The sequence below is a fragment of the Musca domestica genome, unplaced genomic scaffold, assembly GCF_030504385.1.
Source record: "Musca domestica strain aabys unplaced genomic scaffold, Musca_domestica.polishedcontigs.V.1.1 219, whole genome shotgun sequence".
Lineage (NCBI taxonomy): Eukaryota > Metazoa > Arthropoda > Insecta > Diptera > Muscidae > Musca > Musca domestica.
In genome coordinates this window covers 443,880-572,795 of record NW_026712261.1, presented here as the reverse complement: position 1 = coordinate 572,795, position 128,916 = coordinate 443,880, and the positions used below count along the sequence as shown (strand labels likewise).

The window sequence follows — 128,916 nt, the reverse complement described above, 5'->3', positions numbered from 1 at the left end:
TTATAAAGATGGTAAAGATCGGACCATTCCTTTTGGTACCTTCCCAACAAAGGGCCAATATATGAAGACGTGGACCTACATAGCCCATTTTCAAAAAGTCCTGCAGACACATTTGAGTAAATTTTTATCAACTTACTTCATTTCGTTCGGAAGTTAGATCGATTTCCACAGACGGGGAGACGGACAGTCCGTCCGATAAATCGACATAGAATTTTATGTTGATCAAGAATATATATAATTGGTGGGGTCTTAAATGTATATTACGAGGTATTACAAACGGAATGATAAATTTAATATACTCTCCATACTATGGTGGAGGGTATAATAAAATCCGAATGTAGCCGTTATATTAGGGTCTATACGATGACATGGACCTGCATAGGCAACTTTTGTCATAAGCCATTACAATATTCAAATGCGGAACTTGAAAAAAAATCGATGAATAATATAGCTAAAATCATCAAAATACCGAATATCGGGAGGTACCGTAATATGAGGGCTATGCGATATCGTGGACCTATATAGACAATTTTCTTTCAGGGGATAAAGTGCTCACAAAGGGACCCTTGTGTGGAATTTCAGATAATTCCATTGAAAAATGTGGGTAAAATCATCAAAATTCCGAATATCGGGAGTTACCGTTATATGGGGGATATACGATATCGTGAACCTATATAAAAAATTCGCTCTCAGTGGGTGAAATACTCACAAGGGACTCCTTGTGTGGAATTTCAGACAATTCCATTGAAAAGTGTGGCTGAAATCATTAAAATACTGAATATAGGGGGGTTACCGTTATATGGGGGCTATACGATATCGTGGACTTATATAGACAATTCTCTCTCAGGGGTAAAGTACTCACAAGGGACTCCTTGTGTGGAATTTCAGACAATTCCATTGAAAAATGTGATTAAAATCATCGAAATACCGAATATCGGGAGGTACCGTTATATGGGGGCTATACGATATCGTGGAGCGACATAGCCCATCTTTGAACTTGACCTGCCTGCAGACAAAAAAAAAGATCTATGCAAAATTTTAGCTTCCTTCCTTAATTCGATTTGACTGTAGGGTGATTACGACAGACGGACGGACAGGACTAAATCGTCTTAGAATTTTACGCTGATCAAGAATATATATACTTTGTTGGGTCTAACATGATTATTTCGATGAGTTACAAACGGAATGACGAACTTAATATACCCTGCATACTATGCATGGTGGAAGATAAAAAGTAGAATATATCGGTCGGTATTTAGGCATTATCCAAATACATCAGCTCCTTCTTATTTTCGGCATTGAATAACGATAATACTGACTTTTGTTTTCACTAATTTTTTTTATAAAACTATATTTCAACTATTGTAAACTACTTTCCGGGCCTTCGCCATGTGGACATTCATATTGTTTAAAATTGGTTGTAGTATACAATCCTTTAAAATCCAATTATTATACCCATTTTATATTCAGTTGAAAAATATGGATAAGAACTTCAGGATATCCATATCTGATAAATCTTGAGGCTAACCTAAATCTTGGAACTACGTTGAACTATTTTTGCGAGGATGTATTTCAAAATACCAAAAAACAAATGCAGTCAAAAGGTAGACCACATTACAAATTCGAGATTAAATTTTTATACGACATCTCTTCTGTAAAAATAGCGGATTCTGGCTCACCTCAAGGGTCTCTCCTTCGCAAGTATGTCAACTCTTCATGTTCATCGATCACGAATTCAATTAATATATAGCTTTCTGGGGTACTAGACAGAGATATATCCTACGCTAGTAGTTTGGTAGGAAAAGCCAAGTGTTATTATCTTTAAAAGACATTTTGTCCATCCCATCGACTTTGCTTTATCTTATATCAAAGTTCCCTTTTTGTGGTAAGTAATATTAATTGTATAACAAATAAAAATAATATTAATTGTGTTACAAATAATATTATTTGTTGGTCCGATATAGCATAAAAACAAGGGAGTCGACATTTTTAGCACTCTAATTAACACATTACTAGACACAAGCTTCAAAAACAATACACTTTAAAAATAATACCCACGAATTATGTGAGTATAAACAAATAAATACTAAACAAATACTATTGTTAAAAATAATTCAATTATTTTAGAAAAATCTAAACAAATTGTCGCACACAAACACACGTGGAAACAAAAAAAAGGCATGAAACAACAACACCACCACCTATTAATGTCAAATGGTTCGGAACAAATTTATTATTTGTAAAAAAATAGGAGCAATGTTTTGAGACAAAAAGAAAACATAAATAAAAACATGAATGAATGGACAAAGTTTCAATGAATAAAGCTTCAATGAATAGCATGCTGAGTACACAAAGAGCCGGCACACTTGCTCAGCCTAAAAGCCGACATGGGGATATTCAATTCGGCGCACACATCCCATTGTGTTGAATTGCTCGGGTGTTAACAGTGTCAGCTAATGAATGACATGTGCGACTTGTTGGCTACCACTGTGCAGCAAATGAAGTGGGTCTGGAGTGGCTTGTCAGCGAAAGAACCCAGCAAAGAATTTTAGAGTTCTTACATCATAAGATATAGGGTAGGAAGATAGTGACCCCGAAAAATTTAAGTCTTTTATTTCAAAGATCTATGATTATTCAAATTGTTGACCCTCTATGGAGTAGGTTTCGAAGGAATGGGCCAATATAGTCCATTTCGTTGCGGACTTAAATAAATATGATATACATTTGCGACGTTCCAGGTTTGTACTATATTGGTTACTCCCTTCACTTTATACATGTGATACTTTTTAGAAAATGTTAAAGTTACCAGACAGTTATATCCCATTTTATGCGAAATCATAAATTCCATGTTCAAGCCAGGTTTATTGTTGAGAGAAATATTTAGATATAATAAGTTGTAAAGCATCGCAGACTTGTTTCGCAGATAAAAATATTGAAAATTGTAACCCTTTGTGGGTGAGCTACCAGAAGGTGTTTGCGGATATATATCATCTTAATAACAGGTCCTGTTTTAGCTAAAATGTTTGTATGTGTGAAATTTGAAGAGAGTTGCTTATGTGTGGAGGTACCAAAAGGAATGGAACCGGATGTTAATTTCGCGTGTTATGAGGTATTACCAGGAGGATTATTCCATCTTCACATCAGACCATGGGTTAATAAAAATATTGTGATGTGTGTAATTTGAAGACAATCGAAATCTTACATCACATTTTATAAGAGTTATAACTATTTAACAAATTTGACTCCTTGTGGGGGAGGTACCTGACCTAGCACTGGTGCGAATATTAGGATTTCCAAAGGTGGAGCAAAATCTGATTATCTTTTCCCTTGCTGTGCAGTCAAACATTTTCTTTGAAATTTCCGAACTTTTGCGGGGGAGGCATCCGAAGGAGTTAAAGAATTTTGCAATGTTGCCCATCTCCGAACTCGATATTAGTTTTAAAAGTACCAAGTTTGGGCCACTTCGGATAGTCCCTTCGAGAGTAAGCGGGTGCATCAGACAGACAGACATCGTATACAAAATTTAAAAATGTTAGAGAATCGTACTGAACATCCAGAATAAAAGACTGAGGCTGCGATATTGAAATTTGGCATGTACGTAACTGTTGATGGAAACGTTGCCGATAATGTGGACTTTTTTGAAAAACGTACCGAAAAATGTGTTTTTTACTAATATTAGATTATTATTTTATAGCATAAATTTTCCAAAGTTGATATAATTTAGAATACAGTTTCCGCTGAAGCTGCCAGTTTTACCAGATTCGATTTTAAAAATTACGCAGTTTAGTTTCTATAACAGGTAGAAATAATACTAAATGTAAAGGGGTTGAGGTAGAACTCTAAAATTTGGTATGTGAGCCGCTGATAATGAAAACTCGTACATTAAAGTTAAAAAATTGGAAGAAAATTTGGAAATAAGTGAAACAAGCTTGGAATTTTCGAAATTTGTACTTCAAGGGCATAAATATTCAAGTGAGTGTGATTCTAATTTTTGGTATATTTAATTTCACCAATGACGTTATACTAAAACGTTCAGAAAGCCAAGCAACCATACCTTTCTCAAATCATGATATTGGTAGCGATCAGTAAATATTGTTTTGTTTTGAAAGACATTACTCTCTGTAATATAGAGTAATATGGAGTTGAGGCAATGGAGAAATACTCCAGACTTCAACATTTACTTGTAATTAACTTTTTATAGATATTATCTTGTATTGTCCCATATTGTCCAAACCCCAAAATACCAACTTTTTGAATTAAGTTTCGACCAATAAAGGATTTTGTAATTGGCAAAAGTCCTTCTTTCCGACAACAAATAGTCAACAAAATTTTAATAAAACAGCATTTTTAGTCAGTAAAAAACCAGTAAAGAAAGTCCTAAAGTCGGGCGGGGCCGATTTTATGATACCCTACACCACTTTGCTAATTTAGTTGAGCTCCACTTAATAATTAAAAGTTTTTATGGGAGAATTCAATCATACACGCTATGATTATAATTATAATTTAAAATTCAAAGAACTAAATATGCCGAAGCATTTGTATCTTTTAAATTCGGACTTGTATCAAAGACCTAAAATGGTAAAGACTGGACAAAATGCATTATGGAATAATAGTTAATGTGAAATATATATAGGGGCGCTGCTCACAAAAGTGACATGTTAGCATAAAAATCATATTTACAGAGCAATTTTAGGAATAACATTTTCTGTAAACCAAAAATTTGGGCTCAAAATTGAAATTCCATTGACGTTTTCGATTAATTGAAATTGCATTTTCTGTTAAAATTACTTAACATTGATGATTATGTTGTTATGATATCGTAACAACAGAGGCAAATACCCCTGGTGACAATATTTTGACTCTGACTTGTCCTATCTTTATACTTCTATGTCTTTGCTTGTATTGCCCATTTGGTGCGAAATTAATTTAAAATCGGATAAAAATATATATGGGAACTATATCCAAATCTGAACCGATCTCGATAAAATTTGGCAAAGATATTTCTGAGCTGTATTTGATATATTTCCCTCAATATCGTTGTTACGGAGTGCATATTACGGCTGTGGGTAACAAATACAATAAATAGGATGAACAATATATATGGGAGCTATAACTATATCTGAACCGATCTTCACAAAATTTGGCATACTACCTTCTAGACTAAATTCGGTCGTAAGTGCCAAATTCCATCCCATTTGGACAAATATTAGACGTTTGGTGCATAATAAATGGTAAATCGGACGAAGTTATATATGGGAGCTATATCCAAATCTGAACCGATCTCGATAAAATTTAGCAAAGGTATTTCTGAGCTGCATTTGATATATTTCCCCAAATATTGTTGTTACAGAGTGCATATTACGGCTGCGGAGGACAAAAATAACAAATCGGATGAACAATATATATGGGAGCTATAGCTATATCTGAACCGATTTCGATAAAATTTGGCATACTTATTTTCAGGCCTAATTTGGTTGTATGTGCAAAATTCCATACTATTCGGGCTGATATTACACGTTTGGTGCACAATAAAAGACAAATCGGACGAAGATATATATGAGAGCTATATCTAAATTTTTACCGATTATCTCCAATTTCAATAGGGTTCGTCCTTGGGCCAAACAATTGTTGTTTGCAAAATTTCATCTCAATCGGATAATAAATGCGACCTGCATTTTGTTCACAAGAGTACATGGACAGACGGACTGACATGTATAAATCAACTCAGAAAGTGATTCTATGCAGATCATCAAAAGGAACTATGGGTCTATCTCGTTTCCTTTTGCCTGTTACAAACAAATGCACAAAGACATAATACCCTGACCACCTTGTGGTATAGGGTATAAACATTTTATTGAATAACATCGCTTTTTTCCCACCATACCTGGAAGTGACACGGTTTACTGGGTCACCATCATTTATTTAATTAATAATTATCACAGTTTGCTTTTGTTGTTGTTATTGTTGCTGTCATCGTCATAATTTTTTTAGATTTTGAGAGCACTAGTTACCAGCATTGTGTGATATGTGACACTTGTCGAGATATCTGCATTGTTATGGTGGTTGACACTCTTTGTTTGCGGTGAACTGCATGACATCGCCGGGGACTGCGATCGCGTGGTCACTGACAGCAAACAAGAAACAATCAAAATAAGCCTCCATTTACGCTTGGAAACAACATAACACATATTTGATTTTGGTGCCCCTTGTTTTATTTGTTTTATTACCTTTTTGTTATTGTTATTTTTTTTTATTCTCAGAATTTCTATATCGATCGTACCTCGATGTCGTACATCGCCGCAAACAGTAGATGTTTATTTAATGTAGAGTAACACCTACATACTTACATCCATACAGACATTGCATATGTATGTAAGTACTTTTGTAAGATAAACACACGTTTAGTTAGACTGTGACATTGTTTTGTCAACCACATGACGGAAGACATGCAAATGGTTTGTTTTCCACCTGAGAAAGTAGTTCGAATAGGTTTTGAGAGCAAGGTTTTTTGTTTGCTTTATTGAATGTTTTGTATCCGCGTTTTTTAAATTGTTTGAAAAACGTTGAATTTAATCTTGACTTAAGGGAAGGTTGGAATGTTCTGATTTTAGTTTGTGCGTTTGCAAATAAAGTTCTAAGCTTGGATTGAATTCCATACTATTTTAATGTTAATATTATTAAAAGAGTGTCAAGATCACTCTGAGAAAACTGTTTAACATAGATACTCCGTGAACGAAAATAATTCCGAAAATTACCGTTTATATGATAACCTTTATACGTCTGCTATACGAAGACGTATACCAGCATAAATATTTTTTTGTCTTAGTCCGTAGTACCTATTGAGATTTTTTAATTCGAAATTTGAAACAATTCGGTTACCGTTATATGGGGGCTATACGAAAACGTGGACATGCATTTTTAGGCATAGGCTGTAGTATCTATTACAAACTTCGAATTCGAAATTTGACACAATTTGGGAGAATGATGTCGCTAAAATCACCAAAATGCCGAATATCGGAAGATGTCGTTATATCGGGGCTATATGAAAACGTGGACTGACACGGCCCATTTACGAAATTAACCTATCTACTGGCAAAATACACATGTGTGCAAAATTTTAGCTTTCTGTCTCAATTCGATTGAAAGATAGTGTGGTTACAACAGACGGGCGGACATACAGATCGACAGAGGGACGGACATCGCTAAATCGTCTTAGAATTTTACGCCGATCAAAAATATATACATTTTGTATGGTCTATCATGACAATGACAAGGCTAATATACCCTCCATAGGGTTTAAAAAAGTAGGGCCGAACTTTTAATACCCTCCACCATTTGGAAGGAACTTGACAAATTATAAAAAACGAGTCGTCGTCGAATACCGGTTAAGTGAAAACCGTTATATGGAGGATAAACGAAGACGAGGACCTTCATAGATAGCTTTCGGTCATAGGTTGTAGTATCCATTACGAATTTCAAATACGAAATTTGAAACAATTCCGGTGAATAATGTCGCTTAAATCATTAAAATACCGAATCTTGGGAGTTAACGTTGTATTTTTTGTCATAGGCTGTAGCACCTATTACGAGCTTTAAATACCAAATTTGAAACAATCTCGATCTATAATGTTTCTAAAATCATAAAAATGTCGAATATTGGGAGGTACCGTTATATGGGTGCTATAAAACAATGTTGTCGGGCCATTAACGAACTTAATCTACTGGCAAAAAACACATGTGTGCAAAATGTTAGCCTCAATTCGTTCGAAAGATAGCGTGATTACCACAGACAGACGGACTTAGATGTTTAGAATTTTAAGCTGATCAAAAATACAGGGTGAGATGAAAAAAATGCAAATAACTTCAGACTGCTATCATTTCTAAGCAACTCGCCCGACAGCTGTTAAAATTATTTCAGTGACAGCTCATTATAATGCTTACAAGCGTACAAAAGCATTCTGGTGAGAATTTTGCAGAAAAAAGTTATTCGCGATGGAATTGAAGCGTGATGATTTGATTTCTTTATATTTGGCTGGAAAACCACAAGTGGCTATCTTTAAAGCACTCCAGCATTTAAAAGTGAATAAATCTTTTGTGTCTCGTACAATCGCTTGTTACCATGATACTGGTAGCGTAGCCCGACGTCAAGGAAGTGGACGGAAGAAACAGCAACATCAGCAGAAATGTTTCGAAAAGTAAAGAAGCGACTTGATCGAAATCCGCGTCGCAGTGGCCGAAAACTGGGTGGTGAGCTGAACATATCGCAATATTCCATTCGGCAAATATTGAAAAATGAGCTCGGGGTAAAGCCATTGAAATTCCAAAAAAGTGCAGAACTTTCACCTAAACAGAAAGAAAATAGACTCAAAAGAGCTAAGGAGTTGCTTCGCTTGGCCAAAAGTGGTGAACTGCTGAATTTTGATTTCTCCAATGAGAAAACATTCGCTGTCCAGCAGTTTGTAAACAAACAAACTGATCGTATTTACTTGCGAAAGTGGTCAGCCGCTTCGGTTGGCCACCAGAACTCAAGCGCGGCTATGGCTCGTTTTAATCGACCGTGGCATCAGAATAAATGCCGAATATTATCGCGAAAATATTCTGGAGGGTGTTTTAAAGCCTTGGGCACGCAAACATTTTGGCCGCAGACCTTGGATATTCCAACAGCAACACCCAAGAATGGTTACAAAAGTAGATTCCTCGCTTCATTCCCAGCGCACAATGGCCACCAAAATCTCCACCAATCCGTTGGACTATTGTGTCAAGGTTGGCACTAAAAAGTACCAAAGTGTCGATCACCTCAAGCAAGGCTTCGACGGGAATGAGCCAAAATGCCGCAGAGCAACATTCGAACAGCGTGTGACGGTTTCATTGGCCGTTTGAAGGCCATAATTCGTGTCAAAGGTGATCAATTCGAACAGATCTAAACTTATTCTAAAATTAGATGCTATTTCCAACATTTTTTACTTTCATTCAATAAAATTTAAATAAAAAATTTTAAAATTTTGGCTTTTGACTTTGTTGCAGTATTTTTTATCTCACCCTGTATATCGACCATTTTTTTCGCATTATATGAGATATATGATAATTTTGGGAAAATAATATTGACCGAAGTGTTCGACTTCATCTAATACTGATAAAAATATTGAGATGTCCAAAATTTAAAGAAAATCGAACATTGTAAGCCTTTGTGAGGAAAGTATCAGATATTTATTATCTTCACACCAGAATTTGTATTGGAAGAAATATTTTTATGTGTGAAATTTGAAAAAAATCGGATGCTTACTTCGCATTTTATGACAGTTATAACTATTCAAAATTGTGTCCCGTTGTGGGGTACCAGAAGGAATAATTATACATATTCCATCTTCCCACCTGATCTTGTATTGATGGAAATATTGGGATGTGCCGAGATTGTAAAAAAATCAATGCTCATTTCGCGATATATAAGCGTTTTGTTATTCAAAATGTTGACCCGTTTGTGGGTTAGATATTGGCAGGAGGGTTCATCAAATTTTGGCACCAAAAATTGCGTTAGTAGAAATATAGGGATGTGTGAAATTTGAAGACATCGAATGCATCTTTCGCATTTAATGAGAGTTATAACTATTCAAAATGTTGACACTTTGTGTGGGTGTGTGCATGATGGAGTGGGCCGATATTATCAATTTTCACACCCCACCTAGCATTGATAAAAATTTTAGCATTCGCAAAGTTTTCACTAAATTGGATGATCCTTTCGTATCCTATACGGTAAATTATTTTATGTGTAAATTTTGACCTTTTGTGGGGAGGTGACCATCTCCGAAGTCAATCTAAGGTTGACAATAAAATGACAAAGTGCCAAGTTTGAATCTAATCGGGTACTCCCTTCGAGAGCTATCGTGCGCACCAGCCAGTCAGTCAGACAGACGGACGGACACCCCCACATGGACTCCAAATCTCCTGAAAAGTATTTATTCAAAAGGGACCTAGGTTTTAAAACCTTTATTAGCTCCAGAAAGTTGGGTTTTACTAGGGAAGGAAGAAAACTTTCCTTCTGCATGATTAAAGACTTAACTTGGTTGATGCTTTTATTCAACAATGAGTGAAATATTACGGGATCGAAATATTTTTCGTATTGAAATAACGACGGAGAGAGCAAAAATCCAGAAATGCACCATTTTATGATCAAAGAAACTAATCAATTCATCTTTTTCACTTCTTACTTTTTGCTTTTAATAAAGAAGATAATTCATGAACATTTTTTTAATACTATTTTTGAAAGTCCTGTCCTTTTATTGCTTTAAGCAAATTACTTACTTTTTTCTTAAAACTTGTTAGTCCGCGCAATCCAAGTTTGCTAAGAGAATGGTACATACACTCTAATAAAGATTCGACGCAAGTTGCTTAATAAGAACAACAATTTTCTCAAGTTCCACAAAGTTGTATTTTTATAAAGCCTAACAGTATGCTTTAGAAAATAGAGGTTTTTATACCCCACATCACATTGGTACAGGGTATTATATATTGCTGCATTTGCTTGTTTCATGCATAAGGAAACGGGATAGACCTGTAGTTTCTTTTAGACCTTGGACATTCCAACAGGACTCAACACCATCGCACTCAGCACGCACCCAAGAATGGAAATAAAATGAGGTTCCCAGCTTCATTTCCAGCGCACAATGACCACCAAAATCTCCGGATACCACTCCGTTGGACTATTGTGTCTGGAGTATTTTGGAAAAAAAATACAAAAGTGTCGATCACCTCAAGCAAGCACTTCGCCGGGAATGGGCCAAAATACCGCAGAGCAACATTCGGGCAACGTGTGACGATTTCATTGGCCGTTTGAAGGCCATAATTCGTGCCAAAGGTGACCAATTCGAACACATCTAAACTTATTCTAAAATTTGATGCTTTTTCCGACATTTAAAAAAAATTTAAAAATTATGGCGTTTGACTTTGTTTCAGATTTGTTATCTCACCCTGTATAGGGCCACGATATCATATATCTCCCAATATAACGATATCTCCGTATATTCGGAATTTTATGATTTTAGCTACATTTTAAAATAAAATTGTCTGAAAATACATAATAGAAGTTCTTTCTTCTATTGGGGAAATGTCTATATAGGTCCACGATATCGTATAGCTCACAAACAACCGTACTCCCCGATATTCGATAGTTTGGCGATTTTAGAGACATTATCCGCGGTTATTTCCAATTTCGTATTTAGAGTTCGTAATGGGAACTACATTCTATGACAGAAAATTGTCAATGCAGGTCCAGGTCTTCGTATAGACCCCATGTCTCAGTACCTGCCTATATTCGGTATTTTGACGATTTTAGGTACAATATTCCCCCAAATTTTTTTAAATTTGTGACACAAAATTGTCTTTGCAAGTCCAGGTAGACCCGATATAATCGTACTTTATATTCGGTATTTTGTTGATTTTAGCTACATAATTCACCGGATTTTTTAAGTTTCGTGTTTGAATATTGTAATGGCTTATGACAAAAGTTGCCGTCGTCGTATAGACTCTAATATACAGCTACATTAGGTATTTTCAAGGTATTAACAGAATTTTTAACGGATTTTATTTTTTTGAAAATTGTTAAATTTGTACCAAATGGTGGAGGGTATTCAAAGTTCGGCCCGGCCGAACTTACTGCATTTTTACTTCTTTGTTCTGAATTTAAAATGACCATACAATACAAATGTTTATCCTAAATTAATACTTTTAACATAGACAAACTAACCGATTTAATACCAGAAATGAATGTCCGAAAGTCGGGCGGAGCCGACTTTATGACACCCTACACCACTATGCATATGTACTCAATTTAGTCGTAAGTGACAAATTCCATTCTATTTGGGCTAATATTACACGTTTGGTGCACAATAAAGTGCAAATCGGATGAAGATTTATATGTGAGCCGAAAATTTAGCAAAGGTACTCAAAAAGTTGCATTTGATATACTTACCCAAATATCATACTAAAGCTGCGGAGGACAAAACTAACAAATCGGATGAATAATTTATATGGGAGCTATAGCTATATTTGAACCAATTTCTATCAAATTTGGGATACTTATTTTCAGGCTTAATTTGGTAGTATATGCAAAATTCCGTACTATTTGAGCTGATATTACACGTCTGGTGCACAATAAAAGCAAATCGGACAAAGATATAAATGCTAGCTATATCTAAATTTTGACCGATTATCTCCAATTTCAATAGGGTTCGTCCTTATGCTGAACAAATGATTTGTGCAAAATTTCAGCTGGAGCGGGCTATAAAAGCGACCTGCACTTTGTTTACAGGGTTGCCCATATTCGACGGACCCATGACTCTTTGGGCCCATTCCAATCGACGAGGCTTGTCCGCATTTTTTGCGTCAATTGAATTTTGTTCCCGTACAAATGCAAATCAATGCGAATAATCCGTTGTAAAGTGGACCGAGCCATGCCCAACTGCTGAGAACGACGTTTTTGGGATGTACGGCAGCAATATTCTCGGCCGATCGCCTTGGTCGACTTTTATATGGCCTCTTCGGATTAGAAGGAGCCTTACCAGTGGTGTTCTTAGAAGGCGCACTTCTCACATTTTTTAATGTTTTAAAAGCACGTTGAGTTTTCACAATTGACTTCTTCTTTTGAATGTAAATTTCAACTATTTCAGAGCGCTCGCGTGGCGTGTATTGGTTCATGGTAAAAATCTGCGTGGACTGACGCTCCAAACGCGGTATGTCGTTAAGCGATGTGACATCTCTGTCAAAAGTTATGGCGTTGCCAGGTGGGTCCGTCGAATGGACAGAAGGACGGACGGACATGCATAAATCGACTCAGAATGTGATTCTATGCAGATCATCAAAAGGAATTATTGTACCTCGTGTCCTTTTGTCTTTTACAAACAAATGCCCAAAGACATAATACTCTGACCACCTGGTGGTGTAGGGTATAAAAATGTAGGCCTTTAACCAATATCTAAGTACGGCACAATATTTCGGAACAAAAGTGATGTGAAAAGATTTCCCTTGTGTCGTCATCTAGGATATAAAAATAAAACACATATTTCTTGCATATTTTACGTCTTTTATACAATTGTTGTATGTTTTTATTTAAAATATATTATCTCAATTTTTTTTCTCATATGTTTTATAGTTTTTTCTTGTTGTCTATAAATTTTTTTCATTAAAATTATATTACATGCTATTCATTTTTGTGTGTTTTCTTTTGTTGCTACGTTAGCGATATAGCTAAAAATAAAAATATTTTTATTTCAAAAATACATTTTGTTTGTTGTTTTTAGCATTTCTTATTGTCCATTTAAAAGTAATGTACATTAGTGTTTCAATTTTTTTTCTTTCAGAATAAAAATCAATAGTAGTAATAATACAAGAGCACATGTTTATACAGGTTTGGTTTTTTACAGTATATAACTTTCATACAATAATAGGTTGCCGAAAATGGACATTTGAAATTTATTATTTGTTTTCTTTTTTCATATTTTTATTTATAAGTAGAATAAATATATTTTTTAAAAATCCTTTTTAAAAGAAAGGCCCATATTGATATTTTATTTCGATTTCATTCATATGCATAGAGAAAATAATATTGAAAAGTAGGAGGGGTGTACATTTTAGAATTGAGAACAATAATTATTGGGAAAGATATAAATTGTGCTTGATAACAGCTTTTGTGTTTTGGAGTATAGAAATTGAATTAATTTTCTTTTAAAATGAAATAAGAGGTGCCTGTTGCCTAATGTTTTCCAAGGTTTTCGTATATTCGGCAATATATTGGTTTGTGTAGCAACATTGGGAAACCAACACCTCACTTTTTTTGCTATTGTTAAATTTTATCACATTCTTATGTTATAAAATATTTTTAAAAAATTAAAATCATTTTTTTTTAATTCTTTGTTATATGACATTTTCTTTTTTGTTCCCATTATTAATTGATATTTTTCATTATTTTTTCTTTCTTTCTTTCTATTTTGCTGAGGTCTAATATCAAATCTAATAAATTCCTTTTTAGAGCCTTATTTTTGTAAACTTAAATTAATTTACTAATTATAAAATAAAATATGGCATTGTGCCTTTAAAAGATCCATCCAGGTGTCTTTTGAAGGATATTGATTTAATTTTTTTTTATATAGATTTTTTAATATAGATATTGGGTACAGTTGGAGATGTGAGAAGAGGACATTTTTGATTGGTTATTACGTGATTTTTTACATTTCAATAAGAGAAAGTCTACAAATAGCCAATATTTATTTTTGAAATCGAAATTTTTACACCTTTTTCGAAGATTCTAAAATATGCTTCTATTCAATTTAGTAAAAAATTAGAAAGGCAAAATCTAACATTTATTTTCTTTATTGTGGAAATATAGTCCAAGGATTTCTCAAGGACTCTAAGCAAAATAATTAACCTTCATATGGACCCCCATAAAATTAAGCAGCTTTGAACAGAATAAGGCAGGAAGCACTGTAATATGAATATTACACCCAAAATTGGTAAAAAAAGCAAAACAATATTTTGTAATGCTGAAAAAATAATGATCGTTTTAACGAAGTTTTGATTTAGCTGTCATTTCTTTTATTTTTCACATATAAGTTTGGAAAGTTTTTGGAAATAAGCGTTAGAATAAACTGAATTAACTCGGATGTGCTCGACATTTTTGAAGAACTTTGTTTTTCTTTTTATGGAAGTTTTGACTTAGCTGCAACACTAATTTTCACTTATTACACGGCAGCTATGTAAATTTTCGGAAATTAGGAATTACAATAAACTGATTTAACTTGGCAATACCTACAATCAGTTCAAGTAGTTTTGATTCCTTTTTTAGGAAGTTTTGACTTAGCTGCCACACTTACTAATTCTCATATTTTATGTGGCAGCTATGTAAATTTTCGGAAATTAGGAATTACAATAAACTGAGTTAGCTTGTCATTGCATAACATCTGCAAAAGTAGTTTTGATTTATGTTTTTGAGAATTTTGACTTAGCAGCCAAACCTATTGTTTTTTACATATGTTGTTGTAGGCATGAATAATTTACGGAAATGATGGATAGTAATAAACAGATTTTTTGGCTGAACTTAACCTTTTTAAAATAAGATTTGACTTGATTATTTAAGGATGTTTTGACTTAGCTGCCACACTTACTTATTTTCACATATCATATGGCAGCTATGAAAATTTTCGGTAATTAGGAATTACAATAAACTGATTTAACTTGGCAATACCTACAATCTGTTAAAGTAGTTTTGATTCCTTTTTTACGAAGTTTTGACTTAGCTGCCTCACCTATTATTTTTTACATATGTAGTGGTAGGCATGGAAAATTAACGAAAGTCTGGGCTTAGCCTTTTAAAAAGAAGATTTATCTTCATTATTTAAGGAAGTTTTGGCTTAGCTGCCACACTTACTAATTTTCACATATCATGTGGCAGCTATGTACATTTTCGCAAATTAGAAATAACGGTAAACTGAGTTAGCTTGGCATTGCATAACATCTCCTAAAGTTGCTTTGATTTATTTTTTAGAGAATTTTGACTTAGAATTTAGTTGCCAAACCTATTGTTTTTTACATATGTAATTTATGGAAATGTTGGATCATAATAAACTGATATATCTCGGCTAAACTTAACATTTATAAGAGAAGACTTGACTTGACTTTTGACTTAGCTGCCAAATATACTAATTTTAACATATATTGTGGCAGCTATGTACATTTTCGGAAATTAAAAATTGCAAGAACCTGAGTTAGCTTGGGAAATTTTAGAAAATTAGGAATTTCATAATAACCTTAGTTAACTCGGTAGTGCCTGACAATTTTTAGAGGGTTTTGATGAATCTTTTAAGCAAGATTTAACGTACCTGTCACATCTATTACTTTTCCAACATCTTGTAGTGGTTATGGATATTTTTCGGAAATTAGGGATTATTACAAACTGAGTTAACTCGACAGTACCTAACATTTTCAAAGGAAATTTTGTCTTTTTTTTTAACAAGTTTTGACTTAACTGCCACATGTTTAATTTTCCACATATATAGTGATATGTATGCCAATTTTTCGGAAATTAGGTATTTTAATGAACTAAACTGAGTTAAATCAGCCCTACTTACTTCGTTTTTAATGAAATTTTGACTTAGCTGCCACAAATGTAACTTTTCTATATCTTGTGGTAGATATGAAACTTTGTTGTGCCTGATAATTTTAAGGGGTTTTTTACTCTGATTTTTGGTAAGTTTTGACTTAGCTGCCATACCTATTGAAAAAATAAAATAAATCTTTACCCAGTCTATGCTCGGAGGCGTTAACGATGGGCGATTAGCTCTCCCTCTCTCGCTAAACAGCACAGAAAATGTTGAGAGTATATTGGAACTGTTATTGTATGTGTGCTCTTAGCAAGTGCCCACGATTCAATGATTGGAGAAAGTGTTTTCGAACCTCTCTTAACAGTTTTGATTGCCTGAAAATTTGAAAAAATCCGTGATTAAGTTAAGAGACACTGAGTTTTTTTGACTAAGACAGAAGAAAAAACCAGTGGATTTGGAATCCAAACTTTGGATTCCTAGAGATGAAAAGCTCGGGTTATCAATGGAGGTTCTTTCTGCTGATTTCTACACTAATAAGTGTATGAAAAAACTTTTAAGAACACAGTGAAGTCTGAGAAAATAAGAGGTAATGCAAAGACGAAGACGACCAGAACTCAGAGCGCAACTTTGCTCATTTTCAATGGGGAGCAAAATTACTCGAAGAATGGGAGTTTTGTTTTGCGGAGTCTACTCTTCACTTGAAGCCCAGTTTCCACATCGTGTTAGAGTCATATGTAAAGTGATTTTTTTTTTAATTTTATAGTTAACATTTTTGTAGCATGCATTTAAGCGCGCCAGACTATTTTTGAACTTTAACAAAAATACCGAATATCGTTAGGTATTATGCTGGATAGGTAGGAAGCTATATGGGCTATACGAATTCGTGGGCATTGGCCATTAGCCATTATTCTATGTGGGTTTGAAAGTCTGAATTTTTCCAAATGTAGGGCTTATCGATTTTGTTTCGCTTTTACATAATAGCAAAATACGGCGATTTTGGCTTTGTGAAGACCTGTCCTCCGGAAGTGGCTGAAATAGCATATTTGGAAAGCAAAGAATGTTTAATGTTGGCTAAGGTTTAAAATATCTCCGATACAATGTTGGACCTTAGATATTGGGGTTTCAAAAGTCCTAGCCACATTATTCTACCAGAGGGCTAGTAATTTTGTATTGTGCGATTGTAATGATGTTAGGGTAAGGCTTCCAAAAATATTTCCAAATCTTGAAAAATTTCTTAAATCTCCTCAATTTCAAAAAAGGTCCTCTCACTCTCCACCTCTCACATCACCAACTAAAAAAAGAATCTCTAATCAAATGACAAACAAAAAAGTATTACGAAATAAAAAGACAGGGCACAGAAATTCTTTTCTTAGATAAAAATTAATAATAATAATAATAAAATCTAATATACATTATTTAGAAAAGTTCTTAAATATCAGCATAATGAATCTACGGGAAGCTGGTCTTGTTTTATGGAAAGACGACGCGATGATTTCGCTTTCAGGCTGGTATTGCTGCTACTGTGATTTATGTTGGAGCCATTGTTGTTATTGTTGTTGTGGGTGCTCGAACCATTTGTGGAATTGATTTTTTCATTAATACTTTGGAAGTTTGTGGTTATCGATGGCAGAATCGATGAACCGCCCACCGTAAACGAGGGCGTATTATTATTTAAAGGTTCCAATTCGGTGGCCAGTGCACCATTGGGTATGGAATTTGAGCGTGTGTGTAGGCGGCCGGAATCCAGGGACTCATCACTGGCCGGATCCATGTGATCCACTGAGGCAACGGAAGAAATGTGTTTCAGGAGGCCGGCAGATAAGGCGCGATCTGTAAGGACAATAAATTGATATTATTCTTTCATAAGATCAAAACAAAACAAGCCACCACTCACCCAAACCGGCTTTGTGATTTTTACTATACTCCTCCTTGAGATCATCCAACTCTTTGGACGAGCACAACGGCGTATCCACATCATAGGTGTTGTTGAAGAGCGTATAATCGACTTCATATTCACCGGTTTCTTTGCGGAATGATACAACATTGACAAAACGATGACCCCACAAAATTTCCGAGGGTAAATAACTGCTGCGGGCCTGTGTTGTCATGCCGGTTGACTCAATAACGCCCTCTATTGAGAAAAAATTAATTAATTATGATATGGTGTGTACAGTACTTCAGTTCAACTTACCCAACATACAAACCACCTCAAACCGCTCTTTTAACATATCGGATGCCGATAACATATACAACGGACTATGCCTATCGATTTTATGCACAATTGTTGTGGGCCAAATGAACATCAGGCGATCTTCGCCACCATCGGCTCCCACTTTCAACTCTTGTTGATAGAATGGCAGGACTTCTCCTTCTTTTGTTACCTAGAAACGAAATTTGAAATAAATAATATTGTTATTTATGAAGTCAATAAAATGAGAATTTTGTTATTCTGGTGTTCCAGCGCATTACGCAGTACGACAAAATTAAATTCTTTCAATAATTATAGGAAAAATCCAACAGATTATGAAAGTAGATATGAGAATATTGGCGTTTGGGAAGTGTAATTCTCAAAAAAAAAAAAAAAAAAAAAAAAATAAGACATTTTCCCATCGCCCCCCTCTTGCACATTTTTTGTTATTTTCGAATAAAGATTCATTGAATTCCTTTTTAAGGTACACAGCGTTCTGAGCAATAATACAAACAACAATCCGAGTAGTTTCAAGTTTCACCAAATGGTGAAATTCGGTTGAATATAAAAAAAAATGAATTCTATGCGGGCTGATATTACATTTATGGTGGACAATAACCGGAAAATCGGAAGAAGATGTATATCGAAGGTATATAAAAATCTGAACCGATCTCGATAAAATTTAGTAGAGTTAATTTCCAGCTGTATCTCATGTCCGGTAACAAAGATCATTGTTGTGGAATGCATATTACGCATATGAGAGAATTAAACCCCAACTCGGATGAAACATATATATGGCAGTTATAGCTATATCGGAACCGATTTTCACCAAATTTGAAGAACTTGTTTTTTAGAATGAATTCAGTCGGAATTGTCAAGATTCAGTTAATTTGGGCTGATGCTAGGCATTTGGTGCACAATTAACTTAATATCGGATAAAGATGTAAATGGGAGCTATATTCAAATCTGATTCGACCTTTATAAAATTCGACAGATGTATTTCTGAGATGTATCTGATATCTTGTATCAAATATCATTGTTGTGGAATGCATATTATGCATCTAAGGGAATTTAACACCAAATCGGATGAAACATATGTATATATGGCGACTATAGCTATATCGGAACCGATTTTCACCAAATTTGAAGTACTTGCTTCTAGACTGAATTCGGTTGGATGTGCCTAAATTCAGGTCATTTGGACTGATATTGAGCATTTGGTGTACAATTAACCCAAAATCGGTTGAAGATATATATGGAAGCTATATCTAAATCCGATTATCACCAATTTCAATGGAGTTCGTCCTTGGGCCACCCAAATTTTGTTTGGAAAATGTTATCTCAATCGGATAATAAATGCGACCTGCATTTTGTTTACAAAAATACATGGATAGTGGGAATGACATGCATAAATCGACTCAGAGAGCGATTCTATGAAGATCCTCAAATGTAACTATGGGTCTATCACGCTTCCTTCTCCATGTTGCAAACAAATGCACAAATACACTATGTGGTGTAGGGTATAACAATGTGGAGTTTATATTAAAACGTACATCGGTTATCCAATTTTCTGACATAGAAAGCGGTACCCATTAAGAAGTGCAAATATCAAATTTGAAGCAATTGGATTCAAAAATATCCTGATATACCGTTATTATGTGACTATAGAAAATTGTTTCAGAATAACAGGAGATATCTTTAGAAGAAGGGCTATACGAAAACGTAGACCTATATAGAGCTATTTCCGTCTAAAAGGTTAGTATCCCTTTAGAACTGCAAGCAACAAATTTATCTGAATCTTTGAATCTTAATATGTTCAAAATGTGATAGAGAACGGTACTTTCCCCACTCTATTTTGGGATAGTTTTATCTCTATTTTTAAAATCTACTGAGTTTGTTTCTGTAATTACGCCTTCAGCGATGAGCTGATTTAGGTTTTCACGGTTTTCAGACGGGCTGAAGGTTGTCTTTGGAAACGAGCTGAATGTGGTTTTTATAGACTTTATAGGCGAGCTGAAGAGAGTCATTTTAGGCGATCTGAAGAAATTCTTATAGGCACCCCGAAGAGAGTTCCTGTAGGCGATCTGAAGTTTGAAATACCAAATTCATGTGGCTACCATCATAAAAATACCGAATATCGGAAAGTTAGCGTACTATAGGGCTATGCGATTTTTTTTTATACGAAGACATTTTTAATCCAGTAAAATTTTGGGACACAATAGATGTAGGACAAAATTTTACGCATCTAGCTCGATCTCTTCAAAAGTTAGAGTTATCAGCACAGACAGATGGGCATTTATTTATTTTTAAATCATCTTAGAATTTTCTAAAATAGATATTTCGAAGAGTTACAAACGGAATGTCAAACTTAATACACCTAACTTAAATAACCTCTGTGTATGATGGAGGGTATAAAAATCAAGAGCTATCATAACTGTATCGGGGAAGTTTCTAAACCAGTTTCATGTTTGAAGGAGTCTGGGGATTTTAGTTATTTTTTTAGAGATGAAGAATTCCCTGAATTATTATTTCAACTATTTCAGGCAGTCCTTATGGACGACTTGAAGGGAGTCTTTATAAGCGACTTGAAGGCAGCTTTTATAAGCGATCTGAAGGGAGTCCTTATAAGCGAACTGAAGGGAGTCCTTATAGGCAACCTGAAGGGAGTCCTTATAGGCGACCTGAAGGAAGTCCTTATAGGCGACCTAAAGGAAGTCCTTATAGGCGAACTGAAGGAAGTCCATATAGGCGACCAGAAGGAAGTCCTTATGGCGACCTAAAGGGAGCTCTTTGGCGATATTCATTATTTTTTCCCAGGCAAATAAATCCTTAAATTTGTATATCAACTATTTCAATGTCAAATTAGCTACATCATTGACCTTGTAAACATTCAAATTCATCAATTTCATTTCCATTTAATTTTGCTAACTCACAGCATATTTATAATACAAACGGTCCGTAAAGTTTGAATTGCATGACTAGTATTCTTTTTGCTTTTCTTCCACTTCCACTTCCACTTCCACCTCTTCTTCTTATTCTATAATTTCCATGGCAAAACAAATATGTACATTTTCCTACTTTAAACTCGTAAATTCGCCAACCAGTGATGACTAATTCAATATCATATTACTTTTCTAAACATCTCTCTCGTATGCCGGACAAATTTCCGTATAATGCCATTACATAGTTTCCCCCTTTCGATTGCTTGCATATTGCGTTCACATTCCTTCCTTCTTTCTCTCTATCTATCTACTCACCTTCTTCCTGATGAGCTGCGCCCTTACATGGGCCTCGATAATGTGCGATTTGCGCATATCGCCCACACGAAACATTAAACATGGCACACCATCACGATGACATATCACAGCGTTGCGAGAGAACAGCAGCGTCTGGGCTCGCTTCTTTGGACGCGACAGCTTGGCAAAAACAATGCCCACCATAAATGCTTGGATAAATACACCCGTTATACACTGGAGACAAATGGTAAATATCGCCTCGGGACATTCTTCGGTTACGAACCGGTTGCCGTAACCGATTGTGTGTTGAGTTTCGATTGAATATAAAAATGCTGATATGAACGAACGCACCTCGGTCACACACATAGTGTGTGTCATATTTTGTATTAGTTCGGGCCGATTATCGCGATTATCGATCCACTCTAAATCGCCATGGGCATAGGCTATTGTCCACCAGATGAGACCGAAGAAGGCCCACGATATGAGAAAGCTGCAGGCGAAGACGAGCAGCGTCCATCGCCATTGGGCATCGACAAGGGTGGTGAAGATGTCCTGCAAAGACAAGAGAATGCAAAAATGGCGTTGTTTAAAAATAAATGACATGTTGTTAGAGATATTAAAATAAATAAAGCTGTTCGTTTAAACCTAAAAACCTAAAAATTGTATAAGAGGAACTTTTACCTCCTGTTTAGATTATTTTGAGGTGAAAATTTTCGAATCGCCGATACACGTATCTTATACCCATTCTACTTAGGCCGTCTTTATCGATGGGCTGAAGGCAGTTTTAAGAGGCGAGCTGAACACCCGTCTTTAAAGACGAGCTTAAAGCCAGTCTCTCTAAACGAGCTGAAGTGATACCTAATAGGCGACTGAACGGAATCTTTTATAGTCGAGCTAAGTCGAGAGAGTGCTTATAAGCGCTCTTAGCTCGCTTATAAGCACTCTCTCGTCATAATGGGCGAGCTCTGGGCAGAAGGCCATTATTATGGGAGTTCTTATAGGCGACCTGAAGGGAGTCTACAAGTGACCTGAAAGCTGATCTTATGGGAGAGCAGAAGAAAGTCTTTACTTGTGACCTAAAGGGAGTCATTATAGGAAAGCTGAAAGAATTCTTTAAATACGAGCTGAAGGGAGCTCTTATAGGCGATCCGAAGGGAGTCCTTATAAGCGACCTGAAGGGAGTCTTTTCAAGTGACCTGAAAGGGAGATCTTATAGGAGAGCTGAACGGAGTTTTTACTGGTGACCTAAATGGAATCATAGGAAAGCTGAAGGGAGCCCTTATAAGCGACCTGAAGGGAGCCCTTATAGGCGACCTAAAGGGAGTCCTTACAGGCGACCTGAAGAGAGTCCTTATGGTCGACCTGAAGGGAGCCCTTTACAGTCGACCCGAAGGGAGTGCTTAGTCGACCTGAAGGGATTCTTAACAAATGGCCTGAAGGGAGTTCTCATAGGAGAGCTGAAGCGAGTCTTTAGAAGTGACCTAAAGGGAGTCATTATAAGGGAGCTGAAGGAAGTCTTTAAAAAAGGCAACCTGAAGAAGCCCTTAAAAGCGAGCTGAAGAAGTTGCGCTTTAGGCAACTGAATGGAGTCCTCATATGCAGCTTAATGGAATCCCAATAGTATAGATGAAGGAATCCTTACGCACGACCTAAAGGGAGTCTTTAAAAGAGATTTGAAGAGAGTTCTTATAGGCGATCTAAGGAAACCCCCAATAACCCATTTAAGTTAGTCTTTATAAGTTGAAGGGATTGTTCATAGACGGTCAGAAACGGTTCTTTCAGATGACCTTAAGAAAATCGGACAGTAATTCAACATTTAAGGACAGCATACAGAAAAAGTATAACTCTTGAAAAGTAGTGAGTCAATATTCTCCACGTTCGCTTATAAATATTACCACGGACCAACTCTTGGATTATATTGGCTACTCCCTTCGTATTATATAATATATACCAATATTTTTTGAAACTGAAGTTTTGTAAAAAAGGTACCTCTTACAAAGACAAAAATATTAGAAAGTGCAAAATTGAAAGAGAATGGAGGATTTCCTTCTTTAAGAGAGTTATTATTTCTTCAGATTTTGTCCTCATGGAGTATGGTATTAGAAAGAGTCTGCTAATATTTTTTCATTCTTACATCATACCAAAGCCTATATCGGGTTCACTTTGCTCTGTATGAGATTTTGATATGTTGAAATTTTGTAGAGGTATCCTACATATTGGGTCGAAAGTGGTCGGCTAAAGTTGTCCCCTTTCTCCCCTACACCAAGTCTAATCAAAATATCTCCATGTACCAGGTTTTAATAATAATGGATACGTACTTCCATCGTTCATTACATTATTTTCGCAAAATATTGATTTTTTGTGGGGAAGTACCAGAAGGAGTGGTCCGATATTGACCAATTTGTTAGAAATATTGCATGTAGTAAGTTTAGAACAAATCGGATACACCTATAGATATCGTTCGATTCAATATCGACTCTTAAAATGGATATCGTCCAAGAGACATAGGGTCTAAAGCCGTTATTTCGATGAAAACCATTAGGACCTTATAAAATAATATATACCCTCTATAGCCGTATGGCTGGGGGCATAAAAAAATTATTTAATGTTGAGTTTTATTTGTAAACGATGATTTATTTTATGACTTCTATTAAAAAGCAGTCAATATGACATGGTTGATATAGTTGTTGATATTCTTTTCTGAAATGAGAAAAAATCCTCCTTTTGCTTAAAAATTACATTTAATATTATCTCAAAAATATTGAGAAAATTGTGTTGCTCTCTTATAATTTTAAACACCATATATACATTTCTATACTAAAGTCATGGTAGGTAACAGGAAAATCACTATTATTTATTTCTTATTCGAACTAGATACTCAGAATGCTCAGGTGCAGAAACGCCTTACTCAAACATGTGCAACAGTAAGATGTTAGTCATATATTTTTCTCCTTCTGAGAATGAGGCAATTTACGTGCAGTAAATACTTTACTAACATTCTACCGAAATCTAATTTCGTTTAGTTAAGAACTTTTATGAATTCATTAAATAACTCCCACACACACACACACCTTTTGCCAAAAGAGTCTCAAGTTGAATGCTGGGAGTTTGGATACATTGAGAAGCCCGAATTTATTTGGTTGAAAGTAAAATTTTCATATTACCTTTGGAAGCAGATATAAATAATTCTTACGTACAACGTATCATTTTCTATGTTCTATGGAAATATGTCTACAAAATTATTTTAAGAGAATATTTTATAACTTTAAGGAGAAAGTAAGTCTGTATTGAGTTGAATTTAGAACGAATACTTATATTGACCTATGGATATGTTAAGTATTTTGCAATGAATTATTAAATTTATTTGATTAAATGGCAAGTTATTCCACAATCAACAAGAAGAGTTTTTAATGTCATGCCATTAGAAAAAGAAATATTAAAACATAAAATATACTTTTTAAATTAAATTAAATTCAATATATATTTATAAGGTATATGTATCTATTATAACAATCAACAAATTTACAATGACACCACTATTGTTATATGAAAATAAATTGTCAATAGAAAAGTCAATAATAGGAGGTTTGGAAAAAGTCGTTTTAAGAGAATGACCTGATTACATTTCCTAGCCTATTTCTACTTCTCGTCAAATCAATATGGTCCTAATCCTTTATGCCTGCTATTTCATTCCAATATTAAATTGAACAATTTTGTTTGTTTGTTTGAAAGCAATGAAGTGTTGCTTTCTTCGTTTTCTTTTCACTTACCTGCAAATATCTTCGTCTCCGTTTGGCAACATTACCTTGTACCACATTGCAGTCACCATGTTTGAATATCACGCGTTTTCGTATGCGTCGAGAACTAAAACGTGTCTGACGATACCTGCAAATGGATAAAGGGAGAGAATATCATAAGAAAAAGGAAAATATTGAAGAAAATCAATATGAAATTGTAATCGTAAAGAAAATGAACTTTAAATGCAAAAGTCAATAAAGTAAATTGAAAACTAAATTTAGTGTTTTCATTTCAAGGGCTTTCTATCTATGGAAAAAAGTCGAGATTTATATTAAATCCTGTTTGAGAATCTGAATATTATTAAAAAATGAAATTCATGATGAACATTTTTAATTTTCCAGCTAATGTGGCTGTAATTTAATAGTTTGAAATCTTAGAACACATGATTGCAAAAAATGTTTGACATATAAATTGGGATTCACGTGTAAAAACGAGTAAGGAAAAGTCACCATATTTAATTGAGCTCCGCAACGAAAGTATTTGAAGTAGATCATACCATTTCAACATTTGCCTTTAGAGCAGTTATAGTTTGGTTTCAGATGGAACAAATTCTGAATCAATTGTCACTAAATTTGACAGAGACATTTTAATCATTTATACCAAATAACATTGCTATAGAGTGCATGATATCATTTCGGGAAGGATTATTTAAAAAAAAAAACAAAACAAGTAAACAAGCAGCTAAGTTCGGCCGGGCCGAACTTTTAATACCCTCCACTATTTCGAAGGAACTTGAAAATTTTCAAAAAAAAAAAACAGTAAAGAAAGTCTTAAAGTCGGGCGGGCCCGACTTTATGATACCCTACACCACTTTTCTAATTTCGAAGAGCTCCGCATAACAATTAAAAGTTTTTATGGGAGAATTCAAACATACACGCTATGATTATGCTTATAATTTAAAGTTCAAAGGACTAAATATGCCGAAGCATTTGTATCTTTTAAATTCGGACTTGTATTGCCCATTTGGTGCACAATTAATTTGAAATCGGATAAAAATATATATGGGTGCTATATCCAAATCGGAACCGAACTCGATAAAATTTGGCAAAGTTATTTCTGAGCTGTATATGATATATTTCCCAAAATATTGTTGTTACAGAGTGCATATTACGACTACGGAGGACAAAAATAACAAATCGGATGAAAAATATATATGGGAGCTATAGCTATATCTTAACCGATCTTTACCAAATTTCACATACTAGCTTCTAGGCCCAATTCGGTCGTAAGTGCCAAATTCCATCCCATTTGGGCAAATATTAGATGTTTGGTGCACAATAAAAGGTAAATCGGACGAAGTTATATATGGGAGCTATATCCAAATCTGAACCGATCTCTATAAAATTTAGCAGAGGTATTTCTGATCTGCATTTTATATATTTCCCCAAATATTATTGTTACAGAGTGCATATTACGGCTGCGGAGGAAAAAAATAACAAATCGGATCAACAATATATATGGGAGCTAAAGCTATATCTGAACCGATTTCTATCAAATTTGGCATACTTATTTTGAGGTGCAATCTGATAGTACGTGCAAAATTCCATACTATTCGGACTGATATTACACGTTTGGTGCACAATGAAAGGCAAATCGGACAAAGATATATATGGGAGCTATATCTAAATTTTGACCGATTATCTCCAATTTTAATAGGGTTCGTCCTTGGGCCAAACAAATGATTTGTGCAAATTTTCATCTGGATAGGGCAATAAATGCGAACTGCACTTTGTTTACAAAAATACATGGACAGACGGACGGACGGACATGCATAAATCGACTCAGAATGTGATTCTATGCAGATCATCAAAAGGATTTATGGGTCTATCTCGTTTCCTTTTGCTTGTTACAAAAAAATGCACAAAGACATAATACCCTTACCACTATGTGGTGTAGGGTATAAAATCCGAAAACTACTACTTAAATAATATGGGGACTATACGAAAACGTGGACATGGCAGTAGTACCCATAACGAACTTCAAATGCGAAATTTGAAATAATTCCGGGAAATCATGAAAATACCGAATATCGGGAAGTACAGTTTTATGAAGGCTATAAGAAAACGTGGAAAACGTGCCCACAGGTAAACTTTACATGTATGGAACATTTTAGCCTTCTATCTCAATTCGTTCGAAAGATAGCGTGATCACAACAGACAGATGGACAAACAGGCAGACAGACGGACATCGCTAAATCGTCTTAGAATTTTACGCTGATCCAGAATATATATACTTTGTAGGGTAAATTATGAATATTTCGAAAGTTAATATACCCTCCATAGAATGTTGGAGGGTAAAACAATATATCGGAGCCGAGTTTCACAAAATGGAAACGTACGTCCCAAAAATCACTCCATTTGGGCTCCCATGATATATGAGGGAGATATATTAAAATCTTAGTCGATCTCGATAAAAATTTATAAAAGATATTTCAGAGGTCTATAAGATATGTGGTACCAAATATCATTGTTGTCGAATTCATATTACGAATGCCCAAATCGGATGAAACATATATATGGGAGCTATAGCTATATCTGAACCGATGTTCACGAAATTTGATGTACTTGCTTCTAAACTAAATTTGGCTGGATGTGCCAAAATTCAGGTCACTTGGACTTATATTGGCCATTTGGTGCACTATTAACCCGAAATCGTTTGAAGATATATGAGACTTATATCTAAATGTGATCCGATTATCACCAATTTTAATAAGGTTCGTCCTTGGTCCAAACAATTATAGTTTGGAAAATTTCATCTCAATCGGATAATAAATGCGACCTGCACTTTGTTCACAAATATATAATGACGGACGCATAGAGGGACTGACATGCATAAATCGACTCAGAAAGTGATGCTATGAAGATCCCCAAAAATAACATAGGTACGACTGTTTTGGTTTCTTAAAATTTGCAAATGTTTCTCTGACGCATTTTTCTCTGTCGAAACTATAATTATCTGCCGTTATAAAAATATTTATTTATTTTTCTAATTTGACTTCGTGTCATAAATTACAACCTAAGCAAATTCCTTAACTCCCAAAACAAAATATTAATACGCAATTTGCATATTCCAAAATAGTCGGATATGTTTATTACTGGATCCTCTTACACATTATGAGGGTATTTAAAAATTGCCTTAAAATACAACCTCATGGTAAACCTGTGGAAAAGAACTAAAGTTAAATCAATTTGTTGTTTACTTCCGATTTAGTTTCTGCTATTGTAATTAAATACTGCTGATTATGGCTTATTATCATGTTCTTCATCCGTGCTTATTGCGTTTTATTTTTAATTTTCAATTATTTTTCAAATGTTTTACACGCTGTAGATATTGGATTTCTTGTTGGCTGGCAATTATAATTTGCAATTTCTCAGGATTATGACGGTGGCTTCACGTGAAATGACATTTTTTTAATAATATGTTAAATAGTAAAATTGCTGCTAGGTTCTCAAAACAGCTTATTCAAATATTGAAATTAGAGTGGCTGGGAAATGAAATACGTTTCATATTGCACAAAATATTTCATGGTGAAATATGAACGTATTGTTTATGTTTTATTTTAGTTGACAGTTGTTTATGTTAATAATCATTATTTTGTATTTATCGGATGTATCGAATATTGTATTTAAGTCTCTCACACCCGTAAAATTCACTCCACAACAACGATATTTGGTGCCACCTGTGGTATCAGATATACAGCATAGAAACACCTCTGCCAAATTTGTTGGAGATCGGTCCAGATTTAGATATAGTTCCGATATATATCTTTATCTGATTTCTGCTTTCTCTGTAATATCAGCCCAAATTGGATGGATATTGGTTAAAAGTGAAACGGATTTTTTATGGAAATCGATTCAGAGTGGGAAATTCCTCCCATACATAAGTTCCTTTTGGATTCAAATTATAACTGCTCTAAAGCCATAATACGCATTGAAAACCAATCATAGTTGTTTATTTGTTACGGGTAGTTCTACTAAACATTCGTAGTGGTGTAGGGTATCATAATATTCGCCAGAGCTGCTTTTGACGTTTCTTTGCTGGGTTTTCGTCTGATGATATAATAATTGAAAATGTAATTAAAACAAGACAATGTTTATACCCTCCACTATACATAGTATGAAGGGTATATTAAGTTCATCATTCCGTTTGTAACTCATCGAAATAATAATTTTAGACCCAACAAAGTATATATATTCTTGATCAGCGTAAAACTCTAAGACTAACCCTGTTCTGTCCGTCTGTTGTAATAACGCTGGAGTCAAAACGAATTAAGATAGGAAGCTAAAATTTTGCACCGATCTGTCTTTTGCCTGCGTAGGTCAAGTTTGAAGATGGGCCATATCGATATCGTATATCCCCCATATAACGGTATTCCCGATATTCAGTATTTTAATGATTTTAGCCATATTTTTCAATGGAATTTTCTGAAATTCCACACAAGGAGTTCCTTGTGTGTACTTTATCCCCTAAAAGAGAATTGTCTATATAGGTCCACGATATCGGATATCCCCCATATAACTGTACCACCCGATATTTGGTATTTTGTTGATTTTAGCCACATTTTCCAATGGAACTATCTGAAATTCTACACCAGAAGTTCTTTGTGAGCACTTTACACCCTGAAAGGGAATTGTCTATGTAGGCCCACGGTATCGTGCCCCCATATAGCTCTAACTTCCCCATATAACTGTACCTTGCGATATTCGGTATTTTGATGATTTTAGCCACATTTTCCAATGGAATGGTCTGAAAATCCACAAGAGGAATTGTCAGTAATTTAACCCCTGGAAGAGAATTGTCTACGTTTTAGTAAAGCGCCCATATAAGCTCGGAAATATCCGGTATTTTCAGGATTTTCACGAAATTATTCACAGGAATTTCGTATTTGAAGATCGTAATGGGTACTACAACCTATGACGGAAAATTTTTTATGCAGGTCCACGTCTTAGTATAGCCCCCATACAACGGTACCTCCCTTTATTCGGAATTTTGATCATATTAGCGACATTATTCACCAGAATTGTTTCAAATAAAGTATTTGAAGTTCGGGATCGTTACTACAGCCTATGAAAAAATGTTACTCATTCAGCACCACGTCTTCGTATAGCCCCCATATAAAGGGTTTGAGCGGTATTTTTCGATATTTTTTTTTTTTTTTTTTTTTTGAATATGGTGGAGGAATGCTGGACGTCTATTCAATAATCGAAGTCATTCTATCATTCCAAAAATCTAAAGTATTCTCTTATTATACTTGTGCTATAAATATATTTATCTAACGTTTCATTTTTTGTTTAAAATTGGTGAGAAGCGCCTAAAAGTATGCTATAAATTGTAAAAATAAATTTGAAAGTAACACAATATACATATGATTTTAAAATGATATGTACCCTTAAGATTCATTCCCATTATGACAATAAGATCCGAGAAGACGCCTTCTTGACTTATCTAACCCCATTCTATCTTTCCAAGAATTCCCTAATTTCTAATTAAAAAGGAAAAACTAAAGGTGATATCTCGACCCAATGACAAACCAACATTTAATTCATCCCCACACAAGGTTGATCGTTCCGTTTTCTTTTCCTGCATATTTACTTAATGGCACATTGGCAATTATGGTAATGATGTGTGTAGTACTTAAATTTTGCGCTCCGAGTTTTTTCACTCATTCATTCCGGCAGCCATTCATTGCTCGCATGACACCCAGGAAGAGGATGGCAACACACCTTAATATTTGCATTGTATCATCGACGTGCAATTGTTGCCAGGAATTCAATATTGAAGACAGCAATTAACAACATTCCTGTCAATTGTGTGTGTATACCACAAAAACGAGGCATGGAAATGTGTGGTGTCCTCTATGCCACACACACACTCACACACCAAATACCTGCCGCCTAAGAAGCAGATTTCCACAATATGTCACCTCATTTAAGCCTTGCCGCTGGCAGTTAAGAGGGTGTAAGGAATAGAAGAAAAAAGAATGAACGACAACATCATGAACTGTTTGAATGTTTTGCACGCCATAGCTGGGTGCTGCTGTTGTGGGAAAACACTTGTTGCCATATGTATGACAATGTGTGTGTGTCTGTGTGTGCGTGTGACAGGTGAAATACAAGTCAGAATAATGTGAATAACATATTTTGCCGCATCCTCGAGGCTTTGTTGCTTGTTATGACTTTGAAATGTTTATGAAATTGTTGTAAATTGACAATGTAGGAAAATGTACAATTTTGTTGCGAAAGTGTTATTAAATTCCTTGCAAATAAGGGGATTTGAATGGGAACTTTATGTAGGAAAACATACTTAGGCTACATAGGATATTTCGAGTTGATTGCAAATTTTTCGTAATTCACAAGAGGGTATGGTGTTAAGAGTTTAAAGGCTAGACTTAGAGTTTAATAAGTGTTTACATTATCCAGCAAAATTCGCTTTTTGAGCCAAATAACCCATTAAAAGAGCCGAATAACCCATTATTTGCTAAAATGCAAAGCGAAAAACATTTTTTTCCGAATTCGGTGCCAAGTTTTTTATAATTGCACTATTTAATAGTCAGTGGAGAATTCCAAATGGATTTGATAATACAGGATTTGTAAATCAAAACTCCAAAATAGTTTCGGGTTCTTAGACGAAATTTTTTATGGGCTTTAATGTGGTCTTGACAATATATGAAGGGACACTAAAATTTTGAGATATATATATCAAATTTTATATAGGGCTTTTAGGGAAATTTATGGAGAGCTTTGGGCTAGTTCAAGAGTCATTCGGCCCTTTTTGGTATAGTCTCTATACCAAATTTGCTACTCAATTTCGCCAAATTTTAGAATTTAAAGTTCTCATTATGTAGAAAGTCTACTAGCTACAAATTATCAAAATTGGGCCACGGTTTGGTCTAGCCCTCATTTAAATGGACCCAATGGATCCACATACAATTTTTCTGGCCCAAAACTATTTCAACGTCTCCATATGTAAACCCTAGGATCCAACAGTGACCTCAATATAAAATTTCAGCTCTATCCCTTCAACCAATAGCAAATTTAATAACATTTAGTATGGATATCCAAAACCATCTACATCTCTCCATCCTAGACACCAACAGTGATCCAAACTTAGTACCGTTATTGAACAATTATAGTACGCATTTGCATAACCACATTCAGATGTCAACACCAGATTTCGTAATTCGAGCTCTACACCATGACTCAGTACCAAATTGTGTACCATTTTTCGAACAATTATAGGACGCATTTCCAAAACCACCTCCTTGTCTTAACCACAGACACCAACAGTGACATCATTATCAAATTTCCGGATTTCAGCTCTGTTCCTTCACCCAATACCAAATTTAGCACTACTTAGCACTTTTCGTACAATTATAGTAAACATTTCGAAGACCATGACAAAACTCAAAACCAGATGCCAACAGAGTCCTCAATATTAAATTTAGGATACCAGCGTTATCCCTTTACCCAATACCAAATTTAGTACTTTTCGAACAAGTAAAAATTTTGTAAATCTACCATCTGTGACTCTCATTTCAAATTCATTCAGAGTTCTAGCTCATTCCGTTTGACCAATAGAATACAGTTTTTAGCTAATTTTAGTACTCTTCGTACCCTTTTATTACGAATTTCCAAAAATTCAGCCTTCGTACACGCCTAAGCACCAAGACTGATCATCGTGCAAAATTTCAGTTATTTCACTACATTTTTGTATATGTAGATAAAATGCCTTATGTCGGAGGCTTTTCTACCCCGAAGAAACCACGACTTTAACTTTATCTTTATATGTGCTCTATAGGAAAACGTAGACCTAAATATTCGATATTCTGCCGCCGGGGCTAGAACCTATTATGACCTACAATTACCAATTTTTAGACAAATCCGAGGATAAATGTGGCAAAAATCATTAAAATAACAAATATCGGGAGGTACCGTTATATAGGGACTATACGAAAACATGGACCTATACATACAATGTGTAGCCACCGGAGCTAGAGCCCATTAACCCTGGACATTCCAACAGGACTCAGCACCATCGCACTCAGCACGCGGCACCCAAGAATGGTTACAAAATGAGGTTCCTCGCTTCATTTCCAGCGCACAATGGCCACCGAAATCTCCGGATACCAATCCGTTGGACTATTGGTTCTGGAGTATTTTGGAAAGCAAGGTATGCACTAAAAATACCAAAGTGTCGATCACCTCAAGCAAGCGCATCGCCGTGAATGGGCCAAAATACCGCAGACCAACACTCGGGCAGCGGTGACGGTTTCATTGGCCGTTTGAAGGTCAAAATTCGTGTCAAAGGTAACCAATTCGAACAAATCTAAACTTATTTTAAAATTTGATGCTATTTCCGACATATTTTGCTTTCATTCAATAAAAAATTTTAATTTGAGAACTAGTCAAGTTGGCTGCAGTTTGGTATTTTCTGTTCATAATGGCCATTAAATTTCAACATAAACCTATCTCATCTAATTTAATATTAACGGCATTGATTAATTTACACTAAAAATTAAATAAATACATTAAATTATGAACGAAAATCTCTTTTTAAATACTTTACCAAAATAATGTCTGTACAATGAAATATGTAAAAATAATTAAAAATACAAAAGCGACTATTAGGAACATTATCACACGGACACACTCTCGCAGAACAAAACAAAAAAACTATACAAAAATTATTCCAAAAAAGTCACATTAAGCAAGTCAAAACGATAAACACAGGTCCTTTGATTTCTTTTCTTCTTCAGGGTTTGCAGGGTTGCGAATTTCTATCTTTCTTTCTCACAGATTTTATATCACATATCAATTTCAAATTTTACACATTATATCTTTTCAATACTCTCGTATGGTTTTATAATTTTTTGCGTATTTTAAAAGTTATTAACATTTTCTTGGTCGGCCTTATTTTTGTAGATTTTCTTGTGCGTGTTTTGGTTGGTGTGATTTTGGGTTCTTTTATAATTTTCTTTGGTGACTTTTTTCTATTATTTTTATTTATTTATTCGTATTATTGATTTTTGTGAGCTATCTCCCGACGCAGAAACTCTTCTTTATTTTATGAAATACCCGGTTGAACTGTCAAAACCACAGTTTTGATTTTAACTCAGAACCATTCTTCTTTCCATTCTTTGATCGTCAAAAAGGCAGTATTTGCTCGACTTGTAGTTTTCACACAAACACATACGTACTTACTTGTTGGTGGTATTTACATATTTGCATGTGTCATCGAAAAAAAGAGGAACAACAACAATGCATACAGGCGCAAAAGATATAAGAAAATAACTCAATCTTAAGCCGTGGTTGTTTGAATACCCTACAATAATTCGGAATGTAAACGACACATGTATGTATGTATAATGACACATGTTTTGAACATTGTTCGAATTATATTCGGCAAGCAAATGAAAATCACCCTACAAAATTGTCACTGTGAATACATGTGGCATCTACCATGACAACCGATCTCGGATATAGATTTGAGTCTTGTGCTATGTTCCAATAGCTTTTTATACCCCCATCCATAGAATGGAGGGTATTTTAAATTTGTCATTCCGTTTGCAACACCTCGAAATATTCGTCGGAAACTCCAAAAAGTACATATATTCCGGATCAGAAAAAAACGATTTAGCAATGTCCGTCCGGTTTATAGTATATGCAGGCTGATAGTTATTGAACATGGGCTATATTGGCCCACGTTTAGGTATAGGCACCATATTTTGAAGATCTCTGCCACAATCCAATCCCATCCAAATTTCCTGAAACTTGACAATTGAGGTTCTCGATAGGTTTGTTCTCTCTTTGCAAAATGTCTTTGATTCAGTCCACAAATTGGTATATTGGGCCTATACCAATAAAACATTACCTCCAGATTTGCGATATTTTAAAGGTTTCTACCACAATTTCCAACTGAATCAGCTGAAACTTGACATTTGGGGTTCTTGAAAGGTCTGTTATCTTCCCACAAAAAACGTTGAATTTTGGTCCACTAACTGGTATAGGCCGTTATATGCGGGCCCTCCAGATTTTCAGTGTTTTTTAAGGTTTTTGCAACAATTTCCAACTGAATCAGCTGAATCTTCAGATTTGGGCTTCTTGAAAGAATCAGGTCCACAAATTGGTATTTCCCCCATATGAATGTACCTCCAGATTTTCGGTATTTTGAAGTTTTCTGCCACAGTTTTTGAAAGGCCTGTTCTCTCCTTGAGAAAGGAGAAAACCCAGAAAGTGCTACCTTCTAATTTTTGGATTTCATACTATATATGTCATTTCATTTGGCCAAAATCCTGTTCAGGACATTTGGAGTCGATTTAACGGTGTCCGTCCGGCCGTCTGTCTGACTGGCTGGTGAGCACTATAACTCTCGAACGGGATACCTGGTCTCGGTACAAGCTTGGGACATCGTAATATTATATGGAAACTTAGATCATGTTGGGAGATGGACAATATCTGCCCAATTCTGCGTTTACCTCCGACACAAAAAGATCAAAATTGTTCCTTACATTTGTGTCAGGTTCGATTTCAAATTTTGAATTTCAAAAAAAATCAAGATTTTCCTTTTTCGGTAAAAATAATAGCAAAATGTTTACCTTTAAAGCCCAAAATCTTTAATTTGGAAGTTTACCGAGGAGGATACAAGTAAAACCATTGCACAATGGACCCGCATCCAATTTTTCTCTGCAAAACTATTTCAACGTCTCCATATGTAAACCCTAGAAACCAACAGTGGCCTTAATATCAAATTTTAGAATTTCTGCCCTAAAATTTTCCCCATTACCAATATTAGTACCATTAAGTACAATTATGGTAATCATATGCTTCTTCTGTCAACCATAGACACCTACATTGACATCCATATCAAATTTCAGGATTTCAGCTCTATTCATTAACCCAATACCAAATTTAGTACTATTTAGTACAATTGTTGTACACATTTCCAAAAACCACCATCATATCATAATTCCAGAGACCGCGATATTAACTTTGAGGTTTCCAGCCCTACTTCTTCACCGAATACCAAATTTGGTACCATTTAGTACTTTTTTTACAAAAATAGAACGCATTTCCATGTAATCTAAATATCAACTTTCAAAATTTTAGCTTATCCCTGAACAAAATCCAAATTAGGAACTTTTAGTACACATATCCAAAACAATGTACATTTCTCCACCCTACATCCAATACCAACATTGACAAAAATTAGTACCATTTAGTAATTTTCGTATAATTTTGGTATTCATTTCCAAACCCACCAACAGATCTTAATACTATATACCAACAGGGACCTTAATATAAACTTTGAGGATTCCAGCACTACACATTCACCCAAATTTAGTACTTTTCGTACAATTATACTACATATTTCCAAAACCTCCTCCATATTTCAGTTCCAAAGACCTCAATGTCAACTTTGAGAATTCCAGCTCTATCCCTTCACCCAATACCAAATTTAGTACTTTCCGTAAAAAATAGGACGTATTTTCAAAGCCACCACCAAATCTCAAATACAGATACTATCAGTAATCTGAATTTCAGAGTTTTAACTCTATCCCTAAATCAAATACAAATTTAGTAACATTTAGAAATTTTCGTATAATTTTACCAACAGAGACCTTCATATCAAATTTGAGGATTCCAACACTATACCTTCACTCAATACCAAAAATATAGTACCATTCAGTACTTTTCGTACAATTAAAGTACATATTTCCGCAATCATTAACGGCGACCCTAACGCCACATTTTAGAATTTCATCTCCATCGGTTCATCAAATTCCAATTTGTACCAAATTAAGTACCATACAGTACACATAAGTACAAACTACCAAAACTTACTACACAACCCAATCCAATACTCCAACAGTAATCTTAATTACAAATTTCAGTATTCCAGTTCTATCGGTTCACTTAAATTCAATTTGAACCAAATTAAGTACCATATAGTACAGATATGTACAATTTGCCAAAATTTACTACACAACCCAATCCTACACTCCAACAGTATTCGTAATTCCAAGTTTCTGGATTCCTAAAGGATTCACCTAAATCCAAATTGTACCAAATTTATTACATTTTAGTACATATAAGTACAAATTTCCATAGCTACCTACATATACCAATTCTACACTCCAACAGTAATCTTAATTCCGAATTTCAGGACACCAGTTCACATAAATCCAAAAATCCATTTCCATAACTACCTACATACATACCATATAGTACACATAAATACAATTTTCCAAAACAAACTACATACCTCACTCCTACAATGCAATAGTAAACTCATTTCTAAATTTTAGGATTCCATTACTATTGGTTCTCCTAAAAGTTACATTCTACCACATTTAGTGCCATTTAGTACACATAAGTGCTAATTTTGAAAACTACCTGCATACCTCAGTCCTAGAAGGCAATAGTAAAATCCAATTTATAAAAAATATTTCTAAATCTAAGAATTCCAGCTTTAGCGGTTCTCCCAAATCGTAATTGTACCAAATTTAGTACTTTTCGTACACATAAGTACAAATTTCGAAAACTTCCTACATATGCCAATCTACCTCCTTACATCGTACTTAGTAAGTTCTAGTACGAATTTCCAAGAACCCAGCCTTATTTGAAACCTTCGGACCAAGAGTGAACCTCACCCAGTCAGTTAGTCAATGACTTTACTCTGTTATCAATATAGATATCCCACAAAATTTTTCTACCCATGTAAGGCATCACAAAGTCGACGAACTGTAATACATTTGTTTTCCTTATGATCGCACATATTTCAATCCAATTTGAGTTTAACTCGGGGCCCAGCAGTTTGAGTGGAATAAATATTCCATTACATGCACTACAAACATAATACTCGTTCTTCTTATCGCATAATTCTGCCTGTTCATTTCGGTTTTATTCCCAATGCGATGGGTTCTCTGCATATTTTTAAAACAAAAATGTTTCCCTTTTCCAATTTACTTTTTGCCTATTCGGTTTATTCACTATTCTCTCGCTCTCGGCGCTGGCAGTAGGTGTTTGTTGTGTTTTCAGATTTTCTTTGTTGATATTTTGGATTTATTTTCAGTGTTTTTGTGTTTATAATGAAATTCTGAATTTCTAGTTAATACTTGATTTTTTGCTTTGTTTTGACATTCTTAGAGGTTTTTTCGGTTTTGTTTTGGCGTTGTTGTTGTTGAAGTTTTCATGTTGTGTTTATTTTGTATGGTGCTGTTTTGCTGATAACGCATCGAGCTCATCACATCCAGCGCACCAGTTTGAAGGCGTTGAATTTCATTGTCTCTTTTTTTTTTTTTTTTTTGAATTCCCCCCCACATTCGTTTCGACTTTTGCTGGAATTCCTCATAACAGAAGCACATTGTAATTAATATCAACAATTATTGTTGTGATTTTGTTGTAGTTTTATTTTTATATTTGTTGTGTTTTCAATGAATATCGCTTTACTCTAGCCATAAATAGGAGGCATTGTTTTAATTTAACTACCATATTGTTGTTGGTATTATTACCTGACAATAAAAAATACAAAGCAATGCTTTATTGTTTCGATCGTTCCATTTGTTTAGCCGATCATGATGATAGGTAAGGATAAACACTTTGAGGTGATTCGGAACAAGAAAGTAAATTCCAAAGACATTTCTGAAGCAAGATGGTAATTCCACTAGGTTCTAATCTAATGTTAAGTAAATATCATCAGACGACTGGAAGCGCAAAGACTCGCTGTAAACTTACCTAGCAAAAATTTGGGCGCTGTAGGTATGAGCCGAATAACCCAAGGAAATTTAAAGAAACTACTTCTACATTACTTATAGTTTAAAATATGAAGTAAAGTATCTTACTTTCGTCATTACCTAGTAAGGAGTAATTTCGGCAAGGAGTGTACGAATTCAACTACAAATCCGATGGTTATGATTTCGAGACATGGCGTCGCCAAACGAGGATTATCTCAATCTACTTCATTTCATTTGAAGGTAGAGTGATTTCCACAGACGGACATGTCTACATCGAAATAGAATTTTAGGCTGATGATATGTATACTACCGACTACCGACTATATGATACCCTACACGACAAGGTGTATTTAGTAGAGCTGCCGTAACAAAAAAGTTTATGTTGGGAATTTATGCGAAGTAGATCATACCAACTATGAACCAAATAACATTGTTGTATAGTGCAAATATCTGTGATAAAATACCGTTACATATTTGTTTTTTTTTTTGTTAAACGCTTTTCCCGGGCCGACTTTATAATGACCGTGGCTAGTATTGTTATCATCGCCTGGGTGACATTTAACACGTCATTTAGCGGGCGATTAAGAATGAATTTATGCTAGATATGACTTCGATAAGGGTTATATTAAAAAGAAGTAAAAAAGGTAAGTCCGACAGGGCCTCCATCCACTATTTCGAAGGAAATTGAAAAATTAAAAAAAAAAAAAATGAACAATTAAAAAATATGAAAATACGGAGTATCGGGAGGTACCGTCACGAAAACTTGGACCTGCATACAAAAATTTTTGTCGTAGGCTGTAGTATCCATTAGGATCTTCCAGTACGAAATTTGAAAAAATTCCGAATATCGGGAGGTGCCGTTATATAGGGGCTATAGGAAAACGTGAACCGACATGGCCCATTTACGAACTTAACCTGCCTACTGGTAAACTATGCATGTATGCAAAATTTTAGTCTTCTATTTCAAATCGTTCGAAAGATAGCATGATTACAACAGACAGACGGACAGACGGCCACCGCTAGTTCGTCTTAGAATTTTACGCTGATGCAGAATATATATACTTTGTAGGGTATATTATGATCATTTCGAGGAGTTACAAACGGAATGACAAGGTTAATATACCTTCCATGGGTAAAGTAAAGTTTGGTTGAATAAGAAAAAATCTATTCAATTGGAGCAATAACCGTAAAATTGGATAAAGATGTATATCGAAGCTATAAAACAATTTGAACCGATGAGATGAAAAAATTGCAACCAATTTCAGACTGCTGTCATTTCTAAACCACTCGTCCGACAGCTGTTGGAATTATTCCAGTGACAGCTCATTACATTGTTTACAAGCGTACAAAGCCATTTTGGTGCGAATTTTCCAAAAAAAAGTTATGCGTGATGGAATTCAAGCGTGATAGTGTGATTTCTTTATATTTGGCTGGAAAACCACAAGTGGCTATCGTTAGAGCACACCAGCATTTAAATGTGAATAAATCTTTTCCGTCTCCTACCATCGCTCATTACCGAGATACTGCTAGCGTAGCACGACGTCAAGGAAGTGGACGGAAGAAAACAAAAAATTTCTCGTGAGCTGAACATATCGCAAAAATGAGCTTAGGGTAAAGCCATTGAAATTCCAAAAAGTGCAGGAAATTACACCGCAACAGGGAGAAAATAGACTCAAAAGAGCTAAAGAGTTGTTTCGCTTGGCCGAAAGTGCTGAACTGCCGAATTTGGTTTTCTCCGATGAGAAAACATTCGTTGTCCAGCAGTTTGTAAACAAACAAAATGATCGTGTTTACTTGCCAAAGAGGTCAGCTGAAAATGTGCAGCTTCGGTTGGCCACCGGAACTTAAGCGCCGGCCAAGGTGATAGTGTGGGCCGCCATAACAGCCGAAGGTCGCTCTCCGCTCGTATTAATCGTCCATGGCATCAGAATAAATGCCGAATATTGTCGCAAAAATATTCTGGAGGGTGTATTAAAGCCTTGTGCACGCAAACATTTTGGCCACAGACCTTGGACATTCCAACATTCCCAATAATGGTTACAAAATGAGGTTCCTAGCTTCATTTCCAGCGCACAATGGCCACCAAAATCTCCAAATACCAATATGTTGGACTATTGTGTCTGGAACATTTTGGAAAGCAAGGTGGCACTAAAAAATACCAAAGTCTCGATCACCTCAAGCAAGCGCTTCGCCGGGAATGGACCAAAATACCGCATTGGCCGTTTGAAGGCCATAATTCGTGATAAAGGTGACAAATTCGAACAAATCTAAACTTATTCTAAAATTTGCTATTTCCTAAATATCATTCAATAAAATTAAAAAAAAAACTAGTAAGGAAATCTCAAAAGACGGACGGGGCGGACTATATGATACCCTACACCACTACGCGTATTTAAAGAACGGTTTATATTGGGCATTTCTGAGCTTTATTCCGAAAGTTGGGGATTTAAACACCAAATTGGATGAAACATATGTATGGATCTAGAGCTATATCTGAACCGATTTTCACCAGGTTTTAAATCTTAACTTCTAAAATGAATTCGCTTGGAATTGCAACTTTTCACTCACTTTGCTGAAATTAGCCATTTGGTGAACGAAAATATATAGGGAAGCTATATCCAAATCTGATCCGATTTTGATAAAATTTGAATCATGCATTGCTAGGCTGAATCTTATATCTGGTACCAAATATCATTTTTATGGGGTGTATATTACGAATGTAAGGGACCTAAACACCAAAATCGGATGAAACATATATATGGCAGCTATAGCTATATCTGAAGCGATTTTCACCAAATTTTAAGTATTGACTTCTTGAATGAATTCGATTGGAAGTGCAACACTCCACTCACTTTGGGCTGAAATTAGCAATTTGGTGCACAAAAAACCAAAAATCGGACGAATATATATTGGGGATCTATATCCAAATCTGAACCGATCTTGATAAAATTTCGGTCGGATGTAGCAAAATCCACACCATTTGAACTGATATTAGCCATTTGCGGCACAAGTAACCTAAAATCGGACAAAAATATATATGGGAGCTATATCTACATTTGGATCGATTTTCACCAATTTCAATAGGGTTTGTTCTTGAGCCAAACAAATGTTATTTAGAAAATTTTATCTCAATCGAATAACAAATGCGACCTGCATTTTGTTTACAAAAATACATAGACAGACGGACGGAAGGACATGCATAAATCGACTCAAAATGTGATTATCTGCTGATTTCCAAAAGGAACTATAGGTCGGTCTATCTCGTTTCCTTCTCCATGTTACAAACAAATGCACAAAGACATAATACCCTTACCACTATGTGGTGTAGGGTATAAAAATGTAAAAAGTACGGCGATTGACTTGTTTGCAGTTTTTTATCTCAAATTTTTTATCTTAAATCGAACTTTTACTTTTGATAAAGACGTTACAAGAATGTGATCAAGGTGGCACATCACGATTAACTCTTCAAAGATCTACCTCAAACATTACACTACTTTAGCTGAGTTTTACTAATCATTCCTTTGAGGTACCTCAAACGAAATAGAAAACTTCCCAAATCATCATTCCAAAACAGTAGTTCCTCAAAAACGTGAAATCACCTAAATGCTGAAATAAATCTGATCACACACTTAGCGAAAGAAACATAATTATTGTTATCTTGGCGTGGTAGTATTTTCTGCTTTATCTAATTTCCAAAAAAACCGTTTACTTTCTGTTTGCTTTGTCTACCACAACAAAGAACTAAAACGGCTGGCTAAACAGTGCTATAAGAGATTGAAAATACCCATAATTATTTTATTCTCATAAATTCCCCTCTATTTACCATGATGTCGTGATTTCTGTGTTTATTTTATCAGCTGAGAATAATCGCCGAATGGCATTGTTTATCATATTAAAAATAAATGTACTTTTAAAAACATTTTTTTTTTTCGAATTGGAAATTAACGCCATCCGTGATTAACGGTACGGTACGTAGATATTTAGGTAGTCGTCAGTCAGTGAACCGTTTTATTATTTCATATTTTATTTGTATCGAAATGTATTCGTGCGTAAATTGACGTCAAAATATTGTGTTTTTATATTTTCCACAATTTGAAATTTTTATTTACCCTGAAATGAGAATGTATTTATAATAAAAATCCAGTGGACAGGATATTTAACCGTTCAATACACTTTTTTGTGTCTGGCAATTAAATGATTAGGTTCCTATATAAATTATTTGGCAAAGAAGAAATATTGAGATGACCTACAACACTATATGTATGGATAAATGGGATGTAAAGAATTGTTGGCGCCATTTTTAATTATGGTAATTAAATGTAATAGAAGTTTAATAACAGAGAGGCGGAGCTAGGGGCTAAAAATATAATGTTTATTTATATTGCATAGTTTTTAATTTATCTTTGAAATTATGTCGATACATCTGTCGCCTAATTATATAAATAACTTCTTTATTTCAACCTCCCTCTCTCTAAAAATAATAATAGCCACAATGGCTTTTTAAAACCTAATCAATTTTTAATGTCATTTAATTGTTTGATCGTGATAGCTGTTATATTCTCATGTTTTTTTTTTCCATTTAATTTCACATATATTTTCAATTTCCTATACGGTCTGCCACCTCCCCTTTCCCCCACACAACGTTCCATAATCAGAAACAAAAAGCAACAACTTGTCTGCTTGGCGTGTTAAAAATCTCAAAATCCAATAGTAAACTAATTAAAATCAATTTTGACACGATAAATAAACAGCAAAAACCGGAGGTAGTCAGAACCTAAGCTTTAAAATAAACATTTTTCAAATGTTTTCAACATGTTTACTCTTATATTAATGCTATCAAATTATTAATATTATTGTATAAACTAATGAATTGTTGTTAAAAAATAATTATCTGGAAAAAACATTAACACGAAAGCCAACTGAAACTATTGTGATGAATGATGTTAGTGTGGACAGAAGATGCCTCAGAGGGAGTTTTTTATACCCTCAGCCATATGGCTAGAGAGGGTATACAGGGTGAGATGAAAAAAACTAAAACCAACATCAGACTGGTGTCATTTCTAAACCACTAGTCCGATAGCTGTTAAAATTATTCCAGTGACAGTCCATTAGAGCCCCCATATAACGGCACCTGATATTCGGTATTTTGATGATTTTAAGAACATTTTTCACCAGAATTGTTTCAAATTTCGTATTTGAAGCTCCTAATGGATCCACGTCTTAATAAAGCTCAGATATAAAGGCGCCTCCCTTTTTTTGGTATTTTGATGATATTAGCGGCATTATTCAACGGAATTGTTTTTATTTTGATGACATTAGAGACATTTTTACCAAAATTGTTTCAATAGTTAAAGTTCGTAATGGGTACTACAGCTTATGACAAAAAATGGAACCGTGAACCGTGATACTGGTAGCTTAGCCCGACGTCAAGGAAGTGGACGGAAGAAAACAGCAACATCACCAGAAATGGTTCGAAAAGTAAAGAACCGACTTGATCGAAACCCGCATCGCAGTTGCCGAAAAATGGCTCGTGAGCTGAACATATCGCAATTTTCCATTCGCATATATTGAAAAATGAGCTCGGGGTAAAGCCATTGGAATTCCAAAAAGTGCAAAAACTTACACCGCAACAGAAAGAAAATAGACTCAAATGAGCTAGAGAGTTGCTTCCTTGGCCGAAAGTGGTGAATTGGCGAATTTGGTTTTCTCCGATGAGGAAAAAAATTCGTTGTTCAGCACTTTGTAAACAAACAAAATGATTGTGTTTACTTGTCAAAGGGGTCAGCTGAAAATGTCCACCTTCTGTTGGCCACCAGAACTCAAGCGCCGGCCATGGTGATGATGTGGGCCGCCATAACAGCCGATGGTCACTCTCTGCTCGTATTAATTAACCGTGGCATCAGAATGTATGCCGAATATTATTGCGAAAATACTCTGGAGGTTGTATCCTTGGGCACACAATTCGACCGCAGCACAGGACTCAGCACCATCGCACTCAGCACGCGCCTCCCAAGAATGGTTACAAAATGAGGTTCTTCGCTTCATTTCCAGCGCACAATGGCCACCAAAATCTCCGGATACCAATCCGTTGGACTATTGTGTCCGAAGTGTTATGGAAAGTAAGGTTGGCACTAAAAAATACCCAAGTGTCGAATACCTCAAGCAAGCGCTTCGCCGGGAATGGGCCAAAATACCGCTGAGCAACATTCGGGCAGTGTGTGACGGTTTCATTGGCCGTTTGAAGGCCATTATTTGTGCCAAAGGTGACCAATTCGAACAAATCTTTTTCCGTCATTTTAATACCGATCTAGCAATGTCCTTCTGTCTGTTAGATGTAATCACGCTATCCTTCGAACGAATTGAGATAGAAGGCTAAAATTTTGCATACTTGCATAGTTTACCAGTAGGCATGTTAAGTTTGAAAATTGGCCATGTCGCTTTCATATAGCCCCCTCCACGTCTTCGTACAGTCCCCACTTAATGGTTTTCATTTAAGTGGTAGTTTTCGGAATTATTTTTTGACATTTTTTAAACTTTCTTTGATGGTATAAAACGTTCGGCCCGACTTAACTTAGCTTCTTCTTTACTTGTTTGCTTTCATTCAATAAAATTAAAAAAAAATGTAAGAATTATGGCGTTTGACTTTGTTGCAGTTTTTTTATCTCACCCTGTAAACCTTCTATTGTTCTCATATTTTGCACATGCCAATATGTTTATCTGTATTAGATATAGTGGAATATTTCCGTCCGCTATATCTGGTACCTCACGCATATTTCCACATTTTCCAAAAACATAAGTGCGCATTTCTGAAAATTCCAACATCCCTTAGTCCTACAATGCAAAGTAATTTTATTTCCAAATTTCCGAATTCCAGCTCCAACGGTTCACGCAAATCGAATGCACACAAGTACAAATTTGGATATTTGATTTTGATTTTTTTTTTTTTGTATTCCAATTATAGACTCCAGCAGTAATATTAATTTCAAATTTCAGAATTCCAGCTCCATTCGTTCATCCACATTCAAATTGTACTAAATTTAGTACCGTTTAGTACTTTTCGTATACATGAGTACACTCCACCAAAACTACTTCATTACAGAAACTCTACTCCTGAACCTTGATTCCCATTCCATAAGTAAGATTTTCCAAAACTACCTACATATCTCAGTATTACAATGCAATAGTAATCTATTTCTAAATTTTGGGATTCTACTGGTTCTCCCAAAAAATTATATTGTACCAAATTTTAGTGCCATTTAGTACACATAATTACGAATTTCCAAAACTACCTACATTCCTCAGTCCTAGAAGGCAATAGTAATCTTATTTCTAAATTTGGGTTTAACCAAATCGTAATTGTACCTAATTTAGTAGCATTTAGTACTTTTCGTGCACATAAGTTCAAGTTTCGAAAACTTCCTCCATATCCCAAACTAACGCCTTTCATCGACTCTACTCCTGAACCTTGATTCCCATTCCAAATTTCAAGTTTTTAGCGCTAACCGTTTACACAATACGAAATGGTACCAAATACACATAGTACATTTCGTACACTTATAGTGCGAATTCCCAAAAATCCGTTGGTGCTATATTTAGTACCTTTTAATACTTTTCGCGCCGTTTTAGTGCGAATTTCCGAAAACCCAGCCTTATCTGACCCCTTCGGACCACATGATTCTCACCCGAAATTTCAAGATTCTAGATTCAGCCGTTTTGTCTGGGCGTTGATGAATCGTTAAATCAGACAGTCAGTCAATTACTTTACTCTTTTGTTAATATAGATTTATTTACAAGTACTGTCTTGCGGATGGGGAAGATTTATGTTCCGTTTTTTGACCGCTTATTCAATTTTCTTTCACAAGAAAAAAAAACTTTCCGTGTTCGACTTCCGACATAGTCATTTTTATTAGACTAAAATTTAAAATTTGTGTGGGTTTTTGAGTTATTAGATAAATTTTAAAATTTAAAGAAATATTGCTTCTTCCGACATTGCCACCTTAACTCCCCCCAAACCAAACACATACCTTATGCCCGTATCAGTGTAAAACGTATGGCGTATGACGACATTACTTAAGATGCGTATTAAGTGGTTTTAATTTAGTTTATCCATGTTTTTTTTCTATAATTTCATTTTTTAAATAATTTAATTGAGTCGTAAAAAAACAACAGCGCCAGTAACAGAACATACATCAAGAGGTAGCATTTCGAAAAAAAATATACGAAAAGACGTGCGTGTGTCATTCATTGGATTACATGTGGATTACGACAACGTCTCTCAATGACACAAATTCGTTTCTTCGGATTCGTAAATGACAAAGACAATGAAGAAGAACAACTCAAAATAAGACCTGTAGATGTGGGAGGGAGGGGCAAGGGATGAAATTTGAATGCGATTCTAATTCTCAAAGTAGAAAATCTTTTAATTTTGTTGTTGTTGTCGTTGTTGTTTTTTCGCTTGCTTTGTTTTAATTATTTAATTAGATGGCAACATGCTTGAGATATTGCAAAGGCAAGATAAGGAGAGAAGGTTGGGAGGGGCCATATGTCAAAATTACTTTAAATTGAGCCATGGAATAAACAACCGAGATTGTCGAATACCTTAGTAATTCATCACGCCAACTTTGCTCGCTGGAATGAGTGGCACGAAATACCAGCATTGATAGCCGGCTGAGGCTGCGTTTGATCTCGGGCATTTTGTTGTTTCTTTTATTTTCGTCTTTGCTGGCGTTTTGTGGATGCTATAGCTCACATGCAATCGAAACGTTTTGTTTTGATTTACTTCCTTTTCTTGTTGTTGTTGTTGTCGAAAGAACTCTGAAGGTTATGCTGTTATGAATAATAAAAACGAACTTTTCTTTCATGGCAATGGCGCAAATAACTGCCCAATGCCTTAATTTTTACACTTTACACCACAGCATAATGTCACCGTCTTATGTAATAACTTCGTATTGGACATTTTTATGAATTCGTTATAATATTTCTTTTGAGTTTTGAACATTGCTTTGTTGTAACACAGAATTGGTTTATATTTTCTCTTTGCTTCTTTTTCAAATTCAATGGCAAAAATTCGAAAAACTTTGAATTTTTCTTTTGCGAAAATTTTGTTTTGTTTGAATTTTTTTTTGTCGTTACGACGATGTTGCCGTTTGCAATAGTTTATGCCAACTACTGGGGCTGAGCATCGTTTTTCGAAATTTAATTTTGAAATTGTTTTGTGTTTCGTTTTTGTTGCTGTCGTTGTTGCGGGTTGTCGTTTTGTAATTTTCTACGTTTGTCAATTTTTCACTTTCTTTAGAACAATGCTGTCTTCGGTTGTCGATTGCAATTATATTTAGTTGTTGTAGTCGTTGTTGTCATTGTTTCTAATTTCAAAAGCTTAGAAAATTAGACATTTTTCTAGTAATTAAAGCGTGCGAGCTAGCAAGCATTGTTGAGATAGGTCAAAGTGTAATGTGTTCGAAGTGACCAGTGTGGTGGGAATTTAACCGGTATTAGCGGGTTATACTCGATGGGAATGGAATTGATAGGAATGACAACGTGTTGGAAGTTTTTGTGACATTTTAAAGAATAGATATATGATACCCTACACCACTATGCATATTAAGTAGAGATCCCGTAGGAAGATTTATTTGAAGTAGATCATACCACCTATCAACACTTGGTTTTAAAGCAGCTATAGTCATAGGTTTCACTAAATTTGGCGGAGACATTTTAAATTTTTATACCAAATAACACTGCTAGAGACATGATATAACTTTGCGAACGAACACGTACGTCCCGAAATTCACTCGATTTGGGCTGATATTAGCCATTATTTGCACTATAAACCTGAAATCGGTTGAAGATATATATGGGAGCTATATCCAAATCTTAGCCAATCTCAATAGAATTTGGCAAAGGTATCTCCGAGATCTATAGGATATCTGGTACCAATTATCATTATTGCCGAATGCATATTACGAATGTGGGGGACTTAAACACCAAATCGGATGAAACATATATAAGGGAAACATATACTGGGACTTAGACTGAATTCGGTCGGATGTGCGAAAATGCAGGTCATTTGGACTGATATTGGCCATTTGGTGTACAATCAACCGGAAATCGGTTGAAGATATATGGGAGCTATATCTAAATCTGATCCAATTTTCACCAATTTTAATAGGGTTTGTCTTTGGGCCAAAGAAATATTGTTTCGAAAATTTCAACCCAATCGGATAATAAATGCGACCTGCATTTTGTTAACAAGACGGACTGACGTGCATACCTCGACCCAGAAAGTGATTCTATGAAGATTCATGTTACAAACAAATGCATAAAGACATAATACCTTACTACAATGTGTAGGGTATAAATAGAATCCTTTAAAAATTCTGTTAAAATATTAATAATCCTGTTTTCGGTATTTTTATATGGGGACTATACGAAAACCTGGACATAGAAAATTTTCCTTCCCATTGGGAACCTCAAATCCGAAATTTGAAACAATTCCGGTGAATAATTTCACTACCGTCATATGGGAGATATGCGAAAACCTGGACCTGCATTGCCAGTTTTCCGTCACAAGCTGTAGTATCCATCACACACTATCGTTACGAAATTTGAAACAGTTCCGGTGAACAATTTCGCTAAAATCATCAAAATACAGAATATAGGGAGGCACATTTATATCCAGGCTACATCTACAGGGTGAGATGAAAAAACTGCAACCAAGTTCAGACTGCTGTCATTTCTAAGCCACTCGTCCGATAGCTGTTAAAATTATTCTAGTGTCAGCTCATTATATAGTTTACAAGCGTAAAAAGCATTTTGGTGAGAATTTTCCAGAAAAAAAATTAATCGTGATGGAATTCAAGCGTGATAGTGTGATTTCTTTATATTTGGCTAGAAAACCACAAGTGGCTATCGTTAGAGCACTCTAGCATTTAAATGTGAATAAATCTTTTGTGTCTCGTACCATCGCTCGTTACCGTAATACTGGTAACGTAGCCCGACGTCAAGGAAGTGGAGGGAAGTAAACAGCAACATCAACAGAAATGATTCGAAAAGTAAAGAAGCGACTTGATCGAAACCCGCATCGCAGTGGCCGAAAAATGACTCGTGAGCTGAACATATCGCAATATTTAATTCGGCAAATATTGAAAAATGAGCATTGAAATTCCAAAAAGTGCAAGAACTTACACCACAACAGAAAGAAAATTGACTCAAAAGATCTAAAGAGTTCCTTCACTTGGCCGAAAGTGGTGAACTATTGAATTTGGTTTTCTCCGATGAGAAAACATTCGTTGTCCAGCAGTTTGCAAACAAACAAAATGGTCGTGTTAACTTGCCAAAGAGGTCAGCTGAAAATTTGCACCTTTGGTTGGCCACCAGAACTCAAGCGCCGGTGATGGTGATGGTGTGGCCTGCCATAACAGCCGATTGTCGCTCTCCGCTCATATTAATCGATCGTGGCATCAGAATAAATGCCGAATATTATTGCGAAAATATTCTGGAAGGTGTATTAAAGCCTTGGGTTCGCAAACATTTTGGCCGCAGACCTTAGACATACCAACAGGACTCCGCAGCATCACACCCAGCACGCGCCACCCAAGAATGGTTACAAAATGAGGTTCCTCGCTTCATTTCCAGCGCAAAATGGTCACAAAAATCTCCGGATACCAATCCGTTGGACTATTGTGTCTGGAGTAATTTGGAACGCAAGGTTGGCACTAAAAAATACCAAAGTGTCGATCACCTCAAGGAAGCGCTTCACCGGGAATGGGCCAAAATACCGCAGAGCAACATTCGGGCAACGTGTGACGGTTTCATTGGCCGTTTGAAGGCCATAATCCGTACCAAAGGTAGCCAATTCGAAAAAATCTAAACTCGTTCTTAAATTTGATGCTATTTCCGACATTTTCAAGTCTTGCACATGAAACACATATTTGAGTAAAATTGTACTAACCTACTTCAAGGGCCAAAAACTTTAACCTACCTTTTACAAACACCAAAATACTATTTCGTTTGCAATTCAGTTGAATCCTCGATCTACATTTAATATTTTTAAAGATTTATTCAACCGGTGGCTTTCTTGCGTATTGAACCTATTTTACAACATCAATATAAAAAACAGTTTATTCGGTTAGAAATTGTGGCTAAAACGTTAAAAACACAACAATCAGAAGGTATTATTGTGTGGAAACGTTGGCCAATACATCTCACTTTGAATATCCTGAACATAATACAAACTCTATAGCCGAATTTCGAAACTATATGTTTAATAATGTGGTATCTTCTTTGATTTCCATATCGGCATCGAATCTATTAATCAACCTAGAATTTCATGGGATCTCAGACAAATAATTTGAGTTGATTTCAATGGGGAAACACATTTAATATACTTCCCTTATTTGTATAAAAATATCATTCATATAATTTTTATGCAAATCGAAAAGTCGAAATAGATCCATGGCATCTTGAAATTTAGCGTCTTCGCTGGGTAAGAATTATATTCCTGGAATTCCGTTAGAGAAGTATATCTAATACATTTAATACGTTACTCCTCATGAAATACGTGCATAAGTACGACAGGGTCAATTTTTTATGCACCCGATGGAACTTACGTTTTTTTCCTTTTGCAAATTTGGATGGAAATTTGTGTTAAGGGCATTGGATTTAAAGGTGTTCTTTCGATGAGGCCCATTTTTAACAATTTTAAATATAGTGAGTATAGCCTGTGTGGGGATAAACTGAATATAATAATTATCAGCATATGTATTTGAGATTCTCCTGATTTCAAATTCGTATACAATAATCATGAGGCTCACAACATGCAAATATCAAAATTATTTTCCTTGCTTTGCAGTTTTCATTATGATTTTGGTTCTATTTTAATTTCCATTTAATGGCCTTTGCACATATTTTGCTTTGCTTTGATATGCCACAAGAACTCTTCTAAAAATATACATATCTTTGCGCATATATATAAATGCATGTGTATTTATGACATTTGCATATCATTTATTATTATTGCATGCTGTGACTTTTGCATTGTGTGATTGATTAGAAATGAGATGTCTTGAAGCAAGGAAGATGCATGTTTTTGTTTTATAATTAATATTATGCACAAGATGTCTTTGGCGAAAAAAAAAACAATGACAACTGTGCGACAAGAATATTAAAGAATGATGGTGGGAGGCGCAAATTTGAAATTATCATATCGTATTGAGGGCACACTGAATTTCCCTGTCAACAAGAAACAGCTGATTGTCATTGTTTGGCTTCTATCAGATTTTGTTCGAAATTCGAGTGAAATGAAAAACAAGTAAAAAGCTGTAAGTTCGGCCGGGCCGAACTTTGAATACCCTCCACCATTTGGAACGAATTTGGCAATTCTCAAAAACAATAAAATCCGTTAAAATTCTGTTAAAATCTTAAAAATATCGAATGTAGCTTAAAAATATCGAATGTAGCCATACGACGACATGGACCTGCATAGGTAACTTTTGTCACATTGCAATATACCATTGCAATATACAAGTGAAACTTAAAAAATCGGTGAACAATGTAGCTTAAATCATCAAAAAACTGATTATCGGGAGGTACCGTTATATGGGGGCTATACGAAGACGTGGATCTGCACAGGCAATCTCCTGTCATAGGCTGTAGCATCCATTACGAACATCAAATACCAGATTTGAAAGAATTCCGTTGAATAATGTCGCTAAAATCATAAAATTACATGGCCCATTTTCAATACCAAAAGTCCTCAAGACATAATATACATTTATCAATCTATTTCAATTCGTTCGGAATCTAGAGCGATTTCCTCAGGCGGACAGACGGACATCACTAGATCGGCATAGAATTTTATGCTGGTCAAGAATATACATATTTTGTGGGGCCTAAAGGTGTTTTACAAACGGAATGACAAACTTAATATACCCTCCATACTATGACGAAGGGTATAAAAAACAGAAGCTGTTGTACTATATCTCACACATTGAAAAATTTCGATTTAGCAATGTCCGTCCGTTTATATGGGTCCACATTTTGGCATAGGCCCCATAAAACTATACCCTGAGATTTAATTTTTTTTTTGGGTTTTTATGCACAATTTCAAACCGAATTTTCTGTAAATTGGGAGTATGTGTTCCCAGTATGTAGAAAATATCCATGCGGAGAACTCTACATATGGGTGCAAGTTTTGGTATAGATCCCAGATATTCAGTATTTTAATAAATTGTGCCACACATTTCACTTGAGCTCCTTCATATTTGGTAATTGGAGTTCGCAGTAGGTACTATCCCCTAAGACAGAAAATTATCTACACGGGTCAACATCTGTACCTCCCTATATTCGGTATTTTGATGATTTTACCAACACTTTTCTCTAATAATACGATGCCTCACAATATTCGGTATTTTGATGATTTTCAACATAATTATTTTGAAGTCGGTATTTAGAGTTCGTAAATGTCATCACCTTCTTTACCAGATAATCGACTGTAAAGGTCCACGTTTTCGTATTGCACCTAGTATTCGGAATTTTTAAAATTGTAGCGGTATATTTCAACGGATTTTTTTACAATAATTATAACTCTTATAAAATGTTATGTAAGAGTCGGATTGTCACATCCCATTATTTCTACTAATACAAGATCTGCTGTAAAGATGGAATATATCGGTCCACTCTTTCTGGTACCTTCCCCACAAAGGAACAAAATTTTGAGTACCCATGAAGCTCATAAAACGTGAAATTAACATCCGATTCCATTCAGACTTGGCTAATCTCAATATTCCTATCAACTCAAGATCTGTTTTAAAAAAGATAGAGATCGGACTATCTCTTCTGGTAAATCCCCCACAAAGGATCAAACCAAAACGATTATAAAATCCGAAATAAGCATCCGATTCTCCTCATATTTCACACATACCATTATTTCCACTAACACAAGATCTGCTGTACTCTCCCTCTGGTACCTCTTTCACAAAGGGTCAAAATTTTGAATATCCATGAAGCTCATAAAACGCGAAATTAAAATCCGATTCCATTAAGTCTTGGTACATCTGAATATTTCCATCAACACAAGATCAGTTATAAAGATAGTAGAAATCGGATCATTTCATCTGGTACTTCCCCCAGGTTAAAGATTTTGAAAAACAAAACGCTCAAAGAATGCCAAAAAACATCCAACTCTCTTCAAATTTCATACAGATAACCATTTTTGCTAACACAAGATCTATTGTGAAGATGATATCTGTGAACCCCTTCTGGTATCTCACCCACAAAGGGTCACCATTTTCAATTCTTTTATCTGTCATAACTTGCGAAACAAGTCAGCAATTTTTTACAAATTGCTATATCTTAATATACAGTGACAGTGACAGTTGTGATTTCGCATAAAATTGGATATAAATCTTCGATTTTCTTGTAATTTTGCATATACCAATATTTTTATCTGTATGAGATGAAGGTGAAAATGGAATAATCCGGTCCACCATACCTGTACCTCGCTCATATATCAACATTTTCTAAAACTTATCCATATCTCATTAAGGTGAAGGGTGTAGTCAATATAATCCAAACCTGACACTCCGCAATATATGGACCATTTTTATTTAGGTCCGATACGAAATGGACAATATTGGCTCACCTACTCCCTAGATTTGAATAATTATAACAGAAGTCAAAATATATTTAAGTAATCGAACCTAGGCTGAGGGTAACTATCTGTCGCAGAACCGACTGATACTGCTTATCTTGTATTAGTATTACTATTATCTATTTTAATACAACCACTCTTTCTCTCACCTTCTTTACAAAAGTTCAACATTTTACAAAGAATATATAAAACTATCTCAAATAAAGAGGAGGAAGTTGTCAATATAGTCCAAACCTGGCCGGTGGCAGATATTATATCAGACCTAGGTCATATCCGAAATGGAAAATATTGGCCTACTCCTTTGGTACCATCCCAAAAAAGGGAGGAATGAAGTCAAAATGTATTTTGTTATCGGACACAAGCTGAGGGTATAAATCTGTCAACAAACCGACTGACATTTTTTGCCTTTTTTTTTGCAAAAATGAATCAGAGAACTCTCTTCCTGACCGACCCCATTGATGATTTGCAAAAAAAAATAATAATAAATAAAGTAAAGTAAACCAAAGACTTCCCGCCAAAAACAATTTTAAACAAATTTTTAAATTTGTTTGTTTACAAACGTAAATGTTTGTTTAAAGTCCAAACTAAATAATGTTTAACAACGGTTCCCTTACCTTCTCCTCACCACAATTTCCCCATAAACACTTTGGCTCCAATAACCGCCAAATGAATCAGTCAGTCCTAGGGTGACCGATTTTATGACTTTTTGCTGTGAGAAATTTTAATCAGCATTTATTTCGGCCGGTGATGTACTTCCACAACATACATACTTTCAAACAATTTTTTATGTACATACACTTAACATTAAATATTTAGAATAAGTGTGAATGGTGACCAAAAATAGAATTCTCATGAACACAGCGACAAAAAAAATTCACACATTTTGTTTGCCAATTTTGTTACAACACCAACATCATCGAACAGGGGTCCACATGATTTGATCCGACCCCCACTAATGCAATAAAACAAGCCAATATATTCGTCTAATCTAATCAGACATCCTATGGTTAATCTAAACAATATTATTAATTGATGTCTAGGTGACGTCAGATAGCTGGGAATACCTCAGCGCACAAAGGGGTAACATTTGCAGAGAAAGATAAAACAAAAAAAAAAACGCCAGAGAAATGTAACATCAAGACAAATGACAAATAGCCAAAATGGGTGGGAGAGAAGAAGTGTAGGAGAAAGGCTGCAGAAAAATGCACCCTCTCCCTAGACACATGAAACGGCCGCGGGGCCACTTGTAAGTCAAGCCAATTCCCATGGTGATTTGCCCGCAACTACTTATTCATAGATCAAATGACAGCACTAGCTAGACCACAAGACCCCCATTAAGATTATAAGGAATAAATTTAATAAATTAATTAATATCATTCGTTTAGTTGTGATGTTACAATTACAGCAGCAACAACAACGGCGAGGGCAGAAGAAACAACCACAACAAAAAAGGGGTTTGTCGCGTTTTTGTTTATATGGCGGAAGCTAAATGAAATTGTAGGTGCATGGTAACAAAAAAAGAAAAAAAGTAGGGTTGCCAGGTATTTAAACTTTTTTATTTATTTTCAATTTTTTTAACAAAATAAATACGCAAACATAAATCTTCGTTTAGCTCTCAGCCAATCAATGATGACGCGGTGAGTGAGTGAGTAATTGGTTGACTGAAGACGTTTTGATGATTCATCAATTGCAGTTTCTTCAGGTGTTGAACGAAATGAATTTCCCATGAATTTTGCAGATCATGAAAATCACGAGATCATCGAATGTTGCTGTATTCTGAAAATTTTCTTAATTGAAACAGAATTAAGTTTTCTCCAAAGAGTCAACTTCTTGGAACATGAAATGATTAAAGCTTGGGGTTATATGAGGACTATGCCCCACAATTTTTGTAAAGAATATTTCTTCTCTAAAAATTTACAAAATGTCTTGAGGTGATCAAGGTGGTTCCCATATTGATCCCTTTCAGTGTGGCAACTACCGGACTGTTTCTCTTCTATCCCGGCTCGGAAGGTTATTTGAAACCTTTATTCTGGCAAAGATTAGAAGAACAGTGGAAGAAAAGAGAAGTCTACGTGCTTGGCATTCCGGTTTTATAACTGGTTTGTCCACCACCCATGCCTTAACGGCTTTCAATAGCTTTGCTGGCAAACGCTTCGAGAGGAAGTAAGGAATTATAGACGTCTCTCTAGATGTCGTCCGGGCTGGCACAATGGGATTTTATATAAACTCCAACCGTTTGGCTTTCGACAGTCTATCCTGTAGAATGGTCGCTAGATTTTTTTGATCGATTCTGTGGTGAGCGACTCTCTAGCTGCCACCCTTTTCTGGTAGGGGTGCCTCAATGTTCCCTCCATGGTCCGATGTTATACCACATATTTTTCAGTGACATCCTTACTTCATTAAATGACGCCTTCGTTAAACGTTACTTCGTTGAATTGCGCCAAAAATTAAATTGTTATGCTACGGACTTCCTAGGTAGTTATACCGTATTCGTCACATAGACTACTTTCTGCCTACGGCAAAAGGCATAAATTTCGGATACAGTCAAACCTTGAAAATGCGGGGTGGATTTTCATACTATGTTAGGCTCTTGATCTACCGGCAGGTGGTCAGACCTATACCTTCTCAGTCTGGTTTGATATTTCGTATCACCAAATGGAAAGACTAAGGTTATGGGAAAGGAGAAAACTTTCCTCATGTCCGGGCCTCCGCCCCTTATGTACGGCTGATGGCCGCTATAGATCCCATTCTTGTAGGTCGATCTACGATATGGCTCAAATAAATTGTATAAACGCCTTTTTGGCGAATACTGAACTGACATTTTTAGACAGATGCCACTTTATATAAAAAAGCACCGCTGACCTTCGACCTTTGAGGATATGGACCAGGTAAGAGCTCGGAAGCACCAGACTTAGTGTTAGTACAAATATTGAGATGTGCGAAATTTGAAGACAATCGGGCACATATTTCATATTTTTGTATAGGTGCCTCATAGAAATAACTGGTTTAGAGCCTAGTTCCCTTTGAAGAAAATCCATTTCAGGGCATTTGAGGTCGATCTAGGGGTGTACGTCCGTCCGTCCGTCTGCCTACCTGGCTGGCTAGTGCGCACGATCACTCTTGAAAGGAGTATCCGTTTGTATCCAAATTTGATAGGTAGTAACATTATTGTCGAACATAGATTGAGTTCGGAGATGGGCAATATCGGTCCACTCCTTCATGCTCCCTCCCCCACAAAAGGTCAACATTTTCACAGGAAATAATTTACTGCATATGACGCGAAAGGAATATCCAATTTTGTCCACACTTTGCCAATCCCAATATTTGTATTAGCGCTAGGTCAGGTGCGAAAACAATATCGGTCAATTCCATCAAGTACCTGCCACACAAAGGACCAATATTTTATAAAATGCCACTACCGCCACCAATTCCCTTAAAATTTCACAAATCCCAACATGTCTTTTAACACAAGTCAAGGTGTGAATATAACATATACCCCTTCTGGTACCTCCCCACGAAATGATTCGCCTAATATTGGAGATTGTCGAAAACCTAAAATGCACCGACTTCGAGGGGGGGGGGTGTTTTTCCGTCCCTTTATAGATTACTTTGCGATGTAAACCTTCAAAACGCCTACACGATTTTAAGCTCTAATTTCATAATCAACTGGATTTCCCACCATAATTTTCTTCCTTTTTGTGTTGCCCAGTGTTTTTTTATTACCAAATATTTCCCATACGGTCACCCCACAAAGTATTAGCTTCCGCAACAAGTGAACTGTAGCCGCTACCTGGGGGAGTAACACAAGCCACGAGGTCATTTCGAAAATGTATTTACACCGCGTTCTGTATTTGCTTTTGTGTGAACACCATAAATCCATGAACTTGACATTTTCTTGTTGTTGTTTTTATTGCAAAAATATGTCCATCCACTTCCATGGCCATTAAGTCGTAAGATAATAATTCAGTCAATAAGAGAATTGTAAAATAAATTCCCTAGATAAAAAAGTTATAATTTTCACTTAATGTTTAAAAGTGTCTACACTTTGAGTAAAATACAATATTTGTTTTATTTCATTTTTTTTATTTTCTCCTTTCTGATTGGTTTTAAAGTTCAGTGAACTTTTTTTTCTCCCGCTCATCACTCGGCGCTTATCGAAGCCATTTGGTTTGTGTCAGTTAGCAGCAGTGCATAGAATAAGAGGCGTATTGGAAGTTCTTATGTCATGAAGGGATTAATGGCAATGGGTGCAAACAAAAACACTTATTGGAATGCTTTGGGTCTCGTGACAATTTTTAGGCCTGAAATCTGTTGAAATGTAAATATTTGGGTACTTGATGAGAATGCACTAGGGTAAGTTAATTTATAGACTCAGGGATCGATTCAAGTAATATGAAACGAAAAAAATATAAAAAATATATAAAATATTTCATATCATATTTTTACAGAACAAAAGTTAAGTGCCGGTACACCTTCCAAAAAAAAGGAAAAATAACTTATTCGAGGAGAAGCTAAAAATCTATAAAAGCCAGTAAGGAAAGTAAAAAAGTTGGGCGGTATCGACTATACGATACCCTACACCACTCTACATATTTAGTAGATCTCCGTAAAATAAATATTTTATTTGAAGTTGATCATACCACTTATCAACATTTGGCTTTAGAGCAGTTACAGTTTAATTTCAGAGGGAACTAATAATGGCTCGTGAGCTGAACATATCGCAATATTCCATTCGGCAAATATTGAAAAATAAGCACGGGGTAAAGCCATTGAAATTCCAAAAAGTGTAAGAACTTACACCGCAACAGAAAGAAAATAGACTCAAAAGAGCTAAAAAGCTGCTTCGCTTGGCCGAAAGTGGAGAACTGCCGAATTTGGTTTTCTCCGATGAGAAAACATTCGTTGTCCAGCAGTTTGTAGAAGTCAGCTGAAAATGTGCACCTTTGGTTGGTCACCAGAACTTAAGCGCCGGCCATGGTGATGGTGTGGGCCGCCATAACAGCCGATAATCGCTCTCCGCTTGTATCAATACACCATGGCATCAAAATAAAAACCGTATTTTAACCCGAAAATATTCTGGGGGTGTATTAAAGCCTTGGGCACGCAAACATTTTGGCTGCAGACCTTGGACATTCCAACTGGACTCAGCACTATCGCCCTCAGCACGCGCCACCCAAAAATGGTTACAAAATGAGGTTCGTCGCTTTATTTCCAGCGCACAATGGCCACTAAAATCTCTGGATACCATTCCGTTGTGTCTGGAGTATTTCGGAAAGCAAGGTTGGCACGAAAAAATACCAAAGTGTCGATCACCTCAAGCAAGCGCTTCGCCGGGAATGCGCTAAAATATAGCAGAGCAACATTCGGACAGCGTGTGACGGTGCCAAAGGTGACCAATTCGAACAAATCTAAACTTATTCTAAAATTTGATGCTATTTCCGACATTTTTTGCTTTCATTCAATAAAATTTAAAAAAAGGTAAAAATTATAGCGTTTGACTTCGTTGCAGTTTTTTATTTCACCCTGTACATTGGGTCTAAAATGTATATTTCGAGGTTTTACAAACGGAATGACAAACTTAATATACCCTCCATAATATGGTGAAGGGTATAAAAAAAGAAAAATTTACTTATTCGAGAAGAAGCTAAAAAACTATTTAAAAACAGCCTTTAGCGACCTTTGTTCCCTATCGACGCATAGGCATATCGATTGCTACGCTCATTTCTACATATCCACAAAATGATCAAATAATCGCCACGCTTTCTGCCAAGTTCTTTTTTTATCTTATAGTGCGGTGAAATGTTCCGTTCTTTCTTTTCTTATTCAAGTGACATTGTATGTTCGCATGCCAACACAAACATATGTACATTTCTCTATCTTCAAGGATTTGGCCATTGTCATTCATTCAACCCACCAAACAGAAAATTGTCAAAATAATCTCTCACTCCATGATGTCACTCGAATTCACATGCCATCGAATTCACACGTCAAACAATTATTTCGCCCAAATGTTACATTTAATTGTCACATTTATCATTTTACAAAATCTTTTGACCAAAAAGTGTCGGCTTCTAATTCGTTTGTGTTTTGGCCAGCCAGTCTGCCATCATTTATATTTGACTCTATGTGAGTGACCATTTCATGTTTTTTGTTACCAAGTTCAAGATAAAAAAATATTTCTCTTGTGTTTAGTTGTTTTTTTTTTTTTTTTTGTTTTGTATAATTTCCTAGAATTAAAAAGAATAGAATGTGCCTGATTTTGTAGGCACGAAAAAGCAAAAGCAACAACAACAAATAAAAGCATAAATATTGTCATGATGCCAATTGTATTTGTCTTTTTTGTGATTTTCTTGGTTTGCATGTCCCTCTGCATTGTGTGCGCTACCAAACACAATTTTGGCAAACAGTGTTGCCAATCTAAAATTAAATTAAATTCTACCAAAATTGTACATTAATTTTCAATTGATAATTTTTTGTGGTCAAAAGTATTAAAGTGTTGGTACATAAGCAGCTTGGCATCATGGCTAGGCATATTAATGTCAAAACATAACGAGGACAGGATTTGAGTGGACCTCTGGCATCCCTGTATGATATGTCGCAAAATATGCCATGTGAAGGCTTCTAACGTAAACATGGTATTAGTCTTAAACATGGAATTTCTTAATTTATGTGACTTTTGATTGATTTGTATTTTTCACAAGCGCCAAAAAATATGCAACGATTAATATCAATAAGTAAACAAGTTAAAAAGCGACTAAGTTCGGGCAGGAACAGTTGGAAGGAACTTAAAAAATTAAAAAAAAAAATAGTATAAAAATACCGGTTAAATGAAAACCGTTATTTGGGCGCTATGCAGGGACAAGGACCTGCATAAGTATTTTTTGTCATAGGCTGTAGTACCGATTCCGAACTAAAAACACAAAATTTTAAACAAGTTCGGTGAACAATGCCGCTAATATCATGAAAATACCGAATAAAGGGAGGGACCGTTATATGTAGGCTATACGAAGACCTGGACCTCCATGAACAATTTCCTCTCATAGGTTCTAGCATCCATTACAAACTTCAAATACCAAACTTGAAACAATTCCGGTGAAAAATGTAGCTAAAATCATTAAAATACCGCATAAAAGGAGGTATCGTTATATGGGAGCTATACGAAAACGTGATCCTGTATAACCACTGTTCTGTCACCGAAGATGAATCCCAACTAGAAATACCAATATTTATACAAATCCGTTGAAAACTGTGGCAATAATCATCAAAATACCGTATATCGGGAGGTACCTTTATATGGGGGCTATACGAAAACGCGGACGTATATACAATGTTCCGCCACTGGAGTTAGAACCCAGTTAGAAGGAAGTTTGTTTACATTACCTATTTGTTTGTTTGTTTACATAACCCTTGCGATGAGGGTAGGTCTCCAAAATTTTAAAAATATTGCTTTTTTAGTGAAGCATGGTTTTAGGCGCACAAAGTGAAGCATATCTTAAGTTGCTTTATACACGGCTAAGGCTAGAATCTTAAAATCTCGCTTGGGGCCACGATGGATAATCATACTATTTTGCTAGAACTAGGAGGTTCAGCTGCGAACTAATTGTTCGAACGAAGTTCGAGACAGAACGTATGCTCGAAGGCTTTGGAAGACCAAAATAAGACCCTCCCTTCCATAGGGAGGAGAAGAGGATGGCATTATCCAGAGTTGTCAACAATACTGAGGCAGGGAAATGGCAACATGTTCGTATAACTACCGTTCGAGACGGCCGAACAATTGGGTGCACAATTAACCCGAAATCGGTTGAAGGTATATATGGGAGCCAAATCATTAGTTATGAGTATTATTATTATTAATTATTTATTATTATTATTATTATATTATTATTTATTATTATTATTATTATAGTATTATTATTATTATTATTATTATTAGATTATTATTATTAGTATTTTACTTATTTATATTGTATTATTATTATTATTATTATATTATTATTATTATTATTAGTTATTATTATTATTATTATATTATTATTATTATTATTATTATTATATTATTATATTATTTATTATTATTATTATAGTATTATTATATTATTATTATTATTATTAGTTTATTATGATTTATTATTATTAGTATTATTATTAGTATATTATTATTATATATATTATTATTATTATTATTATTATTATTATTATTATTATTATTATTATTATTATTATTATTATTTATTATATTATTATTATTATTATTATTATTATTATTATTATTATTATTATTATTATTATTATTATTATTATATTATTATTATTATTATTATTATTATATTATTATTATTATTATTATTATTATTATTATTATTATTATATTATTATTATTATATTATATTATATTATTATTATTATTATTATTATTATTATTAGTATTATTATTATATTATTATTATTATTTAGTTATATTATTATTATTATTATATTATTATTATTATTATATTATTTATTATTATTATTATTAGTATTATTATTATTATTATTATTATTATTATTATTATTAATTATATTATTATTATTATTATTATTATTATTATTATTATTATTATATTATTATTATTATTATTATTATTATTATTATTATTATTATTATTATTATTATTATTATTATTATTATTATTATTATTATTATTATTATTATTATTATTATTATTATTATTATTATTATTATTATTATTATTATAGTTAAAGGATTTTACACGATCGCGAATAAAAAAATTAATTCCAAGGCGCTTCCAACTGCGCCTGATTAAATAAAACACGGATATTTAATTTTTTAACAATTATAACGATTCACAATTTAATGATACTCAAAATAATTAATTCACACTTTAATGATACTCAAAATAATTAATTACATAGAAGATATTAATATTTAACGAACTGAACTCGAAATAGCCAAAGCCAAGACTGCCGGTTGCCTTCCAACTTTGTTGACTCGATGGTTCGATTGATTCCGTTCGACCAACACGCGCTAGTATGCAGGTGCTGATACTGCAGAAAGAATTTCTCATCGCTTGCAATATCGAAATTGGATCGGAAGCGCGTGTTGCAATCAAAATGAAATGAGCTTAAGTTGCAGAAGCGACAGTGTCGCCAATGTCGTTAACTCCTCCCTCCTTAAATATCTGCGTCCCGCAGATCTGCGAATCTATAGAGGGTAGCTGGACACGTAGCTTTGGGAGATTTAGTTTCCTCGTTGATGGTTCCTTGTTCTATAAAGGTATAATCTTTACCACTCGTGATATTATTTATCTTGGTAATTAATTCATTGATCTTCTTGATAACCTGGTTCGTCTTCTGCCCAAGCTCTTCATTAATTCTGTATTGTTCATTATTATTTATGATGATATTTTCTTGGCTCCGTAGTATATTGTTCCAGTCTGTTGAATCGGGGCTTCCAGCAAGCCATTTCCACGCTGATCCGATCCAATCGATTGACCTAAGCGTTCTTCTTTGTACATTCATCAACTCATTAAGGCGTTCCTGCATCTGCAATATTTGGTATAATGATGTGGTATAAGATGAATTCCTTGTTTTTACTCGGCGGGATGTGTCGTTCAATAATAGATGAGAAATTTGCTGCCGCATCTATGTATTGTTCCAAGTTGATGGCATGTATTATCTTGAAGTTACCATCGACTATCCATCCATTACCAATTTTTATTGAAACCAGCGATGTTTTGTACTGGTAGATTTGTAAACCGTTTATAAAACCAATCAGGTTGAATGCAATGAGGAAAAATGATCCGAGATGCATGGTTATAAAGAAATATAATTTCTGAAAATAGTATAATGTAGTTATGTCAATAGGGATGAGGCGGTGATATGACAATGAAATGTGTTAATGATAATTAGTTAAATTTAGATTTTTGTATATGAAATACTTTTTTTTTTTTTTTTTTTTTTTTTTAATGCGTTTATATTTTTTTTGATGCAATTATGCAGTAATATGTGAGATTTCTTTATGAGCCAGAATATGGATAGTTCCTTGGTTTACTTTGAACGCTAAATGATGATCTAATACCATGCCGCCGTCGCATCCGTAGCCCGTGATGCAACTCGCCAGACCATGGTTTAGTGCATCATCCGGAAGCTAACCGATCTGAGCTAATTTACTTATATTTTTTTTGTATTGTATATACAATTTTTATATTCATATTTATTCATTCTTTCTTTTCTTTGTGTTATTTCTTTCATATTTTCTTTTTTTTAATGTACTTATTTCTTTCTCAATCTCCAATAGCAGAGTTATTATCAACTTTCTAGTAGATGAGCAATCAATGGTCTCTTAAGCCATGGACCATGTTTGCATTCTACGGTCAGTATCAATCACTTCCGCCGAGATTTCTGTAGTAGTAGCATTTAGTATATTTATTCATTCTTTCTTTTCTTTGTGTTATTTTTTTCATATTTTCTTTTTTTTAATGTACTTATTTCTTTCTCAATCTTCAATAGCAGAGTTATTATCAACTTTCTAGTAGATGAGCAATCAATGGTCTCTTAAGCCATGGACCATGTTTGCATTCTACGATCAGTATCAATCACTTCCGCCGAGATTTCTGTAGAAGTAGCATTTAGTTTTGGAAACTGACCTTTTTCTCGAACGTACCATGGGGACTTCGTATTGGTCCGGTTTAGTCGGGAGCAAGCATGCCTCCCCCAACCTACTAGGGTACGATTTATCCATCCCACTTACAGGAAAGCTCTTGTTAATGGTAGTTATCCTCAATTATTCATTATTGTCTTATATTCATAATTCTCAATGGACTCATACATTTTGTCCCATTTTATTTTTTTCCTCAATGGATTCGTACAATTTTTTTTAATTCTCAATGAACTCGTACAATTTGTTCCATTTTACTTTGTTCCATTTTATTTTATTCATTTTTAGTACGTAATCTTTTGTGTATTTATATGCAAGATGTATACTTTACGTGAACGAAACAAAAAGGATCAAAAATAATTATAAAGTTAGATTTTTCTTTGGACTTTTTCTATTCAAATTTTTTATATGTTCTTTGTGAATCCTTCGTCCACTCCTTGTCAACACCGTTACTCTACTGTTGCCATTGATGAAAGATCATCTTCTCGACCCTCTGAAGCAGTTAGAGTTTCATCTGAGTTCGTGCTCATTCCCTCACTCGCCGTTTCAGTAGAAGAGTGATATAAATGATGTGAAGCGGTCTTTAACCTTGAAAGAGCATCAGCCACATAGTTTGATTTACCAGGATTATAAATCAACTCGTGGTTATATTCCTCTATACGTGCCTTCCACCTTTTTAATTTGGCATTAAAATTCCTATTCCCTAGTGCAAACGTCAAAGGCTGATGATCAGTATAGATCCTGATTTTCTTTGCCCCGTATAAGTAATTTCTGAGATTATCAAGGGCCCATACAATGGCCAGCATCTCTTTCTCGTTCGTGGCATAGTTTTCCTCAGTTTTATTGAGAGACCGAGATATGTATGCTATGGGTTTATCCTTTCCCACTTCGCCTTGTGACAGAACGGCACCTAACGCGGTATTAGAGGCATCCGTTGTTAAGTTAAAAGGCTTCTCAAAGTCAGGGAAAGATAGTAGCTCTGCTGTAGTTAACATAGATTTCAGTCTATCGAAAGTTCAAGGACTCGTTATTTAGTGTAATTGACACCTTTTTGGATTGACTGGCTTTTACTTGGGCATATTCGCCTCTTGTAAGATTTGTAAGGGGTTTTGCGACTTTAGCATAATCTCGAATAAATCTCCTATAGTAGGAAGTCATTCCTAAGAAGCTTTTCAACTCTTTCAAGTTCGTGGGGGGTAACAAATTTTCAATGGACTTTACCTTGGCTGGATCCGGTTTGATTCCTTCAGAACCAACGATATAGCCAAGAAATTCCACCTCCGATTTCATGAAATGTGTTTTATCAAGATTCACCTTAAGATTAGCCTCGCGAAGTCTCCCAAAAATAATTTCTATATTCCTCAAGTGATTTTCTATATTTTCTCCAATTACTATTATATCGTCAATGTATACAAAACAGAGTTTTCCTATATACTCACGGAGGACATCATCTATCATCCTCTGAAATATTGCAGGCGCATTCTTAAGGCCAAAAGGCAATCTTAAGAATTCATATTTACCGTTTGCCGTTGAAAAAGCAGTCTTTGGGATGTCCCTTGATTTCATGGATATTTGATGAAAGCCTGATGTAAGGTCTATCGTTGTAAAATATTTTGATTTACCTAGACTAGCTAAAGTCGACGTAATGTCCGGAATTGGGTAGGTATCTGAAATTGTCACAGCATTTAGGCGTTTAAAGTCCACTACCATTCGGTATTGTTTTTCACCATTAGGTTTAGGTTTTTTGGGCACTACCCAAATAGGTGAATTGTAAGGACTCTTTGAAGGTCTTATAACTCCTTCCGAAAGTAATTCCTGTATCTGTCGTTCTACCTCTTCCCTCATACAGACTGGGTAAGGATAACTTTTAGTATATATTGGTTCCTCCGTAGTTGTCCTTATTTCTGCTTGAACGTTTGTCGAGGCAAGTTCGCTACCATCAAGTGGTCCAAAAAGTGGTTTGTATTTATCAATGAGGCTTTCTATTCTTTTCCTGACCTCTGGTGCATACTCTTCGCCTAATAAATAATTTGATTCAATTGTTACTTTTTCTTTTAATGGAATTTTAAAACAGTTTTTCAAAACTAAAACATTCTCCTTTCTATCAACTAAAGCACCTAACTCTTTAAGGGTGTCGTCTCCTATTATACCATCAAAGGTTTTAAGCGTTGGCAAAACATAAAACTCAACGGGCTCACTTATCCCTAAAAATTTAAAAAATGGTCCAATTACTTTCCTATCTATGTTAATATCTCCTCCCACTGATCGAACTTTTATTGGTTTTTCTAATAGTATGCTACCATGTGATAAGTGTGGGTTGCAAAAGTTCTTGTTAGAACCCGTGTCGATCAAAAAACAAAAAGTACCGCCATTAACAGAAGGGTATTCTATATAGGGTAAGCTTGAAGGCCTTCCCCCATAAAATTTACTTCGCCTACAGTTTCTTCCTGACAAGAGTCTCTCTCCAGCCCATTTTCAGCCATGAGGTCCTCGTCAGAAAAAGTTTCTATGTGATAAAGTTTTGCCTGTTTTATGCCTTGTTTTATGGCCGGATACCGTAGAGGTAACGCTGGCTTATTATAATTCGCATGTTCATTTACCCGAAAGTTAGAATTATTGTTATTATGCTCCCAATTTCTAGGCTGAGAATTTTTATTCAGCCATCCCGCTCGCTTAGGGAATGATTTTGGAGGTCTTGAAGGCCCAGGACGATAAGTCGTTTCTGTGGAGATTGAATCATAAGCCTTCGTCTTCGAATAAATTATGTTATTTCGCATGGTCAGATTCTGTAACTCCAAACAAGCGGAATACGCTTCAGGCAACGTTCCTGGCCGCTGTATTATAATCATACGGGAAAGCTCTAGTTTTAATCCGCGTATGAATATGTCTAACGCTCTATTCCTGTATGTTCCTACTAAGGCTTTGATGGTTTCCTCACTGTGGGACTCTGTTTTTAATTTATTAATGATGAGTGAAAGTTGATGGTTGACTGTCGAATAAAACTCATCTACGCTTGAGGATCCCTGAGACAGCTGGTTGAGCTGATGTTCCAGAGTTTGAATATCCCGTTTATCAGCGTAGTGCAGGGAAAGTATTCTTTTTATTTCCGTCCAATCACTGTCAAATACATTGTAGGATACAAGGGCTGTGTCGGCAGCGCCCGTAACTTTTTGACGGACACTTTGTATAATTGCTCGATAAATAGGTTTGTCCCTAACTATTTCAAAGTCCTTCAGTAAAGTTTCCACTGAATGAACCCAGGAAATATACTGAGTGGGATTACCTTCAAAGGTTCTTAACTCTTTCACACTGTCGGGGAGGCGACTTATATCTTTCAACTCTGTTTCAGTCCGCGGTCGTTGAAGAGATCCTTCGTCGGTGACCAGTGGTGGTATCGCGGCCACCTGGCTATTTTCTAGACGCTCTATTCTATCCAAGACATTTCCTAAAGCATTGTTGCTCAAACTAGCTTCTATCGTCCCTATCCTGTTTTCTATCGACTTCATCTGTTCCATAAACCGATTTATGGCTCCAGTCATGGTCGTTACCGTGGCCCTAAGTTCTTCCATTTCTAATTGTTGACAAGGGGGAAAAATAAAAATATTCACGTACCTGTTATGTCCTTTATGAAGAAGGTCCTTCTTGTTTTAACTTCACTTTACTTTTTTATATAAAAAAAATTCTTCTTTATATTTATTCTTTTGTAATTTTCAATTTATTTCTGTATTTAACTTCTTCTCTTCTTTTTAAATAAAAACTTCTTTATATATCAATTTTATTATTTTTTAATTTTCAATTCTTTTTATGAAGAAGATCCTTTTTGTTTTCACTTCACTTTACTTTTTTTATTAAAAAATTCTTCTTTATATTTATTCTTTCTTAATTTTCCATTTATTTTTGTATTCAACTCTTTCTCTTTTTTTATATACTTTTATTTCTATATACTTTTTTATTTCTCAATTTTATTATTTTTTTGAATTTGCAATTTTTTTTTTTGGACTGTATCCTTTTTTAATTTTCAATTCTTTTTTTGAATTTTTATATTTTGGTGAGCCTTGGCTAGGCAGCGCGACGCGACCGTTTAAAACCCTTTTACTCCTCACGGAAGGACCGTATTTCTCCGGTTTGGAGATCCACTTTTATGATCGTGGATACCTACTGAGGTACGGTTTACTTCACTTCCGCCTCGGTAACCTACGGTTATATGTTTCGTTTGGATAACTATCAGGAATACCGGATTAGCGAAGGAGGAGTTAGATTTTGTGAATTAATTTATAACTCACAGGACCACTAAGCACTTAAGTCAGGGTCCCTGCTCGGGCGCCAGTTAAAGGATTTTACACGATCGCGAATAAAAAAATTAATTCCAAGGCGCTTCCAACTGCGCCTGATTAAATAAAACACGGATATTTAATTTTTTAACAATTATAACGATTCACAATTTAATGATACTCAAAATAATTAATTCACACTTTAATGATACTCAAAATAATTAATTACATAGAAGATATTAATATTTAACGAACTGAACTCGAAATAGCCAAAGCCAAGACTGCCGGTTGCCTTCCAACTTTGTTGACTCGATGGTTCGATTGATTCCGTTCGACCAACACGCGCTAGTATGCAGGTGCTGATACTGCAGAAAGAATTTCTCATCGCTTGCAATATCGAAATTGGATCGGAAGCGCGTGTTGCAATCAAAATGAAATGAGCTTAAGTTGCAGAAGCGACAGTGTCGCCAATGTCGTTAACTTTATTATTATTACTATTATTATTATTATTATTATTATTATTATTATTATTATTATTATTATTATTATTATTATTATTATTATTATTATTATTATTATTATTATTATTATTATTATTATATTATTATTATTATTATTATTATTATTATTATTATTATTATTATTATTATTATTATTATTATTATTATTATTATTATTATTATTATTATTATTATTATTATTATTATTATTATTATTATTATTATTATTATTATTATTATTATTATTATTATTATTATTATTATTATTATTATTATTATTATTATTATTATTATTATTATTATTATTATTATTATTATTATTATTATTATTATTATTATTATTATTATTATTATTATTATTATTATTATTATTATTATTATTATTATTATTATTATTATTATTATATTATTATTATTATTATTATTATTATTATTATTATTATTATTATTATTATTATTATTATTATTATTATTATTATTATTATTATTATTATTATTATTATTATTATTATTATTATTATTATTATTATTATTATTATTATTATTATATTATTATTATTATTATTATATTATTATTATTATTATTATTATTATTATTATTATTATTATTATTATTATTATTATTATTATTATTATTATTATTATTATTATTATTATTATTATTATTATTATTATTATTATTATTATTATTATTATTATTATTATTATTATATTATTATTATTATTATTATTATTATTATTATTATTATTATTATTATTATTATTATTATTATTATCATTATTATTATTATTATTATTATCTTCTTTTTCAACAGTTCCGTCCTTGGTTCAAATAAATTCTTTTTGCAAAATATCATCTCGATCGGGCAATTAATGCGACCTCTTGTTTGTTTACAAAAACACATGGACAGACGGACGGCCACGCATAAATCGACTTAGAATGTGATTCTGTCCAGATCATCAAAAGAAACTATGGGTCTATCACGCTTTCTTTTCCATGTTACAGACAAATGCACAAAGATATAATACCCTTACCACTAAGTGGTGTAGGGTATAAATATACTCTAACTAAAAGCAACCAATTTTAGAAAAAATATATATTTTTGGTCGAAAAGTCCCAAAATGGCAACACTTTTGAGCATTGAACATTTTTTTGTTTTGTTTGATCTAATTATATTCGAATTTCAATGTTAAACAAATGTTTTTGCGGCAACCATTTGACTTTTGGGTTTGTGTTGACATTTTTTTCTTCTCTAAATTCTATTCAGGGTGTCGGGCACAAATGGTAAATTATCAGAACAAACAAAAACATAGAAGAAGGCTAAATAAGCGTGGCAACAAAGTTGAACTTTTTTTTTGAAAATACAAACACGTCTTATGTTGAACAAATAGTAACAAATAGCTATGCAACTGTAATACATGTACAGATGCATGAAGGAGGCGTTTGAATTTAATTTAAACGACATATAATGAATTACCATAGAACTTAGCTGAAGAAAGGCAAAGTAAGAATTCGGTTAAATAATGCGGAAATACAGATTTTTAATGGAAACAGCAACTAAAATTTTCCAACATTTTAAGTGGATTAAGTTGCGAAAATAAAGAGAATTTTCGCTATAAGAAATAATAGTTTTAACATTGGATGCACTTAAGTTAAATCTCTTACCAAATTTTGAAGAACTTTAAAATTTGGAGTAAATATAATATTCCCTACAAATTTTAATTGTAATTGGATCTACACATTATGTCAGAGTCATATGTAAAGTCTCTTTTCACATTTTATATTTTGCACTTTTATAGCATACTTTAGGGAGCTCCAACGAATTTTTATATTTAATAGTACCGATATAGTACTGTATAGTATTATAGTAAATGCTCTTGTATTTTATGCATTTTATACTTTTTGTATAATTATATGATTTTATACAATACTTTAAAGCGTTTCTTTTTAGATTAGAATTTCTAAAGAGCACCTAAAAGTATGCTTTAAAATCCCACAGATATTTGTGGAAAAGTCACTTAACATGTGACTGTAACATCAGCCTTAAGTTTGCATAAGCATTCCTAATTTGTATACCCTCCACCATAGTATGGAGGGTATATTGAGTTTGTCATTCCGTTTGTAACACCCCGAAATAAACATTTTAGACCCGACTTAGCGATTTCCGTCCGTCACTCTAGCTTCCGAACGATATGATTAGATTGATAAAAAATCTATATTATGTCTGCAGGACTTTTGGTATTAAAAATGCGCCACGTAGGTCCACGTTTTGGTATAACCCCCATATAACGGCACCTCCCTATTTCCGGCATTTTACCGATATTATTCACCGGAAATGTTTCAAATTTGTATTTGAAGTTCGTTATGGAGACTATAGCCTATGACAGAAAATTGTCCGTACAAGTCCATGTCTTCGTATAGCCCCCATATATCGGTACCTCTTGATATTCGGTATTTTGAGGATTTTAGCGACATTATTCACTGGAATTGTTTTAAATTTGGTATTTGAAGTTTCTAATGGATACTATAGCCTATGACAGAAAATTGGTTGGGGCGGGTTCACGTCTTTGTATAGCCCTCATATAAATCTACCTCCCGAAATTCGATATTTTGATGATTTTAGCGACATTATTCACTGGAATTGTTTCAAATTTGGTACTTGAAGTTCGTAATGGCTACTACAGCCTAAGACAGAAAATTGGCCATGTAGGTCCATGTCTTCGTATAGCACCCATGTGACGGTACCTCCCGATATGCGGTAATTTGATTATTTAGCGACATTATTTACCGGAATTGTTTCAACTTTGGTACTTGAAGTTCGTAACGGATACTACAGCCTATGAGAAAAACAGGGTTTGTGCAGATTCACGTATTCGTGTAGCCTCCAAATAATGGTACCTACAGGTATTCGGTATTTTGATGATATTAGCGACATTATTTTTCGGAATTGTTTCAAATTTGGTATTTGAAGTTCGTTATGGAGGCAGGCCCACATTTTGGGCATTTTGGGTACTTCCTTGCATTCGGTGTTTTGATGAATTTAGCTACATAATTCACCGATTTTTTAAGTTTTGCATTTGAATATTGGTCCACATCGTCGTATAGACCCTAATATAACGGCTACATTCGGTATTTTTAAGATTTTAACATAATTTTTAAGGGGTTTTAGTTTTTTGAAAATTGCAAAATTCGTTCCAAATGGTGCGGGGTATTCAAAGTTCGGCCCGGTCGAACTTACAGCTTTTTTTACTTGTTTTGCCTATGTATATAATATCTTCACAGGAAAGACAAATTTTATAACGAATTGTCCTACTTATTTTCACGAATTCGTTAAAGTTCTTAATAATTGCCTCCTAGCTCAGAATTTAAAATCCGTTATCTTTGATGAAAAATGGTGTGGCATCCAAAATTCCCAACATTAAAAATTAATGCCGTGTCCCCAAATCAAACATTTGTGCCAACCTAAGCTAATCTGTGCCAAAATAAGTGTTACAGATTATGAAAATAAACAAAATTTCAGAGCACTTCCCACCATTGTATTCGATTTACTTTCAGTTAACAAAAGAAAAAAATCTAAACTAGAAAACAAATAAATGAAACGATGAGTACATGATGCGGGCGTGAATATGGCAAACAATTATGCGCATAAATTTCAATTTAATTGAATTTGTTTGTTTACTCAACATATACTTACATATATACATGCATACCATCGGGTGGATGTGGATGTGTTTATTGAATATTACAAACAAGACCACAATAGATTGTCCAAACAAACAAAAAGATTGGATGTGGCGAATAATTACGCGCCTCTGTTCATTTGTAAACAATTGTCGTGGACTTTGTGAGTTTTTTTTGTTGCTGTTGTTGTGTAAAGTGTTAACAAATGTCAGGGCCTGTTTCCCTATTGTCATCTGTGTGGTTACGCACGGATTGACATAAATTCGAAAATGTATATTTTAAGATTTGTTGGTTAATTCATTACATCAAAGAGAATAATCCAATTAAGAATGGGTATTGTTACAATACCCAATATAAAATATAGTGGATATAAAAGTGAGTTAATTTTAAGTGTTTATATTGATCAAGAGTTTTGAGGAAAGGATTCCAAGACCAGTGTTTTTTTGTTTTTCTTAGTTTCATATTGTTCTAAATCAAATAAATGTTCTGTTTATAAATTTACTTAAGTACTTTAAGTAAATATTATGAAAATATCTAATAATATTTGAAATAATTTTTTTTTGTTCTGAAATTATTTTGGTTTAATTGATATGCTTTCGTTGTTGTGGATATTTTTTTTTTTTTTTTGACGCAAAATAGTTTTAATTGGAAAATATATTTAAAGGCCAGTAGTAAATTTTACTTTTCAATGGATATTTTTGAAATGATTTACTCGACAGAAAATTTTTTAAATGCATCATTGGATTTTTCTCAAAAATTTAAAAATGTACTCGTGTGGAAGGCAAGGCAAGAAATAAATCAAATGGATGACAACTACGATAGACATGAGAAAAATGTTATATTCTTTTGAAACAAAACATTTGTTTTTATAATTATGGATACCATTAAAAGCCTTTCGCTGTCACATTATGTCTCTTTGTCCAACCTAAGAGTTAAGTTGGCTATACGACTTCCAAATTGACCGAAATTTTCAGCCCTTATTAAAATTTCTATGCAATCCCAAGGACAGGGAGGAAGTTATTTGAACGATATCCAGGCCGTATCTATCAATAAATTGATATCATTATACTCTCAGCCAAATGGTTATAGAGGGAATGTATCATTTGATTAGACCAAAACATGTCTCATCGAAATAATGATTTAGAACCTAGGTCTCTTTGTCTATCTGGCATGAGTATCCGATTTGGTTCAAACTTGGTAAATCATAATAATATTATCGAATTTAGACCGAGTTCGGAGATGGGCAATATCGGTCCACTCCTTCCGGCACCTACTACACAAAAAGTCGAAATTTTCAAAAAACAAAAAAAAATACTTTATTGCACAGAAAGAGAAAGGACAATTCTATTTTGCCGCAACACCGATGTGTTCCAAATCCTAATATTTGCATCAGTGTAAATTCAAGTGCGAAAATGAACAATATCGGTCCACTCCATCAAATACCTGCGCCACAAAGGGTCAAAATTTTGAATAATTATAACACTTTAAAATGTGATTAAAGAGTATGATTGTCTTAAAATTACGATAGTTTTATTTAACTCAAGGCCTCATATCGGTTAACTCCTTGTGGTACCTCCCCCTCAAAGGGTCAAAATTTTGAATATCCATGAAGCTCATAAAACGCGAAATTAACATAAGATTCCATTCAGACTTGGTACGTCTCAAACAAAGGGTTCGAAATTTTGAAAAACAAAACGCTCAAAGAAAGCGAAATAAGCATCCGACGCTCTTCAGATTTTACACGCAGAAACATTTTTTCTAACATAAGATCTGTTGTGAAGATGATATATATTTGCGAACCCCTTCTGGTACCTAACCCACAAAGGGTCACAATTTTCAATACTTTCATCTTTCATAACTTGCGAAACAAGTCTGCGATTCTTTACAACTTGCTATATCGAAATATTTTTCTCAACGAGAAACCTGAGATGAATATGCAATTTATGATTTCGATATAAAGGTCCATTTTTTGTAATTTTGCCCATACCAATATTTTTATCTGTATTAGATGAAGCATGAAACTTCTTCTTCGCCAATTTAGTCCAAACCCGGTACGTCGCAATATTTACATCATTTTTATTTAGGTCCGATACGAAATGGACAATGTTGGCCCATTCCTTCGGAACCTACTGTATAGAGGATCAACAATTTGAATAATCATAACAGAAGTCAAAATATATTTGAATAATCGAACATGGGCTGGGGTATCATAACCAAAGTCGTCAGCAGTGACATCTATATCTAACTTCAGGATTTCAGCTCTATTCATTCACCCTATACCAAATTTAATACTATTTAGTACTTTATTTGACATACAAATATAGTAAGCATTCCAAACCAAATATCAAATATCAATTACATACGCAATCTATAATTTAAGAATCAAATTTAAGAATTCTATCTCTCTCTCCCTTTAACTAGTACCAAATTAAGTACCATTTAGTACTTTTCGTTCAATTAAAGTACACATTACCGAAACCATCTTCACATGTCCAGGCTACACATGAACAATGAAGCTAATACCAAATTGTACCAAATATAGTACTATTTAGTACAGTTAGCACTCTTAGTACACATTTCCAAAACTACATTCATTCATCAAACTTACTTTCCAACTTTGATTCTCATACCAATTTTTTAGCTCTATCCGTTCATATAATTCGAAGTGGTACCATTTTAAATGTCATGTACCGTTTTAGAACTTTTCGAAACCTTTAAGGTAGAATTTCCGAGAATACTTTGATACAACTATCCTGCAATCCATCAGTGACTCTCACTCCAAATTCTAGCTCTTTCCGTTTGGCCAATACAACCAATACAAGGTATTCAATTTTTGAATATATTTTTACTTTTCGTACCCTTTTCAAAAACCAAGCCTCATCAGTCGTGTTATGCACCAAGTACGAGAAACAGGGAGCGAATAGTTTCCATGTTCGACCCTGATGTAAATATGACTATGTTTGGGCTAAATCGGGCATTCGTTGTATATTTGTTATAGCTTTGGTGAGAGGGTACTAAAAAAGTGGACCCATATATTCGATTGACAAAAATATTTGGAGATTAGGAACCATTTCTCATTTTAAGAGGGTTATTATTATTGAAAATGTTGACTTTTTCGAGAGGAATGAGGGGACTAATATTGTATACTTTCGAGATATAACTAAGTGCCAATTCTAAATCCTTTCGCTCAACATGACATTTAGTTTTTTTTTAGCAATATTTTTAAAATTTTGTGAAGGTGGTACCTACAAGAGTGGACCAATATATTCGATTTTCAAACTTGATCTAAAATACACCAAAATATAAAGAAGCACTAAGTTTGAAGGAAATCGGACCCAGATTTCAAAACTTTAAGTTTTATGGGGGAGCTAATAAAAGGGGTAGACCAATAATATCCATTCTGGCACTTAACATAAGTATTATGTACATATTACGATGTGCCAAGATTGAACTTCATCGTTTATATATAGGAGGGGTAACAGAAGGAATGGGTCAACATCAGGAAGTGCCAAAATTGGACGAAATTAGATATCCCGGACCAAGAGCAGGCATGGCTAGACCGACTCCAATATCCTAAAATGGGTTTCGTCTCATAGGACCTAGGTTCTGAATTATAGTGATTTCGATGAATCACATTTTGACTGTATTATAATGATATATAACCCTTGGTATCCGTTGAATTCAACTTCCTTATTTTATTGTAAAATATCGGCAATTCTTAATCAAATTATTGATTCATTAATGCCTTATAAATTCGTTCATAAAAATTTCCCACTACTAAAACACTCCAAACACAAACGCTATAAAACAAATCTTTATGACCATTCGCTTAGTATTTAGCAGACAATAAGCGGCAACTAAACGGCAATTTGTCTGTCAGTAAGTCTAGCAAATCGAAAATCAAAAAAAAAAAAAAAAAAAAAAAAAAATAATGCCCAAAATTCTGAGAACAAAAACGCCAATGGACCATGATTGAAATTTCGTTTCGCTTTTCAAAGGCATTAATCACCATAGCATGGCATTGGCGATGGCGGGGAACTGAAACCCAAAAAAAGCACACCCCTTGGATATATTGAATCAAACCAATTGAATAAATGACAAATTGCCAAAACAAATGTTTCTGATAAATCAAACAAGTTATAGCGGCGATATCGTGGATGGCGGTGTCTGCTAACTAATTAAGTCATGCTAATTAAGACATCAAAATGCCAAAAAAAAAAAAAAAAATGGGGAAATGTGAGCCAAGTGAAAAGGGAAGTTGGATACAAAATCCATTCAAATAAAAAAATTGAAATAAATGACAATGGGCATATAAAATTTCACACTTACTCATACATGGCATCGACGAGATCACGTTCCCATGTCATCAAGCGTTTCATTGTGCAGCAGATGAAATACACCAGTTTTCAATAGGGGAAGACAAAGAAAACAGCCGTTCGCGTTGGAATGATGGGCTTTCTTCAAGTTGTGTTTCCTTGAGTCTGATGGCGACGCAAGGGTAAAATTATACAATTTATGCAAATACTTCCTTGGCGTCGTTTCTTATCAATTTTCAAATTTTCTTTTCAGCTACTTAAGGCTTAATAATACTGCTGGCGGTTGATTACAAATTTCGGTTATTTCGTATTTATTTCTAGTCCAATGACAAATAATTGTGAGAATTTGTAATACTTTTTTTTCCGAATCACACTTTTTCCTCAACTCGTGCATAAACAAGAGAAGAGGTCACAAACACAACAAAAAATACGTTCTTTTTTTGGTGGGATAGGCGAAAATATAGCTAATTTTACAAAATTTACTACAACACATAGTTTTTGGGTTTTTTTCTTCTTGTTTTTTTTTTAATTTTTTTCTTTCTTCTTTAACTGATGACAATTTTTACATAAATTTCCTCTTCTTTCTTTTACACAATTTTCAGCTTCATTTTGATCTTTTTTCTTTGCCCAATTTGTCAACGCAGCATTTGTAAACTATTTACACACGATCACGCCGTTTAAATGCTTCGTAATACCACGCAACGAACGTTTTCTGACCACCTTTAAGACGTTTAAATTTAAACTGAAAAATTCATCCAACAGGTCCGTATCTTTTATTGTTCAAACCACATCGACATCGCAGCGTAACCGTCAACGCCATACCAAAACAAAACGTCAAAAGAAAAATCACAAAAACACAAATTTCATGGGGTTCGGGAAGGAAGAACAAAGGTGAAAGGGGGCGAGGTGGTGAAAAGATTCAACGCCAAAGGGTATGGAGGAGGTAACGGGCAAGGGCTGCAAATTAAAAGCAAATCAAACTACACAAATATATATGGACAGAATACATATCAGAATAAAGGTAACCGAAAAAAACAACGCAACACAACAGCGACAATAGAGCAGCGCGTCAGCAGTTAAAGTATGTTAAGCTGCTGTGTTAAATCATTTGTCAAAACAGACGGAGCAGGGACAGTGGTTTGTGGGGGGTGCAAATAATTAGTTAGCAAATATTTAATAAATATTTGATGTGAAATTAATTAATATGAATTTATTTCATATTAAATTGCTGATCATCATGATTGACGTAGAGCTAAAGCTAAATATTCCAGACACAATTTCCGGTAACTGGCTAAAAAGACTTCACAGCTTAAATTAGTACGCTAAAATACCGTTTGAGGAAAACCTCCCTACACCGGTAGTGTGTTTACATTTAGTCTAATAAAATGAGGAATTTTACCAGAAAACTCCGGTGTTATTGTTTTGCGATTCGTAACAGTTAATTTGAAACGTTTCAATAATAATTCGACAATTTTGTTTGAAAAATTCCACTTGCAATTCGAACTAATCCTCGTGGGCTGAACATATCGCAATATTCCATTCGGCAAATATTGAAAAATGAGCTCAGGGTAAAGCCATTGAAATTCCAAAAAGTACAAGAGCTCAAAAGAGCTAATGAGTTGCTTCGCTTGGCCACCAGAACTCAATCGCCGGCCATGGTGATGGTGTGTGACGCCATAAGAGGCGATGGTCGCTCTCCGCTCGTATTAATTGACCGTGGCATCAGAATAAAAAATTCGTGCCAAAGGTGATCAATTCGCACAAATCTAAACTTATTCTGAAATTTGATGCTATTTCCCACATTTTTTGCTTTCATTCAATAAAATTTAGAAAAACAAGCAAAAAAGTTCGATTATTTTAAAATATTTTGATCTCTGTTATGAATTTTCAAACTCTTGACCATCTATGGAGTGGGTTGGGGAAGAATGGGTCAAAATTGTCCACTTCGTATCGGATCTAAATGAAGACGATATAAATATTATTATATACATAAGAAAATCGAACATTTATATCCAATTTTATGGAAAATCATAAATTTCGTTATTCATCTCAGATTTCTGACATAGAGTGATATATTTAGATGTAGCAAGTTGTAAAGAATCGCTGAGTTGTTTCGCAATTAATGACAGATAAAAGTACTAAAAATTTTGTCCCTTTGATGGTGAGGTACCAGAGGGGTTCACAGATATATAGCATCTTCACATCAGATCTTGTTTTAGCAAAGATATTTTTGTGTGTGAAATTTGAAGAGAGTTGGATGCTTATTTCGCTTTCGTTGAACGTTATGTTTTTCAGAATTTTGAAACCCATATGGGGGAGATACAATAAGAAATTGTCCGATCCCTACCATCTTTATTAGGACCGACACATCCCATCTTTACAACAAATTTTGTGTTAGTAGAAATAATGTAATATTTGAAATATAAAAAGATCCTGATGCTTATTTCGGATTTTATATACGTTTTAGTTATTCAAAACTTTGACCCTTTGTGGGGGAGGTACCAGAAGGAATGGACCGATCTCTAACGTCTTTATAACAGATCCTGTGTTGATAGAAATATTCATATGTGTCAAGTCTAAATGGAATCGAATGTTAATTTCGCGTTTTATGAGCTTAATGGATATTCAAAATTTCGATCTTTTGTAGGGGAGGTACCAGAATGACTGGACCGGTATATTTCGTCTTAATACCAGATCTTGGGTTCATAAAAATATTAGGATACGTGGAATTTGAAGGCAATCGGACTATTACACCATATTTTATAAGAGTTATAATTACTCAAAATTTTGACCCTTTGTGGGGGAGGTACTTGATGGAGTGGGCTGATATTGTCCTTTTTCGCACCTGACCTAGCACTGACGCAAATATTAGGATTTGCTAAATTAGAGCTAAATTAGATTATTGCTTCCTTTTCTGTGCAGAAAATATATATTTATATTTTTGGAAATTTCGACCATTTGTGGGGGAGGTACCAGAAGAAATGAACCAATTTTGCCCATCTTAACACCAGACCTTGGGTTAATATAGATATTGGGATGTGTGAAATTTGAAGACAATCGGCCTCTTACATCACATTTTATGACAGTTGTAATTATTCAAAGTTTTGACCATTTGTGAGGGAGGTACCTGATAGAGTAGACCAATATTGCCCATTGTCACACTTGACCTATCACTTACGCAAATATTATTATTTGCAAAGTTAGAGCAAAATCGGATTATCCTTTCTCTTTCTGTGCAAAAAATATATTTTTTAAAAATTTCGAACGGATGGGAGGTACCAGAAGGAGTTGACCGATAAATCTTATTTTCACACCAGACCTTGGGTTAATAAAATTATTGAGATGTGTAAAATTTGAACACAATCGGACTCCTACATCACATTTTGTTAGAGTTGTAATTATTCAAAATGTTGACCCTTTGTGGGGGAGGTACTTGATGGAGTGGAACAACATTGTCCATTTTCGCTCCTGTCGTAGCACTGACCCCAATATTAGGATTCGCAAAGCTGGAGCAAAATCGGATAAACCTTTCTCTTTCTGTGCAATAAATTACTTTGTTTGTTTCCTTTGGACTTTGAGAACTTATTTGCGATGGAAACGGTGTAACAGGATTTTAATCAGGTTGATACAGCAAAAACAGGGTGTTGTAGTGAAACAGGGTGATGTAGTTGATGTAGTGAAACAGGGTGATGTAAACAGGTTAGTCAATCCAGGACACACACCGCAACGATAGCAGGGAAGATAACAGGTTCACAAGTTCAAGCCAGTGAACAGGTACGATCAACGAAAAACAGAATGCGAGATGACGTACGTACTTGTGTATGAACAGGTAGGTTCAACAGCAACTAAAGATAACGAGAGCACTTCTATTTATGTTTTTTACGAATGAAAGCATAAAAGGAAATGGTAAAATTTATCAATGTTGGTTTTTGTTTTGTATTTCTAACTGCTTAACATCACAAAGAAATGCGAATACTCGATAGCACACAATGTTGGCGAAACTGTGAGAGATCAATGGCTCAGATTATATGATGATTTTGCTGCGACGAGGCGAAAAAATTGTAAATTTATAGGAGCGAAACACAAACACGACCGTACAGTACAGTGTCGAACTTTGATCTTATGAGCCCCTCTGCTGGATTAATTGGTGTTCTATTGTCCCGAAAAGCTCTATCACTTTTACCGCCAGGTCTCTACGAACATTCATTCATTCTTTCTTAAATTCGGATATTTTGAAAGTGCTTGAGAGAAATCTGTAGAAAATAATACTATAGGGCGTATACATTATGACACAGCGTATACGATGAGTTGGATAGTGTTGCTCTAATAGTAGGAAGTTATATAAATGTTCATTTCGTTTGCAAATCGTCGAAATTTTCGCCTTCAACCCCATTAGGTTAAAATAGTCCATATGTAATCCTACCTCCAAATTTTCGATAGAATTAATATTTTAAATTGAAGCAGCTGTAATTTGATATTAAGGAGATATGTGAATATCTCTATTATAATACTAAACCGTATTCAAACTTTGTCAGGCAGTGCTTTGGTTGGTATGAGTATTGAAGCACGCATACGCCATAGTGGGTGCAAAATATAAAATACCTTTTAGTGCAGTTGAACATCTCGGGTGGTATAAATGGGTTATAGGCATGTATATTTAAGATGTTTCCTGATTGCTTTCTGTGGATTATTATATATTATTAAATCTGACCTCACTTACCAGTAAAAGTAAATGTGCAACAAGTGATTATACAAATCGAATCCAAATTACCTGGAAAAATAAAATTAAAAATTAATGTAAGCTTTATTTTTCAAATAGGAAAGAAATAACGTTAATGATCTACATAGACAAATCCGAACCAAAATTTTTTTTCTGTGTCTTTTAGTGTCATCGGAGTAGAAATACTTGAATTTGCCCAATGGCAATGACTTTCAGATATCAAAATTCCACGAAATCCAGAGATAAGTTGTAAACGTGTTTTATGTGAAAAATGAAATTTTCTAAATTTCCAAAAATTATTTTTAAAGAAATAAATGTCACAGTAATTTCGAAGAAAATAATAACAATAACCTCCATACCACTGTCTTATCGAATAAACCCACAAAAATTTACCACACATCAATAAAAAAAAAGTGGAAGAAGAAAACCCAAAAGGTATGGCGGCGACGCTGCCAAAGTGTGAACCAACCGCATGCTTTGACCAAAACAACACAAAAGAAAATAACAACAAACAAATGCACGAAATAATCGAACGCCAAACATGCCTACCGTTCACCGCTCCACTTTCATCTATTGAAAGAAGAGAATAGGTAGAATAACAACAAAATTGTGTGTGTCCCTAACACCACACGCCGCGGCGTATGACAAATACTCATGCGGTGCGCTTATGGGCGGTCATAAATATTCATTGCTGCGATTACAAATGCGAAAAAGAAGGCAAAAACAAAAAATCGGAAAATAAACCTCAAATATTGCGCGCTATTGACGCTTTATCAAAACAGTTTTGCTGCTAGGGAATGTGGAACGCTTTTTCACATTGGTGGCACACATTGATCCAACACAACAGCTAACTTTGCTAGTGGCAAGGATGCTGTTGCCATAGGCGCCATTTAAACTGCAGGTGATGCTAGGTGTGTGTGTGCGTGTGTTACCGATTTGTTGCTAGTTATAAATTTAACCTTTTCTAATTTAACATATCTCTTTTTTTCGTTGCGAATTGTTTCCTCCTCATTGATTCCCTTTTTATCCTCCTTAGATTTTAATCACATCCTCCTTAAAAAGACTATGTAATTGTTGCAGCATGTGTTCACGTTTTTAATTCCGTTTTCCACGAAATATATTATCATTCAGCTGCCTTCCAGGTGCCTGTGAGGGTTTTCTTTTTTTTTTTTCTTATTTGCATATCATTGGTCCCGTTTTTCCTAGAATCCCCATAGAATGTGTCAACCCGTCTTGGGGAGATTGGAAATGTGAATATTTAAGATATTTTATTTGGATGTTAGATAAAATGTTAATGTGTTTAATACGAAAACGAAGGTCGTCTGGTGATGAAGGGTAATTAATTATTTAGGGAAATGTTTATATTTATTTATGAGGAGGAGCAATCCCAACTCCCAAACCAACACTAAATACGTATTGTCAGTAAAAAGAGTAAACTGCAATCTCAACACCACTCTTGAAACCCATGACATAATAAAACTCTTTTAAGATCAAGTGGCGAGGGAGTTGTTCTGGGGTTTGTATAGAAAGATTCGTTTTTATAACAGCATACTATGGAGGGTATATTAACTTTGTCGTTCCGTTTGTAACTCCTCGATATCCCAACTAAGTATAAATTCCTGATCAGCGTAAAATTCTTTGTCGATTTACCGATCTCCGTCAGTCTGTTATAATCACGCTTATCTTTTTAACGAATTGAAACAGAAGGCTAACATTTAGCACACACATGTATTTTTTTTCAGTAGGCAGGTTAAGTTCGAAAATGGGTCATGTTGGTCCACGTTTTCGTATAGTCTCCCTAAAACGTTACCTCCCGATAGTTGGTATTTTGATGATTTTAACGACATTATAGACCGGGTTCGTTTCAAATTTCATATTGAAAGATTTTAAGGGAACTACAACCTTTGACAAAAAATTACTTAGGCAGGTCCACGCTTTCGTATAGCACCCCAAAAACATATTTAAGATTCGTAATGGGTACTATAATGCCATTGTGCATTTGTTTGAGAAGGAAGCGAGATAGACCCATAGTTACGTTTGAGGATCTTCATAGAATCACTTTTTTAGTCGATTTATGCATGCCAGACCGCCTGTCCGTCGTTTTGTGATCAAAATGCAGGTTGCATATATTATCCGATTGAGTTGAAGGAGAAACCCTATTGAAATTGGTGAGAAGCGGTTAAAATTCAGATAGCTCCCATACAGGGTTAGATGAAAAAACTGCAACCAACTTCAAACTGCTGTCATTTCTAAGCCACTCGTCCGACATCTGTTAAAATTATTCCCGTGACAGCTCTTTGTATTGTTTGCAAGCGTACAAAAGCATTTTGATGAGAATTTTCCAGAAATCATTCCAACAAGACTCAGCACCATCGCACCCAGCACGCGCCACCCAAGAATGGTTACAAAATGGGGTTCCTCGCTTCACTTCCAGCGCACAATGGCCACCAAAATGTCCGGATACCATTCCGTTGGACTATTGTGTCTGGAGTATTTTGGAAAGCAAGATTAACACTAAAAAATACCAAAGTGTCGATCTCCTCAAGCAAGCGTTTCGCCGGGAATGAGCCAAAATACTGCAGAGCAACATTCGGGCAGCGTGTGCCGGTTTCATTGGCCGTTTGAAGGCCATATTTCGAGCCAAAGGTGACCAATTCGAACAAACCTAAACTTATACTAAATTTGACGCTTTTTCCGACATTTTTTGCTTTCATTCAATGAAATTTAAAAAAAAATGTGAAAATTATGGCGCTTAACTTTGTTGCAGTTTTTTTTTTATCTCACCCTCTAAACCCATAGTTACTTTTGAGGATCTTCATTGAATCACTTTCTGAGTCGATTTATGCACATCATTCCGTCTGTCCGTCCGTCCGTTTGTCCTTGTATTTTTGTGAACAAAATGCAGGTGGCATTTATTATGCGATGGAGATTAAATTTTCCAAACAATATTTGTTTGGCATAAGGACGAACCCTATTAAAATTGATTAGAATCAAATTTAGCTATAGCTCCAATATATATCTTCAACCGATGTCGGGTTAATTGTGCACCAAATGGCTAATATCAGCCTAAATGGGCTGCATAGTTGGCACGGAATTTAGCCCAAAAGCAAGTGCTTAAAATTTTGGTGAAAATTGGTTCAGATATAGCTAAAGCTACCATATATATGTATCTTCCGATTTGGTGTTAAAGTCACTCACATGCGTAATATGCCCTCTGCAGAAATAATCGTTGATATCAGGTACAGCCCAGAAATACCTCTGCCAAATTTGATTAAAATCGGCTCAGATTTGGATACAGCTCCCATATACATCTTCAACCGATTTCGGGTTTATTGTGGCTATGTCAGCCAAAATGGGCTGAATTTAGGCATTTCCGACTGAATTCATCCTAAAAACAAATAATTCAAATTTTGTGAAATTCGGTTTAGATATGGCGATAGCTCACATAAATATGTTTCATCCGATTTGGGGTCTTAAGACCCTCACAAGCGTAATATGCCCTCCACAACATTAATAGTTGGTACCAGATATCGGATACCGCATATTGGTGTAGGGTATCATATAGTTGGCCCCGCCCGACTTTTGATCTTTCCTTACTGGTTTACTTGTTGGTACTGAACAATTTAAAAATATTTCACCTAATATGTGCCTTTTTCGCTATATAAACGCCTAACCACATGCAACAATTTTTATACCCTACAACACTATGTGTTGGGGGTATTATAAGTTTGATTGGGCCAGAATTTATGTAACACCACGAAATATTGGTTTCCCACATAGGAAAGAATATATGGATCTTCCTAGCTCGCCGAGCTGAGTCGATCTACCTATGTATGTCCGTCCGTCCGTCTGTCCGTCTGTCCGTCTGTCCATGTTAATTTGTAATCACTCTACAGGTCGCAATTATGGCCCGATCTTCACGAAATTTAGAATGTAGGTGGGGTTAAGGTCAGAATAGAACCCTATTTCTTTTGGAGATGATCGCCAACTGTTTAGGGGTTGAAATGGACCAAATACTGAAAAAATGTCGGACTTTGCAGTAGCTATACAGGTCGCAATTATAGACCAATCGACGCGGAATTTCGCATGTAGCTAGAGTTTAGGGCGGGGAAGAAGCCTACCAATTTGGGTGGTCATCAGATAATATTTAGCGGGTAAAATAGACCATATATTTTGTGTTGACAAAAATTCAAAATTTTTCATTAAACCGCGAAAATTTTAAATCCCGGCGAAATCGCAAAGCCATGACAAGGTTACTTCTGATCTTTACATTGATGTTAACATCCATCAAATCGATTATATAGCAAAATATGTGAGATATATATGTCTATCAAAGAAGATATGCTTGAAAGATTTCCTATATGTCGAGAACGGCTGAACTGATTTCGACAGTTCTCATTAATTCAGAATGGCCTCTTGATAGGAAAGAAAAAACGTCTAAAAAATCACATAAAAATATCTCTCTAAAGATGAAAATATTGATTTTGTAACATTTTTTCATATTTTTTCAATTTTGTCATATTTTTGGCATATTTTCATTTTGAATTCAACATTTGGTAATATTCCTACAGCTAACAAAACTAAGTAGTTGGGATATCAGGATATCATATACAGATCGCATTTATGGCCCGATCCTTACGAAATTTTGCATGGAGATAAGATGAGGTTCAGAATAAAAGCCTACTCTTTTTGGAGATGATCGCCATATATTTAGAGGTTGAAATGGACCAAAAAACTGCAAAATTGTCAGCAGGTCGTAATTATCGCCCGATTCTCACGCACTTTTGAATGGGGGTTACCGGGCATTGCAAAAGCCAAGCAGTTTTGGATGGCCATTCAAAAATATTCAATGTGTGAAGGAGTTTGCCAACTTTTGTAGACAAAAAACGAAAATGTCCATTCCAGTGACTTTTTGGAGAATTCACAAATACAGGAAAGACGCACTTCCGGCTATTTCGTTAATTAAATTGGAAATATATATAAACTGTATCGTTTATTATAGTGTTGTAGGGTATTCAACGGTCGGCCCCGCTCGACTGTAGCCTTTGCTTACTTGTTTAAAAATATTATACTGAAATTTAATTGTTTTAGCAAAGAAGTTCCATGCTCCGAATCGAACTACAATTAATAATTTTTATTTAAATAAGTAATTTCAAACAACAAGAAATGTTTTCAAAGGTATTTTCCACTAACCTTTCTTCAATTTTCTTCAATTTCTTTTGTTTCAAAATAGAAATATTAATTTCCTATTGCTGATAACAAACACATTCCCATGATTGTCGTTGACGTCGTCAATGTCTTTTGTCGTATATTTATCAAAAAAAATTCTACGCCGACCCAACGAATGAATGAATGATTTATTAGACGTTACCCAATCAAGACAGTTACGAGGTGGTAATAAAATTAAATTAAATCACAACTGGAACATTTCAGAAGTCAAAAGACCATCACAAATCTTTTCATTTCAAAATAAATGTGATAAAAGAATAACCCCAAAATCACACCCACCCGTTAGACGTTAGAGAATGAATTGCCATTTTTGGAGGGGCTTTTCTTTCTTAGCCATCATAAAAAATGTGTCAGTTGTAAAACACTCGAAACGGAGATGGGTTATAAAATTATGATTTTTTGGACACGATTTATGACCCATGGGCAATTCGTCAAAATCAATCAGGTGATAACTGGCCGGGTATTTGATTCATCAAAACGAAGAAATTTCGCGGCGCTGAGTGCACAGAGCTTGTTAGCCTTAAATCGATTACAAAATGCGGCTAAAATTATTTGTGACGTATCGAATTACACACAGGCGTATGACGAATTTTGAGTGTAAGAAAGATATGGATTTAATCTAAATTGTATATGGCCAAGAGAATGCTTATTGTTCGTGAGAAATTTGTGGCAAGCCATTTTTATCAGACATCGATAATAATTTACAATAACTCAAAGTTCATAGATTTTTTCGTCGATAGTCCAGGGGTTCTCCAAGTACTGAAATATTAGTCTTGTCAAAACGAAGAAAGAAAAGAACTTGGATAACTGTTGGAAAAGAATAGGAGTGCATAACATAAGGGATCCTTCCCAGCTCCGCTATGACTATTTAAAATCGTAATTATACCCTCAGCCATATGACTAAACAGGGCATATGTCATTTGATACGGCCAAAACGAGCCTAATCGAAGGGAATATCGGCTTGGTCCAAACCTGGTATATCGACAATATTGGTCCACTCCTTCTGGTAAATCCTCCATAAAAGATCGAATTTCTCCAAAAAAAAAAGAAAAAATATTTTACTGCATAATGCGATAATCCGATTTTGCTTCAACGAAAATGGGCAATATTGGTTTCCTCCAACAAGTACCTCTCCAAAATTTTGAATAATTATAACTCTTTTAAAATGTTATGTAAGAGTCCGATTGTCTTCCAATTTTTCATATCACAATATTTTTATTAACCAAAGGTCTGATGAGAATAGGGAATATATCGATCTATTCCTTCTGGTACCACCCTCCTTATTTGAATATCCATAAAGCTTATTAAACGCGAAATTAACATCCGATTCTGTTCAGACTTGGCACATCTCAATATTGCTATCTACACAAGATCAGTTATAAATATGGTAGAGATCGGATCATTTCTTCTGGTACCTCTCCAACGAAAGGTCAAATTTTGGAAAAACGATTATAAAATCCGAAATAAGCATCCGGTTATCTTCATATTTCACACATCCCACAGGGTGAAATAAAAAACTGAAACAAATTCAAACGCCATAATTTAATTTTTTTTTAATTTTATTGAATGAAAACAACAAATGTCGGAAATAGCATAAAATTTTAGAATAAGTTTAGAATTTGTCCAATTGGTAACCTTTGGCACGAATTATGGCCTTCAAACGACCAATGAAACCGTCACACGCTGCCCGAATGTTGCTCAGCGGTATTGCGGTTCATTCCCGGCGAAGCGCTTGTTTGAGGTGGTCGACACTTTGGTATTTTTTAGTGCAACAGGTATCCGGAGATTTTGGTGGCCATTGTGCGGTACAAATGAAGCACCATTCGCTGAGTGCGATGGTGCTGAGTCCTGTTGGCATTTCCAAGGTCTGCGGCCAAATGGTCAATTGACATAAGGACATTGATGGCATTTCTATGCAATTCGGCATAAATGTTTGAAGCACTCTTAAGATATGTGGTACTGCAAATATTCGGCATTTTAAAGGTTTCGGCCAGATCCAAATCATATGTAATCTGATATTTCGTACCCTCTGTGAATGGTGTAGCTTTAATATAGGTCCACATTTTGCTATAGCCCCCATATGAGAGGTTTCCCCAATTTCAAAGGTTTTTTTTTCGGATTTCAGTTGGTAGGTCAAGTTCATTCAGAAAGTATTCAATATAGGTATAGCATACGTGAAACGAAATTTCCATTTAAGGAATTTTAAAGATAGCCGAGTTGTCAATAAATCTAATTTCCATATGGCAAAGAGCATATTCGGCCCAGTCCAACTAAAATTCGTGTTAACATGTTTTTATGTCAATAATTGGATTTAATATTACACAAAGCATTTATGCTATTGAATTTCCTTTCCTTTAGTGCAAATTAGAAGTCATTTAATTAGAGAATCAGCTGCTAGAATTTGCCGGGCAAAAAATCGATTTTTTTATTTTGAAATCATTTATGATCGATTGTGGTTTTATTCACATCAGCACTGAATGATTCGCTAAAATGCTCGAATAACTGTTAATTGATTAATAATTTATGGAAATCGAATGGAATTTTCTGTTGATTATCTAAAAATACTTCATATTTGTTGTTAATTAATGAAATGCTACTAATAACTTTGATTATAAATCAATTGATGGATATTCGATACATTTGGAATCTAATTTAGGATGACACTACCAGCGAAGTGAATTAACCATATATTCTAATAATAGACTAGTCCTTGAAAATTAAACAAAAGATGGCTATATACGAGAAATCAATTCCAAGTTATGATAAAAAGCTTTATCTCATAATCATGAAAAAACCTTATACCTGTTGGTAAACTATCTCCAAAATATAACAACAAATGCTTATAATTTTGCAGATATCAATATCAAGATATCAAGCAATTTCTCCATTGTTTATACATTAGAGAATTTGCAATTGCTCAGAGTCATTTGCCTATTTAAAAGATATTCCATGAACCACTTTAAATGCTTTTTACAACATTTTTCGAAGAAAAAAATACATCATCAATGTAATTCATTGAATAGCCTCATTAATAATATTATTATTAATAATTTTAATGTAATGACGCATGTTGGCGCGTTTGTTCAAATATGTATATCTTTGCAAATGGTTCATTAAAAGGTAATGAATTTTAAATTTGAGTGATGTGATTCAATATTAACCCAAAAATTAGACGAAAGAAATAAGCAATAGTGTTGGGAGATATGTGGTTTAGAAATTCGAGGCTGTTAAAATTAGATTCTTATAATTGAAAAAATCCCCATAATTTGATTGCAGATTACATAGGTAGAGCTAAAATTAAAAGACACCTGCATCGGCGTTTAAACTTTACTTCGAAAAGGAACCTAAATACTCGTAGAAGTTCTTACACATATTTTAGAAATATTTGGATTAAGATTCCTTGGAATACGTTGGTTTTAAGTATACAGTTTTTTCGGTAATAATGCAGATCTAAATAAGAGGATTTCGAATCAAAAATTAGCGAGCCAATAAAGGTCCTTTGGTATTTTTGTTTTTTTTTGTTTTTTTTTTTTTTTAATACGATTCAAAACTCCCTTTAAACGGGATCTTAGCAATTTGAAATATTGTAATATCAAAAAACAACTAACTTGAAACATGAAAATTTTCAAAAAAATCCAACGAGATATATCCCTGACATAAAAACCGTTATATGTGGCCTATACAAAGACGTTGACCTGCTAAGAAAATTTTCCGTCATTGGTTGTAGTATCCATTTCGAACTTTAAATGCGAAATTTGAAACAAATAATGTTAATAATGTCGCTAAAATTACCAAAATACCGAATATCGGGAGGTCTTGTTGTATGTGAGCTAAAGGGTGAGATAAAAAAACTGCAACAAAATCAAACACCACAATTTTTACATTGTTTTTAGATTTTATTTTCAAATTGTTGGAATAAGCTTATATTTGCTCGAATTGGTCATCTTTGGCGCGAATTATGGCCTTCAAACGGCCAATGAAACCGTCGCTGCGGCCAAAATATTTTCGCGATAATATTCGGCATTTATTTTGATGTCACGGTCTATTAATACGAGCGGAGAGCGACCATCGACTATTATGGCAGCCCACACCATTATCATGGCCGGCGCTTGAGTTCTGGTGGCCAACCGAAGGTGCACATTTTCAGCTGACCTCTTTGGCAAGTAAACACCATAATTTTGTTTGTTTACAAACTGCTGGACAGCGAATGTTTTCGAACCACATTCGGCAGTTCACCACTTTCGGCCAAACGAAGTAACTCCTTAGCTCTTCTGAGTCTATTTTCTTTCTGTTGCGGTGTAAGTTCTTGCACTTTTTGGAATTTCAATGTCTTTACCCCGAGCTCATTTTTCAATATTTGCTGAATGAAATATTGCGATATGTTCAGCTCACGAGCCACTGCGACGCGGGTTTCGATCAAGTCGCTTCTTTACTTTTCGAACCATTTCTGCAGATGTTTTTGTTTTCTTCCGTCCACTTCCTTGACGTCGAGCCACGCTACCAGTATCGCGGTAGCGAGCGATGGTACGAGACACAAAACATTTATTCACATGTAAATTCTCGTAAAATGAGCTGAACATATCGCAATATTCCATTCGGCAAATAATTAAAAATGAGCTCGGAGTAAAGCCATTGAAATTCCAAAAAGTGCAAGAACATACACCGCAACAGAAGGAAAACAGATTCAAAAGAGCTAAAAGGTGGTTTCGCTTGGCCGAAAGTGGTGAACTGCCGAAAGTGGTTTTCTCCGATGAGAAAACATTCGTTATCCAGCAGTTTGTAAACAAACAAAATGATCATGTTTACTTGCCAAAGAAGTCAGCTGAAAATGTGCAACTTCGGTTAGCCACCAGAACTCAAGCGCCGACCTTGGTGTTGGTGTGGGACACCACAACATCCGATGATCGCTCTCCGCACGTATTAATCGACCGTGGCATCAGAATAAATGCCGAATATTATCGTGAAAATATTCTTCATTTTGGCCGCATACCTTGGACATTCCAACAGGACTCAGCACCATCGCATACAGAACGCGCCACCCAAGAATGGTTACAAAATGAGGTTCCTCGCTACATTTCCAGCGCACAATGGCCACCAAAATCTCCGAATACCAATCCGTTTGACTATTGTGCCTGGAATATTTTGGAAAGCAAGGTTGGCACTAAAAAATAACAAAATACCTATTACCTCAAGCAAGCGCTTCGCCGGAAATGGACCAAAATACCGCAGAGCAACATTCGGGCAGCGTGTGACGGTTTCATTGGCCGTTTGAAGGTCATAATTCGTTCCAAAGGTGATCAGTTCGAACAAATCTAAACTTATTCTAAAATATGATGCTATCTGACATTCATTCACAATCACTAAAAAAAATGTAAAAATGTAAACATTATGGCGTTTGACATTGTTACAGTTTTTTTATCTCACCCTGTATATGAAAATGTGATGACAAATATATTTGTAAAACATATTTATTTGCTACGATCCCATTTAAAGGGAGTTTTTAAACATATTTACAGAAAGGGTCTAAAAAGATCTCTTTGTTGACAAACTTAAGGGCTAAAATTGTTGACCATAAATCTTACATCGAAAATTTCAAGAAGTGCAGAAGATAGGGGAACTGGACCCCCTCTATTCAGGTTACTTCTATTTTTAGCTCCACTTTCGTAATCTGTTGGATTGGTCCTGTTATTACTGTTTGTGTTACACAGTGAAAAGCGAGGTTAGGTAGTTGTCATTGCTAGTAATGCTAAGTGTGACACATGTTCTTGCCATGTGTCACCACGGACAAGTATACTTCGTTTTCCAAATTAACCCTTCATACTACGATGAAGGATATAATAATTATTTTTAATAATCATTCTAAAATACATATCCGAGATTCCTACAATGTAAAAAAATTGTTGGTAATCAAATATAAACATTGCAAAATTCCCCCCACCGCAAGCAATTAAATAAATTAAACAAATTTCTCTTCCTAAACTAAAATAACCTACCAAAATAGTTCCAATTTCACTATAACTCATTTTCCAAAATCTCACTTGATTTATTATTTTAATTAAAGAATTTTTAAAAAAGATTTATTATCTGCAGAAATTTCAATAACATTTGGTTTTTTCGCGAAAGAAAAAAGAAAAACATATACACACAGAAAAACGAGCTATTGATGAATAATTAATAAAAGTCAAGTCAAAATATTAACCCTCTCCGTCAATGTGTTTATTAACGGCCTTAAAGAAACGAAATTGGTCTCTGCTGGTGCTGGCGGCGTTGCAGTGCCCACTCAATTGTCTGGAAATCGCTTGGCAAACTAAAGATGTTCTGATGATCTATACAAATTGTTTGTTGTGATTTCATTTTTTTCTATTAAGGCTTTAAAAATTATTAATTATTTGTTATAATTGGCCAAAAGCCAACAATTTTGTGAATATTTTTGAAAAGTTCAAGTTTACCCCGAAAATTGTATGTGTGTGACGATAGAGAAAAAAAAATAAAAAATAAAACGTTCTGTAAAAAAATCCAAAATCAAAGCAATAGCAGCAGCATCGGCACTGAAGGAAATTTGCCAAAATTTCATCTTTAATGGAAATAAGATTTCTTGTCGCTTTTTTGCTTGCTTTGGTCCATATCTTTCTAGACAGTCCATTTATGTGTAACGATAAAACGTTTATGGCCATGCTTTCTTTGCTTGGCCACTTTTTTTGTTGGTTGCATTAACAGCCAATATACGCAGCAGACATTGTCAATAAAGATGATGGATTTTTCTTTACAAAGAAAATCACAATTCATGCGCAATTCAGCACTTCAATTAATTTGTGCTTTTTTGGATTTTCCATGGAAATTCAATGTGTCGGCAAGAATAATTTTGCCCCAGGGGAATAAACGTAAGGTTTTTTGGGGGTAATTTTGTCAACATCTGTCTCCAATAAAATATTTTGATCTTTCTAACAAAAGGAAATTGTGTTTTCTTAAAGAAGGGAGAAGATCGTGATTCTTTTTTGGAAAAATAAATAGATTTTATATAATAGTCAAATGGGTTGTTGTTAACGTTTTCATATGTCAAAAAATATTACATTTATTTAATAGTTATCGGGGCTTCGACATACCAAAGTTAAATTTAGGCTTTTTCAAAACGTGGACCAAGCTGGAATATTTTATAGGATTTTTTATAGGATATTGTTCTTTATAGGTTAGCGGGTAAACCTCTTTGGAAAAAAGGAATGAAGTCAAAATGTTTAAAATTGAGTAAGAGTAAACTCTAATGATGAAATTGTGTGCAAAAAAACAATGAGTTGTGCGTCTAAAGAACAAAAACGTTTTTGATGTTGCTATGGACTTTATAAAAAGGGGGTCGGCAATTGCTTCCGCACACACACAACGACTCTCCCCATGATCATAGTGTGTAACATCATTGCATCATCGACAGCTCAACACTCAGCAAGCAAAAATGCAAATGCTTGCTGGGCTTAGACAGAATTGGTGGTTGTACTGTCTGTATTGTCTTTTTACTCTCTTCGTCTACTAGTATAAAAATCCACAAACACATGCAACTCCACTATTAAAGGTTTTTTCTGGTACAGCTTGGTGACAATTCTCTTCAACGCATTTGTTATACCCTCAGTCATATGGGTACAGAGGGTATATATCATTTGATACGGCCAAAATGTACCTCGTCTAAGTAACGGCTTAAGACCTGAGTCTCTTTAAACCAAATCCGTTTCAGGACTTTTAGAGTCGATCTAAAGATGTCCGTCCGTCCGTCTTTCTGTCTGGCTAGTGCGCAAGGGAGTTTCCGATTTGGTCAATACTTTGTACATCGTAACATTATTGCCAAACTTAGATCGAGCTCGGTCTACTCCTTCTATCAAAAGGTCAACATTTTCAAAGAAAAAAAATTACCGTACAGAACGAGAAGTGATCATCCGATTTTGTTCAAAATTGGTAAATTCTAATATTCAGGTGTGAAAATGGACAAAGTTCGGCCGCGCCGAATTTTTTATACCCTCTACCATTTGGAAGAAATTTGAAAAATCAATCATCAAAATACCGAATATCGGGAGGAACTGTTACATAGGGGATATATGATATCGTGGACCTATATAGACAATTCTCATTCGGGTAGTAATATACTCACAAATAACTTCCTGTGTAGAATTTCAGACAATTCTATTGTAAAATATGGATGAAATCATCAAAATTCCGAATATCGGAAGGTGCCATTATAAGGGGGATACACGATATCGTGGGCCTATATAGACAATCTTTTTTCAGGGGGTAAAGTGCCCAAAGTGCCCTTGTGTAGATTTTCAGACAATTCCATTGGAAGCTGTGGGGGTAAAGTACTCACAAGGAACACCTTGTGTGGAATTTCAGACAATTCCATTGAAAAATCTGGCTAAAAACATGAAAATACCGAATATTGGAAGGTGCCGTTATATGGGGGTATAGGATATCGTGGACCTATATTAACATTTCTCTTCCAGAGGGTAAAGTACCCAGAAATAACTGCTTGTGTGGATTTTCACACAATTCCATTGGAAAATATGGCTAAAATCATCAAAATACCGAATATAGAGTGGAACCGTTCTATGGGGGCTATACGATATCGTGCCCATCTTCGAACTTGATCTGCCTGCCCAAATTTTTTGCTTCCTATCATAATTCGTTTTGACTGTAGCGTGATTACAACAGACGGACAGACGGAAAGGGCTAAATCGTCTTAGAATTTTACGCTGATACTTTTTCGAAGAGTTACAAACGGAATGACGAATATAACGTGCCCTCCATACTATGAATGGTGTAGGGTATAAAAAAGGGTTCGATTGTCCTCAAATTTTACACATCCCAATATTTTTACCAACACAAGATCTGATGTGAAGATGGAATATATCAATCACTTATCTACCACAACGGGTCAACATTTTGAATACTTATATATCTCAAAAAATGCGAAAAAGCATCTCCTTCTATTCAAATTTAATTGTGAAAAAAAATACCATTGAAATTTATGTACTACATGTAAATATTATGTGTTTGATATTTTACTGTTAATTTAATACGTCTCCAATCCAAGTGAAAATCACCCGTTTAAAATGTAAAAGGAAGAACTTTTCTAGATCAAATTTCATTGTCTCTGAACAAAGGATATTTGGATATTTAATATGTTCCATAAAAAAAAATCATTAATTCTTGATAATACCTTCATTATTTTTGAAAAAAATATATAAAAAAAAAAAAAATATATATATATATATATAATGGGGTGTAATTTTTTCAAAAATAATGAAGGTATTATCAAGAATTAATGATTTTTTTTATGGAACATATTAAATATCCAAATATCCTTTGTTCAGAGACAATGAAATTTGATCTAGAAAAGTTCTTCCTTTTACATTTTCACTAAAAAATTGTATATACGTTTTTGTATATATATATATATATTCGCCACACGAACGTTTTGGTATAGTCCCCATATAACGGTACCTCCCGATATTCGGTATTTTCATGATTTTTGCCACATTTGTTCACGAATTTGTGTGAAAATTGGTATTTGTATGTCATAATGGGTTCTAGCTTCGGTGGCGAAACACTGCATGTATAGGTCCACGTTTTTGTATAGCCCCATAGCCGTATTTCCCGATATTCGGCATTTTGACGATTTTTGGCAAATTTTCCCATGAATATGTCCAAAAATTTGTTTTTGTGGGTCATAATGAGTTCTAATGTTTCCTTTACCCTAAGGCGGAGGGTATTAAAAGCTTGGCCTGACCGAACTTAATTTTTTCTTAATAACAATGTCCCTACCTGAATTATATTTCTTTATATAATATGCCGAAAATACTGTGGCAACAATTCACCTGATATGTAAGAACGAATATTTTTCGTGCTTTATAAATTCAAATTAAAATAATTTACATAATTTCCATCGCAACAAGAAAAATGATAACAAATAAACAGGAAATCTTTTCAGCCTTCCAAACCATTCAATATCAGTTGAATAATTTCTTGATTTAATAAATAAATAAAAAAGAAAGAATGAATGAACGAACGAACGAAAGAATGATGGATTCAATTAAGATGAAAATGTTGTATCACTCACAGAGATTATTAATCTTTGTGATTTTTGTTGCTCTTCGTCTTTTTATCGAACATGTGTTGCACACGCAAAGACACGATGATGCGGATGATGAAGATGGTGAGAATCACACGAGCGAATACTTAATGAATTAACAAAAGCCACGAACACATGAGAATAAAGAAAAATCTCTTGGGGTGCTGGGGCTGGACTCTATCTGACACCAAAACACTTCTACATAAATACGTATGCTTGTGGAGATTTGCATTATTTTCAGGCGTAAGTTTTCTTTCCAAAGAAATGTGAAATAATTTGGGAATGGAAAAAATCACGAAAATGCATATAGGCACAGATGTGCACACACACAGACACTCAAACAAATCTTTTACCCAATATTTTATGGAGTCATTGCAATATAGTCCATTTTTATGGTTGTTGAAATGCATTCAATGTCTTGCTTCTGGTCATTTTTTTTCTTAGCTTTGTTTAGTTTAAATTGTATTGATCCATTTAGCGTTTTTATTTTATGGATAAGAAAAGAAAAAACATATTGTAAATAAATTCATCCATTTAGCCGTCAAATCGTCTGGTTGGTTGTCCGAATGGCGCTGTGGTCGGTCAACCTCATACCGCAACCATTCATTTCTTTTGAGTATTTTATGAAGGTGCTAATTGAAGTTGTTAGTGTAGTACAACAATTTATCCGGGAAATGAGTACATTATACAAATGTGCAGGATTTGGCTGAGAATTAATGTTTTGGTTCCTTCGTGGGTAGGAAAGAAGATTTTTCAATATGAATATAACATAAAGAGCCAAATCTATTAAAGAGTATGGCCAGGATCCTTACAATAACTACAATCAGGGAATATCGTTATATAATGGCTGTACGAAAATCAGGAGCAATATTGACATATTTTTGTAGATAGAATTTCCACATCATAAGCACATTAAACGACATATCTTTCTACCAATAATTGTGGATCAGTCACAATAAAATTTGGTCCAGAAGAATCCTTTACTTGACACTTTCTCCAAAAAATTAAGCGCAAAGGGAGATTTTGACTTGTATTGGAAACGTTTTAAATCAAGAGTAAAAAAGCAAAAACATAATGTTTATAGAATTGTTTGAAATTTGTATTATCTGTTCCTAATGATAAACGTGAGGTATTGCCCTTGAATAATGAAATGTCCACAAAAGGTGTAATATTAGCCCAAATGTGATGAAATTTGGAACTTAATACCAAATTGAGTCTAGAAACTAATATGTCAAATTTGGTGATAATTGGTTCGATACAGCTATAGCTGCCATATATATTTTCATCCGATTTGTTATATTTGTTCTCCACAGCCGTAATATGCACTCGATATTCAGGAAATTTGATATAGAAATGCCTTTGCCAAATTTAATCGAGATCGTTTCAGATTTTGATTTAGCTCCCATATATATCATTATCTGATTTTAAGTTAACCAAATGGGTAATACAAGTGCGAATTGAAAAGACACAAATACTTCGGTAAATTTAGTCCCTTGGACTTTAAATTTAACTATAATCATAGTTGGTATAATTCAATTCTCACAAATTACCCATACAACTTTTATTTTTTTTATGAAGCTATACTAAATATTTAAAGTGGTGTAGGGTATCATAACTTCGGACCCACCCGACTTTAAGACTTCCTTTACTGGTTTTCAACGGATCTGGCTGAAATCCACACACGATATCCTATATTCCACATATAACGGATCCTAACGATGTTCGGCATTTTGATGGTTGTAGCCACATTTTTTAACCAAAGTGTTTAATATTAGGTATTTAGAGTTCATAGTATGTTCTATCTTATGTGGCTTTCTTATATTCAGTTTCTAGCGGAAATGCTTAAAATCCGGTATTTAGAGTTTAAAATTTATTCTATCTTCTGTACTGGAACATTGTATATGCATTGTATATAACTCCACTTTTTCGTATAACCCCATATAGCCACATTTTCTAACAGAATATTATTTAATTCAGTATTTTGAGTTCATAAAGGTTTCTTCTTCATGTGTCAGCATATTGTCTATATAGGTCTACGTTTACCCATTGCCCCCATATAAAGTTACATTCCGTTATTCTGTACTTTGACGATTTTAGCCACATTTTCAATGGAATTACTTTAACCATACTTGCTTAACTTGTTCCTCATACCACTACTTTTTGGTACTTTTTAGGGCATATTTTCAAAATCACCTCCATATATCAAGCGCATCCCACAAAAAGTGACCTTAATACCAAAATCTCAATTTTCCAACTCTATCCCTTCTTAATATACCAAATTTAGTACCATATAGGTGTTTATAGGACTTTTCGTACTGTTTAGTATATTTCTCGAACTGTTATATACTAAACTTTTACACCCCAACCTTATCCAATGACCATGCCTTTTTCTATCAACCCTTCATCCTAAACTTCAAGTTCATACCAATTTTAAAGATCGTTTCCAATTTGTTGCAGTTTAGTACTTTTGGTATACATATTGTTCGAATTTTCCAAAACCCCTTTCAAATTTAAAATTTCTATCTCTCACCTTTCCCCAGATAACAAATTTAATACCATTTACTATTTTTCGCACTAAAAATTAGTGCTTATTTCCAAAAAAAAACGCCAAACTCCTCCACCCAACAAAAAGTAACCCTAATACGAAAATTCTAAATTTCCAATCTCAAATTCCAAATTTCTTCATATACCAAAATTAGTACCATTAAGGACTTTTCGTACTTTAATAATACATTTCTCCAGAGCCACCTTCTAATTCCAACCCTACACACTAACAGTGAAACCAGAAAATTTAGTAGACTTCTAGTACGAATTTAAAACTTCTAAACTAAACCCCTTCAACGACCCTAATTCCAAATTTTAGAGTTCTTTCTCTATCTCTCCGTTTGCCCAATCAACAGAAATCAATTTTTAGTACATTTTAGTAATTTTAGTACAGTTACAGTTCGGCTTTCTAAAAACCCAGCCTTATATCACCCTAACACAAAATTCCAGCTTCAACAGTTTCGCCCGCGACCTTGATGAATCAGTCAGTCACTCAGACATCGCTCTATTCCTTTATATATAGATTTCCATTTGAAAATTGTTTAATTGTAAATATTGTTTTGTTGTAAAATATTGGGTTGAAAAATACCATTAAATGCCGATTAAACATTAAAATCTCATAAATATTCACGTTTGTAGAACAACTGATTTTTAATTATTGCAAACATTCGTTTTCTATGACGATCAAATCAACGAATTTCCCATTACAAATTTTATTTATAACAATTTTTGAGGAAAGAAAAAAATGTTCAAATAAATATTTTGACAAGCTAAAGAGGAGGCGACCGACCGATCGACCTACATACATATAAATATGTATGCTAAATAGCAAATCTCCAAGAAATGAAAAATGATTTGCGAAAAGTACCCAACCAGTCAACACCCAACGAATTGGGTGGCCCAGTGAAATATGGATTGACGTCATTTTCAAGGTTACCTATTTTCCGGATTACTCAGATAGAAAATCATATTCCAAAAAATTATAAACGAAACTTTTGATGGCAGAGACAAAAAAATGTTGGTGATTCCATGGAATAAGTAGGCCATACCACACTTGGCAAGTGCCTGTGGGCAATGTATTCCCAAAAATTAGTGTTTTTTTTTTTTAAGACAATTCAAATGTGGGTTGCGTTCACTTACCTTGTAATCGGTCCCGGTGATTCACTAACAGCCTTTATCGATCTTCTTAAATGTCTATGGAATGTACCGAGTATAGATTCTTTGCGTTGTATTTGAACGTTTTTCTCATCGTTGTTTACACCGCCACTGCCAACGCCAACACCTCCGAGGCCGGCATTGGCATTCAGCTTTGTACCCTCGTTGATATCCTTGCCCATCAGGGGGGCCCCGCTGTTTCCCTCCTCGCCCATTATGTCGTTGGCCAGGGCGTCTTTGGCAGGTGGGTCCACAAAATTTGCCGTCAACGAACTGTTTTCCTTTAGGTTTTTGATATTGAGTTTATCGTGTCGCAGACTATTTTCGTTTTTATTGGATATTTTAACAATCACAGCATCTTTGCCACTGGTCTCCTTGTCGTCGAGTAGCTTTGTCCAAGCATGCTCGCCAATGTTCTCCGATTTGTCGACAATCATCTTCCGGTAGCAGTTTGGTGATGAATTCAATGAAATTCGCAAACTAGGGAGGTTTGGGATATCCTTTGACTAGGCCAGGATTGGAAATATTGTGGTTATAGCTGGAGATGGAGTTGTAGTTGTGGTTGTTGTGTTTACAGTTATAGATAGTTGTTGAAAGGGCAGGGTGGATAGGAAGAGGGAGGATGTAGTATAAATTATCACGTATCAGGATTCAAATTGAAAATTTCCAATTGATTTGATTTTAAAACAATCATCGAGTTTCTTTTGTTGTTGCTGTTGTTTGTTACTTTCCTTTCAAGATATTAAAAAATTACACCACCGCCAAGTGACTAAAACGATACAAAAAGAAAAAAACCTTAGTCACACTCTCCGCACTCACGGTTAAATCAAAACTAAAACGCTTTGAAGAAAATAAATTTATTTGACTATCTATTCTTTGAAATATTGTTTCGATTATTTTTGTGTTTTTGGTGAAGGGATATCAAAAGTTCTAATTTTTTTGAAATAATCAGAGTATTATCTATTTTCGATTTGAAGTATGTTAGGTATTTTGCTTAGATAGCCAATACGACTTTCGTCAATTGTCCATATGATGTATGGAAAATAAAAATTACACTTGTTTACAAAATAATTTTGGGTCTTTGAACTATGCTATTGTGCGCATTTGTTATGAGTGACGTTAGAGATGAAAGATAGCGGAATTTGTTTATATGAGATTTGGAAATATTTTTAAATGGGGAACATGTTGCCTCAAGGTCCGAAACTCACCTCGGGAAGGTCACCCTTATCAAGGGTGATTTTAATGTGCGCACGAGACACGCCTTGTTGTTATTTATCAAATTCTAAATAAATGACAAAAATACAATTTTTTTTTTCAAAAATTCTCAATAACTTTTTGAAATCAATTTTGTGCCTGTATTTTTGTAACTTCAGCCATATGGCTAGAGAGGTATTATCTATTGTCGATTTTAATTGTCGTCATCGAAATAATGGTTTTAGGACCTACGTCCATTTGGACTAAATCCGTTTCAGGACATTTGAAATCAAACTTAGATCAAGTTCGAAGTTTGGTAATATCGGTGACTACTTCTGGCATCTCCTCCACAAAAGGTACTCACACCTTGCGGGACAAGAAAGGATCATTTCATCTGGGAAAATATACATTATCGGCTCACTTCATCATGCAACTCGCTCACGAATGTTCGAAATTTTGAAAAATTATAACTCTCATGAAATGTAAAATAGAGTTCAACTACAACCATTCAAATCTCATTATTTTTGCCAACACAAGATTTGGTGCGAATAACGTATAGAACGGACCATTACTTCCGGTAACTCCCCCATCATGAAACTCATTAATCTCGAAATGAGCATCCGATTTTTGTTCAAACTCGACACATCCCAATATTTATATCAACACAAGACCTGGTGTGAAGATGAGTCCACCCCTCTCCTACCTCATCCACAAAGGGGTCAACATTTTGAATAACCAACAGTCATAAAATGCGAAATAAGCATCCGATTCATTCCAATCTTCACACTTCCTAATGGTTTTACCAATACAAGTCTGAAGTAAAAATGATAGATATCGGCATACTCCTCCTGGCACCTCCCACAAAAAGGACACAGTTTTCAATACTTCTCACAATCTCAACTGACAGGTAATATGAATATAAGCCTGACGATAGCAATTTGTCCCAATAACTAGACATCAGCAAACGCTGATGTCTATTACCAAATATTATATATTACTAATATGAGAGATTAAAACACAAAATCGGATGAAACATATAAATCCGAGCTGTATCTTAACCGTTTTTCTTTGTCCTATGTGCTAAAATCCAATCCATTTAGGCTCAATTAACGTCAAGTCGGATAAAAATATATGGTAGCAATATGCAAATCTGAACCTATTTTGATGAAAATTGGCAGAGGTATCCGAAACATGAAACATATACATGGGAGCTATGTCTGAATCGATTTTTACCAAATTTGAAATACATGCTTCAGTACTGTAAACGATCCAATGGGTAAAAGTCCATTCCATTTGGTCGAATATTACACATATGGAAATCGGACAAAACTATATATTGGAGCAATACACTAATCTGATCCGATCATCACCAACTTTAATAGGGTTTGTCCTTGGGCCAAACTAATGATGTATGGAATATTTCATCTGAATGGGACAATAAATGCAACCTGTACTTTGTTTACAAAAATACATGGACAGGCGTACGGACGGAGGGACATCCATAAATCGATTCAGCATGTGATTCGTTTCCTTCTGCATATTGCAAACAAATTAACCCACTGTGACACAGTGTGTCTTAGAGTATAACAAAGAAAAAAACGTAATGTTCAAACACTTCCGATTTAAAGGTATAAATTCACCACCATCAATTCACCGAATATCGAGAGGTATCGTTTCATGGGGGCCATATAAGAAAGTAGACCGAGCAATTGGAAACTAAAGCTGCTTATAATATATGTCATTTATCTCGACAGAAAAAGAGGCGCACGGACCTATAGACGAACAAACTCGATTTTGCTAAACTTAATTTCGACCCTAAGGCAATTAGTCGATTATTATGATTTGCATATCCCAATAATTGTGGCGAAGTTCGAGAACACGTAGCTTACCGACTTGATAAGTGCTCTTTAAATCTTAAGGGCTCTCCTATTTTCTTCTATTCTACATTTTCTTCTATTCTACAAATGACTGATTTGATTGTTTGTTTGATACAGTCTTCAAATTTGGAATGCGTGACGGAATTTGGTGCAAAAATAAACTTACCAAGTTATATTGAAATCGGTTCAGATTTGTGTATTTGATGCACCAAACACGCTATATATGTCAAATGTCAATGAAGTATGGAATGTGTGACGGAAGTTTGCTTAAAAATAAATTTTGTGAAATTGTATTGAAATCGGTTCTGATTTGGATATTATTTTATCAAGAAATATAGACCCACCACGCCTTTGTCATCTGTTCAAGATAGGTTGGGCAGATTACAGCATATGCAGGGCATGCGGGGAAGATGATGAAAAATTGAAGCATTTTCTCCGCCAATACCCAGGGTTTGCAAATATCAGATCCCAATACTCATGTCAGACCCAACAAAGTATATATATTCTTGATCAGCGTAAAATTCTAGGTCGATTTAGTGATGCCTGTCTGCTGTAATCACGCTATCTTTCGAACGAATTGAGATAGAAGGGTAAAATTTTGCACACATGTTTATTTTTCCAGTAGGCAGGATAAGTTCGTAAATGGGCCATGTAGGTCCTCGTTTTCACCGGAATTTTTCAAATTTGGTATTTGAAGTTCGAAATGGATACTACAGCCTGAGACAGAAAATTATCTGTGCAGGTTCACGTCTTCGTATAGCCCCCATATAACGGTACTTCCCGATATTCGGTATTTTGATGATTTTAGCGACATTATTCACCGGAATTGTTTCAAATTTGATATTTGAAGTTCGTAAAGGGAACTAAAGCCTGTGACAGAAAATTGTCTATGCTGGCCCAGGTCTTCGATATTTTGATGATTTTAGCTTCATTATTCACCGTTTATTTCAAGTTTCGTATTTGAATATGGTAGTGGCTTATAGACACCAATATAACGGCTATATTCGGTATTTTTTAAATTTTAGCAGAATTTTTGTATTTTTTGAAAAATTCAAAGTTCGGCCCGGCCGAACTTACTGCTTTTTAACTTGTTTTTATTTAAAATCCGCAAAATATTCGTTTACAAAATTTTGAAAGCATATAAAATCAAAAGAGGTAGCGATGTGCACCGGATTCAGCTAGTTGCTCATATGGATGACAAAAGTCGGCAGAAATTAAAAATATAAACAAACAGAATAAAAAGAAAAATCGTTTCTTGAAATTGTTCGTTTGTATACGCTACAAATCTTCAAGAAATGAAATATAGACAAATGTCGATCGAAAGTAACAAATACATCGAAAATCGTACCTAAAATCTTTGGAGTTTCATTTTTGTAGAACATTTTAATGGCTTAAAGTGTTATGTTGTGGTACTTATCTTTCGGTTTAAAAATGGGGAACGAAAAGTACATAGAAATAATAACTATATTATTTCTATGTACCTTTCGAATGAAATATTCGTCAAAAAATATCGTCATTCAATGTAGCTGAAAAATTGATCTCGAGAATATTGACAAACGGATAAATAGCGGATTTCATGATGCAATTCGGCGTCAAATGCAGAACATTCATCACACCTTAACTCGGAAATTCTACATCCGGATATTCTGTCCTTCCCTACTCTTTATATGCTCACCAAGACTTATCGTCCCCAAAATAATTTTCTAACCCCAAGTTTTGTGTTCACAGTGCAATTAGATCGATTTGAAAGTAGTTTAATTATATATCCCAATACCTGGAGAGATTCGTTCACTCAAATTTAAATGGTTTCAGAAATTTCACAATAAATTTTTGTGGCGAGGGTATCACAGAGAAGGCCCCGTCCGATTATAGCCTTTGCTTACTAGTATTTGAATATAGCTCCCATATATATACTTAATCCGATTTCAGGTTTATTGTGTAAATAATGCCTAATACCAGAGTACGTTTCCATTTTGTAGAACTCGACTCCGATACAAAGTGAGATCATGCACTCTACAGCAATGTTATTTGGTATGAAAGATTAAGATGTCTCCGTTAAATTTAGTGAAAATCGATTCCGAATTGGATGTACACCCATATATCAGTTTCCTCTGAATCAAAACTTTAATTGCTCTAAAGCCAAATGTTGATAGATGGTATGATCTACCTCAAATAAATTATTTTGTTACGGGAGCTCTACTAAATATGCATAGTTTTAGTTTAAGGTTTAATTGAGTAGGGTATCATACAGTTGGCCCCCCGCGACTTTTGACTTTTCCTAACTGGTTTTAATGTAATCCTACTCGAAGTGATATCATTCTCTCTATAGCAATGCTATTTGCTAAAGGTTCATAGGTGGTAAGATCTACTTCAAATGAATTCCCAATAAAAATTCTATTATTATGGGAGCTTTACTAAATATGCGATGCATATCATCTAGTCGATCCCGCCCGACTTTTGACTTTTTCTTACTTTTTTCTGTCAATTTTAATGTGGGTGTATTACACAGTAACCGTGGCGAGCATATGGCTGGATCCTTTTAATTTGACTCTTAATTGTCACAGATTATTCAACAATAATCACAAGTATTGTAGTTATTTACTGATTTCTTTAAATTTAAAGTCAGATCCTTTTTTTCAAACTTTCAAATTCACTTTTAATTTTTAAAATTAATTTAATCTGTTTAAATATTTGAATACTGATACTGATTTCTTTAAATTAAAAGTCAGACCCTTTTTCTTTCAAGTTGACTTTTAATTTTTTAAAATTATTTATTTAATCTGTTTGAATATTTTAAATAAATCACCTTATTCACTGAATGGGCTTGAACCACTTTCCTCCATTATAAATATTTTATTAAATTCATCTATTAATTCACAAAAGCGTTTTCCTTAATTTTTCTCTTCTTACGTTGCCAAGGCTAAAATCACACTAAACTCTATGGAAGCGATCAATATTCTTTCACTTCAAGCTAAATTAAGTAATTTGGCAAAAAAAAAATAATAAATTTACATTTCATTTGGCCTGTCTAATAAATAAATCCATTTAACATCTCTAATCAATCATCATCATCATGTGCACTAATAAATCTGTCAATTTTTAGTGTCCTACTAATCAAAAATTGCGGACGACACTTGTCAAGCTTGGGGGGTTGAAATTTGTGACATGAAAATGCTAGCGTTTGACAAATATATAACAATGACATATTAAATCTATTTGGTGACACTTTTAATAATTCTACCAAATTCTATTAGTCAGTCACACGGCGCCAATAATGGTTAGTGGTTGTATCTTCTTAACATGTGATAGTAGAATGTCATTCTTTTTCTCTCCGTGTATTGTTTTAACTTAATATGGGGGTCATATGGCTGGTAATATTCGTCTTGATTTTTATATATGACCGCCACAGTAATTATGATAACATTTGTGGAACAATCGTGAAGTGAATGATATGCTCTGATGTTGTTCAGAACACTATCTGTTTCTTATGTTATCTTTTGATGTTACAGTGGGGGAGAAACACTTGTGCTGAGTCATTAATATATTGGCATGACAACAAATTGAATTTTTGTAATGATTTGCTCTAACCTATACCTGTATGATATGGTTGAAGTATATAAAATGCAACTCCAACTTCCAGTGTAACTGAAAACATTTTCTGTAATAACACAACAATATCTCTTTGGCATCAATTAATGTTTATTTCATTTATTTCCAACATTTCCCCCACTGTGCCCACCCATTAGAGAAGTATGTATTTCTTGAGATAGGTACTGACGAACAATTAAATCAAAACAACGAATACTCTAGAACTCAATAACATTGCCATACAACAGCTTGACATTTTACTTAAAACGTTCCCCTCTAGTACAGTATCTGTATCTGTCGGGTTTATTTTGGTGTTTGCTTCTGGTTTCGCAGGTGATTTTCACCACCAGACTAAAAGCACTTCAGACACACACACACACACACAGAAACAATTTCAAATCATCAATCATTGAAGAACCACTTAATCGAATCAACAAAACATGCAGTTATTTTCTAATCACCTTCAAATGGACAGATTACTTCAATCGAAGAAAATAAATGAATGCATTTTAATGGAGTTTATGGATGGAATAACAACAATGAGATTTTGATGACAAGTTGCTCCAAAGAGATTGTGAAAGATGTCAAGACCCAAGATATCTAACTTCTAAAATCTAGAATTGCTGTCGTGCACCAGAGAATGGTGAATTCAATACACTTGGCAATTTCTTTATAAGTTTAAGAATAATTTGTAATATATAGAACGCCAAATTTCACCTCGAACTCTAATCATGGATACAATAATATAAAATAGCAGTTATGGTTTAACCTTTTTTTCAACATCATATGATACGGCCAAAACCCATTTTCGGATATTAGGAGTCGATCTAGTGATGTCTGTCAGTTTGTCTGTCTGGCTGGTGCTCATGATAACTCTCGAAGGGAGTATCTAATTTGACCCAAACTTGCTACATTGTAATGTTATTGACAAACTTAGATCGAGTTCGGAGATGGTCAATATCGAACAACTCCTTCAGGTACTTCACCCACAAAAGGTCAAAATTTTTTTAACAAGAAACTATCATCCAATTTTGTGCAAACTTTGCAAATTCCAATATTTATATCAGTGCCATGCCTGGTGCGAAAATTGACAATAGCGGCACTCCATATGTAAATAATTACCAGTAACGAAAGCCTTAAAGTCGGGCGGGGCCGACTTTATGATACCCTACACCACTTTGCTAATTTAGTAGAGCTCCACATAACAATTAATAGTTCTCATGGGATTATAATTATTATTTAAAGTTCAAAGGACTAAATATGCCGAAGCATTTGTATCTTTTAAATTCGGACTTATATTGCCCATTTGATATATATGGGAGCTATATCCAAATCTGAACCGATCTTCATAAAATTTGGCAAAAATATTTCTAAACTGTATTTCATATATTTTCCTGAATATCGTTGTTACGGAGTGCATATTACGGCTGTGGATAACAAATCGGATGAACAATATATATAGGAGCTATAGCGATATCTGAAGCGATCTTCACCAAATTTGACATACTAGCTTCTAAACTCAATTCGGTCGTAAGTGCCAAATTTCATCCCATTTGGACAAATATTAGACGTTTGATGCACAATAAAAAGTAAATCGGAGGAAGTTATATATGGGAGATAATCCAAATCCGAACTGATCTCGATAAAAATTTAGCAAAGGTATTTCTGAGCTGTATTTGATATATTTCCCCAAATATTGTTGTTACAGAGTGCATATTACGGCTGCGGAGGACTAAAAGAAAAAATAGGATGAACAATATATATTGGAGCTATAGCTATATCTAAACCGATTTTTATCAAATTGGGCAAACTTATTTTCAGGCCAAATTGGGTCGTATGTGCAAAATTCCATTCTATTTGGGCTGATATTACACGTTTGGTGCACCATAAAAGGCAAATCGGACGAAGATATATATGGGAGCTAAATCTAAATTTTGCGGATTATCTCCAATTTCTATAGGGTTCGTCCTTGGGCCAAACAAATGATTTGTGCAAAATTTCATCTGGCTCGGGTAATAAATGCGAACTGTACTTTGTTTACAAAAATACATGGACAGACAGACGGACGGACGGACATGCATAAATCAACTCAAAATGTGATTGTATGCAGATCATCAAAATGAACTATGGGTCTATCTCGTTTCCTTTTGCCTGTTACAAACAAATGCACAAAGACATAATACCCTGACCACCTTTTGGTATATGGTATGAAAACCTTAGAAGGTGATAAAGTGAACTTATATATTAAAGTCAATATCAGTCCAAATGACCTGAATTTTGGCACATCTTACCGAATTCAGACTAGAAGCGAATACATTAAATTTGGAGACAATCGGATATAGCTCCCATGTATATTTTTCATCCGATTTGGGGTTTTATGTCCCTCGCATGCGTAACATACACTCCACAAGAATGATATTTTGTACCAGATAACTGATGGAGCTTAAAATACCTCTGTCACATTTATCGAGATCGGATCAGATTTGGATACAGCTCCCATATACATCTTTATCCGATATCAGGTTTATCATGCACCAAATGGCTAACATCAGCCCAAATGAACTGATATTTCATCCGATTTGGTGCTTAAGTCCCTCACATGCGTAGTGTGCATTCCACAACAATGATATTTTGTTGGTTTTCAGCTTTAACAAATATTAATCATTTTTTACCGAGTATACTGCAGTGTGGTGTTTTATGACTTCATATTTTATACCTTAGATGTAACAACATGTTATACTATTTTATCGATCTATCATTGATGTTCTTTTCCATAAAGTGATTTTCCATAAAAATTCATATACAGATTCTTTTTGTGTAAATACAACCATACAATTCAAACACTATTAACAAAAATTACTTGTAATAAAAATACTAAACTTATAGATAGATACATATTGCCATATAAACACAACAGCTCTTTTCATAGATTAATACATCAATTCAATCCTCTGACACTTTACGTGTCTACAATATTCAAACAGTCATAAAATACCATTGACACTGAAATTCTAAGCTCTAAAAATTTTGTGTTGAGTTGAGCTGCGTTGCTGTTCACAGCAGACATTAAACAATGTTGTTGTTGCTGTTTTTGTCAACGGTAATTAATTCAAAACTACTTTGGCGAAATCGAAATTAAATGCAAGTGACGTTTTGGCTGCTCAGAAGCGATAGAGACCAAGAGGGAGAGGTAGGAGACGATGAGAGAGAAACATATTAACCCATTGCGTGCAAATATTGACATTTTAAACAACGTTGCCGTCAACTAATGAGATATCAATAGAAACGAAACAATTTGTATTATTCGAACACAGCTGACGAATGAGTCGCCCCGCCATCAGATTGTCATCAATTAACCCAACGAAAACCAAAACAAATTCAAATCATTGACGTTAACTCAACACCTTTCCAATGGAGATATATTTTAAAAATGGCAGTGAATTTTAATTAATTGTCTATGTGACGACGTGTGATAAGACAACAGAATTATAATCTATGACCTACACGACACTGTGCGACAGATATTTGCACATATATTTTTTGGAGTAATTAACTATTTAAAAAAAACGACAGACGACAGACCATACACTACATTGCATATTTTGTGTTTATTTTGTTAAGGATCCAACTATGGACTTTATGGAAAGCATATTTTTATACCCCTACCATTCTATGGAGGGTATATTAACTTTGTCATTCCATTTGTAACTCCTCGAAATATTTATAATAGACCATACAAGGTACATATATTCTGAATCAGCGTAAAATTCTAAGACGATATAACTATGTCCGTCGGTCAGTCCGTCTGTCTGTTGTAATCAAGCTATCTTTCGAACGAATTGAGATGAAAGGATAAAGTTTTACATACATATATAGTTTACCAGTAAACATGTTACGTTCGTAAATGGGCCATGTCGGTCTACGTTTTTGTATAGACCCCATATAATGGTACCTCCCGATGTTCGGTATCTTCATGATTTCAGTGACATTCTTTACCGGAATTATTTCTAATTTTGTATTTGAAGTTCGTAATGGGTACTACAGCCTATGACAAAAATGTTTTTATGCAGGCCTACGACTATAGCCTCCATATAACGGCACCGTCCCATAATTCGGTATTTTGATGATTTTAACGACATCATTCACCGGAAGTGTTTCAAATTTCGTTTTCAAAGTATGTAATGGGTACTAAAGCTTATGCCTAAAAATTTCGTATGCCTCGTCTTCGTTATCTCCCCTATATTCGGTATTTTCATGATTTTAGCGACATTATAGACCGGAATTGTTTTAACTTTCGTAGTTAAAGTTCGTAATGGGTACTACAACCAACTACAAAATTGTGTATGCAGGTGCAAAAATGTTGTCTTAGGCTGTAGTAGCCATTACGAACTTATGAAATATGGAACAATTCCGGTAATAAATGTCGTTAAAATTACGAAAATACCGAATATAGGTAGGTGCAGTTATATGGGGACTATACCAAAACTAAGACCTATTTTGATATTTCTATGCAAGGATATTCTTTCGTGATGATGGGAACACATGCTGCAAATTAAATGTAAATTGGTTAACATTGAAACTAAAACACCCAAAAAAAACTTTAAAACTGGGGGTTTTACCAAAACGTGGACCTATATAACCTAGTTTACCAAAAGTCATGCCGACCTATCACACATCTGAGTAAAATTTTATCAACCTACTTAATTGCTTTCGAAAGGTAGAGTAATTTTCACAGGTAGCTGATGAAAATATATATAGAAATCTTAAATGTGGACAATTTAGGTTACTTCGCGATATAAAATAATAACAAAAAATAATTGTATCGCACAGAAAGGGGCCATGCCATTTTTATACCCTCAGCCATATGGCTAGAAAAGGTATTTATTATTTGATACGGCCAAAACTTGTCTCATCGAAATAACAGTTTTAGAACCTAGGTCTCTTTGGAGTCAATCTAGCGATTTCCGTCCGTTTGTCTGTCTGCCTGGCTGGGAGTATCCGATTTGATCCAAACATGACACATCGTAATATTATTGTCAGACTTAGATCGAAGATCTAAAGAGTCAAATTTTTGATCAATTACAACTCTTATAAAATGTGACGTAGATGTCCGATTATCTTCAAATTTCACACATTCCAATAATTTTATTAACCCAAGGTCTGGTCTGAAGATAGAATATATCGGTCAACTCCTTCTGTTACCTACCCCATAAGGGGTCAAAATTAATGAATATGAATAAAATGAATATCCATAAATCGCATAAAACATCCGATTCCATTTAGACACATCTGAATATTTCTATCAACACATGATCTCTTATAAAAACGGTACATATCGTTCCATTCTTTCTGGTACCTTTACCACAAACAGGCAAAGTTTTGAATAACCAAAAACGATTATAAAATCAGAAATAAGCATCAGGTTCTATTTATATTTCATACATCCCATTATTTCTACTAACACAAGATCTGTTGGGAAGATAGAATATATCGGTCCAGTCCTTCTGGTACTTCCCCCAAAAAGGCTCAACATTTTGAATATCCATGAATCTCACAAAACGCTCAAAGTAAGCTAAATAAGCATCCAACTCTCTTCGAATTTCACACATACAAATATTTTTGCAAACACAAGATCTGTTGTACCCTTCTGGTACCTCACCCACAAAGGGTCACAATTTTCAATACTTTTATCTGTCACAACTTGCGAAACAAATCATTGATTCTTTACAACTTGCTATATCTAAATATATCTCTCTTAACCAGAATCCTGAGATGAATATGGAATTTAAGATTGCGCATAAGATAAAGCATGAAAATGGAATACTTCGTTCGACTATTTTACATTTTCTAAAAATTATCACATATGTCATATGAAGTGGAGGAAGTTACCGACATAGTCCAAATCTGGCACGTCCTAATATTTATATCACATATCACATTTATTTATGTCCAATACGAAATGGACAATTTTGGCCCATTCCTTTAGAACCATAGAGTCCATAGAGGGTTAACAGTTTGAATAATCATAACAGAAGTCAAAATATATTTAAATAATCGAATATTGGCTGAGGGTATACGTTTGTCGGCAAAACCGACTGATATTTTTAACTTGTTTTCGACAAATTTAGAATCTTTTCGAATTCGCTGCAATTCACTTTCTAATAGGCAAGCAGTATTGTGGAAAATTCCATGTGGATTTGATAGTACTTGGTTTGTAAATCAAACCCCCAAAATAGCTTTGGGTTCTCAGCAGAAACTTATTTTAACACATTATATAGCCTTTATCATACACAAAAGGTATTTAATGTTTTGAGCTATGTTTCGCAAAAATCGCAGTACGCAAATTTGAAATTTTACTTGCTCTCTCAATTGGCTCTCAATACGTGTCTTCTATTTTCAGCTTTTTTCTTATAATCTACTGAAATTTTCTTATAATTGTGCAAAAATTAAATTTTTCTCACAGTATTCTAAAGAAAGGGACATCTCCATGCTGCTCCATGCTATATTGCTTCACTGCTGAATTTTACCAGCTTGACTTACCGAGTTGAGCGAATGTCTTACACGCCACATCTCCGCACACTACAATTTATATTTTTTGTAAAATCATATCAATAAAAAACGCCCTTCAAAATTCAATTATTAATTTACGCAACGGTTTAAAATCTTGAGGTGGATCAATATACCTAGTCTCTTAAATGCAATTCATTTTGCCGAATTCCTCGTGTCACAAACACGCACATGACCACACACACACTGCAGGAAGCAAGGAGCAAATGCCAAAGAGATGAAAAATCTCGACAATAAATAAATTTCTACCTGAGGTAAATGGCATCGTATCAGGCGATATCATCTAAATGACTCTGTCCGACGCTTGTTTAAAAAACACATAAATCGAAGAATGGATGTATGGGTGGGTGTGTGAGTGCGTATGTGTGAGCGAGCATTTAATAAAATCTTTTGCATTCAACCACATTTTTTCATTTAATCATTTTATTTTTTTCCATTCTCCGCCAAAGAAAGGAATTTAATTAATTTATTAAATTAAATGTATTTACTACCAGATAACAGCAGCAGCTACAATCGGAATTATTATAAAAAAATGTAACAAACAAACATCTCCCAGTTTTCCATACAAACGTTAGTTATATAAAATAAAAAAATTGTATATCTACTAAGGAACACAATGGCAATCAAGAGAAAATACAAAAAAAAAAGAAAGAAAAAATAACAAATAGAGTAAACTATTTTCTTTCTTTCGTTCTTTCGATGGAGGGCCATATTAACAGGCTTTGCAGTTACTGGCATTGTTTGATTAACTCAAATCAAAAGCTGGACATTAAGGTGGGAATGTCGTGTTTATGGTCGGTGTATTCGGGGTGGCCTTCAGCGCAATGTATGTTTTATATTTTTTGCATACATATATGTTTAAATATCCAAAGAAATAATATTTGCATAAATTGTATAATGATGAAGGATGCTTTGCAGTACAATTCGTATGTTGAGTCGAAATGTGGACAAGATATTGTACAAGTTGCATGCACCATAAATGTTGCATATAACCAAAAACTCTGTCTGTATCGAGTAACAAATGAGTCAGTATATAAATTAATGTGTCGATTTATTTTTGAAAAACAAAGTTTTTCTTGCATTTACAGTGTGAGATGAAAAAACTGCAACCAACTTAAGATTGCTGTCATTTCTAAGCCACTCGTCCGACAGCTGTTATAATTATTCCAGTGACAGCTCATTATATTGTTTACAAGTGTACACAAGCATTTTGGTGAGCATTTTCCAGAAAAAAGTTATTCGTGATGGAATTCAAGCGTGATAGTGTGATTTCTTTATATTTGGCCACAAGTTTCTATCGTTAGAGCACTCCAGCATTTAAATGTGAATAAATCTTTTGGGAAATGGTTCGATAAGTAGAGAAGCGACTTGATCAAAACCCGCGTCGCAGTGGCCAATAAATGGGTCGTGAGCAGAACATATCGCAATATTCCATTCGGCAAATATTGAAAAAATGAGCTCGGGGTAAAGCCATTGAAACTCCAAAAAGTGCAAGAACTTACACCGCGAAAGAAAGACTCAAAAGAGCTAAGGAATTGCCTCGCTTTGCCGAAAGTGGTGAACTGCCGAATTTAGTTTTCTCCGATGAGAAAGCATTCGTTGTCCATCAGTTTTGTAAACAAACAACATGATCGTGTTTACTTGTCAAAGAGGACAGCTGAAAATGTGCAAAGTGTCGATCACCTCAAGCAAGCGCTTCGCCGGGAATGGGCTAAAATACCACACAGCAACATTCGGGGAGCGTGTGACGGTTTCATTGGTCGTTTGAAGGCCATAATTCGTGCCAGAGATGTCCAATTCGAACAAATCTAAACTTATTCTAAAATGTGATGCTATTTCCAACACTTTTTCCCTTTCATTCAATAAAATTAAAAAAATAATGTAAAAATTATGGCGTTTGATTTTGTTGCAGTTTTTTTTATCTCACCCTGTACATTCACAAATTTAAATGTGTACATTTTGAATATTCTACAATATGATATACTACACCAATATGCGCATATAGTAAATCTCCCACAACAAAAAACTATGAACCTTATTTGAATACGTATAATGGCTTTAGAGTAGTAGCAGTTTGGAACTATATCCAACTTTGAATCGATTTTCAACAAATTTGACACAGGTATTTGTACCTCCTGTACCAAATAACACTCAACAATATTTATTGGAGCAATAGACATTCGGGGCCAAGTTTCACCAAATGGAAAAAATTTATCCAATTACAAATATGGTGGAAAATAACCGTAAAATCGGATGGAAATGTATATCGAAGCTATATAGAAATCTAAACCGATCTGGATAAAATTTGGCAGAATTATTTTCGGGATGTATCTGATGTCCGGTAACAAAAATCTTTGATGTGGAGTGTATATTACGCATGTGAGGGACTAAAAACCCCAAATCGCATGAAATATATATGGGAGCTATAGCTATATCCGAACCGATTTTCACCAAATTTTATGTACTTGTTTCTAGCATGATTTCAGTGGGAATTTCCAATATTCAATTAATTTGGAGCCATTTGGTGCATAATAAACCTCATATCGGATAAAGATATACGGGATCCATGTCAAAATAAGATCCGATCTCCATGAAATTTGACAGAGCTATTTCTGGGCTGTATATGATATCCGGTACCAGATTTTATTCTTGTGGAGTGCATATTACGCATGTGAGGGATTTAAATACCAAGTCGGATGAAACATATATATGGTAGCTATAGTAATATCTGAACCGATGTTCATTAAATTTAATGTACTTGCTTCTAGACTGAATTCGGTAGGATGTGCCAAAAATTCAAGTCATTTGGATTGATATTGGCCATTTGGCGCACAATTAACATAATATCGTTTGAAGATGTATATGGGAGCTACATCCAAATCTGATCCGATCTCCATAAAACTGACAGAGGTATTTCTGAGCTGCATCTGATATCTGGTGATATTATGCTTGTGGAGTGTATATTACGCATTTGAGGGATTTAAACACCAAATCGGATGAAACATATATATGGTGCTATAGCTATATCTTAACCGATTTTTACCTAATTTTAAGTACTTGTTTCAAGGATCAATTCATTCAGATGTGCCAAAATCCAGATCATTTGGACTGATATAAGCCATTTGGTTCACAATTAACCCGAAATCGGATAAAGATAGTATATATGGGAGCTATATCTAAATTTGAACAGATTTTCACCAATTTCAATAGGGTTCATCCTTGGAATTGTTTGGAAAATTTCATCTCAATCGGATAATAAATGCGAACTGCATTTTGTTCACAAAAGTACATGGACGGACTGACATGCATAAATCGACTCAGAAAAGGATTCTATGAAGATCTCAAAACTAACTAAGGGTCCATCTCGCTTCCTTGTCCATGTTACAAACAAATGCACAAAGACATAATACCCTTTCCACTATGTGGTGTAGGGTAAAAAATGCAAATAACGATTGGTTCTGTTACATGGGGCTAAACAAAAATGTGGACCTGTATAGCCATTTATCGCCATAGCATCGCAAATATCAATTTTGAGGGGGTTATATGAAAATATGAACCTGTATAGGTAATTTTTTGTCGGACGAAGTAAATATAAAAATAATTCCATGGAACAAAGTCTCTGAAATTTTCAAAATACAGAATATCTAAAATGTGAACTAATATGGACAGTTTTTTTTTTTTTGCAAAAATGTTCCCTAAACATAGGAAAAAAGCCCCCACTTGAGTAAATTATCTTCGAAACAATTTCTAAAACACCTTTAATCTGGCAACGCCGTAATATGTGAGCTATATCAAAACGTGTACCAATATGGCACATGTTCAATACCAAGAAAATACATCGGACTAAAATTTCATTGCCAAATTCATTCCGTCCGGAAAATAGAGTGATTTCCACAGACGGACAGGCATATAGGTGCACTTGGCTAAATCGCCATATAATTTTATGCTGATCAACAATATATACACTTTGTGGGATCTTAAGATATGGCTACAAAAACAGCATGGCTCTGACATCCCTTTATGATGTGTCACAGTAGATATGCAATGGAAGACTTTAAGTAGCTTATGTACCCGCACCTTTAGATTGATTTATGGTACAAGGGGAATGACAAACTTAATATAACCTCTAGTAGTATGGTAGTATGGACGGTATATTAAGTTCGTCATTCCGCTTGTAACTCATCGAAACAATAATTTTAAATCCAACAAAGTATATATTCTTGATCAGCGTAAAATTCTAGCCGTATCCGTCCGTCTGTTGTAATCACGTTAGAGTCAAAACGAATTAAGATAAGAAGCTAAAATTTTGCACAGATCAGTCTTTTGTGTGCAGGCAGGTCAAGTTCGAAAATGGGCTACATCGATCTACGTATCGAATGGCCCCCATATAACAGTACCCCCCGATATTCTGTATTTAGATGATTTTAACCACATTTTTCAATGACATTGTCTGAAATTCTACAGAACGAGTTCTCTATGAGGACTTCATCCCCTGAAAGAAAATTGTCTATATAGGTCCACGATGTCATAACAGCATCTCCCGATATTCGGTATTTTGTTGATTTTAGCCACATTTTCCAACTGAATTGTCGGAAAATCCACACAAGGAGTTCCTTGTTAGTACTTTATCCCCCGGAAGAGAATTATTTCTATAGGTCCACGTTATCGTATAGACCCCATATAACGGTACCTCCCGATATTCGGTATTTTGATGATTTTAGTCACATTTTTTAATGGAATAGTCTGAAATTACACAAAAGGAGTTCTTTACACCCAGAAATAAAATTGTCTATATAGGTCCACTATATCGTATATTCCCCATATACAGGCACCTTCCGATATTCGTTATTTTTAAGATTTTAACAGAATATTTAATGAATTTTATTTTTTTTATTTCCTAATTCGTTCCAAATGGTGGAGGGTATTCAAAGTCCGGTCCGGCCGAACTTACTGCTTTTTTAGTTGCTTTTTGGAAGTTTTTCAAATTTACCACTATATCGGCACTTTGCCTAACATGGGCCTATCTTCAGCATTTTTATGTTGGAACAGTGTGGCTTGTTTGTTCGGGATACCGTAGTATTTTGTTGTTGCAAAATGGTCAGGCTTATCCCTTTATTGTTGTTTTTATAAAAACAACGTTTGTTTATTAGTGGAGAACGATGGTAATGTTTACCAGGGGGTAAGGCAGGGAAAACCTAGGTTTCGGAAAGAGCCACCAATCCTCATCAGTTCCCTTGTTTTTTGTCTGGGATGTTATTTTTTCACTCATTACGAAACTTCTCTATATAAATCAGTACGATCATTTGTATAGGAACATTTTTGCCGCACCTTGCCATAGAACTATGCATTGATCGGCAATTGGGCAGATCGCAATTCTTAAAATTCTACTATTAAACTGAATTTTTTCTATATTAATAAAGGGTTGGACATATTCGCACAATGAAAACTCCAAATTTGAGGTATTTTAATTTCGTCACATTTTTTAACAACTTGATTTTAATTCAATTTTCCTTGCGGCAGAGTTTTTGTCCCTGAGAATAAATTGCATGCAAAGCAAGGGAAATGTCCTGTCTTTTTTAATGTTACCATAATGAAAATACTCCGTCGCATTATATCCGTAATCTGATTATTATTTTTATATAGATGTGATTCAATGACAATCCACAGTTTCCAATACTCTTATCAGTTTTAAAATTCACAACGTATGGCAAAGCCCTTCACTCAGATTTTTATTTTTTTTTTTTAACTTTTTTTTTTGTTTTGTTTTCAATTCACATTTTTCTTTATTGCCATTTTTTAATTTATTCTAACATTTTCTTTTGTTTGTAGTTGTTTTTTTTCTTCATCTCATTTTATAATAAATATCAATAGAGATTAAATGATTTTTTGTTGTTGTTGCTGCCTCAAAAATTTAATTTGCTTTATCTTATTTTTTCTGTCGTTGTCAGATAAAATGAATGGCACAATTTGGTTAATTAGATTCAGATTCATACTTTTTTGTTTTTGGTTTTTTTGAGCACAACTATTTCACACTTTTTGTAATACCTTTTTTAGAATAACTTATCCTCGTATTGTCGCTGTTGTTGCTGCTTGAATTATTGTTGTTGTTGCTGTTTGTAATTGCAACGAAATTCAAGTTTCAGTTTTCAACTGAAACTGAAACGTTAATAATTTTATGGATTTTGTTTTACAAATTTACACGACGTTTGACGATGACAATTATGTCTGTGGCTACCGTAAAACAAATCGCGCTACGCCAACACCGTTTTTTTGTTGTTGTTGCTGTCAATTATTGCCAAGTAATTGCAACAACGTTGCAAGGCGAGAATTCCAATTTTGGGTCACTGTATTGAATTCTTGCTTCTATATTTTGCTTTTTTTTGTATTTGAACTTAATTATTTATTATTTTTTGGTTGTTGATCTTGTTTGTTGTTGTTGTCGCGTCGTGTCGCATCACATTTGTATTTATAAACAAATTAAACCACCTTCAATAAATTTTGTCGATTATTTTTTTCAACATCAAAAAAACACCAACACCATTTTTTCGACACAAAACACGAGAGAAAAATCTCGTAGAAACAACAACAAATATATTTTTGAAAACAAATAAAACAACAACTTAAATAAAAACAAAAACACGCCTCGAATATTTATTCAAAATGGACAAACTTTTGGATGCTTGTTTTGATTTAATATTTTTTCTTTACTTCTTTTTTTTAGTTATTTTGTTTTAAAAAATAAAACAAAAATTCGTCGTCTTCGTTGTCGTCGTTGTCGTTTTGGAGCTATGCCAAAATGAAAACCGCCGGTACGGTTGCCTTCCTGTTTGAGACTACGGTTATGACTGACTGGCTGGCTGGCTGCTACAATGACTGAAGCAATGAATTGTTGCGGCTGGCTGGCTGGGCTGGCAGGTTGGACGCAACGCATTTGGAGCTGTTTCGCTGTTCTCGGGTTTGTTTACTGTGCTCAGAGGGTGGTGGTACTGGATGTTTGGTTGGGGGCTGATGTTGGTTTGGTTGTTTGGTTTCATCTCATCAAACGTAACACGGTGAGTGCGCCAAAACATTCAGCAACAGTGCCGCTGGCAACAAAAATCAACATCCTTAGCAACATTAGCAAATACACCAATGGCACTGCTCCATTATCATCATCATTATTATCATGAACACCATTATCATCATCAGTATTATTCTCAGACTCTTAGTCTGAGCAACAGCAACAGCTGTAACACAACTTGTCGCCTCCACCAGCCTCCATAGCAACTCACGCTCTCTCCCTCTCTCTCTCCCTTCACCATTCTGATTATGGAATCATTTTGAATTACTGGCTTGTCTCTGCTCTATTGCTCATTTCTCATTCACAGTCACTGATAAGGCTGATGATAAAGATGATGATGATGATGACAATAATGACGCCTCCATATGCTAATAATGTCGCTGACAATGCCGCCAATGATGAAGTTCCCTCCATTAACCTAATCATATTCAAAAAAAAATTCGTATATTTATTTTATCTTGACATTGACTGGAGGTAAATAAAAATAGTAGTGCTGCTGCTTCCATCGAACAGTGCAACAGCTTGTTTTGAAGCATATCTAGAAAATGGAAAATATGTAAATCACTTATATAAGAAGAGACAAAAAGAACAGAAGATAGCCAAAATGGAGCATGGAAATGTTATCGTTTCTTAGTAAATTTCACAGAAATTAGGAATTAGGAAAATTAGGAATTGGAAAACTATAGGAAAATAGATGGGTTTCAAACCCCTGACATTTCATGTTAACGTTACACAAAAAAGGGTCGAAATTTGTAAAAATTGTCGATAGAGACCAGGAATTTTTGACATACTTATCATTGTAGGTTAACATTATATAATGACACTATTCCAAAAAACTGGAAATTTTAAAATATGGAATTATAGACGCTTCTACTGAACATCTGTCTAGGAACTTATAACACCTACGACCTAAAAGTACTGATGTTGCTTTTCGAAGATTTTAGAAGGATTTTCTAACTAAATTAGCTATAATGTAGCATATAAGACTTTTAGAGGATATTTTTCAATGAGGTCTATTTTCTATTATGGCAACGTTTTGATATTGGCAACGCTTTGGCGTATGTCCAAATATACAGGATGAGATGAAACAACTACAACAAAGTCAAACTCCATAATCTTTACCTTTTTTTAAATTTTATTGAATGAATGCAAAAATTTGTTCGAATTGGTCACGAATTATGGCCTTCAAACGGCCAATGAAACCGTCACACTCTGCCCGAATTTTGCTCTGCGGTATTTTGGCCCATTCCCGACGAAGCGCTTGCTTGAAGTGATCGACACTTTGGTATTTTTTTAGTGCCAACCTTGCTTTCCAAGGTCTGCGGCCAAAATGTTTACATGCCCAAGGCTTTAATACACCCTCCAGAATATTTTCGCGATAATATTCGGCATTTATTCTGATGCCACGGTCGATTAATACGAGCGGAGAGCGACCATTAGCTGTTATGTCGGCCCACACCATCACCATGGCCGACGCTTGAGTTCAAATTCGGCAGTTTACCACTTTCGGCCAAGAGAAGCTCTTTTGAGTCTATTTCTTTCTGTTGCGGTGTAAGTTCTTGCACTTTTTGGAAGTTCAATGGCTTTATTCCTGTTGCTGTTTTCTTTCGTCCACTTCCTTGGCGTCGCCGGATTTTGAATAACCTGCACCATTTGTAACGAATTTGGAAATTAAAGAAAATAACATTCGCCAAAAATTCTGTTAAAATTTAAAAAATACCGAATATAGCCGTTATATTGGGGTCTATACGAAACTTGAAAAAATCCGTGAATAATGTCGCTAAGATAATCAAAATACCGAATGAAGGCCTGAGGCCTGGACCTGCATAGACAATTTTGTGTCATCGACTGTACTTTCCATTACAAACTCTAAATATGAAATTTAAAAACAACTCCGATGGAAGAGGTCGGTAAAATCATCAAAATACCGAATATTGGGTTGTACCATTATATGGATGCTATACGAAGACGTAGGCCTGGATAAACAATTTTTTGTCATTGGCTATAGTACCCATTACGAATTCCAGGCACGCAATTTTAAACAACTCCGGCGAAAAACGTCCCTAGAGTCGCCAAATATCTAATATTGAGGGATACCGTTGTATGTGGTCTATACGATATCTTGAACCCATATAGATATTTCTCTTCCAGGGAGTAATGTACTTGGAAATAACTTCTAATAAGGATTTTTAGACAATTCCATTGAAAAATGTTGCTAAAATCATCAAAATACCGAATATTGTGGACATACGATATCGTGGACCCATTTAGACAATAATCTGCTTGGGGATGAAGTACTCAGAAGGAAATTCGTATGTAGATTTTCAGACAATTTCATTTAAAAATATGGCTCAAATGATCAAAATACGGAATATCGGGGGGTACCGATGTATATGGGATATACGATCTTGTGGACCTATATAAACAATTCTCTTCCAGAGGGTAAAGTACTCAGAAAGAACTCCTTGTGTGGATTTTCAGACATTTCCATCGGAAAAATGTGGCTAAAATCATCAAAATACCGAACATCGGGTGGTACCGTTTTATGGGGGCTATACGATATCGTGGACCGATATAGCCCATCTTCGAACTTGGCCTGCCTGCAGACAAAACACTGATCTGTGCAAAATTTCAGCTCCCTATCTTTATTTGTTTTGACTCTAGCGTGATTACAACAGACGGACAGATGGACGGACAGGGCTAAATCGCCTTAGAATTTTAAGCTAATCAAGAATATGTTATGTCTAAAATGATTATTTCGATAAGTTACAAACGGAATGACGAAATACTATGTATTGTGGAGGGTATAAAAACTGCAACCAACTTCAGACTGCTGTCATATTTTGTCATAATCCCCATAATAAAGTGGGGATTACGTCCGATTTCAATGGGGAAATATCCGGTTAATCGGTTATTCGTCCCGTAAGTTTAGATACAAAATCCGGATTTTATCTGGTTCTACAAAAGGGATGTGCACAAAATGAGTATAGGTATTGTTTGAACCGGTTCTGAAGCAATAGAAGGATATTGGTATTTGTGTATCGGAACTTTTTGAAAAACCCTTAAAAATTCGAACATGTTAGTAGGAGGCTTTCGGCCGGGGCTAGAGACTTTCTCCTCTGTGGTATGTCCAACTTAGTTAATCATCAACCAAATGTAAGTGGCATCCTTAAGATTCAATTTCTCCACTTGTAACTAATTTTTGTAGTATCTTGAATTATATTTCGGTGTATAGAGAGCCTGTAAAATAATCGAGAAATGCCTAAAACGCCGCCAAAATATGTCAAGTTCGATGATATCATTGTACGAGGAAAAAACATGTCCTATTTAAATCCAATACCCATGCAATTATGCAAATTTGTATCCACCTACTTCAATTCACTGGAAAGGTTAGCTGTTAACGTATTTTTCTGCGAACTTCCTATGTAATGACAATTTTTAAGGAATGGATGGATACGTTTTATTCATTCCCCCAAAAATAGTCCACCTCCTAGGAAGTTCGCCGGAAAAATGTGTATTACCATATCGATGAGATTATTTGTCAAACTGAGCTTTGATGGCCGCAGGCTGCCTGATACCGACACAACTACCAAACACCAATTTGCCAACAGGGGAGAACAACAAAACGGTTTGTCTCTCAGAAAAAAAAACCGCCAATTTGTATTAGCAAACAGACAAACTGTTGCTGTTCTCCGCTGCTGTTACAGCTACTGTCGCTGCCAACGTTGGCGTTTGTTGGCGCTTAACAAGAATCTTGTTAACAAATTGTGTTCCCAAAAACAAAACAAAAAAACCAGCGACATTGTTGTCAATTTTGTCGGCCAGAGTCTAGACAACAGTTAAACTTGTCAGCCAGAGAGCCAACCAGTCAGAAAGCCAACCGCCGCCTAGGTAGACAGCCACTGGTGACTGACTAGTCACTTATCGAGCTGGCAATGTTGCCTAGTTTTGTTTAATGTAGCGCAAGTTTAGTGCGAGAATACGCAATTGAATGTTAGTTAATTGATTTATCTATCTACAAATGTATGTATTTTGATAGTGTGAGTGTGTGTGTGTACGAATGTGTTTGAAATGGGTATACCCACCTGTCAATACATAATATTTATCTATATTCATTTGTAGATACATATGTACATACAAATGTAATGCTCCATGTTAATGCATATTCGCATTTATTTATTCGTTGGTTAGCTGATTGGTAATCACAGTGGATGAGTTTGGATTTTGTTCAAGAGGAGGCTTTATAGAACAAGGGCGACATAATAATAGAAGAGACCAGTAAAGAAAGTCCTAAAGTGGGGCGGGACTGACTTTATGATACCCTGCACCACTTTGCTAATTTTGTAGAGCTCCACATAACAATTAAAATATTTTATGGGAGAATTAAATCATACAGGACTAAATATGCCGAAGCATTTGTATCTTTTAAATTCGGACTTGTATTGCCCATTTTGACATACTAGCTTCTAGACTCAATTCGAAAGTGCCAAATTCCATCCCATTTGGACAAATATTAGACGTTTGGTGCACAATAAAAGGTAAATCGGACGAAGTTATATATGGGAGCTATATCCAAATCTGAACCGATCTCGATAAAATTTAGCAAATGAATTTCTGAGTTCTATTTTATATATTTCCCAAATATTGTTGTTGCATATTACGGCTGCGGAGGACAAAAATAACAAATCGGATGAACAATATATATGGGAGTTATGGCTATATCTGAACCGATTTCGATAAAATTTGGCGTACTTATTTTCAAGCCTAATTTGGTTGTATGTGCAAAATTTCATACTATTCGGGCTGATATTACACGTTTGGTGCACAATAAAAAGCAAATCGGACGAAGATATATATGGGAGCTATATCTAAATTTTGACCGATTATCTCCAATTTCAATAGAGTTCGTCCTTGGGTCCAATCAAATGATTTGTGCAAAATTTCATCTGGATAGGGCAATAAATGCGAACTGTACTTTGTTTACAAAAATACATGGACTGACGGACAGATGGACGGACGGACAGAGGGACGGACGGACAGACGGACATGCATAAATTGACTCAGAATGTGATTCTATGCAGAGTATCAAAAGGAACTATGGGTCTATCTCGTTTCCTTTTGCCTGTTACAAACAAATGCACAAAGACATAATACCCTGAGCACCTTGTGGTGTAGGGTATAAAAAGAGAAAATCGTAACACTATTCAGATCTAGGATATAAATAATGTGGTAAATAATGAGATGTATGATATATAATCTACATCTATAAAAGAGGAAAATGTGTGTACGTTTGATTGTTTGTTTGTAATTTATAGACTTAAACCTAGCTGAACAGATTTTCCTGAAAATTTCCAGATGCCTGATGGGGTTATACATAACTGGAGGTACATCGTCAGAATCGGATGTACCCCCAAAAAATTTAGATTTTGCCCGAACATATCTTTTGATCGGTTATAGATACAATATTCAAGTTTGGAATGTGTTATGGAATTTGGTACAAAAATAAATGTACCAAATTATATTGAAATTTGATGCAAGTAATGAAATTTAATACAAAAATAACGTTTTCAAATTATATTGAAATCGGTTCAGATTTAGATATGGCTCCCATAAATATATGTTCGTCTGATTTTATGTATTTGATGCACCAAACACGCAATAAATATCCAATTTCTAAGAAATTCGATGGAATTTAATATTAAAATTAATTTGATATATTATATTAACATCCGTTCAGATTTAGATATAGCTCTCACATTTATTTTCGTCCGATTTCCAGTATTTTATGCATCCAACATTTCAATGAAATTTGGAATGTTTGATGGAATTTTGTCTAAAAATACATTTGATATATTGTTCTGAAATCGGTTTAGATTTGGATATAGCTTCCATATATTTTCTTCCTACTTATGAATTGTATGCACCAACCACGATACGAATGTCCGATTCAAGTAAAATTTGGAATGTGTAATGGAATTTGATAAAAAAAAATTTCAAATTATATTGAAATCAGTTCAGATTTTGATATAGCTCCCATATATATATATATATATATATATATATATATATATATATATATATATATATATAATATAATATAATTGGAATGGATGTCGTTACAGGGTGCGATAAAAACGCAACATAGTCAAACGCCATAATTTTTATATATTTTTTTTATTTTATTGAATGAAAGCAAAAAATGTCGGAAATGGCATCAAATTTTAGAATTACTATAGATTTGTTCGAATTGGTCACCCTTAGCACGACATATGGCCTTCAAACGGCCAATGAAACCGCCACACGCTGTCCTAATGTTGCTCTGCGGTATTTTGGCCTATTCCCGGCGAAGCGCTTGTATGTCTAAGGTCTGCCGCCAAAATGTTTGCGTGCCCAAGGCTTTAATACACCCTCCAGAATATTTTCCCAATAATATTCGACATTATTAAGTATACGAACGAAGAGCGACCATCGGCTATTATGGTGGCCCACACCATAACCATGGCCGGCGCTTGAGTACTGGTGGCCAACCGAAGGTGCACATTTTCAGCTGACCTCTTTGGCAAGTTTTCTCATCGGAGAAAACCAGATTCGGCAGTTCACCACTTTCGGCCAAGCGAAGCAACTCTTTAGCTCTTTTGAGTCAATTTTATTATGTCGATGTGTAAGTTCTTGAACTTTTTGGATTTTCAATGGCTTTACCCCGAGTTCATTTTTTAATATTTGCCGAATGGAATATTGCGATATGTTCAGCTCACGAGCC

General features: G+C 34.7%; 1 protein-coding gene across 5 annotated transcripts; it reads right to left on the bottom strand.

Moving 5' to 3' along the window:
• Positions 1-17,449: 17,449 nt before the first annotated feature.
• On the bottom strand, positions 17,450-122,109 carry LOC131802577 (G protein-activated inward rectifier potassium channel 3-like). 5 transcript variants are annotated; one of them, XM_059122898.1, is made up of 7 exons: positions 121,142-122,109; positions 101,856-102,639; positions 25,283-25,397; positions 21,534-22,064; positions 18,280-18,469; positions 17,983-18,219; positions 17,450-17,918 (listed from the first exon to the last, which is right to left on the bottom strand). In XM_059122898.1, the coding sequence occupies exons 2-7, from the start codon at positions 102,305-102,307 to the stop codon at positions 17,524-17,526; spliced, it is 1,920 nt and encodes a 639-aa protein (XP_058978881.1). In that variant the 5' UTR covers positions 102,308-102,639; positions 121,142-122,109; the 3' UTR covers positions 17,450-17,523. The 5 variants fall into 5 exon arrangements, with proteins under 5 accessions (XP_058978881.1, XP_058978885.1, XP_058978882.1 ...); XM_059122902.1 differs by lacking the exons at positions 101,856-102,639; positions 121,142-122,109 and adding an exon at positions 78,128-78,499; XM_059122899.1 differs by lacking the exons at positions 101,856-102,639; positions 121,142-122,109 and adding an exon at positions 47,641-48,047.
• Positions 122,110-128,916: the final 6,807 nt, after the last annotated feature.

Coding starts and splice junctions, on each gene's coding strand:
- LOC131802577 (XM_059122898.1), bottom strand. CDS start 102,307: ATGATTGTCGACAAATCGGAGAACATTGGCGAGCATGCTTGGACAAAG. Junction 18,470..21,533: donor CGCAGCTCATCAGGAAGAAG/GTGAGTAGATAG, acceptor TTTCGTTTCTAG/GTAACAAAAGAAGGAGAAGT. Junction 17,919..17,982: donor AAATCACAAAGCCGGTTTGG/GTGAGTGGTGGC, acceptor TTGTCCTTACAG/ATCGCGCCTTATCTGCCGGC.